Source organism: Xiphias gladius, chromosome 7 (genome assembly GCF_016859285.1).
Source record: "Xiphias gladius isolate SHS-SW01 ecotype Sanya breed wild chromosome 7, ASM1685928v1, whole genome shotgun sequence".
Taxonomy (NCBI): Eukaryota; Metazoa; Chordata; class Actinopteri; order Istiophoriformes; family Xiphiidae; genus Xiphias; species Xiphias gladius.
The window spans coordinates 13,551,031-13,695,209 of record NC_053406.1 but is presented as its reverse complement, the minus strand read 5'-3'; the positions used below and the strand labels follow the sequence as shown (position 1 = coordinate 13,695,209).

The following is a 144,179-nucleotide window of genomic DNA, read 5'->3' as shown; positions in this document are numbered from 1 at the left end:
AAGTTTTCACACATTCCAAGGGAGAGGTGATATAACTAAGCATTAAGTGACAATACCTCTCTATAGATAGCCGTCAGCTTTTGACCATTTTTGGTCAATGTGACTGGAGTCCTAAGTCCCCCATGACAACTGGCATGTGGATGCAGCCAGTGGCATGCTCAAGTAATTCCAATTTTGAGACCTGCTTTTTTCTGATTTGTGGTCAAAAGTCCACTGACACGAGATCGTCTGTCACGGCCTTAGCACTCCCATTACTGTAGTAGTTTGAAATGGCAGACTGGCCCCTATATCAGCGGATCAGCTGTCATCATTCATTGACCAGCTTTCGTCCCGCCTTATTGTGTTGATGAACTTGACTAACTACCTATCAAATTTGGGTGGCCACAGGGTTGACCAATGAGATTTCAGGGCTGTCCCTGGCCACTCCCTAAAATCGCCACAGGTGTTAAGTTAAAGCACAATAAACCCCATGGGGGGCATGCCATAGTCTCTTTGGATGAGTAGCAATACACATGAAATTGTGTAACGTTCTTCCTCAGTGAGTGCCACGTTAATATGTCAACAGGCATGGTGTGTAAATGCTAATAGTTAGCAAGGCTGTTTTGCTGAAGAAATGCTCAGAGCAGCAATAATCCAATACAAAACCAAGTTAAATATTCAATGCCTAACAATTTATGTCCATTTATGAAGCAAACATTAGTCCGCTGCAGACTTTCGGGGGACACATCAAGCCATTTGAAATATGGCTGAAGGCAAAAATAAGCCACTTTTGAACCGAACAAGTTTCAAGGTTCATTAGTGATGCAATAAAAGAAACAAATCAAGTTTTCAGCATTTCGAAATTGATGTCTTGATGCAAAATGGGAATTTAGGCCTTATTCTGTAGTCTTTGTGACTGGTATCAACACTTACAGTCAGAGTCTTACTGTACTGTGTTTCATCTGCATGGGATCAGCCGAAATGATAGGCTAGCACCTTACTGGGGCCAATCTTCCCAGTAAGATTCCAGGCAGCAGTGTCTCCAAAACCCAGACTGTGTATGAAGAGTCTATAGAACCATGAGAATCATGAAGAGTGTGGTGATGTGTATCAGAGTTGACAGAAGCCTGTCAACAACATCCCCAGGCCAAATGAGGGAGTTAGTAGGGACATGACATGCAGCACATGGGGAACTGGTCAATACAGATTGGGAGTAAAATGATTAAATGCAAAACAAGTCTACTGCTGTGTCATAACTGCTTTCTTTCTTGACATTGGATGCACAATTCAGTTTTTGAAAGACATATTCTTAGGCACTGAAGTTGGTTTAAAATAAGTGGTTTTTCATTTCGATATAATTGAGTTTGTAAGTAATCCTAAGAATATTCCAAATGTGTTTGTCAGACTGTATACTTTATCCTAAAAAGTGAAGAACAGACTGAAGCATTACTCTTTAAACATTGTACAAAATGTAAACTACAGATATAAAGACTCAATATCTTTTACACTGAAAGAATGAGACAGTTTCTTGTTTGTTTACAAAATGTTGCTTCAATAATGTTAGTTTCCGTGGTGACCTCCAAAAGGCACCTACCCAGTCACAGATTATAAGATTATATAACCTCTAAAGCCAAAGTGGTTAAATACAATTGTCTTTTAGCAGACTGATGCATATAAAATTACATAATTTATAATCAATGCATCGATGTAACGAGTAAATCATGACACCCCCAATGATTACACTAAATGGCCACAGTTAAGGATTTGCTTCTGTACTTTACTGTGCTGTTTCAAAAAGTTTGAATACTTTACTGAATGTCTGAGCCCAAAGCGCCTTTCACAAATGAGGTTACTTTTTTATCCAGGCAGACTGTCACTGATCTGATCTGACACCCAATGTTCGCACACCAATTACACATAGGTGCACGGTTAAAATGGTCCAATACAATACAATAGCACCCTACGAGCCTACATTTAAGACACATCTTGCCACAGGCATAAATCAATTAATGCATCATTGTTAGGAGATGTGTGTTCATACGGAAGTGTCCTCAGCACAGAGATGAGTCCACACACACACACACACACACACACACACACACACACACACACACACACACACACACACACACACACACACGTCTAAATGTAGCACATTTAGATTCAGTTGGGACACTTAAAACGGATACAGACTGCATTTATGAGAGACTGAGGAGGGGATGACCACAGTGGTCATCTGTCTGCCAGATTCATCATTTGCTGGACTGGCATATGCTTTGGACCTATTTATAAAACCTTTGTTTATGACTTGCTAAAGTTGGGATTTGATAGGGTTTGCCACCTAGTCTGCTGTTTTAGCAATGTAATTAATGGGATGACCAATATCTGAGTTACATTAAAAAAAAAAAAGTTATGATGTCATGATTTATAAAATAAAGTACTGCAAAGCCTACAGTACATGTTTGGTTGTTACATAGTCTGTCCATAGATGAGAATGACATATTCATCCCGAATTTCAAAGGCTTTACTGCAGTGGGTTCATCACATAATTTATAGGAGCTTATACAACTGCAGGCGGTAAGCTCTGTCCTCATCTCACTCTAATTTAATGTTTGGTAATGGGCTCTCTTGACATTTAGTATCACATATGTTTTTCCATGAAGGCTCAACACTGGGAGATTTCATCCAGTATGTCCTGTCCTCTCCCATTCTCTCAGTCCGTCGCTTTCCTTCTAAGCATTTATATGGTGACGAAGAGCGATTTATCCAAAAGTGTCAGCTCTCAATACTCTCGGGCTTAGCCAGACTTAGTGGAGAGCCTATTACACTCACATATATATGCACACACACACACATACACATAAAACACATTTTCAATGTCCAGTGTTATACTGCTGTATAAATGTAAGTGGTTTCATAAGTGATCAAGACAGTTGCAGACATACACAAAACATGGGTGCTGATAAGTGATGTATTAAAGCGTGCTTTTAAGCTATCATCTCTTTTCTCTTGCTCCATTAGTTTCATGCTGTTTAATGTTTTATAACAAAATAATCAAAGCTGAAACAGATGCATAATGTTGTAGCAACTGTAGTACGTGGCATTAATACAGTTTCATACATTCCTAACTTCTCCAGTTTATTCCATTTGATGAAAGAATCACACAACTGCTGTAACTGTTATACTGAACTGAACTTTCACCCTTGCTTTTCATGCCTCCATCCATCTCATTGATCACAGCAGCCAAAATGTAGACCATACAATTAATTGTGACATGACACAAATGATTGTAATATAATGCATAATATAATTGGGCTTCTTGGTTTTGACATAAACAGCCAGAGCCCTTGGCTAGGGGCTTGATCTCTGCAGTTTTCATTAGTGGCCATACCGTCTTCCCATTCCACAATCTAACGCTACGGCTGTGGCTTTCTACACCATTTTAAACTGTATATCTCACTGTGGCAATGTCAGCTGTAATTTAAAACTACTTAGAGCTTGTAAAGCCATTAGGACTAAGTTGTAGAGAAAGAGCAGTATTGCACATAAAAAAACCCTTGACCAAACTTAGGAAATAGTCTTCTTTTTGGTGCAGTTCTTTGCTTGTCAGTTAGCTTTTGGAGTATACTGAATTTTTAAAAAGCAGCAATATTTGAGAGTTTTAACAATCTACAGTATCTACTGTATTTTAAACTGTTCGGAACATGTACAATTGTGGTGTGAAAACAAAAGCTATAGTTTTCTTCAAAACTAAATGTTGTCAAATGACAATATGTGGTTTTCACGGGTGTCATACTGTATGTGCAGGAGTATTTCTTGGCCGGGAGAACTGACTCACTGCAGTCTCTGCTGAACAGTGACCTCAAGACTCCAGGGAGCCACTGCTTCCGGCCAAGAAAATGTCCTGCACAGAATCCCGCATTAAATCACAACAGTTTTTAAGTTTTAGTTTTGGCACAATTTAAAACAAATAAGGTATATAGTAAGTATTGAGCATTAGGGGTGCTGATAGGTGGATTTTGCTACCTTTGGACAGACCCAGACCAGCCGTGTCCCCGTTTCCAGTTTGTATGCTAAGATAGGGCTAAAACACTCAAAAATTAGTCTAACATACTACATGGTCAGTTCACTATTAAGGAGAATATTTATCCTTTCAAACCAGTCTGCATTCATACTGTTCAAGTAGCTGACTGATAAGCACACATTAGCAAACTGTTTGGAGTTCAAGAAGCATCATCCTGGTATTTTCCGCTTCATTATGCAGGAGAAAATTTTGGCTCCTCCATATACAGTTAGGATTAAGTATGTACTTAACAGATTTTGGACAGATGAAGGGTAAAACGGGATGCTTGATTGAGCGGCCCATCAGTTTGAGTGTGACCTTGTGCAGTGGGCGCTTAGACGAGCACAGAGGGAAATGGAGCTCTCAGCTTATGTAAGTGGTGTCACATTCTGACATTGCTCCAAAGCTAACGGGACTGGCATGGTGTGGTCCCCTCTTATGGGCGAGCCTGTAGCCCCATCTCTCTGTGTGTGTGTGCATGGTTATTTGCATGTGCACAGGGAATAAGAAAGGTGTGTGTGTTTATGTGGTTCATTAATAGCTTTGTCAGAGACACATGTGTGTCAGAGCTGTCCGCAGACATCAAGGGACAGAAAAAGATGTTAAGGAAGGGGAGAAGAGAGGGAAAGACAGAAAAAGGGTGAAAGTGGGCGGAGAGAGATCAGACATCCAATGTGATTTATGTGTGGTTATGAAATCTGCTCCACAGACCAAAATTTTTCATCTGTATATCCCTGCTGAGTTTGGGGTCTAGAATGTTTTTTGGTTGCCACTGACTGATGTGTCCACAATTCTGATAGCCCCTCAGTGTGTATGTATGTGCATCATGTGGTTTGTATGTGGACAGTGCTGGTTTACAGTAGAAGGTAAGAGAAGATAATTTAAAATTATCTGTGGTTTTTCAGCCAACATCTTTGTTTTGTCTTGTTTTTCACTAATTGTACGTTATGAAATAAAGTTGTTCATATATTCAAAATCGCTAACTGAAAAAGACCCAAAAACCTCCACTTCAGCTTCAACAGCAATGATGACCCGTAAGAAAATTCATAATATTTAATACCTACAAGAAATTAGAAAGTAGTCTTCAATCTTGTGACTGATGGGACTTCCTTCTTTGGCTCTAACAACTCAAACTTTGTTAGAAAGGCATAATAAAACTGATGCAAACTATATAACTCATCAAAATGTGGCTTTGGGGTATATTGGATGTCTGTGTTTTAATTATAACAAATATGCTATCAGATACTTTCTGATTAGTGGGCTTTCAGATAGTGATGCCATCACATAATTTATGCTTCACGTAATTCTTATACGGTAGATATCCGTCAATTTAAACAATACATTATATAGAGCAACTGTATGCAAATTTAACTCTTTACAATGTCATCAGGCCTGCCTGTAGATATACCATATGTGGTGCTGGAAACGGGGACTCTCATCAAATAGCCTGTGTAGGATGGAAAACATGAGTATATAATCATTTAAGACTTTAAAGAAACAGGAGTGGGTATTAATTCTGTCCATATTTCCACTCAAAGTAGTGCAGAGAAATAAGGGGCACGCTCATTTCTTCTCAAAGGAATTCTCCATTAAAAGACCTTTCTTCTTAAACCTGTATTTTACATGTAATAACCTGATAGTTGCACAGGTTTGAGCATCTCTGATGATGACGATCAAACATCAAGCCGGTAACAGCGAAATGGCTACAAAAAATGCACTTGTCCTAATACATTAGAGAGACAGGATCTTGATCAATTTAGTTACTATCGAACACAAAGGCATGACAAAAAGACCCTTTTTCTTTCTATTTAAATGATTGTTAGAATATAATATGTCACCAGTCACCATTATTGTCAAAGAAAAGTCTAAATGCAACAATATCTTAATATTTTCTATGACCTCAGGGAGAGTAAGGCAGACTGACAGTAGAGAGGAGTTGTTGTTTGTGACTTTTTGTTGGCAGTCATGGTAATGGTGATGAAAAACAAAACTATACCCATATCATCCTAATCTGTTAAAGCAGTCTTATTTCTAATCAAAAAATGGTATTGCAGCATCAAGGACACAAGGCCTACGGCAACCACAACATTGGAGACCAAGCTGCAGATAAGAAATGACAGGTGCTATTGTGTTTACAATACTATATATTGTATTTTTACGCCAGTTAAAGCATGATGCAGCAAAAAGCAAAAAGCAATTTAAATGACTGCATCTGCTTTGAGCTCCCAAGGCCACTGTGTAGACAGGCCAGCTGAGTCAGAAAACTTAATATGCTCTGAATATCAACCTAGACTGCCATAGCAGCGCTTGCCTACTGCATACAATTGTGACAAACTCACGGTGTGATTGTATAAATGTGTGATACAATGTGTGTCTATGTGTGTGCGTGTGTGTGATTTTGATCTGTGCCTCTATTTAAGTGACCTAGAAATGCATCTGTTGCTGAACAGTGTTTTATTTAACAAGAAAGCACCAATGCCAAGGGTTGCAATTAGGAGGAAGTTTGCTGGGGCTGGGTATGTGGGAGAAGTCTTTATCATTATTTCCCATATTCCCCACAGAAAGTGTGTTTATAGCAAGTTCAGCTATTCATTCTTTTTATGTGAAGAACCAGATAATGGATTCTTCTAATTAGACAGCACATGAATATTTTTGCTTTAAAAAAAATCAGGTGGGTAATTGAATTACAGCTCTTTCTTCCTAACAACTTCTAAGCTTCTCTTGGCAACTTTGTCGCCATCATTTATTTCACAAATACTGCATTAAGATGAACTCCCTTGCTGTCTTAACTGCAAAAAAGATATTTTCTGTCTTAGCTCTGTCTTTCACAAACATGGGCATGGTAAATTACATTTTAATGATTTAATGGATTGTATAATAGAAAGCTGCTTATGTCTCCAGTGATATCTTCAAATGTGTTTAAAAATGCATGTGGCATAGACTTATTTCCAGTTATCTCTGTTCCACTGACTGTGTTTTAGACACGCGCGCACGCGCACACACACACACACACGCGCACACACACACACACACACAACACTACATATATCTTAACATGGTAATGAGAATATTGCTATTATGGCATGGGTGATGTATTATGTTAATTTGATTCAGGGCTATAGTTCATAGTTAGTCACAAATGTGGCTAATGGAAGTGAGGAGACTATTGTTTTTCGAATCACTAATACCAGAAACGAGCTCTACCAAAGTAAAAAACATCCACGGTGTATCACTTACGAAGAATATTAATACTGTGCTTAGACATGAGGTGGTTTGCTTGTTTGAACATAGAAAGCTAGCATTTAAACACCACTTTCCTACACACTCTTTAATCCACAAATGTTATGGCAATTTTCCAAAGTGGGAATAGGAATCAGTCGGTCTTATGTGTAAGATTCTTTGGAAATTTTCCATCACATGACGTAGTTTCATATTTTTGTGCTTTGTCACCTGTTGTCTATTTGATTTCCATTAGCATGTTTTAGACAGGATTTCAAGCTGCAGACAAGGACTAAAGACTATCCAGCTGCATATCTGCTTTTTGCAGATGACATACTGTACTTCTGTTGTGTTCATCAGGTTGTGAAGTCCTGCAAATGGTTGGTTTAAAAATGAATGTGAGGGTCAGGGATAAGGGTCAGCATCTCTAGCTCTGAGGCCTGGTTTTTTTTGTTGGACAAAAGTGGAATGTGCCTTTTGGGTAGGGGTGAGTTGCTTCTCCAAGTAATGGAGATAAAGTACTTCCAATCTCCTTCTCAAGTGAGGCTGAGCTTACCAGTGTGATATGAGGTGCTTCAGTGAAGCAGCTGCTTTTATGTGGAAGCTGTACCATAATGCCGAGATGAAGAGGGAGCTGAGGTCGGGGTGAGGCTCTTACTTTACCAATCAATCTATACAATCCAATCCACACTTATGGTCGTGATTGTTAAATGGTGACTGAAAGGATGAAATGACAAGTTAAGTGACTACAATAGCTTTGCTCTGTGGAGTACCTGATATCTCAGAGACAAGGCAGGGGCATGGCTATACGCAGGGTGTTAGGAATATTGAGGTCTAAAAACTGAGCTCACCGGGGGGGGGGGTATGCTCCCCTGCAAAAAATTTCCCTGATCTACTAATGTGCATTTTAAGACGGTTTGAGGCCAAGAATTCTATAACAATAGCTTTAATTTTGTTTACTTTGGATTTGAATTAAGCAAAATGTATTTTATACAACAATATATTGATACAATAATAGATTATGACACTGTAGTCGTGCTAGATTTGTGTTGTTGGTAAATTAAGCCTTCAGGTTCCACTGTAATTACCAAAGATCATATATCTCTTTGGCAATTAGGCCTACGTTGTTTGAATGTAATCGGTTCAGTTTTTGTTTGCGTTGAACAGCACAGGGATATAATGCTAATCCTATCCCGGGCACAGCGAACAATACCTGCTCTTCCTCTCTCATCTCCAACCGCTTCTCTATTTCTTTTTCTCTCAGTCTCCTCACCTTGTCCCATATCTTTTCCCTTCCGAAAGCAGAGTTTTGATTGATGCACACTTTTCATTTTTGTCTGTGTCAGTGAAGAAAGTAAACATTGAGCCAATTGATATTTACATGCAAATGTTACCGGCCTCAACTAGGATAATGTTGCAAAGTGAATGAAAATATATAGGGGTACCTCATGTATTTCATGCATTTCAACCCTTTGCACAAACTGAATTTAAATAAAAGTTTTTCAACTTTTGTTGAAGGTTTATCAGTTTGACATTGGGTGGATGGAATTACTGTAATGATTGACAACTACTGTTTAACGTGATGCAACCGCACGGGAGATATCCGTCAGATGATGTCTGGGGATGGAACTACAAGCAGTCCGCTAGTAAAATTCTCTAGTTACCTGTATCACACTCCGGCCGATTCAGCTGCCTGTCTGGCTTGTTTTCATAATCAAAGAACCACTGTGTTGACTAAAGATTTTGTGGCAACAACATCATCATTCCCTCCAACCACCCACACACAAGCAATGACACCGTGTGATCAGATGATCAGAAGTGATCAGGTGAGAAAGTTGGTTATCTTAGTGTTGTACAATATCTTAGCAGCACCAAAATAGAGTTATTTTTAAGCAATTTTTTCATGACTTTTATTATATACACCTCGGAAAAAATACCAAGGTCCAGACATCAGTGACCTCAATGGTAGGTATAGCCAGGATGAGTGTCGTGGATATCTGTGGTGAACTCCGATTTTTATGCTGACATAGGCCAGGTGAGGTGGTCTAATCAGAATGCGTCCCAAACCCGTCCTGTCCGTAGCATTCTTGGCACATTTGGGTGGTAGAAGACCCTGGTGCTGCCTGAAAACATCTGGTGGAAGTATTAAATATCCTAACTAGGCTGGGAACAATGTGAGATCCTTGGGTGTAGCTGGAGGATGTGGCTGGAGGATATCTTGGCTCTTGTCAAGTGCCAACAGAATATGACAGCAAAAATACATGGATGGTGGTTTGAATTGATTGAATGATAGATGACTGTTTACCCCCTTGGCTGAATTTCCAACATGGTATTCATACACATATGGAAACACAAAGATTTTTATGCACCAATTGATTTTCCCCTGTAGTCACTGACACTAATGGACAAACTTACCTCCTGTGCAAAGCCAAAGAGAGGATCACTGTTGCGGCTAGCTTTTACTTAGAGCAAGTCACAACAGTCAGGTATGTGTTTTCTAGCAGAGACCTGGAGCCTCACTATGTAAGTATCAGAGCCATTTATAGAGCTCTGCCATTGGTCGCATCAGACCTGATCTTGGATCAGTGTCAAGCTCTTAGTCTAGATGATCTCGTTCATCATTCAGAGTACAAACTGATCCTTTTTCAACAGTCTGTGAGGCTTGGTGCCAGCATCAGGCATAGCTAAGCAGCAATGGAACCAGGTGCAAGGATGTTTTGTGTGCCAATCTCCACCACCTCCCCCACCACACTCCCTGCCTGCTTCAGATAGGGAGGTGGACTGAATTTTCTTTTAGATGAGGTTCCCTGTGGGGTCCCACAAGACCATATGAACAGGGACAGCTGAACTGCCCTGCCGCATTTCCATGGTACCTCAATTGCTGGTGAAAGCGGCGAAAATAAGAGGCGAATCACACACTGGTAGTAAAGTAAGGGTAATTCAGAGATTACAGGCACGGACTTGTGTACTGTAAGTTGACCACTTCAAATCTTGAGACCTGCTGGAAAAATTATGTTGAAGAAGTTGGACCAATCAGTTTGCTGTGTGACCGCTTTGAGTAGCTTTTTTCCTATAGTGGCTCTTGCTATAAATGACTTAAACTATCGAGGTTGGACTTTTGTACCTGTCCTGTACTTAGTACTTATTAGACCTCAGAACTGACTAACACCTGAGTGCTTTAATATGCACTTCTCAGGTCCCTCCGCTTTCTCTCGCTGCCTCGTTCATGCTCTTTCATTGGTATCTCCTCCACCATCATACACTCTCTTGGATCAACTTGAAAATGCTTCCCTCCTACTTCTTCCCTTTACATACAACATTTTGCTTCCAATTCTGGCAGTATATGCAGGGAGGAAACGTGTAAATGCAAACAAGACCGAATTTCCACTATGCTTTATCATGATACATGTGTGTCAGGTGTAATTTGTAAGGTGCTTGTGCCCCCTCTGTGTGTAAGGCTCTAAGAGATCAAAGAGCTTGTGTTTGCTGTATGTGTGTGAGTCTTTGTGAGTCTGTGTGAGTGTGTGCTTGTGTGCAGAAGTGGCAACAGCTTGTCTTAAAGGGATTGAACATTTTTCTGGATGACTAAGATGGCAGATGCTGTACAACTGTCATACACACACAACACAGGTTTTATTAACTTGACAGTTACACACAGACACAAACAGATTTCATCCACTTGATGCTGACAGGTGTTCACCCTCACATCCAAGCAAACACACACCTGGGAGAACACACACAGGTTTCATCAACCTGACAGTGACTGATCCTGTTTGACCAACAGGGGTCCTTGTACACTTTGCCACTCCCCTCCGTCTTTCGCTGTCCTCTTCTGTTCATCACTCTCTCCTCTCAACCTCTTCTTCCCTGCTTTTCAATCTCCCTCTTTTTCTTCCTATAGCCTCTATCCTAACATCTTTAACTTCTCTTCTCTTGATCTTCCTCCCCTCTCCTGACAACCAATTTTCTTCTCCTCACATCTTTTCCATGCCTCCTTCCGTCCTTTTATTCTCCATCCTTAAATCTGTCAAAAATGACTTCTTTAACCATGGCAATCATTATGTTGCCATGTCTTCCAATGTAATACAATGCTAGTTGATAGCCTGATTAAAATAAGTAACGTACAGTATGTATGCCTTCACAATATGTCACGGCTCACAAACTTTTAAGTACTCCATACTTTGCTTCCTGTCATATTTTAATACCATTGCACCAAGTTAACATGTACACTTGAGAATGTTAGTCACTGTTCAAGGCTGTACATTATAGTCTAGCGATGCTTGTAGTTAGCATAGGAATGTTAGTGGCCAGCCTAGCATTGCCAATGACAAGCAAAGTCAGTTACTTATCCACCGCGTTGCTGAGGTAAGAATATCAGTTATCCCCCGAGGAATGTTGGTTAGCAGCTGAGGCAGTTACACACAGTGGCATGAAAACATTTGGGCACTCCTGGTCAAAATTTCTGTTAGTGTGAATAGCTAAACGAATGACCAATGAACTGATTTCCAAAAGGTATAAAGTTAAAGGAGATACATTTCCTTAATATTTTAAACAAGATTAATTTTTTTATTTCCATCTTTTACAGTTTCAAAAGAACAAAAAAGGAAAAGGGCCTGAGTTTGGGCACCCTGCATGGTCAGTACTTAGTAACCCCCCTTTGGCAAGTATCACAGCTTGTAAACGCTTTTTGTAGCCAGCTAAGAGTCTTTAATTTCTTGTTTGGGGAATTTTCGTGTGTTCTGCTTTTTAAAGGGCTTCTAGTTCTATGAGATGATCGGGCCATCTTGCATGCATTGCTCTTTTGATGTATATCTGACTCTATAAATAGTCAAAGAGTATTTATAAAGCTTTGAAATTTGCACCACTTGGTCTTTCCTAACGATGATTGTGAACAAGCCATAGCCCTAACAAGCTAATTAAGGTCTGAAACCTTAGTAAAAGTTATCTGAGAGCTCAAATCTCTTGGGGTGCCCAAACATGTATGTTTCTCCTTTCCTTATTTTCACTTTGAAAATGTACAAAACAAAAATAATACTCTAATCTTGCTTAAAATGTTGAAAAGAGTGTTTCACCGTGAACTTTACCCCTAAGGGGTCAGTTCATCTTCTACTCACTTAACTATTTACAGTAACATAAATTTTGACCAGGATGGGCCCAAATTTTTTCATGCCACTGCATCTAGTTGGTTACTGATGTAGGAATGTGATTTACCAGGCTCGTTGTACCACCGGCCTTTCATTTACCACTGCTCGCCTCTCAGTTACCAGCACCGACTTATCATTGGCCAAATCAGTAGCTGGCTTCTCCTCCGCCGACTTCTCAGTAGTTTTAATTTTGTCACTTACCCTGTGCTATAGTAAAGGGAGTTTTATCATATTGCATGCATTCTTGTGAGCAGTTATTAGAGTTTAAAACACTGAAACAAAGATGAGTTTAGAACCAATGTGGTCAGAAAGAAATACTGTCAGAACTCTGAGACAGACAGAGCCATGTGAAGGCAAAAAGACAGTTAGACAGTTTGAGAGAACAAAGATGAGACAGACGGATAAAAGCAGCGTTCTGGGGATGAAGCTCCGTGTGATGGACGGGTAAGTCAACTCACTCAGCTGAGAGATGGGAAACACAGAAAAACGAGGATAAATGGAAATCAGAGCAAGAAAAGGGAGGGAGGATCCCTTCTAACAAAGAGGAAGGGGAAACTCGGAGCAAGATGGAAAACACAGGTGGAGAAAAAAACGCAAATAAATATGCATAAGCTTTTATGTGAAACTGCATATTTGGAGATAATGACTACTGATAGAAAACTCTTTCTGTGAACGCCTGGTATTGCAGCAGTACATTGTTATACTTGAGCCGGTCTTATAAACATTTAAAACAACATTTAATTTGCAGCAATATCAGTTTATTTCAATGGAATTGGTGTGATCAGTGGATTTACTCACAACGTTTAAGTAACTGTCTTGCATAACAAACCTGTCATGCTGTGTTCAACTTCAACTCATGCTGTGTAAACTTTGGCAAGCAAATTCTTACCCTTGACCAACAGCAAACTGTCTTCACAGTCCTCCACAAAAGGGGCAGGGGTTTTTTATGAGATAGGAATCGATGGTACAAATACATCTGTTGAATAAACCATATGGATGTCCTATTAGCAAAGAAGCTACTATGACTATCATCTAGCATGTTCCTTACTAGCTAGCATGATAGTGGTTACCCTGCCAGCTAGTTCAACAACTAGCCCTAAATGCAAGCTTAGAATTTTCCAAGGTGTTTTTTTTACTTGATAAAAAGACTAAACTAATAAAAGTTCTATCAAAAATGATCATCTCTTTATCAATATATAGTTTCAGCAATAGGTGTTTTGAGAATTGGAAAGCACATTATATAACTGATGTGTCTTATTTGGAAGTCACCAGCTACATCCCTGTAGGGTACAGCTTATGCGACTTGTCTGTTGTAAAACCGCTCTGTATTTCCCTTCCACTGAGCTCTACTTAGCAGTGGACACCATAAATCCCTAAACAGTCACAGTGCAAAAAGCATTTAACATAAGTGCACAAACAAATGAGTGAATAGAGACTGGTTCTTGGTGCTCCTTCTGAGCACCTAATAATGATAGCACTGATTAGTAGGTAATAAAAGATATTCAGCACAGGGCCATTACTGGATCTATGTCCCCAGGGATCACACAGGGGAAAGACATCAGAGACCACTTCTTGTCTAACACAAACTGCGGAGCGATTATAGTCCCCTATATGTAATTTTTTTTTTCCATTAAGAGAAATGCCAAGATCTGCACAGAAATCTAGACCAACTGAGAAGGAAAACAGGGAAAGTGGGGGCAGTGAGAGAATCTAGAGAAGGAGAGTTCTAGAGGTCATGTGAAGAGTATTGTGCAGTTATAGCAGTAATCGATATCCAGCGGAAACTGATCAGCAAGACCAAGAGATGAGGAATATAAATGAGGAGGTGGAAGGATGGAGGGTGGGAGGAGGGGAGTGATGCCGAGGTGGATGCCTTGGAGCAGCTTTCTCTTCTCTCTTTGTCATTATTGTTCAGTTTAACTCAGTTCTAGTGCTCTTCATTTTATCCCCTTCTCCTTTTCCTATACCTGCCATTTTGTCAGATTCTTCCTCCAGCCTTTGAATTCTTTACTCCCTCTATTCAACGAGTGGTGCAATAGCATTCATTTTGCACACATTGAGATTCTCTATTACAATTGTGGGTAACTGGGTGCCCTCCAGCTCTGACTTGTACAACAGAATAGTTGCAAATGGTAGACTGATCTCACACACTACACTACTCCTAACTCACACAACACTCCTAAATAGACTGAGAAGCACATAGATACTGCAATGTAATGCATGCTTACACATACAAACAGAAACATGTAATGCATCATAAATCTTTGCATACATATTGAGCATATACATATATATATATATATATATATATATCTATGTATATATATAAATCTATACATATATTCACATACATATTCAAATACACACATATATATATATATATATATATATATATTCATACAGATATTAAAAAGGTAGAAAATACCTTGATAATATTGAATTTTGAGCTTTGAGAGACATTTTGCACTAGTGTCTCCCTATGAACATATACTCATGCCTTTACACAGCTTGTGTTAAAGTGTATGTGCAGTGGCAGCCATTAAGTCCCCACGCCTCTCTTTCAACTTTCCTCCATTAGTATTGCACCGGTAAAGCATTCTCCTCTTTTTCAAATATCATAGACAGAGCTTAAAAGACAAACCTGAAACAGAAAACTTTTTCTTTCAAAGTCTATATCATTATAATGAGCCATTAGATGCACACGGTCTGTATTAAAAAGCATGACTGTGAAGAAAGAATATTAGATCATCTGGTAAAACACTCACTGACGAACTGTAGTCCTTCATTCTGACGCTCATTCTTACTCTGGCATTAGCCCTGAAATGACCCTTTTGCATATGATGTGTGGAAAACATTCACAAGTGACCATGTTTTTGGACTGGAGCATTGGAGTTGTTAGATAATAAAAGACAAACCACACTCAAATGCAAACAGTACTGGCTGGGGAAAAATTCCTATAACAAGCTGGCATGGCTGTTTCAGTACATTATCTTGTACATGAAGTAGCAGAGATACAGGCAAGAAAGGTTCACATCATATAGAAATAAACACACACCCGCATCCACCAGCCCCACACACACGTACACACAGGATTAAAATTAAAGCCGCGTCTTTCCTTACACCAAGGAAGTTACTCATGTTGCATGCTGAGTAGGGTCATAAAAAGGGTGTGTGAGTGCAAGTGTGAGAAATCTGTGAGAGGTGATAGTTGTGTGCTCTGTAAGTATGCATGCATGTGTGTGTGTATGTTGAGCAGTGTAAGACGGCCACTGCCAATGGTGCTAAAACTGGAGTTATTTTTTTAGGTGTGGTAACCAATAGATTACTTATTGTTACGCTGCTCCTAGATGAAACAAATATCTGAATATTAAAAAAAAAAAGGGATTATCATTTTGAGGCCTTTTTTATTCATGTCATTCCCTCTTTTCTCTTTGTTCCTCTGGCTTTCATTGTGAAAACCAAGATTACAAAAGGGCTGCTAATAACCTATTAAAGTCACATTCACTGCAATGTCACAGTTTCTGCCTCAAAGTACAAGTGCTAATTAGCAGCTGTTTACACATTGAGCTCTTTATAAAACTGCCAACCACTCTGACAAAGTTAGAAGTAAACTGGTGTACAATTTGGTTTATCACTGTTCATCTTACATTCACCGAGTGAATATAAATAACTGATTTTAAATTAACTTAACATTTATGTTAAATATAAACAGAGACATTTTGTAACTTTTGTAAAAATATCAACAATATAAGCAAGGTTGGACTTCACTTATTCTAGAGCTTTTTCCCATGAAGCTCCTTGAACCCTGACTTCCAACCATTAGTTTATTCTTCCACATATCACTTTTAAATTAAAGTTGACATAAAAATGTAATAATAATTCTATAATTACATGGTCCTTTTCATCTTTTTACCCAAGGAAAAAAGGTCATCATCGGAAACATGGCAATGTTTGTTTTGGCAGATTCACAGCACTGGTTGTACCTAGACTTACTTAGATATACTCCTTTGCCATTTTAAGCCGTTTTACCTATGGTAAACATAGCAATGTGACAGCTGTGTCAGCATGCCCTTGTTTTTAATGTATTTTTCTCATACCATTGTATATTTTGCTCTATTCTAATTTCCTGGCCAGTCTTTGAGACCCTACCTCTAATTTAGTTGTGCCTTCCCTTTAGGTTTATGCTCTGGAAGCAAGACCTGGTGTTTTAAGGAAAAGAGTTATATTTTGATCACACCTGGAAAAAAAAAAAGAATATACCATATACACAAGGGGAATGGACGATGTTTCTGAATATATTAGACCATTGTGGACATTGTTGCAAATCTATGAGCAGTACTGCTTTATGGCAATACAGGATTTTTACACAATTTTTGCATCAATGTGTTGACATATTGTTGATTTTGTCAAGTAATAAACTTGTCAGAGTCATAAGCACTCATTGCTGGCTGATAAATTTGATTTTATCCATATGACCCATCCGCAAAACTCAAAGGGTGTCAATTCTCATTTTGGTCATTCCTTTCACCTTCATCATTATTGTCCCTTTTTCTAATATTTTCTTGCCTTGGGTTATTAGCATCAGTCAGCACATCAGCACATTCACCTTTGCTTCCGCAATTCAACATCTGCTTCACTTGAATTTGTTGAGCTTAGAGGCAGTGGCAATATTGCTTACAGCTAACACTTCCAGGAGCAGAATCTTTGATGAGAAACATTGTCAAAAATGTTTACTTTCTGCCCTTTTTACAGTATTTGTCTTCAGTGCTCAGATAGCTTTGCTTGCATATTAATACTTCTCTCACAGTTGGTGTAGTGGCAGGGGAAAGGAGCTTAGAGTCAGGTGGCAGACTGGCAATACAGCAGTAGAAGCCGAGAGGCATAGCTCACTATAGCCTGAGTGAGTGGTGGGGGTGGCCATGACTCAAGAATTAACTAATCTTATTGTAATGATAGAAGAAGTGTTTGTCAATAAGTAATTTTCTTTTCAATTGTTGAAGATTAAACTCATATTATGTGATATCCTTCTCCCTGAATAGATGGGCTGGCCTGTGTGTATAGTAGACGGAGCTGAGGAAAGATGAGAGGAAGGTAGAGGATAGACAACCAGGATGCGAGGGGGAAGAAAAGGAGGAGAGAGAAATCTCAGTATTCACACGTTGTTTACTCTGTGACTCACTATAAACTAGACATACTTAGCGTGTTAGCATAATCCCACGGGATATGTCAAAGGACAATCGCAACCATTTTGCCAGATTTTTTTTGGCAACAGATCAATGACTTGGTGGATAATATTGAAATAGTGCAGTTCCTGGAGGAGAAAGCTTATTTTTTACATCCAACTGATTGGATGCAGATGGAGCCAAAGATAAAAATTCCACTGCAACCCGTATTACCTGAACAAAATCTTTGAATATATACGAGAGGTTGCGCATAGACATATTAGACTTATTACATGTATGGCAGGCTGTGTGCATCACTGTGTCAGAGTGTGTATGTGGGGGCTGTATCTTGATTACATCATGTAAAGCCCATCTATTATTTAAGTCATGTGGTGATGCTGTGTGTTGTCTGGGAAGAGTGGAAGATGAAGCTGCTCTTGCCGGGCTTCTTCATCTCACAAATGCAGCTGTGTTCACTCGCTAAAACACACACATACACACACGGAGTAGCTGTGGAGGCTCAGCAGGAATCCTGACAGCTCGACTGTTTGACTAATGATTTTTCTCCCACTTCCTACCCTATCCTCTCTCTAAGCCAGGTCTGGTATGACAATGATGCTCAGGATAAATCAGCTGTTTGCCATACTCAGGTAAAAGCTGATCCTGTTAAGCTGTTTACATGCACCTTTAAAACCTGGCAACTGAGTATTGTAGTTGCTAAACCTGTGAACATCTGTGAATATCTGTACACCCATTTTGACCCATACACAGACTGAACAGTCCAATTAAATGATAACTGTTTAACTGGTATTTACCTCTAATAAAATAAAACAATGATATTAGTTGGAAGTACTTTAGGATGCTACAGTAAGATAGACCCCTGATATAACATCAAGAAAACAGCCCTTACGTTTTATTTTCCTGCTATATGCATTTACAGTCTGATTTGAGAGTTACAAACAATAGAGTACATTAAATAAGAGTTGTAGTACGGTTGATTTTATTTACCGAAAGGTAGAGGGACTATGAACTGTTACTCCTTTAATGTAATGACTAGACTTTTTTTAAATACTTTTTCACTGGAAAATATCATGTTAAACATGCATGTGTGTTTGCAGCAAGAGTACCACTAATGCCTAATTTTAGTTATGTGTAATGATTTCACAGGAATACTCATAGTAAGGGTCCTAAGCCTCTGACATTAGCCCTTAGCCAGGTTTCTTGTGATTAGGCTGATTGTGAAATTTAAGCTGATACTGCCCTTGCAGTTATCGTTACTGTGGAAAAGAACAACTGTAAGCTAAATCCCTCATATGTGCCTCTTGTGTTTTAATATAGACTGTACGCTGCAATCTATAGCGTGACCATGATCTGACAATTTAATGGCAAAAAAACTGTGCCAAAAGCTAGGAGAGAATAGACACTTAAGCCATCCATCACAAAAATATATAGGCAGATTTCTCAAGGCTTATGTCAAAGAACGTAACTCAAACTATTTTAGTGAGATTTATTTTGTTTGAATGTTTAACTCACTGGCCTGTTAGATTGGCACGGAATGTGCCTATTAAATGAATATTCTTTACCATATTCACCACCTTTGTTTAAATCTGCTCATTAGCAAAAAAAAAAAAAAGTACAACAGAGGTTGATGGGAATGTCACTAGTTTTGTAGAGTTCATGGCAACTCATGCAACAGTTGTTGAGATATTTAAGTCAAAACCACAAATGTTAACCTGATGATGACACAAGAGGGAAGGTCAAAGAATCACCATAGTCATTAGAATTAATCTTCTAGGCACCATGGATATCTCTGCCAAATCCAATGGCAATCCATCCAGTAGTTGATGAGATCTTTTAGTCTGGACCAAAGTGGTAGACTGAACAACCAACACTGACATTGCCAGAGCCATGCTAAAAACAGGTTAAAAAAAACATGTATAATTATGAGGCAGTTGGCATAATTAACATGAGTGTCCAATGACGCACTCCGTTAAACCTGTCTTTCTGAATAGGTCAATTGATTAGACTAAGGATTAGCCTTAACTGTTTGCTGATCAGATTAGTGTATTGATGCTGAAAGGATCTTATTAGTGTTGCTCATTTAATTACTCCTGATAAGAACGCAAAATAATTTGTCGTCTCCAAAAAGTCATTAAGTTTAAGTTGTTGATGTGGGTCAGGATTCATAGTGTCGTCACACTTGCTCATCACCCACTGGGTGATGGGCTTGAAGTAAAATCAAGTAAGAATAGATATCGTAGAACATTAGCAGTGATGCAATAGTGTTAATCAAGAGTATAATCATTGGCACACATCCAAAACCAGTATAATCCACTGCTTCAATGTCTCTTTATTTGGATTGGCCCCAGTGGGCCAATTTTGACAGCAAGATTTTTTTTCTTCATGAGATAAAATATCCCCCAAAATACCCTGGAGAAATGGGTGGCTTTGATTGCTACCAATTGTTGCATGTTTTCAAAGCCTTGCCAATTTTTCATCATGTAGTCTAGCATTTTATAAGTATAAAAACAAAGTTGTCTTTGTTAAACGACCCTCTGAAGGAGTCTGTTGCAATAATTTTGGTTCTTGTTTTGTTGTTGGGATCTTAAGAAAATGACTTTTTATCATGTTCATGATTTTTTCCCATTATGGGTCAAATATTATTGTTAGTCCCTGTGTGCATGCTGTTTTAAAACAAATTCAGATAAGTTGGAGGGTTTTATAGGATCACTTCATTAGGACAGCTTGCTGCACCACAGGCCAACTGGCATCCAGTCAACACACACACACACACACACACACACACACACACACACACACACACACACACACACACACACACACACACACACACACACACACACACACACACACACACACACACAGGCTCTCTCTCTCTCTGTGTTTCTGTGTCTCTCATACATAAGTTTGAGGATGCCAACACTGTGTAGCCACTGGTTGCAGGATTAAATTGTCACAAAATAGAGCAGAAAAGGGAGGAAAAAATTGAAGAGCAAGAAAGAGAATATGAGAGTTAAAAAAACAAGATGATTAAAGCAGACAGAGGGAACAGGAACTGGAAGCAGTGAGAAGAGAGAGAATAAGCTTATGAGGAAGAAGCTGAAGAGGTGACAGCAAAATGAGAAAGAGGGAAAGAGGAAGAAATACAGAAAGGACATAATGGACCTGTGTGTATGTTTGTGCGTGTCCCCTCGGGTTGGCCTGAGGATGACATTAGTGTGCCTCTTGTGGAGCAACCCTGTCTCTTTTTCTTCTTTTATCATTGTGCCCTTATTTTTCCCCCTTCCTCTATTCTTACTTTTACTTAGTACAGATTATCTCTGGTCTTTACTCCCTCGCCTTCTTTATCTGTCAGTCTTCATTATAATCCTGCAGTTTTTGTTTTCCGTTTCACCTGAGAAACCTGTCAGCAAATGCTGCTTCGTGGTTTTACCTTGCTTTGTTAGCCCCGTGCCCACTTAGCAATGAAGTTGAAAGGTGGTGGTGCTATAGTAGGCCTGTTACCCGGTGCTGCGGCTCAACAGACTAGTTAAATCTCCATCCACCAACCACTCTACTCTCAATCACTCATACTTGAACTATTACTGCTGGAAGTGGTCCCTCAACTGTCTGTGGCTGGCTGCTTATAGAGTTCACTCAGTGCACACTCGTATTTACTGTTAATAGACAAAAACAGAAGCGAACAAGAGCGAAAAAAGGGTCCTTAGCGCAGAATTGCAGCTTGCTGTTATATTGACTTTTAATTATAGTTATGAAAAGCAATACAGTGTCAATACAGTGGTTTAACAATGCAATAATACAGTGGAAAGCAAAAGGGTACAGATGGTGAGTGGAGGGCAATGGATGCATGGATACATTTCCCTTTAACTCTGGTTACCTGGATTCAAGCCAACTTTATGTCTTCTTTTTCTTATCAACTCTTACCATAAATGTAACCATAGTTAGTAATGTACCTAATCTGAACCCAACCCTTAACCAACGAGATCTTACTTGACCAAAAAGGACTTTGATCTTTGGCTGACTTTGGTCTATTTTGGGGGTATGAAAAACGAATCAGCTAGAAATGTATAATGTACTGTGGGTGCAGAGTGAATCCATACAGACTAAAACAAAGATAACAGTGCATCGGGAGATCAGAAAAGGAAATTAAATGAAAATCTGAAGATTTCCTTGACCGAACAGGCAAATTGGTCAACTAAACTTCTATACTGAGGATATCACTAGGGCTTTCCCGAATACTATTTTTGGGGCTGGCGAATACTGGCGAATGTTTGAATACAGTGTGACTGCTCTCGTCCAAACAGAATTTATTCACATGGTCAGCCTGTAAGGTGGTGAGCTGCTTCCTAACAGCAGCAACCATGCACACTACAACAAATGTGAGTAAAAAAATGTTATGCTGGGAGCTCACACACAAACACACACAAGTGTTTCTTGTGGGGCGTGAGGCCAAATCCGGAGCAAGTGCCTGTTTACTGTCATTTTTCATATATCATTAAATTGCCATCATCATTGTAATCAACGCTCAGAAAGCAGTAGCTAAAAGCAAAATAAAAGACAGAAACAGAGATGCAGAGGAAAAAAACAGAGAAAGACAAAAACTTTAAATAATGGGAAGAGACGACAGAGACGCGGAGACACACACTGACAGAGAGAGTGAAACATGATTAGTTTAGTGTGCTGCTGTTAGGCAGAAATCTGAGGAGGAATGTATAAATAAATTATGGATCATGTTACTGTGATCTATACTGCTGGTTTCTCTGCAAACCAAAGATATTATGGCTGAACTGAATTATATCCACTATAGCCTGACCCAAGGTTAGCAAAAGGGCAACACCCCTGGAGCTGCTGGGATTCAGACAAAATAAAAATAATGCAAGACTGGTTAATCAGGTGGATTGCTGTTGTCCCTATCCAGGGAAAATGTATAGAATAAAAAGTGATTTGAAAGTTTCCTGGAAAAAGCAAAAATACAGCCCCAACCAAACAAAATGAAAGTTGCAATTAAAACTGAAAAAAAAGCAACTTTAAATTGAAAGTGAACGGAGCTATTCAGCAGGTAAAAATGAAATAAAACAGCTGCTGAAAGCCCTAGGTGGAAAGCAGCAAAAAATATGAGAAGTGCAAGAACGAGTAGTAGCCAGTAATTCTTGAAGGGCATGATGCAACTGCTTATCACTTGCTGTTATAAATTCAAAAGAGTCATCATGTTTTACATCCTTCTTTAATTCACTGACACTCTGTCTGTCTCTGCAATGTCAAAAGATTAAAATACGTAGGCAATGGTGCCCTCTCATAACAGGCTCCAAACACCCTCACATTGTTGTCGGAGCAGTTGTTGTTTTTCGCTCACCACACAAAATTAAATTTATGCTCTAAATCTGGACATAGAAACAAATCTTCACACATAGCCGTGGCTATCAGGAAATCCAGCTTGAGTTCATTTTGCCAAATAGGACACGGAGCTGCAAACTAATTTCACTGAGAATGATATCTGAAAATACACATTCATGATATGAGAATAGCTTCAGAAACACTTTTCATCATTGGAGGATTTCTATCTGCTCAGTTTCCGTCTCAGAGGCCGGCTGCGGATAGATTTTTAAGTTATTCAAACTTCTCTTCCTGAATTCTCAGCTGAGCCTCCAGGGGCCGCGGACGGAGCACAGTGGGTGGCAGTCTAACATCGACCAGGAAGAGCTTTTAATACAGTGATTTCAGACTCTTTCATTTAACTTGTGGAAATTTTAAAAAAGTAAAATATGGGTTTGAACCTGAAATGCTGTGAAGGATGGTTGATATGGTATGTATTAGCCAGGGCAAGCTCGAGGAAAAAAAGATGAAATTAAGTCACTCTTTGTGACTACTTTATTACTTGGTTTCATTTTTTTCATGTCCCTTTTTAAGCAGGCCTTATAGGCTCAAGTCCTCCTGGCTCTCCAGTGAACATAATGGCTGAATGTTATGAAAAGCAAGTTTGTGCAACTGACCAACTGTCTGAGCATTGTTCCACAGAGACATTTACTGGACATACAAATACAGTAAGTACAAACAATAGGCTGACATATTGAATACTGAATAGAATTCACATTATTATAAGATGACGCTAGATTGCACTGATACCCGCCAACACTGTAGTTAAGCTACCTAATACTCATTTTCCCTTTCTCTCTCTTTTTCCCCGAACTCTTGGTGTTTTAAATAAGTAAACATTTTAACTATGGGTGGTATTTTGAGAAAAAAATTAGTGTTAGTTTTATTCCAGGCTAATATCAGATAAATACTTCAATTATGTTTTGTGCAATGACTCTTGAGTTTGTGACTGCATGACCAAATGTTACATAAATCAAATCGAAAATGCAGGGTATTAATTTTGGGTAGGAATTGTTGAAACATGACTGTAAACAGAAAACTGGCATTTTCTCAGTTAACAAGGGGTGTATTTCAAAATGACTGGCTTGGGGATTGTATGAAAATTACTGAGATGGGGAGAAGATTTGATTATAATTCACTTTATTAAAAAGCAAAGTCCTTAAAACTTTATTAATGTTTGTTTGGACCCTCCTTTGACTTTGGAAAAAACTGCAACTCCCCCATTAACTAAAGTAATATTCCTGTCTCTCTCCAGTTTTTAATAAAGAGCTGCTAATTAAATGATTATTACAACAAAAGAAATATGTGAACTGAACATTGGCAGAAGCTTTGTGGGAGCTAAGGAACTTAAGCACCGCAATATTATCTCCCCATCCAAATAACGGAAATAAATATGAATTTGATCTCTTGATGCTACGGGCTGATATGCTTAAGCTTTACAATTTTTGTCTCTCCACCCCCTGCTCCCACGTCTTTTCTGTTCCTCAAAACTGACATATTGATCCTATTCTACTAGCTAGGTGATTTTGATAAGGAAAATTAAGCAAAGACACTATTGCCATCCTCGGCATCTTGCCAAACACACCTTTATGACCACAGGCACACGATAAAGCCCACACAGATTTTAAGTGAAATAATATTAACAAGCGAAGGATCTACTTGCTTGGCTTCAATTTGGAGTTTGTGCATTAAAGTAAACAGCCTTTTTCCTTTAGCCAAGAGGAAAACTCTGACAGGATATATTCCGTGCCTGACCTTTAGCTCCGAGTTGTGGAGATGTATCTGAGAGTGTTTAAATCAAGTCTCCTCTATCTTACACACCTCTCTACTTGCAAAGCTTCTAAAATTTGTAACTTTGACTTTGTTCAGACTGCAGGCAAATCCGATTTGTTTCTCAAATCAGATCTTTAGACCGATTTCTGAAACAGACTGTCTGCACAGTTATTCGCAAGTGATCAGATCTGATTTGTGTGTTCAGACATCACCATATCTGCATGGGTTGCTGTGGTAATGACGTAGGCAAAACTATACTCTCTGATAGCGATCTGCTAGTAGCAGCATGGATGCTGCACACTCCGTCACTCTGGATTTGACGTCATCATTGTGTGCTGCATTGTGATGGCTGCAAAGGACACTTTGAAACCTGATTTGAGCGGTCAGTACATCTGTACTGAGACGCATCTGTAGAAATCCAATTGGAACTGCATTTGAAAACATCTCCAAATGTGGTTTGGTTCCGATTTGCATGTGGTTTTTTGGTGTCAAGACTTTCTAAAATCAATCCAGATTGATTTGGGCTGGCAGTATGAACAAGGCCTTTATGTTTACTGGCACTCTTAGTAGGGCAGTCACATTCCCTCTAGGATATATGGCTTCTTTGATGAAACTGAAAACTCTATAGAACTAAAGAGGTGCATCAAATAGGCCTAAAAAGCTGTGCAGTACGTCCATGTACATAATGTCTTCATCATTGCTGTGTTCTTCATTCATTAGCCCTACAATACACTGTTGCTTTTTTTTTTTCTTAAGTGGATGACATTATCCACTGCTCTAATTTGAAAATGGCTTGGGGCTTAAGAGGTTGCCCGTGCAGAATACAATATCAGTTAGGATAAATTAAATGAAATTGTTGTCTTTATAGTGGGTATTGAATAGAAATCTAATCAAAAGTGCACAGTGGCCGCTGTCCTCAGGACATTTTTGTCTCCAAAGCAGACACCATGTAGTGCAAACTGGAGATTTTTTGGTAAATGGCAAATTCCGCCCAGAACATGTAGCAGCTTTAGAGGTGTCTCACAAGCACTTATGCCTGAATGCCAACGCCCACAATTTTGCAGATAAATCCCCATTATGTGTGCTTATCGCAACCCTGAATGAGAGCCTCAGTGAATCCGCTTGGCAAAATAGGGGATCCGCATGTCATGCCAGAAAGCATTCAGTGAATTAATTAAAAGTTGAACGTGCCTATAGAGAAAGAAAGAGAAAGAAATAAAGATTGAGAAAGGCTGCTATAAAAGCAGAGACATAGAAAAGGGTTTGACAGGGGATTAGATTTGTCTGAGAGAAAAGGACGATGACGAGCAGGTAGATAGCATTTGCCAGACACTTCCTGTTTAAATCTGGGAGATACAATTAATCTTTGTAGGTTTACAAAACTAAATTCTATGAAAAACCACTATTGCAAATAACCAGTCATGTATCCTGTATGATAAAACTGGCATCCATTTCTCTAAAACCTTCAGATTTTATTTTCATCTGTTGCAGTGTTGACAGTATTTTTGGGAAATCTGATAACCTTTGACAACAGTTCTTTTCAGTGACTTTAGATGGAGAAAAACAGATGTTTGAGTCAGAAAAAGGAGAGATACAAACAAGCTGAGTTGACAAGGATAAAAAGGAAAGGGTGTGAAGAAAGGGAGGGTGAAAAAACGAACGGGAGGCATTCGATGAAACAGCGAAAGACCAAATTCGCCTGTTAAATTAAACAGTAATGAGGTCCGGGGTAAGTCAAGTGTTGAGGAATAGTGCACAAGATATATGGTTTTCACAGTGACCATTACTCACTGCGGTAGTGTGTGTGTGTGTGTGTGTGTGTGTGTGTGTGTGTGTGTGTGTGTGTGTGTGTGTGTGTGTGTGTGTGTGTGTGTGTGTGTGTGTGTGTGTGTCTGTGTGTAAATGGAAGGTTTTTTTTTTTTTTTTTTTTTTTTTTTAAGTGAGGGCTGATTGGGTCACATTGTAAGTTTAGATCAGCCAGCCCCCTCATTATCAGTGCATAAACACACACATATCAATAGACATGGGGTGAATAAACGGATAAATGAATGAGCACTGACCAATGCGCAGTGGAAAAGGTAGGTGGGAGGGAGAAAGTGATGAAAGGCAAGCAGAGGGGTGGGAGGAAGTAGAAATCACAGTTGTGACATGCAGGGAGGGAGGACAGGAAAACTAAAAAGAAAAAGTGCAAGAGAAGGCAATGAAAAATGGACACATGGGGAGGGGGCGAATGAAGCATATTAAAATTAAGTTTAAATTTAGACAGTAATTGTAGGATGAGTTCAGATAGATAAGAAAGTGTGGAATGCACAAATGAGGCGGTAATGGATAGAGAAGGGAGCGGAGGAATGGAGGGCAGACAATTTGATGGGGCAGGAAATAATAGTGAGAGAGTGACAGATGTAGAGGAGGGGAAACAGATGGAAAGAGAGAGAGACCAAATGGAGAGAGTGTTAGGATATCGAATAGAGGGGTTGACAGGATCGAGAAGAGTGAAATGATTGTGAGGGCACTGGGAGGCACAGTTTGGAGAGAACGGACTTAACATCTCAAGGTCAAACTGCTGTTGATTTAAACTGGGGAATTAAGGCGCCCTACACTGAGTAATTATGGGCTGCGCAGGACAATAGTCGACAGCTGTGAGAAAGGTGATGAATCTTTGTTGTCAGTCAAATCAAATCCTTGATCTCACTGGGAGATGTGTCCACCACTGGCCAATTTAAAGCTTTGGCTACCAAAGATAGCCTGCATCAAAATTCGGACAGTGTTTGGAAATTTCGGGCCAAATTCTCACAGCGTGACTGCTGCTTTTACAATTTGATGGGGATTTTGGTCTGTCAGTCATTTTTGATCGGTCCACCACCTTGGTCTGGAATGAAATACCTCAACAACTATCAGATGAATTGCAATGAAATTTTGTACGTACATTCATGCTCCCCAGAGGAGATGGGGTAATGATTCCGGTGATCCCCTGAGCCAACATGAGGTTCGCATTTGTGGTTTTGAGCGAAAAGTCTAAAACTAACTGATGGAGTTCCATGACATTTGGTACATGCATTCATGTCCACCCTCGGATGAAATGTAATCGCTTTGGTAATCCCTCGATTTTCATCTAGTGCCATTATCAAGTCAAAATGTAAACTTGTGCATTTTGCTTTAGGATAAAATACTTGCAAAACTAGCCATATTCCCATCAGACTAGTACCAAATAATTAGCATTCCAGCATTTTAGACTTAGAGGGTGGACACAGAAAATGTTATATCTGCCAAACATCAGCATGTTAGAATCGTCTTTGTGAGCATTTTATGAGGTTGATATTAGCATTGAGCTCAAAGCACAATTTTGCCTAAGTAGAGCCTCAAAGAGCTACTAACACAGCTGCAGACTCTTTATCTTGTTAAATAAATATCTTGTCTTTGCCAGCGATTTTGAAAACATGAGTGTTGCCTATTTATTTCCATTTACAAAATATTGCTACAATTGACCTGGTGTTCATGGCAAAATCTGAATATGCATCAAAACTGATATTGTAGAGTCACAGTGGTACAGATCGCGGCAAAGATTTTATTAGTCCCATCTCACACAGTGTGACATGCGATGAACCTGCAAGATTGCTGTTATCGCACAGTGTGTAGGAGCCTTAAGGTGAAAGACAGGAGGTGGAGGGAGGGAAGAAAGGGACAATGGAGAGAGAGAGAAAGATGGCAGGAGAGTGCAGAGCTGGAGATATAATATAAACTTGCTGCTATCTGGCAAGCACTCCCAAAGAAAATGGGAAAAACAGAAGCACCAGGGACAATGGTTAAAGTAAAGAAAGGAGAGAGTGTGAAGGAGAAAGAGGACATTAAGAGGCAGTAGATGAAGAGAGGGCGGCATGATATACTATTTTGAAAGACAAACAAAGGGTGAGACACACAGTGAAAGAGGTATAGAGAGACACAGTAGGACAGAGGCAGGTGGTGGTGTTGTAGGTGGTGGAGGGAAAGCAGTGGAGAGGTCAGTGTTAACTGCTGTGGTCTGGCTTTCTCCCTGAAACCTATCACAACCTATCAACTCAGTCCGGTGGAACACAGACACACACACACACACACACACAACACAGTGCCTGCCCGGTGATGTGGACGGGCTAAATAGAGAGAAATAGTGGTGCTGTAAGTGGTCGGGAGATGGAGAGAGGGACGGAATGAAGAAATTGTTTCAGATGAGAGGAGCTGGTGAAAGATCATACTCCTGAATGTGTTCGTGTGTTTGTGTGTGTAATTTTTCACATGGGTGCTTTTGTGTGTGTGCGTGGGTTTGTGTGTGTTAGACGGGAATCCATTTGAACAATGAGAGAAAGTGTAGCGTAACACTTTGTGTACAGTCTACAATCTGCCTGTGATTTGGTCAAGGTCATAGACTGGCTACCGCAAAACCATTCTGAAACTTCATCTTGGTGTTTTAAGATCATCGCGAGGCTTGAAAGCAGGAGGCTCAAATGCTTCAAAAGATTCCCTGTTGATGTTCTTTAGGTCCTAACCTAAATTATAAACATATTGTGCCCTGCACTCTCAGGTCAGTTAGCGTTAGTTGTTGTTGGTTTACCATGACCAGAAGGGGATTTTCTTTAAGGTATCAAATTAGGGGAATTCCCTTTTAAGGAAGCAAGTATTCTCTTATGCTGTGCCACAGTATACTAGTATACCATATTTTTCCACATTCGTTTAGACATGCAGACCTCTGACCTTAAAGGCTCTTAGAGGAGGGCGTGCAAGAAAGAGAGGAGAAGAAAAGGGGAGGGTAAGAGGCACAGAAGAGAGGACTCGAAACACGGCTGTCAATCACCATAAGCCATGTGGGAAAATTGGCCTGGAGGTGGGACAGAGCAATTATACTCCACACACACACACACACACACACACACACACACACGCGCACACAGTACAATGTCCATGTGTTTACATGGAGAACACTGGTGTGTAATTTACCCAAGCCTTTGTTGGACAGTTGCCTGCAAAATGAAATTACAATTAATGAGGATAATAGTTAATGGTGTTTGAGATCCATGCTAGAAATCTCCATTTCCCTCCTGTACGTGTATAGTGTTCAGTTGCTGAATGTTTACTTGTGCAGGCTTCAAGTTAAAATGTGTCTTAGGGATCACTTTTCCTGGGGGGGAGAGTGAGTTTGGCTTCTCTCTATCAGACTGACTCATCATTATTTTGATGATGATGACAGTGAACCCACAAGAGACACTAGACAGACAGAAATGTGGAATACCATTTATGTGCAGTAAAGTCTCTCTCTACTCTTCTCCAAGTCTCTTTATGAGCACCCTCCCTCCCTCCTTCCTCCTGTCTACCCTTTACCTCTATTCATTTTTTCTATATTCCTCTCTCCCTGTCATCTCTTGGAACTAAATTAAAACTTCTGTCCTCTATTTTCCGCAATTCAACCTGTTTTTTCAGTGGAAGCCACATGATGGCTGACGGCGAGTTTCGTTACATGAAATAGTCTTCCCACTTTATTCATTACTAAAATAATATTACTCATCGTGATTTTAGTGCAGCTATACGACCCCAATGCAAAATGTTCCTCCAGTCAAAACAGACATTATAGTTTTTAATTGTCTTATCTAGATCTGTAATTCAGAAATGGCAGAGTAAATTACAACATCAAACAGATCACCAGATCCTAACTGATTTGCAGAGTGGCTCTGTTTAAACAACAGCACAAATGGAAAACAGTCCGAAAAATGAAATGTCTGATAAATAATGGAGGTGGGCAAGAAAGAGATCTGATTGGAGGTACTGTATCAGCAACACAGGGGTGACATTATCAGCAGGCTCATTTTTTGGAGATGCAATTGTTTATCAAAAATGTAAGAAGCTGTGAACGGACCTAAAATATACAGTGCATTGTGAACTTATCTGTGTTGAAATGTAGGATAATTGTTTGGAGAGGTACCTGTGCGGTAATGTTATGGACTGTTGTGTTTAGACAGATTCATCCTCTCTCCTAATCTCTAATCCGTCACACAGCTGGGGGACTGTGCGTGCGTGCGCGTGTGTGCGTGTGTGTGTGTGTGTGTGTGTGTGTGTGTGTGTGTGTGTGTGTGCGTGTGCGTGTGTGTGTCAGCATGTGTGCCTGCGAGTTTGCATTTTCATGTGGATATGTGTCTGTGTCTGCCTGCCTGTGTATGTGTGAGCAACAGAGAACATGTAGTTATTTAGAGGTTAACTTGAGGTTTGTTCGGAGTATACAGTATTTAGTATATTTTTAAAAGTAAAACTACACAGCATCATCATCGTCGTCATTTTCATCATCCCCTAAACGGTGTTATCGTGTTCTGCTTTGGCCTAACGTCATTCAAAACAATGACCAAGGTTTGCCAAGGAAACTCGATCTCATGAGGTTTGTCAATCTCTACAGACTACTGTACAGAACAACAGGGGAACATCTCTCTCGGCGATGCACTTTTTCACACATACATTGGCCTTCATTAGACACAGCATTTTAGTGCAAGATGAGTTCAGACAGAGCTAAAGAAGGTCAGGTCTTATTTATAATATGGATGCCAATGTGTTGTATTAAAAAAAAAAGATAAAGGACACGATAGACAATCTTTTGAAGGCATCCCTTGTCATGTTGACGCTTTTGTAAAGATGGGTAAATAACTGGACAATTTAGACATGTACAATCACTCCTCACAATGATAGACTGGCGTTATGGTAACTGCAGTACCCGTGGCAGTGTCACGGCAGTAGCTGGGAAAAGCAATGCGGCTGATATATCTGCATTTCGACACTGTTCTCCAGTCAATATTCAAGCTGTTACAGACCGATGTTGTTTTGCTTGTTTCGAGGACGTTGCACATACAGTACATTGTTCTAAATAAAGGTCAGTTGTTCACATTTTGCAATACATGAGATACAAAGAGATATTTGAGCGTGGGATTTTTTCTTCATCATGAAAAATAGTTTTACTACTTTCTGGAGTATGGTGTGCTGATACATTTTGACCTCATATATTGCAGCAATAGCTGTGATCCTCCTTTATTCACAGAGTGTACCTACATATATGTGTGAGAGTGCCAGAGACAGCCTCGATATTGATGACAGAGTGTGTATGTGCATGTGTGCATTTGTAGGTACAAGTGTTGGCGTTTCTTACGTGCATTTTGCACATATGTGCGAGCATGGCCAATGACACGACATCAGAGCTGGAGATCAAGTGTTACGCTGTGTCCAGATCACCGTGTGCCCTGGTGTGCACGCTTACACACACATGCTCACGCACACATATGCTTCCTCAAACACAGTCTCATACTCTCTAGCACCGCGAGTTTGTGTGTGTAGTGCTAAAAGGCTTGGCTGTTAGAACAGAGCCTTTAGAGGTCATCACAGCAACGTTTAAACAAATGAAATGCTCTCTGATACAGTTTTGCACTTCACTAATCTAGCCGGTAATTTCCAGTTTATTAGATTGATTAATGTTTTTGCATTTGGCAGATACCTTGCTCACATTTCTGCATATGCATATGTGTTTCATAAATGGTCTCATTCAATATTTATGCTACTTTCATACTCTAGGAATGTGTTATGTGACAGTCAGTTCTCCATTGTATAGTGCATTATGCTTTCGTATTTATACACTGCTGCATGTTTTTAAATTCATACGCTGCTGTCCTATGTCCTACATTTTCCTCGCTCTATGTGCTTACTTCTTTTTTGCTTTATTTAAAAAAAATAAAAAATAAAAAAAACTAATAGGCTTACATACCCTACTAAAACCTAAACAATCTCATCAAGGAGATTAGCATTTCTAATCAAATCTACTCTTGATAAAAACCACAGTAGGTGTAATGAGGTCATTTTGAATGTTGAGATTCACTTTTAGAGAAAAAATCTGCTTTGTTGATTAAACGGACTCCATGATTAGCAAACTAGTGGTGGCCATGGTAACAGGTTCTCTCCATGTGTCGTACCCTGCACTTGTCCTTAAGGAGAAGTCTCACAAGATTTGTTGGTCACTTTCCTACCTTTGTCCTCTATGAGAACTGCAGTCAACACTAACACACTTCTCTATATTACCCTGTCTCAGTAACAACCAGGTTTTGGCATCGCAGTCAGTTGCAAAATTTGTTTTTGACAGAGTTCGTCTGTTCTGATTGATCCTGAGTGTCCGAGGATTTAAATCAGCATGCATCATGTTACCATTCTAGGCTGCCATGTGTTCTCTCTTGTTTTAATGAGACACACACTACCATATGGTTAAAACTGAATGCCAGCTGACAGAACAACTGTATAACTGTAAATGATTTCGATATATCATTGAAAAAAAAAATTAGTATTTTTTGCCTACATCAGGACGAGGGTGCTCGATAGTTTTTCAGTACTCTATGGACCTCAGTAGATTAGTCCAACATCTTTACCTCACTCTCAACATAATTACCTCGGCCCAGTTACACTGATGTGTTCAGTCACTCAAGTGGCTCCAATGATCAGACAGTGAGGGGATAGAGAGAGAGAAAGAGATACGGGGCTGTGTGTGTGTGTGTGTGTGTGCTTCAGTATCTGTACGGCTGTGTGTATATGTCGTGTTGGTTGGATTGCAAAGCAGAGCGGAGCAGATGGGTTTATAATGAGGAAACAGAATGATTCTGATAATGATGACCAGATAATTATACTGCATCAGAAGAAGGGAGGAAGGCGCAGGGAGGGTGGAAGTGGTGTGGTGGATTAAAAAGAGAGTGAAATGGATGATAGAATGAGGAGTGCATGTACACAGAGAGGGGTTAAGAAGAGCTGCATTTAGTGTATCATGAGGAATGGGAAGAGAAGAAGAGCAGAGAAGATGGGATGAGATGAGAGCAGAGCGCTCACAGGCCATTAAAGAATCTTTAAATGTCTTTTACTCAAATATCTACACTGTAGGTCTGTTAGGGTCTTACTTGGAGTTATGTAACCATAAATACATGCGTCTTTTTCATGCTGACCTTTTCTGTTAGGTACTTGACTTAAAGAACATCTACACTGGAAACCTTCTGGGCACATTTTGATTCTTGTACAAACTCGTCTCTCAGAATGGATACACTCTCATTTATTAATGCTGCTGTCCACACAGGCAGTCTCTCGCTTGTTATTTTCACCAGTCAGACCTGCTTTATCTACTTACTTACCATCTGAATGGATATACTATGCTTTATTCATGTTTTAACTTCTTTATTTTCAATTAATCAGTGTCAGCAATTTAACTTATGTTATTGACCTCTGTATGTTACTTAACAGTATTGAGTACAACATGCCTATTATCAATCATTTGTTTCAGAATGATGTTCAGGTATAAATTATACCAGCTGGTGTTTAGCATTGGTTCAAACAAATCTCCTTTGCATTATTGTCTGGTAGCACGGTGTCTAATATATATATGATATGATGTATGTTAAGAAAAAAAGGATGGGTTTTCTGCCCCTTAAAAAAAAAAAAAAAAACTAAGGAGAACATGTCTAAAGTGCAAACTCACTGGGAGGTGTGTGTGTGTGTGTGTGTTTTGGTTGGTGTGGGGTGTGTTGCTTTACTGTGGGTGTTTCTGCCCTGTTTATTTTAATCATTTAGACCTCTGAGGTTACTTTTTCCCATTACTCTTTGTTTCTTCTTTTGCTTTTATGTTCAAAGCTAGAGTATCAGGGAGATGGTTGGTAAAAAGCCATCACACACACACACACACACACACACACACACACACACACACACACACACACACACACACACACACACACACACACACACACACGGATGCCCTTCTTTCTGCTTTATACTCACACTTTCTTTTTCTCCGTCTTTAGTTCCTATTCATGCACACACACACACACACACACACACACACACACACACACACACACACACACACACACACACACACACACACACACACACACACACACACACACTGAGAGGTCATTTCACCACAATCTAACAAACCTGGTTGGAGAGAACAGATGCTAAATATAGAGGCAAACTGAGCACAACCAATGACTTTCAAGATCATAGAATTCAGACGAGCAGTGCAAAGGTTCAAATGAGGCAATGAGACAATGGGACACTTTAAACACTTTAAATAGGTTTAGAGAATAACCTTTTTGAAGAAATTCAATTTAATTGCAGTTTTGCAAAAGTATCACAATTTGATACAAGTGAAATGATAAAAATTAGACTGAATCTGAATTAAATTTGAGAATGCCTTCATGTTAACCAAAACTAAACAAAAAACAAAACAAAATAAAAAACATTCAGAACATTCAACAAGTACTCCATCAGGTATTTCAAGATGTGAATTATTTGTGCTACTAGTGAGCATTATGAAAAAAGTGAATGAATAGAAATCTGGCTTTGAGATGGTCAAATAGGAAAAGTTGGCCACAAGGTCAGTTATAGTACATCAAATGGCAAACTTTAGCTTTTGAGAGGCATCAGTGTTTATCTTCTGTAGTAGCTAGCACCACATTGGATATTTTGGAGCTTTTAAAAATCAAACATGAGTTAGTAATTAGCATAAGCCTTAGGAAATTAATTCACATTTAGAAAGTATTCAGTTGGGGAGGAGCATCCTGTGTTCTAGTATCAGGTCATTCCCTTAAATAGTGTTATGACCTTTATTCCATTTGTTCTGGTCCCTTCCACAATCTCTTTCTAATACAGTTTTGATGCTACATTGAATGCTGTTTCAGCAGTCTTTGTTTATGCTTTCATGGCTAGCTTTGGCTGCTTTTGCACATATGCTGCTGTCAGTAATAATAATATAAAATTCTGGTCTTGGGCTGATAAATGCATATTTATGTTGGACGTATGCTAATAAACACGGTGCTGTGTAATCAATTCTTTAAAGTATTTTAGTAGATAACAGGTCATTTCAAAATAAAAAAAATGTCATTCAGGATTAAAATATTTACCCTCAAGATTCTGAAATGCTGCGTGAGTGGTTGATGCACGGTAGCGGAAATGAACATGGATTCTGTGTGAAGAGGGAAGATGAGCTCCTGATCAAAATAGAAAGGAGGAGGCAAATGAAACACTGTTTTAACACTGTTAACTGAAGAGCATAATTTATAAATTCAATGGGCACAGAATTTCCCTTCCATTCATTAAAATGAGAAGATGAATTAAGTAATTCTAGGTTACAAATTATAAATATGAGGTTACAAATGATTACTTTGAGATTATAAATTATTTTATCCTCCCACAAGACTCACCAGGCTTAATAGATTTTTCAATTGCTGGTGGGATTTTTTTGCCTCTTAACAATTGACATACAGTATTTTAAGATGGAACCCCAGTGGTTTATAAAAGCCACTCTGCAAAACTTTACTATAATTTTAGTAACTCACTGAAGCCAGCAGCACCCACCATTAGGGACTTAAGCGTAGCTGCAGCACCGGCATATCATACCACAGAGTATCCTCTTGTGTATTATTGTTTTGATAGTAAGCTGCAGAACAAAGCGTTGAGCTAAAAAGCCCTCAAAAATAGAAGGAAAGACAATTAAAGAAAAAATATAATTAACGTAGTGCTGTCATTGCTAGGAAGGATGTGTGTGTGTGTATGTGTGTATATATGTGTGTGAGCATGTGTGTTTCCGTGTATTTTTATTTGAAGGGAAGGTGGGGGTGCCTCCAATGATGCTAATTAATACCTCTAATGTTTCAAAATGTCAAAATCAGCCCGTGTGTGTTTCTGTTCGTGCGCAATCAGGCAAACAGCACTACAGCACTGACATGTTGCACATTGCCGCCAACTAAAATGAGCTTGCAGAAAGATCAGCCATATATTAGTGCTGTCACCGTACATCGAGACAAGTCGTATATGTAGCATGATCTTTATGATTGCCATTATTAGCTTTTTGTAATCCGTGTGCATTCACCTATGTGCAGGATGCCGTGTTGCGTTGTCTGCAAAATGCTCAGCTGTCCCACTCTTGTGTCACTTTGCTGTTTCATGTCTTAATGATGAGATGCCTTTGGGCCTCTGATGTGAGTAATGATTTTGTAATAACCTGCAGCCTGTTAGCTCAGCTGGCTGGAAAACTGACAGCCAAAGTGTCTGCATCCTGTTTGATGTATGGGTGTATGTGTGTGTGTGTGTGTGTGTGTGTGCGTGTGTGTGTGCGTGTCTGTGTGTGTGTGTGTGTGTGTGTGTGTGTGTGTGTGAGTGCGTGTGAGTGCATGTCTGTGTGTGTTTGAGTGTTTGTCTTTGTATACTGTCTACTAAAACATAAAAGTACAGAGCGTCAGTTTCAATTTGATAGTACTTTGATCCATATTGGGTGAATTGTTAAAGTGACAATTTTTGCATCAGCGCCCACATTTTGTCGTGCCAAAAGTATTTTCAGTCTAGGCATGGGAAATTTATATTATGTTCTGACTTTTAGGTTTCTACTTGCCATGAATGTAACTTGGGTGATGATATCTTATTACACCTCCTACAATTCCTTTTGAGACAACTAAAATAAGATAGAGAAAGAAGACAGAGACAGAGTCTGATTGGAGTACACCCCCACATTAGAAGAGAGAAGGTTTAGACATTGAGCACCTGTTCATCCTTTTTGCAGATAAGTGACACATGCTACATGTAACCTAGTTTTTGTATTTTACCTGGAGAGAGGAATGTCAGTCTTTAACTAATGTGGCAGGAAGGTTTGTACATGATTTGGACAGCCTATTTTTATAACATGAACAAAATACTAACTTTATGTGCAGTTTTGGACAAGCAGAAGTGCATGAGATGTTTATTTTAATCATGCAGGTGGCGGTATCTGTCAGACATTCATGGGAGGTCCACTGCTTTGGTCAAGACGGAAATATCTCAACAACTATTGGATGGATTGCCATAAACCCTTGTACAGACCAGTGGCAAAACATACTTTTTCATGACAATAATAGTAGCAAATCTCTCTTAAATTCAGTGCCTGCCCTGTCTCTAATTTTGTGCTATCTTTCCTGTGCTGAAAAGTCTCTCTCCTGCATCTTGCTGCACTCTGCCTGGACATCTTCACCTTTCTGCACTCCTTCCTGGCTTTAGAAGTATTAAGATCGTTTCTTTGAACTGACAGTAAACATATCAAATGTGCAGTACAGAGGATAAAATATCTAACACAAAAACACTTCTATTGTAATCTTCAAAATATTTACCATTAACTGACAATGGCACTCCAGTGACAATACAGAATCCTGTATTTTCCTGCCTCAGTATGCTGTCTCAAATGTCTCAAACTTTCTGCAGATCTTGCACAGGGAACCCTACACCTTGATTAACAGAGAGGAAAAGATATTAATATGATAACTAAAAAGCATAACAGAATTAAAAGGTGTGGGTATTATGTCACATTGTTAACTTAATATATGTAAATTGAATAAATATGTCTGTGAAAGCTTTCCTTACAAAACAAGTTATTAAAAGCTTCTCCACAATACACTCTAACTCCTCGTTGTCACACGTTTACCCAGGTGATAAGTAAGACAACTGACCGATTTGAGATAAATTACATTGTAATTTACTCATTTAGTTCCTACTGCTACCTCTTAACATGTGTAAAATAATGGATGTAACAGAACAGATCTCAGAACGATGGAAGCTGAGTCAAGGGCAGCTTGACAAGCACACTTGTCTGGAGCTAGCTATAGCTAGTGACCCGTCAAAGATCTTGGGATTATCTACAATGCGCATGGGCAAACATCCAAAAATCGCTGTTCAGTCCTCTGCTTGACAAGCCCCGGCCTTTGTCAACAGGACACACCCACGCCCACGAAAAGGACAGAAACAATAGATGCAACGGCTGGTTGTCAACCTAGTTTCCAGAGACAATAGTCTACTTTTGAGGGCTGTCAATTACAAGATGGATGCAAACAGGTAGTATCAGATCCTTGATGGGACAGAAAGCTGTTATGTTAGGAAAGATATCGCTTCCACTTCAGTAACGTTCTAATTGATGTCTATTTTTAGCTTAAACTGGTCAAGCACTGTTTGCCTTGTTTATCCTGATGACATGTCAATGGTAAAGACATTCCTGGTCACCACGAGATGAATCCTGCTTACTTTGATGATTTGATGATCATATGTGGTTATGTGGACTGCAATTAACTTTGGTACTTATACAGTATCCATGTCCCCTTCAGGCTGAATTGTAATCCCAATCACTCACACTCCTTTTTAATTTGTTCTGTCACAATGCTAAGCGCTATGTTTAGGGAAAAGGGTAATTTGTTTAAACGGATTGCAATGGGCCGTCTGGGGTACAATCAATTACAACAAAGTACTTGATGTGCAGGCTTTATATAGTCAATACCACTGACATGTAGGGATAACACTAAAAATATCATGCACTAACCCTTGTATTGTCTCTCTGTTCTCTTCATCAGGTCTTTGGATCCAACTCCTGAGGCCATCTCTCTTTTCTGTCCATCTCCAGTTACCACCGTTCACCTTCATGTTGATAAATAAATCACAGCACACCAGATAGAGGTAGGCAAGGACTCACATCCATCTTAAACTCTACTTTTTTTGCCCTATATGAATTTAAAACTATGCTAATTGAGGGATTCAAAATAGATTCTACTGTGATCTATGACACTGTTGTTTCTTTTTAATTACATCTGAAACATATATAAAAAGTTATTGGCAATTAAGTTTAATAAAACTTTAATGATCCCCTTTGGGAAATTAGATTAGTATAGGATATTACATTAGTTTTTAAGTCATTAAAATGCACTTGTGCACACTTAGTAACCTTTTCTTACACTAATTAGAAATATGTGTTGAATGTTAGGGGGCGACTAAACCTCAACAATTTTTCAAAATTCCTTCTATTACCTGTGGAATTTATTTGTGCATTTCTGTTACATAAATTGTATCAAGTTTAAGTAATTAAGTGTGTGTAAGTAAAACATGTGCATTTGTGTGAGAATGAGAGGGTAAAACGTATGAATGTAAATGTCTTCTTGTGTGTGTGTGTGTGTGTGTGTGTGTGTGTGTGTGTGTGTGTGTGTGTGTGTGTGTGTGTGTGTGTGTGTGTGAGTGATGAAAGCATTACTGTGTTAAAATGTGCTCTGCCTCTGTTACAGACATTATTAGCTGTAAGAGCAAAGAGGTCAGAGAGGTCTGCAGGCATGCAGCTAAGCAGAGCAGAGACACTGCTATTAATACTGGATGGATGGATGCAAATCAAAGAAGGATAAGCTGTTATTGTACAACACTCACAAATCATTAATTGTTACACTTGCCTGTCTGAATTGAAATTGCATTTTAAAATGCAGCTCACACTTACTGTAGAAGTAAAAACCTCATTGCTGCCAATACTAATTTTAATCTATTAAGCTTTCCCTTTGTTTGGTATAAACAGGGATGTACAGAAACATACTTTATACTCTGAAAGCCTCAGTTCACTAGTCATTCAGTTTGATCCATCAGACCCAAATTTGTCATTTGAAATGCAAAAATGAACCTGTCAGAGCAAAGCATGCTTTAACTCTGCAGAAGGTCAAAAACAACAAAATATTCCAGATATACCAGATAGAGTATATTCCAGAGACCAACATGAGCTATCAATCAGTGGGAAAAACTATGAACAGAAATTGGAGACCTGCAATGATGGGGGAACTGCCATGTCATTTACAAAAGTACTTTAGGCTATACAGTGAATGGGAAAATGGTCTCGGGCATTTAAACCATACTGTATGTGTATAATTGCTCCAACAAAACATGGAAAACCTCAAACACGTGCTCTGCTGCCTCTTCACTTTCTATTTCTTTTGACTTTTTTCAGGACCACAGAAAGTTTTTTTATTTGGGCTTTCTTTCTCTTGGATGTTTCACCAATATGTGGCAACTGGCTGCTACCCAGGGAGTGGTCATGAAGAAAGGTCACGCAATCAGTTAATGCCATAAAACTTCTCCAAACATTTTCTGGCAGTGTAGGTAAACAATTTTCCCCAGCACTCTTGACCAGCAATATTTTCTGTAAGTGCTTTATATCCCTTTTTTAATTGTTGTATGTCGAGCATTTGCACCATTTGAGGTCTTTGTCTTTAGAATTGTGTTAGTGCATGCTGTGGAACAAAGTAGTTTATTTTTCTCTGTAATTTGGTCACACTTATACAGTTAAGACAACTTCCAAAAGTTCAAAAGTACATCAAATCTTAAAGAAAAAGGATAAACGAATTCTAAGACCATCCCTTGTCTGACCTTTTACTTAACAAAGTACTCCTGTACATTATACTCGGTTTTACATAGTTAGCTAACTGGAATTTTGTATCAGGAATAAGAACTGTATATTCACTAAAAGAGCCAGCAATTTCCATGCTAACAAAATGTTGTGTGAATGCAGCACTCTTATGATGGTCTTTTGGGTCATAAATGTTACAATGTTTAACTTGAAAGCCAGTGAGGACCCACAGTGTTTAGATTGCAATCTGTTTCTTCAGTTTATTGCTCGTGCTCCATTGCTACTGTAAATACATATTGTATTGCACAAAATTTAACAGAAAAAAAGCAACAAACTCTCTGTCCGAATGCGAGTGTATATGGCTGTTTGTAGCTTCACTAAGGACGCGATATGTGTGAACTACAGCAGACTAGTAGAGGTAGAAGAGGTAGAAGAGGTTCTATTAAGTGTAATTCTGCTACAGAAGATCTCTCCAGCCACTGTATTACGGCATATTAACTCTGGCTTACACACCATTTTTGAAGCGGTTAGAAAAATGATTTCTTTTCAGAGGTTGCAGAACAATTTTACCGCGATCCTGTTTTCTTCTTCACCCTCCCTGACTTCCTCACACTGTTATATTTTTGGCTAGCACCCAGGAGACACATCTGCCATGAACAGTTTATTAGGGTAATAATTTGAGATATTTTATATTTTAGTATTTTTTTTTTTACCATGCAGAGAGGCAAAAGAGCCTCTGCAAAGGCTAAAAATAAGATGCTAAAGTTACAAATTGCGCCAACACTGATGGATGCAAATTCAGATGAGGCATTTCTGACATTAAAATAACTTTTCCAAGAGTTTACAATGAGACATTGAGTCAGACAACTAACTTCTTATCTGCTGAATAATTTCTAAGATTATTCAAGATTGCTCCTTTGAAATATGTGATATCTGTTACAATATGGTCTATTTTTATGTCTTTATCCCCCTGTGAAATCTTCATAGAGTACACATCTGAACAGAATAAAGTACGCAGTATGGTATCAGAGAACTTTCAGCTTATCTAAGATTAGTTATCTCGGAAATTGAAGGGGATTGATGTGAGAGAACTGGATATTTGAAGCCTACTCCTCTAGAGCTAAAGATGCAAAAGTTCACAAAGCCTAGAAAGATTGGAATAGGTCACACACTGACTCGTGTGTGTGTGTGTGTGAGTGTGCATGCATGTGGGCGAATGGTTGTGTGAAGCTAGCCCTTTGGGAATTCCTTTCACACAGAATTTGAGAAGGAAAAATTGTCGACCGTGTCCCCGACCCTTTGTTGCATTTGTGCACATTGCAATTTCTGTATTTGCAAGTGGTTTTATGCCTCTGCGCCATCAACAGCCGTGCCTGGAGGCATTATGTTTTCGGGTTGTCCGTCTCATTCTTGTGAACGCCATATCTCAGGAACGCCTTGAGGGAATTTCTTCAAATTTGGCACATTCATTTGGACTCATAATTCTAGTCTGTAACTACAATGTCTTTCTAAGCTCAGTACGTGTTGTCACATTGGTGAACATGTTTTCACTATGGGTTTGTGGTTCCTCAATTTGCATGTGTGATGCAGTGGTTTGATATTATCTTGTCAGGCCTTGCACCGGAGCATCCTTCCTGTACTGCTATCACATGAAAACCTGCAGGCTTGAGTTTTTGTTTGGAATACGTGTCATGCATACCATCAAAGTTGGAGTGGTATGGAGGTATTATTACTGACAAATACATAGACACAGAGAAAAGTAATGTTCCTCTATCAATAGTTCATCGCACCTTTTCTTAATTCAGGGTTAGAAAAGTTCTTAAGTGCATATATTAGATCAAGTTGCTTATTTAATGTAATGAGTTGACATCTTACCTGTTGTATTTTCTATCCTTTTTTCACACATACCCTGATGCATACACTGACACACTCACACCCTCTATTTTTATGGTAACTGGAAGTGGAGCAAACCCACTCTACATAGTCACTTTAATCAACTGAGTAAGTAGTGTTCAATGCAATTGAACACTACTTACTGCAACTCATGTCTGTTTATCTAATGTCCTCTCTAGTTTGCCAGTCATGACAGGAGCAGACCACCTCACAGTCTTCAAAAACAAGAAATAAACTTGGAGCTATACTAAAACTTGCCTACCTCTATGGATGTAAACTGTAAACTGTCCACAATCATGCAAGCTTTTTGATTAGTTATAGGCAATTAGTTAAACCTGTCCTTGGTTTAACAATGTTGACATTAAGTTTCTGTTGGTTTCACTCCTCGTACAGTGTTAGCTATAGACCATAACGCTCCAAATGCATAATATGCATGTTCACTCATCATATTTCTTTGTATTTATCTGCCCATCAGCAATCTGTGATTTAACCTTGAAAACTTTTTTCAACTATCCTGCACTGACAACTTTAAATGAGTCCAAAACATTCAGAACACTGCTGCTCCATGGACGTAGTGTCCCCCAAAAGTCTGCCTTTAGAGAGTTGACACATTTTTTTCCACATTGAGGGACTATTCATATTAGCGAAAAGCATTCTTCTGACACAGAAGGACCGAACACTTCCATACATCAGTATATGGTAAGATGGTGTTACTCATTTACCATTGTCACTTTGTTACACTACTTAGAGAAAAAAATATAAAAATACCTCATATCGTTCAGCACTTCTAAAATAATAATATGATTCCTTTAGGGGTGTAGTATATTATTATTATTATATATTTTATCTAAAAGCAATTTTCAACAAATGTGAATGCCAGAGTAAGTCAATATTAATGAACACACCTTGGAAATCCTTGTAAGACAATTTTTCACACTATAATCGTGGTCATTAATTATGGATTATTCTGCACCTGAATTTAATGCCATGATTGACAGCAAAACATTTAATTGTAGAGGAAGAAAAGAAATATACATCTCCAGTTATTGTTTTTGCCATTTCAAGGACATTTCATGTCTTACCTTGTTATTCACAAAGCTCAAATCCCATCTAAGGATATTATCTAAAATCTTGATCTACGATTTGTCTAAGACATAAACATTCTAACAGCACTTATTTTACTGCCACTCAACAGAAAGCACAGTAACAATCTGAATATTGTTTCTTAATGCATCCTCTCTGTGCTGTCTCACCCTATTTCAGATGGTTGAATCTAAATGATACGCCAGGAAACTTGCATAAATTTACTCACTCGTGGGTTTGTGGGTTTACATGCAGAAATGCATTTGCTACTGTGGGTATGTACTGTATTTCTGTAGAATCTTATGCATACAAAAATAGAAAATGTTCTCGTGTTATATTCATAGAAATATTTGCAATGTTTTGTATCTAATTCTGTCAAAACCATGCTGTCGGTCTTATAATCAAAAACAAATTCAAAAAAAAGATGCTTTTGCTATGAGGTTAAGACCGTGACACATGCTAAAGCATTATGTATTTGATTGAAATATATGATTGGATGAATGAAGGGTCAATAATGGAGGGACGTTGGGTCAAGGGTAGTGGACAAGGGGGTGAGTAAGGGGTTGAATGAGGGGAGATTAGTGTGTTGATGTGGGGTTGGTGGGAAATACATTTGAAGGTCAATGCAATACTAAAAGTACTTCGACGAAGAAGGCAATGCAGCTGAGGGAGACAAGGATTTTATCTTAACAAAAGGAATCCTCCAAATGGAATTAAAGGTCCAAACTACTTGCCTCTAAAGGGCTATTCATGAAGCTGTTCAGATCAATTTTTAGTAAGAAGCAAAAAGAACTCTTAAATTAAGAGAAAAGGAGGGGCAGGATTGACCCCGTTGCTATGGGTGATATGTTGATTCACAAATGAACTTGCTCTCTACAGTGATTGGTTGTCAGGTGACTGGTCTGCGTCAGTGACTTCTTTTTCAATAACACACAGGAGCGCAACAAACAGAGAGAGAGAGAGAGAGAGAGAGAGAGAGAGAGAGAGATCAACCTATTGTAATCTTTTTATAATAGTTCTATCTATAGCCCCGATTTTACTTGGAAATCCAGCACGACCAGCTTTGCTTATTTAATACAATTGGTGTTGTTGTACTCTTGAACATATTGTGCATTTTGAGATATTCCCAGTTCATCAGTGTTGCAAACTGATCACAGTAGTGCAGAGTTGTGCAAACCTTCCGATGGTGAGCCAACTGAATCTTTGTTAATTCACCACCATCAAAATATATTGCTTTCAAAAGTTCATTATTGCTGTATTTTTCCAAAATGCTTGTTTCAACAGGCAATTTACCTGCAGGATTTGACTGGCTGTGGGCAGGTCTTAGTGACTTAAGTGTGGTCGTACTCTGGACTATCTCTTAACTTTTCTCAGACTTAGGATCTACTTTGGCTTTGTGAATTTCTCTCAGACCAAAAATCTCGGAGTCCTAAAGTTAGGACTGACACAACCCCCCTTTTGTTATGAGTTTTCTAATAACTCAGTCAGTTAGGGGCGAATTTTAGCCTTAGGATGTTTAGTTGATATGGCTCCAGGACGGAAGAGCTGACTGTAGGTAAAATTACAGCTCAGTATCCCTAAGAATTACATCCATTCTGCACATCAGGATAAGAAACAATGAGTCCCTGACAGAATGTTTGTGACGCAAGAAGCTGTAACAATGAATTGGTGTTGTGCTGAGACTAATGTCAGCTTGCCAAGTGAAAGGGAATTACCTTTTTTCTATGTTTTCAATCGCAATGTTATCAGTATGTTTGAGAATGACTTGAGAATAATCCCTGCCTAAAGGAGACTGCAGCATCTGCAGCTAGATACTCTTGATCTCAGCTGGTTCAAGGGGCAACATCTTGAAGAGGGGATATAATCCATGGAACAATGATTAAGACTTCCTCTTCTTTCATGGGGTGGAGGCAAAGGAGACGTTTCTTTGGTGCAATATTGCTACAGTGGACCCCAGTGATTGTCATACGTCATCCTGTCTTTGTTATTTCAATACAAAAAAAGAAAATATACTACCTGAACGAGCAGGTAAACACTAACTACAGTGGCCACACACAAAGGCAATCAACTTACTGACTAACTTCAGACCCAGCTAAAACATGCTGCACCAGGAAAATGAATGAACATGATGTCTGGTTATAATAGCTTTATTTTCAGAAACCAGGTTCTCAATTGCTATTGTGTAATCTATACCCTGGACAAAACTATCCTGCATAGAGTTTACCTGTTCTCATCCTGCTGTGTGTTTATTCTGCCACATCATGCCACAGCCTGTTTCACACAGTCCTTCCTATCCAGATGTGTGTCAGTCTGCCCCACTGAGCAGTGACCTTCATTCGATGGTATCTCAAGGCATGTCTTAAGTTTTGCCTTTTTACATACACAGGTATGAATATACAACACTCCAGCACATATCACGGCAAAGGTAAATAATTTAATTGATTTCCCACCCAGAGACCCTAGATAAATAGGGAATCTAAATATTCTATTGAAGTTGAGAACCATGACAGCCATGTAATTCCCTAAGCTGCCTCTGAAAGGCATAATATTCATGTTTTTTCATAGCAATAAAACCACATTACCATATGAAGGCCATAGGATAATATTATCATCAGCCAGCTCTCTGTGTGTGCCTCTCCAGTGGCAGGGATCAGTTCAAAGCACAGCCCAAAGCATGAGTGATTGTGTGTGTGTGTGTGTGTGTGTGTGTGAGTGAAAGATAGTGTGTGTATACGTGTGTGTATACGTGTGTGTGTGTTTGTATCTGTAACTGAGTGTGTGTGATCAGCTCCCTTAAGCGACAGCTGCACGCCGAGTTCCTGAATGGAGAAAGCTTCTCTGTGATGACTACCAAGTGGCACACATGTCTCTCTAACCTCTTTTCTCCTCTCCTTTCTCCACTTCTCTACTTTCCTTTCCCTCCTTATCTTTTGTGTTTTCCTTTTCTTCCCTCTCTTCGGTGATTGTACACTGGTCCGCCTCTTATTTCCCCATCTTACTGTTGCCCTCTCCACCTCTACCCCTTCTTTCCTCTACTTACTTTCACCCTCTGCTATTTACTACTTCTCCCATCCCCTTTTTCTTTTCTTTTGTAAAATTATTACTCCCCAATCACCATAATCACTGAATCAGAACTGCTTGCTGCAGCGCTCTGCAAAATGAGATGCATCTGTCTGTCTGCCATCTAAACAGCTAAACCTGTATAAAACCTTGAATAAAAGCAGAAGAAAGAGGAGAAGGAAGGCAGGAAAGGATGGAAGAAGGCATAAAATGAATAGAGGACGGGAAAAAGAAAGAAAGAGAAATAAAAGATGGTGGGAAGAATGAAAAGTGATTAATGAAGAGACTGTTAAGGAGGGGCAAAGTGAGTAAAAACATGGGGAAACCTGATGAAAAGAAAGGGTCTATATTTAGTAGTGTTTCATATTGGGAAGCATTTGATGTCACAACCCCATTAGCTACACTAGAGAGTATTTGGAGAGATTGTGCTGCATAGACAAAGTGTGTGAGTGTGTTTAAGCGAGATAGATAGATGGAGGGAAGCAAGAGCGAAAACCATGCATCAGTGTGCTTCATGGTGCCTTCATGGCTTGTGAACCTCAAGGCCACAGAATCGGAAACATAAAAAGGCATAGATATAAAGGTGACAGCAAAACATCACATTGGACCACCGGGCTGTGTTTGTTTTCTTTTTCCTCTTTGCTGTCTTTATTAAAATCGACATGCTAACATCTTGCAGTCAGCTTTTTAAAGTTTGTCGTTTCTCAAGGTCAACTTGGCCATGCTTTTTCCAGCATATCAAACAGCTGGTGATCAAACAGCTTCTAGATATTCATATTCGCTTGATTCCCTTGGTTACATTTACACTGCAGTCATGTTGCTGTCTGAATCACTCTCTCTCTATGCTATGGTTACCTCTGTACTTCTTGTCCTAACATTAAAATCAGTGGAATACGAATAGAAATGACTGCAACCTTTGTTTGACAGTGGGACAGTGCAGAGAGGGACATGGGAGAGGAAACTGTGAAACTGTGGTTCACATTTTTAGCTTTTGCATAAATGTCAGGAATTTGAAGAAAGAAAAAAAAACGAAGGCTGGTGAAAACCGATTTTAAAAAACACTTCAAGGTTGTGTTCCCTGCTTCTGCTTCATCTACTGAAAACAAAGCACTCATGTCTTGCTGCTATGCACTGGTACTTGCCTCAGCTCCAACAGAAACCCCCCCAAAAAATGAAGAATAAAAAGAGTTAAGGGAGTGTAGATAACCAGAGTGTCCCCAGTTTGAGTGTTCAAGGGGGTCCTTGTTGCATGTCAAACTCCCCTTCTCTGACCAAGGTAGCTCTGGAAAAACATCGCAAGTAAAATTCATTCATTACAAAAAACACAATAGCCCTCTTAAGTTGGTAGCAAAGAAAGGCCATGATGTAGCATTTAGATGAATATGGAGAGATGAACTGATTCAGGTTTTAATTTGCCAAGATTTCAGAATTTTACCCAAAATGTGCACAACCATTTTAATGGAACCATATCTACAAACATAACGGCATTACAAATTTAACCTCAACGCAGGATTACAAAAGCAAGTGAATGATCAAAAAAGTACAAATATTATGTTCGCTTTTAAAATCTAAGATCATATTACACTACTGCAGAAAAGAAAACAGACAAACAGAAGGTTGGAATTAGACACAGCAACAGGCAGAGCTTTAAATTACACAGGTGTAAAAAGTAGAATGATTGATGTTCGACACTGACACATTGTACAGAAGGCTGTTAGTTGTGTTTGAAGGACTGTATCTCTCTATCAGAGTAGAAAGACGAAAATGATGAAACAGAGATTGCACCAATTAGACAAAGCAATGATGGGAGAGATGTATAGTTTGTAATGTTGTGATGTAGAGAGAGGGAGTGATAGGTGTGTTAAATATTATGTTGGACCACTGTAAGAGGAAGAGATGAAGCATAGAGAATAGACAGAGAAGCAGTGTGTGTGTGTGTGTGTGGTTAGAACTACAGGAAACCATAGACCGTGGTTAGTATTGCAATGGAGGGCAGCACGACAAGCATTGATGCACCATGCTAGCAGCCGCAATCACCTCATTATCTAATGTACTGACAGGAAGAGGACAGAATGTTAGAAAGAAGATACAGCAAGGGATAGAGGGAAAGAACACAGACAGAGAAACAGAAGATGACAATGACACAAAAAGAGGATGAGATTAATGGATTGAAAGAAACAGAACAGGAGACAAAGTGTGAAACAGGAAGAAAGACATAAATATAGAAAGCGGAGATGGAAGCGAAGGAGTCATGTAACCAAAGAGCCATTAGCAAATGTCTGTTTCCCTCCCCTGCTCAAAGCTCTGAAACACAGGATTTGTGTGTGTGTGTGTGTGTGTGTGTGTGTGTGTGTGTGTGTGTGTGTGTGTTGGTGTGTGGCTCAGATCCCAGCGATGTATCAGGTCCACAGTGGAGGTTAGGGTTTGTCTGGCCAACTGAGGGTATCAGCGCTTGTGTATTTATGTGGTTGTATTTATTTGCACGGTAGCCAACTTTGGTAGCTTGGCTGGAGAGAGATATTGGTGGCATGAGGGATGGACAGAGATAGAAGTTTGACCCTCTAATCAATAACATTATAACACTGACTTTGATGTGAATATGTTTCACTGTGAACAAGCACAAACTGCCAACACTGCCACCAGCAGCATCACATGTAGTTACAAATACTTTGATATTTGTGACTGCTGTGCATGGAACTCTGTTCAACACCACACGTAAGCCACAACACCATTGATGCAATATGCTGAAGTATTTTCAACATGAGGAACATAATATCAGTATTAATATCAGTATTAAAGGGTTGCGTTAAATTTCCGTTCTTCAGTGTAAGTCAGTGGCAACTACAACTTTCACAAGGCTTTATTAAGAGTCCTTCTTGTGAAAATATAATTTTCTATGTTGTTTACTTACATTGCTTCCAAAAAATCCTCATGTTTCTGGCTGACAGCACAACACACGACTGCATGTCTTCCCTTAAATTTAACTGGAAAGGACTGCCAATAAAGGGTGAATTCAGCTGTGAAATTATCGACTTTTCTAAGTCTTTTCTTATGTTAGCCTTACTTTTTGTTAAACGTTGAGGATTATGTTTTTCTCATGAGGCTCACATTAACTGGCATGCGTGTGCCATGTGCCCAGAAATGTTTAACTTTATGGGATTTGGGCACCTTATGAAATGTTAATGCAACAACTTACATTATGCAGTCATGGTGAAGTTTCTCTGAGACTGAGAAAATCAGAAGGTACCGTTTAAAGGGTGGGAGGCTGATACCAATTCAAATACTGCAAAAGAAATTCAATAGTATATTATAGTATAGAAATCTATATTCATCCTTTGATACCAAAGCCAAGCAGTGTTAGAAATGTATAAAATCCCTATTGAAAAGCATGGTTGCAGTTCCAGGATGAATAATGCATGCTGGCCCATTCATACCAGCCTCAACCATGGGTTTATTCATTGGTCACTGTGTTGGCCTACATGGGTAATATGTGTAGTCACAGGTGTATATAATGAAGGCAGAGTCTGGAGGGTAAAGGCAAAGGACAAGGAAAGGTTGAAGAAAAGAGTTAGTAGGAGAGAGGGGTGATTACTTTTCTATCTTCACTTTCAAGCCTCACATTTTAAAAGAGTTGTTCTAGGGCTTAACAATTACAGTACTTCCTTCCAGATTCCTAGCTATTTAATATTTAAAACACACACTGAGTTGAGAATAGGTTTAATTTCAACTTAATTTACTCATCTTGTGAAACACATTTAGGAGTGTCAAATAACTTTTAAGAAAATCTGAATAATTTAATTGGAACAAAGTCTTTGTGCTCTATGGAAGACATAACAACCCTGTTTCTGGGGTTAAATCTGAGGAAAAGAACTAGCAGGCATTCTCCCATTAATTTTAGAAAGCGAACAGCACATCTTATAGGCTTTAATAACGCTGATCCCAACAGAGAAAGTGTCCTTTCTCTCGTCCTCCTCTACAGGAAGGTCAGGGTCAGCTACAGACCAGCACAAATAGAGCCAACAGGGATTCAGTTTCTTCTTTGAGGACATTTTGGCAGGGCAGATCCTTGCTGGCACAGGGATTTGTACCCCTGTCCTCCAGCTGAAGGGTGGGTTAAGCATGGGGCATCTGAACATGGAACAGATTTTCAATCGGAGAGATCAAAAGAGGCTAATCAAAGATGTATGGTGGGTTTCTCCAGTAGCCCAGAGAAGTTTTGTTCAACAGAAGTCTCTTTGTTTCACTGGTGTAAACGATCCACAATATCTCATATTATTAGTTAGTATAAGCGTTTTCTTAACTGCATGCATAAAGGTTTACTTAAATAGAAGTAAGAAGGAAGGTTATCTCATTTTAAAGATACTTGCAGTGATAGATTACATGCATCTCTTCAGTACACGTCTAACAGAGGTTGTGGTGCAAATTTTGCAACTTGATTCATAAGTTTATGTGCAACAGACAAAACAGACAAAAACAGACAAAAAAAAAGTCAAACCATATTCAGGTGAAACCTCAAACAAACGTAAACCTGCCTTAAATATTTTCATATTAACACTGAATCATAAAACTAATGTGAAAATGTTGCGCAGTTGCGAGTGCAGAAATGACAGAAAAATTAAAACACAAATCTGCAGCTCTAAGGAGCCTTTAAACAAGAGCCTAGCTCCTTGTTTTGGATATGACCTGTATTTCAGCTATATCACACGGTTTTCATCAGCAGATGGAGTTTGTTCGGTTGTCAAGCAGATGGATTTGTTGACATTTGGGCTCAGTGGCTGTTACAATTTCATCCATAGCCCATTTTTGCTGATGGAGATCTTGCAATATGGTTGAAAGCTCCAGAAGAGGCTAGTGAGTGAACCTCGATTGGGGATTGTTTTGTCAAACCGCTATTTTCTTCAACGCTTAGTAATTATCTTATGTTGCAAGGGTGATTACCCTGTTTGGATTTTTATAGTGTCTATTCGCTACCCTTTTCTAATTTTCCTCAGGAATCTACCAAGTTGTTTTGAGCTGTGCTATAAGGCCAATTTTCCGCTGAGAGAGTATGCAGAATAAAAGTGAAGCTTGACTGCTGCTATCCTGTCAGCTATTGCACTGCTTGACTGCAGACAGCCGCTGTGGTCTAGAGGTTGCTGAACTCTTTTACTCACTTTGTGCTGTTAAAACAGACATTTCACCGTAATCACATTCAGTTTTTAATGAGTTTGTTAATGCAGTGCTTTTCATTAGGGTTTAAAATGGGCTGATGCACAATTCCCACAGATATGAATTTTGGCATGATAAGAAAGCAAAAAACGCTTTCACCCATGTGATGAGGGACTCTCGAGAGAATTTGGAGGCACTTTGGGGGGTTTCCCCAGCTAATGAGGAAAATTAAAATTAGACAAATGGTTGTATTTATGTCATTAAAATGAACTTTAATGGATCCATGGTAAAACTTCTCCCTCTGAGTTAGAGTATTTGTGAATAAAAGTAGCTCAGTGTGTTTGTTTTTATGATGATACAAGGACACTTTGATGAAAAGTGTATCTGAGACAAAAATAAACTGTGGACCATTACACAGTTACTGCACTCTTTATGCAACACAAGTGCAGTCTCTCTCTCTCTGAATCTATCTCTCTGTCCCCCACATTCACTCTCTCTGACGGCAACACTTCAGATTCATTACTTGTGAGATCTCCAGACCAATCTTGCACTCTCACAGCCCCCCACACACACACACACACACACACACACAAACACATAAACACACACTCTTCCCACCTCCTCACTGTTACCAACCATGTGTCATTGGCTGTTGCTAAGTTACAGGCCCCCACCAAGCTTTTTTTTTTGCAGCCAATAACAGCTTTGCCTTCACCACTGGTTTTGACAGATACCCCATTCTGTAGGAACACTTTGTTTTTGCTTTAGCTTTACCTTTTTTCATTACTCTGCCTTGTCATGGTCTCCACCTGTCCTTCATTCACTTGTTTTCATGCCTTTCCATGCTTTGATATCAGTGATTTACTCACTCTGTTCGATGGAATAGAAAACAATGATGTATAATTACTGGGGACATGAGAGAAAGACAGACAGAGAGGAGTGGCTGAGGTGTAGTTTTGTTTCAGTTACAGTTGACATGTTGATGTGAAAGCGGAAACTGTACAGATTGGTTTGACCTTTAATCACTACAGCATTATACAGAGATTAAGCGGCAGCACAGGACTGTACACTTACAGCCCCATGCATGGGTACATATGGGCACAAACAGAAAAGCGTGGACTCACTTAAACTAACACACACACACCCTGTCTAATTCAAGTGAACTTTGATTGTGTGTTTGCGTATGAGTGGGTTTATAGTATGGTCCTGTGTGTATGCAGCAGATGGATGCTGTTGCTTTTGAGGTCATTAATAAGCCAGTGTTCTCGCTAGGGTAGAAATAGATGGAGCACACATACACGCACAAACACACACACGCAACACATGGAGCTACTCTTGTGCGCACACAAAAAGATAGACACATAATCACGCACCTATGGACAGCAGCGAGCAAGCACTTATAGACACAGACCTCTATATAGTAAAGACAGGTGAACATGTGTATAAAGCCATATACAGATTTATGCATAAACACACAAAAATGAATGCAAAACAGACAAAAAAAATTCAAGGTAAATGTAAATGAACACAGCTCAGTTTTTGCATATCCAAAGGGATCAAATATGATGAGGAATCAGTAAGTACATGCGCACATACACACAAGGACACATTCATGCTTTAGCACAGGTACAGTAAATTATACACACAAGACATTCTGCAGTGGTTCTGCAAGAACACTGACAGGGTAATCCATCTCCATTGGGAGGTGCAGTGTACTCTGGGAAAGCAGGCTGGACACAGCATAAGCGAGGGGGCCAGACATACGCGCACACGGACACGCACACACACACGCGCACACACACACGCACATACGCACACACACACACACACACACACAAAGCCTGTATACACGTTGTGCACACACAACACATTTCAGGACACACATGCACACACAGAAACACACAAATGTGCAGACATGGATGAATTGCTGGTACTGAGTGCAAAGATCACATCAGTGGATTATTTACAATCATAATGTTGTGAATGATGGTGCACAGAACCAGGTTGATGGTGATATAGCAACAATCTATTTACTGTCACAGAGCCAAAGGTACACTCCATCTATGTTTATGGACACAGCATCTGATTTATTGTGTGTTAAATGCAGATTTTAAAAGCAAATTGTCTGTTTTTATACTTTAGTGTTATTGATTACTTGTTTTAAAAGCATTCACATTTCTGTCGCAGTCCAGCAGTGTTTGCAAGACAAAAACACAGCTGGGTATAAAAATCACACGTCTGCAAAAGCAATTATCACTCACACTTTTATGTAAATTCCTATGCAAATACAAATTATGTGACTAACAGAAACACAACCAACCTTGAGTCTCCATACAACTCTAGTAAAAGGATAAAATTCTAAGTAATGGAGACACTCGTTATTGTTGTCATCCGTTAATTTGTTCTTGGGTAAGAAAACACTGATATCATCTAGAAAATATACTCTCGTTTTCAGTGCTATTCAGTTTTTAGCTGTCAAGATTTACTGGGGTGATCCCCATGGAGCGACTTTAATTAGATAAAGATGAGCCTGCATCTTGAGTATTTCCTCATGTCTTGAAACGATTACAAATTCTAGTCAGTTGTCTTCCTCCTTCTCAACTCATTTTCTTCTCACTCCCCCAATCATTCCTCCTCAGTAACTGCTACTTCCTTTACTAATTTTTCCTTTTCTACTGACTTATGTCTTCTGAGTTTTTCTGTTTTCTGTGATCATTTCTCTCTTACTGTCTTACACTCTTATAAGCTTATTTATGTGTGTGTTTAGTGATTTGCGTTGCTAATTGCTTGCCGCTGTAGCATTGTAACCTGGTATATATACAATAAACACATTAGTAAAGACACATCCTTGTTTCCATTGATTGGATGTGAAATGGCTAAGAAAAATAGATTTAGAAAGGATCACAAGGGGCTGTCTTTAATCTTCACAGGTAGGGTCGATATGACCTGTGGGGATTTCTTTCCCTTTAGAAAATGAACAAGTGGGATGTTTTTGCAGTATGTGTTGCTAAGCACTGCTTTCTTCATTTTTTCCCCAAAGCTAATGACCAGTCTGTTGCAAATTACATTCAAAATGCAGCATTTTCAACAAACAAAGCAATGTAGCATTCCAGTTGGCTACAGTATCTGCCCTAAACATATTGAAAAATACTCAGCCTGGGAGCAGCTGACTGATTCACAAATGCAAGCGGAGATCATACTGTCAAGCAAAACAAAGGCACTGTCAGGATGTGTTTTTGCCTTACTTTACAAAAAAATAAAAACATAAACATTTGTCACTGCTGAAGACATCCCCAGTGTTGTTCTGGCAGCTGTAACAGTCACTTCTAGAAAATGAATATCAATACAGAGCTCTCCAGTGTAATTACTGCAAAATGATGCTGGGTGCATTTTGTCTGTTACTTCTGACATTCAGACATAAAGAGACATTTTACCAAATTTTAATGATGTGACACCATGTGGCTAGTCAAAAGACACATCTTAAAATGTATTTGAAAATATCTAGTTGACACTTTTTCTGTTCATGGATGGCGGCAGTCTGGCATTTGGTGGGCCAATGCAACCACTGGAATTACTTTTGCATATGATTGGAATGAAATCGTCTGTCAAGTATCAGCATGGTTTAATAAAATCTAGTGAACTGCATCTTTACATTGATGAAGCTAAGAGCGAGGAAGCAGCACCGCCTGCTTATCCTCAGCCCTGTTTTTTTTAAAGAGACCCTCACTCTCATTTTGCCTTGTCAGTTTTGCACATTGGTTCCAACAGTAATTAAAGAGTTGCTGATTTATGGGCCCCGATAGGGTTTGTCAATGGGTTCCATGGTTCAACTTGTGTTTTTTGAGTGGGTCTTTTTTGCGCTTCAAGCAGGGTCAACTGGATAAAATCCAATGTAATTGTTGTCTGTGTTAGACCCATGACATTTGTCACTCATGGGCATGGTTTGGGCTTTATGTTGGTCAAAGATGGGTTTAACACAAGTGAACTCCATGAAGGACTTGTGTTTCCCACTGTGTGACTTCAAAATATGCCTCATGTGAAGCACATGGTTTTGCACTTCCTGAACTGTAGAACACCAACATATAAAGCAGATGTACCCTGGATAAAATGCCCATTCATCGTCATATTCTTCAGCAGTATTCAGACTATCATGCACCACGAAACTTCGAGTATGTGGGTCTATAAGACTGCCAGTCAATATCAAAAGTGATTTAAAACAGGTGGAGTTTCGTTGAGTTAGGACAGAATTGTCAAGTTCTACCCTGAACCAATGATGTCTAAACAGTTATCATTTGCAGAGCATTAGATTGTCATTCAAATCACTGCCAACAACTATAATGGCCCAAAATAACTGGTAACAAGGACAGACAGCTTGGATCTGTTTTCTCTCACTCTCCTTAGCTGAACAAGTACGGCAGTGAGTAATGGCGGGTGACTTATCGCTATCATCCCCACTAAATTACACAGAAAAGCTCATACATCCATAATTGAGTAGCCTAAAAAAAAACTCACAGTCTGGATGTGTGTGAGAACCAAGTGAGGTATGTCTAAATATTTAAAATAGAACTGTTGCCTTTTCTGTAGACTCATAATATACTGTACACATGCAAGCTGGATGAGTTGGTAATCCAAGTGAAGGACTTGTGGCTTTAAAATCACAGTTGCCACCAATGTCTGCAACATAAATGCATTAAAGATACATTACAATAAAGGCATCATAAAACTGAGTGAGACAGGATGACGGATGGATGATGGGGCGAGAATATGAATCGAGCATGGAGAGCCTGAGAAAAGAAATTGAGGAAGGGGGCCTGTGAGATAGATGATCATGAGAAAAACAAGAAAATGAAAAGCGAGTTGGAGGGCGTGATTGGGAATGAGAATTACATCCTCTGTAGTAAACTTGTTTTATAAATAAAGATTTAAGAGAGGGAATAGAGGACGAAGAGCTGGGAGGCAGGTAGGACGGCACCGACAATAACAAATAGAGGGATGCATGATAGAAATGAAGAAGCAAAATGACTGTGGGTGTAAGAAAATGCATTAGCTGTAGAGAATGATGGACAGCTAGAGCAAATGATTTTAAGTGAAGAGCAGGGCAGGGGTAGAGTGACCAGGAGCAAGTGATATAAATTATGAGAAGACTGAGAAATTGATAGTAAATTACATTACATTGTTTGTAAAGCACGTGATGTATTCACGAGTTTAAAAGTAGGGATTGTGGAGTGAATAAAGCGTAAGGAGAGACTATTGGCATGAGGATGGCTGAGAAAACAACGGGTGACTAGAGAGCTGTATGAGGGGAATGGGATGGGGAGGTGTGGCGGAGGGAATAATCAAGAGTAATGTAGAGAAATATATTGAGTAACAGAAAAACATTGAGGGAGTAAAATGGTAAGACTGAGAGAAGAACTGAAGTGTCTGTGTATATGTAAGTTATAGCTAATCATTGTTTCTGCTCTTACGCTGTGGGAGGATGGAGAACATGAAGTATCAAATTACAGCACATTTATTTTTAGCAGGCTCATGAGATTGCATGCACTTTCATTTGTTTGTATATATTTGGCAGGCTCGCTTTGCTGGATAATACACAGTGAAAACTAAGTGTGTAGCATGTAGCAACACTGAGTATTTTTAATCTGGAGATGTTATCATCCATTGATTAAAAAAAATGCTCTTTTGAGGGTTTCTCAATTCAATTCAATTTCATTTATTTAGTGCCAAATTAAACCTCATATTATCTAAACGCACTTTACAGAGTAAGGTCAAGACCTTACAATATTATAGAGAGAAACCCAACAGTTCCCATCATGAGCAAGTACTTGTTAACAGTGGAGAGGCAAAACTCCCTTTTAACAGGAAGAAACCTCCCACAGAAGTGGGTTCAGGGTGGGCAGCTGTCTACCTCGACCGGTTGGGTTGAGAGGAGACCAATAGGGGAGAGAGGAGAGAGAGACCAGGAACAGCTGTATACACTGTTGTATTCAAGCAATCAGATTGGTTGTCATGATGGTAATAATAATAGTGATACTTAGGTTTAATAGTGTTATTAATAATAACAGCAGCAATGATAGCAGCACCAATTATTAATAATAATAATACTAATAATAATAATAATAATAATGTTGACGATGACTGTTGAGTAGCAGAGAGATAATTGCAGCATGAGCACAGGGTGAGAGAGGACAGAGAGGGAAAGCAAAACTACAGGAGAGAGAAGACAAAGTTAATGACATGCAGTGGTGTGCCTGAGGGGGGTGAGAGAGAGTGAGCGAAAGAGCGAGAGGGCGAGAGAGAACGAGAGAGCATTCTCTCCTCAGCAGCCTCGGTTTATCACAGCATAACTAAGGGAAGGTTCAGGGCTCACCTGGGCCTGCCCTAACTATAAGCTTTATCAAAGAGGAAAGTTTAAAGCCTACTCTTAAACGTAGAGAGGGTGTCCGCCTCCCGAACCGAAACTGGGAGAAGGTTCTGCTGTAGAGGAGCCTGATAACTGAGGGCTCTGCCTCCCATTCTACTCTTTGAAACTCTAGAAACCACAAGTAACCCTGCATTTTGAGAGTGAGTGATCTCTGTAATAAAGTCTTGTGATCGATGGCTTAAAATGCAGCACTAAAATCTTGCAGGAGTTTAAAGTTGAGGGTTTTAGCAGTATTAATGGAGAAGCAGGATGGTGAGGTAATACACAGGTCCCCTACTGAATATAAAGTTCATTGTTATTGATTAGCCTAGTAGTTAAACTGGGCAACCTAAGATACTGCTGCCCACTGCTACACATATATATCACACCATGAGTTTTGAGATGTGTCTGTAGAGTCTGAAAAGTGGAAATTGTACCATATTTGGTTTCCTAGTTAAGCTATGGAAAGTAGAATTTTATCCTTTTGGTGATACTTTGAGTCTCTTATTTTTTTTTTTTTACAGCAAAGGGCATAAAGAAACACAAGGTGAAATTTAAATAAATTCATGCAGCCGAAGCAAATTAATTATAATTGAAATATTCTACAAGATTTGTGTTAAAGAAAACCTTCTTTAAAGATGTTAAAATCACAGATCCATGACTATTGTTTAATATTAGATGAGGAGACACTCTTTATCACATCTTTTTATCTTCCAAACTGATAATACCTGTGATTACCTGTCCTGACTTATTTCTATATAATGTCTCAGTTTTTTTAATCATTGTAAACAGATTATCTTTGGGTTTTGGACTGTTGGTTGGATGAAACATGATACTTGAAAACATAAACAGATTTTTTTTGTGTGTGATTTTCTGACATTTTAAAGATAAAACAACTAGTTGATTATTGGAGAAAATAATCAGCAGATTAATCGATAGTGAAATATTTGTTAAGTGCAGCCTTACAGTGGCGTAAACAATAACCACACTGAAAATCATGCAATTATAAATGATCTGTAGAACAACTAATAAAGATGTACACATTAGACTGTGGTCTTGTATTTTGCAGGTTGTCATGAAATCTTTGGACTTTGTTGATTAATTGATCTTCATGGTTGTATTCAGTTGTGTCTCGATAATGTCATAATTTACAACAGTGGTCTATTTAAGCCTTTATTAAGAGTCATAAACAGTTTATTATTGACCAAAATGATTCATCAATTGTTTCATCATCATAGTTATGACTAGTCATGATTCTACTTTACCACATCATGTCATTGCAGACGTGGATAACAGCACAGACATAGATGTGCTTTATGCTTTACAACAGCTGAGTGCTGATAATGGAATATTTAATCAAGCTAACCACGGAGTGTCTGCTGTGCATAACTGGGTTTGACAAAGTGCATCACTCAGATTTGAGACTGCAGGTAGAACACATACCAGCAGCATGATGCTGGCTGAAGCGGGAGTAACTGAATTTAAAGAAAACTTATTCAGCATAAAAACTGTTGTGGATGAGAGGAAGGACGTTACAGATATTAATCTTTACTTTGCCTTGCTGGCATTGTTGCCTTAATCCGAGTAAGAATACAGTACACTGCTCCTAACGGGTGGATGCTGTAGCCAAAATGTAACCTTGACACCGAGAGTGGATTTTACCACTGGATAGCAGTGACAAACTACATCAATATTACATCTTCCCAAAATATTAAACAGGTGCTGGTGAGGAAAAAATCCCCAGGGTGCCTGTGGAAAATGCCAGCTCACCATACACCCACACGATGACAGAGTCCATTATGAGCTCACAGAATTGTGTAATTTAGTCATGCTCCCGAGCAGTGCCATAATCTACTTCTCACTCTCCTTTCTCTATTCTGACTTTATTGTAAAGTTAAAAACTGAGGGTTTTTTTGTTGGTTTGTTTGTTTTTGAGGGAGTATTGTGCTCAGTATCAGTTTGGTTGTAGAATAACATGATTAGGTCATTGTGTAGACAGAATTCATAGAATTATTCTGTATATACTGTACCTCCAAACATATACTGCTAGTTGTATTGGTTTAATTTCTTTTTTTTTGTCTGGAAAAAAGAAAAAACACAGGCATTAACCTCAGATTAAGTGTCTGCAGGTCAGGGATTCACCCTGGTTTCCGACTTCCTGACTGTTGCGTTTTCTTAGTACACCATCTTTGTATTCTCTCAAAATCATTGCTCCTTTTCTGTCTGTCTTCCAGTTGCCCTGTTCCCAGCGGAGGATAATGGAACGGCTGTGGTTCTCTTTGCTGTTGCTGGCAGCAGCATGCAGGGGACAGCCGTGTCCGAAGCGCTGTATGTGCCAGAGCCTCTCTCCATCACTCGCTATCCTCTGCTCCAAGACAGGCTTGCTATTTGTTCCTGCTGCCATTGACCGACGCACCGTGGAGCTACGGCTTCAAGAGAACTTCATCACAGGTAACATATAAGTGCCAGTCTGTCCTGTATTACATTCAGTTTAATATACCACTGAAATTCAAATGGCTCATTAGAGTGCAGTGAGTAGAGTATGTCACACATGAGTGTTGCAGCATGCTTTCATAAACTGCTCCATTTATTTCATCCTCTTTTGCCATTAACTGTCAATTGACAGGTATGCTTGGATTGGTTATTTAAATGGAAACAAACTCAATGGCGGGTTGATAATTGGCAGCATATTTACTTTATCTCGGAACATTTGTTTGCAACAATTTAACAGTGAACACAATGTCGAGTGACAAATCTTTTTTTGTTTGTCTCTACATGACGGTCATTAATATTTCTTATGAGCAAGGGTATTTCTTCTTTCCAACTCTTTTTTGTTTTGTGCTTTAGTTTAGCAAAACTCCTTCGTGATTCATCTGCTCCATATATCAAAGAGTTCTCCTTTATGCTCTGAAACATACTTATTTTTAAGGAACTGAAGTGCTGATTTATACTTTTATTTTAATCTGGATTCCCATTAGTTCCCAATAAGGCAGCCACCTAATCTTCCCAGGCTCGATTTAAAAGAAATTCTATCCCATATTTCACCAAACCAAAAGTCGCAGAAGCTAAAAAAGACTGCTTTCACAAGGCCTGGAGAGAGATTTTGATGCATTATTAACAATATCACACAGCCATACTTATTTAAGTCACATTTTTCGGATGCAAATCAATTTCAGTTTGTAGCAATACTCTGTGCAAAACTAAAGATTCTGTATCTCATTTTGGGTGATACCAGATTCTCTCGGCTGTCAACTGAGGTTCACTAGAGTATGTTGCTAAAAATTAATTTTACAGAAATTAATAAAAGCAAGCGTGGTAGCAAAGGGTCCAGGCTCTCAATGCCAGAGGCTAATTAGGCATGTACTTGTCAATCTATATATAAAACACAATTGTATTCATGTGACAGAAGTCAAATGGTTTCTTTGACAAAAGTGACCATAGCAGTGTGTTTACCAACACCAAAGTAAAAGCAAACATCATTTCAGAACATTAATCTTTTCTTGCATATTTTGTACTACCTGTACCTTTCAAACTCCAACACACATTATAAAAAACACCAGAACTGTACAAATCTGAGTTATCTACTTTTGTGAAAGCACCCCTTCTTTGGTCGGGCAACATTTGTGCTTTGAAACTTCTTTAGTGCATGTGCATCTCTTGAGCATAATAGTCTACCTGTGTAATATATCTGGCCACTTACGACTTAGCTGATGGAGATTTTCTTTGTGTTTATTCTGCTCACTCCCAGCTGTCCGAAGAAAGGACTTTGCCAACATGACCAGCCTGCTACATCTGACCCTGTCCAGAAACACCATCAGTCAGATTCTCCCCTCAGCTTTCAGTGATCTGCGGCGTCTGAGAGCACTCCACCTAGACTCCAATAGATTAACGGTGATCAAGGTAAGATTGATGGCTGGATGGATTAATGACGTGAGTGGGAATGAATAAAGAGATGGCTCAATGGGCTGATAATCAGAAACAGAGCCACACAACCAAAGTTTAAATTTGCATGGATGGATACACACACCTGAACGATAGAGCTACAGTGACAGAATGATATATACAACAGTACATACAGTAGATGGACAGAGACACACACAGTATAGGTACGTACCTGAGATTGTCTTAATAAAACTATACTCACAGCTTCTCAATGCATATTCATTTTTTATTTTTTTTAACCAACCAGGATGACCATTTCAAAGGCTTGACCAACCTTCGCCACCTGATCCTGGCCAACAACCAGCTCCACTCCATATCTCCCCATGCCTTTGATGACTTCCTGTCCACACTGGAGGATCTAGACCTCAGTTACAACAACCTTGCCCAGGTGCCCTGGGACACGATCGGGCGCCTAACCAATGTCAATACCCTAAATATGGATCATAACCTCATAGAAAATGTTCCGCAAGGGGTATTCACCAACCTACACAAACTGGCAAGGTAAAAGGATATACAGTGTAGAGAAAAGGACATAAGAATGAGTGCATGATGTGTGTAGAATTAGATAATGTAAAGTGATCTTAGTAATCAAATATAATATGTTCAAATGGTATTTTAAAATAGCCTTAATTTTCTAAATTATAAACTAATTTTTCTGCTAATTATGTTCTGGCTGTTTTACTGAACAACTGAATGAATTTCTATCAATTTTAATAATAATTTCTTTTCCCCCTCTCTTTGAATGTTCTTCTCCCTACACCCTGCCCTTTTCACAGGCTAGACATGACATCTAACAAGCTGAAGAAAATTCCCCCAGACCCGTTGTTCCTGAGAATCCCAGTTTATGCGAAGTCCAAAGGCTCACCTCTCTCCTCCCTGGTGTTGAGTTTTGGTGGTAACCCTCTTCACTGTAATTGTGAACTTCTGTGGTTGAGGAGACTAACCAGAGAAGATGACCTCGAGACATGCGCCTCTCCCCCTGACCTCAGTGCCAAGTATTTCTGGACAATACCTGAAGAGGTGATGTCTTGACAAGAAGATGTCTCATAACCTTGCATATGAGCCAAACCTCTAATAAAGTAAATAACACAGCTCAGAAAACAATCCAGATTTGAGAGAGTGACCCGATCTGTTTTTCCCTTTAGGAATTTATCTGTGACCCACCAGTTCTGACCCGTAAGTCACCTCATACCGTGGCTATGGAAGGTCAGCCTGCGAGCCTGAAGTGCAAAGCAAATGGTGACCCAGAGCCTGAAGTCCACTGGATCAGCCCTGAAGGCCGACTTATATCTAATGGTTCCAGGTATTACAATGGTCCTTTAGTCCAGTTTGATCTACAGTATATTCATTTTTTCTCTAGGCTAACAGATTGTAAAATCTTTCAAAATCATAGGCAAGGTGTTCATTTAGGGAATATCATTTGTCAACTGAGAACACCTATCCACATTCAACAATGTCAGAAACCTTGCAAACCAGTTGGCAGGTGCAAGAGAGGGGTTGTTTAAATATTCTCACGTACTGCTTTAGCTCAGTGCTACAAGCCAATATGCACCATGTCAGAAAGACAGTGTGTCTCACATAATTTTCTCTTGGCTGTAGTAGTAAGGTGTAGGCACATGACTCATGTGGGCCAACTCAGGAACAGTATTAGAAGGTAGTTGTTGAGGTCAGAATCTGAATCTCCTCACCCATAAGACCTTTCTCACATTTCCATCCGGTAACTTAGTTGGCACACTTGTCAGACGTGGGTTTCAAGTTATGGTTTTCGCATAAACAACATTCGTTATAAAATCAGTGATAATATTTTAAATGTAATGTCACAACCCTTTAATTTTTTTCTTGGCACTTTTTTAATTTTACATTTCTGTTTGCATCTTTAGATAATTTGATTAGAAAAGCCTAGTTTACGGATATGAATCATGTGGACTTTTTGGCAAGTACTATTAGGGTTATGCCTAAACTTATGAGGGTAAAGGCTGCAAATACTCAGCAACATAACCCCTCAGCCTGGCAGTCATTGAATTGATTCTGGAGAGACTCCGGATGGATGCTGGTAGTGGAAGTTGGCGTCAGCATCAGGTCCTGCAGGCAGCAAAGTGGAGTGAGTGAATAAGTTGTTGGGGGAACACTGATTACTGATTGGCTCCTGTATAGGTGACAAAAGAGGACAGCTTACATGATTGGGTGATAAGAAAGGTTAGGGAGTTAATTTTTTGATCATTTTGCAACTGGAAGTGAATATGTCCTGCTCCTTTATTTTTTTTAAATTAATGGGGAGCGGTGCAATGGCACCACAGTAGTGGGACACAATGGTCTGGCCCATTTTAATGTAAAGTTAGGACTCTGCATACCCATGCTGCAGTCTACAAAGGTGAGAATTACAATTGGAAATCTGAATGGCTAGAAGCCAGCAGATTTGACCTAGAGGAAGAAAAAAATGAAAAATTAGGAATTAGATGGAAATTAATTTAGAATGAAAAAAATCTTACTGTTTTAATTTTTGTAACGCTCCCCCTACATGTGTGTTGCCTTGTCATAAAATACACATTTAGGCCATTTTTTTGATTGATTTAATGAATTAATAAACTTAATGATATATCTAATTTTTTTTATTTGTTTCAGAACTTTGGTTTTCCCCAATGGAAGCCTGGAGATCAATGTAACATCCCTGAAGGATTCAGGAAACTTCACCTGCATTGCCTCCAATGCAGCAGGTGAATCCACAGGAAGGGTGGAGCTAGTTGTTACGGCGATGCCCCATCTCGCAAACAGCACAAGCCGCAGCCGAGACCCGTCCTCTGAACCTGCCCCCTCTGATATTTTAACCTCCTCTAAGGTTGCACTGCCTAACAACGAGACAAGGGGGGCAGACCGGAAGGTCTCGTTGGTGGAACTGACAGGAAACTCTGCCCTCATTAGATGGAGCAGTCAGGCTCCTATATCTGGAGTCAGGATGTTCCAGGTCCAGTACAACAGTTCCGGGGATGACACACTGGTTTACAGGTCTGTCTATCTACACTTCACTTCTACTCAATTTATTATGTCTGTGTGTTTTAATTTTCTTTCTATAGTAAGGTGACTATGAATCTTCTAAGGCGTATTAGTAAAAACACCTGGCTTGTACGTGTTTGTAAGTGTAAGACTGTGTGTGTGTGTGTGTGTGTGTGTTTGTGTGTGTGTGTGTGTGTGTGTGTTTGCAGTTGTGTGTATGTTAATCAGTAGACATCAGCCGCTGCTATGAGGATGAGAGCAGATGATAGATGATACAAGTCATCCATTCATAAAAGTCTAATCAGTTGGAATGATACAGACATCCGTAGCGGAGTGAAACCATATTTGGGTTTGCTGATTGCAAGGGAGCCTGGGCCACACGTGAGGAGTGTAGCTGTTTAACAACTTTTAATGTTTGTCTGCCAGTTTGCTTCCTTGCTGCACTGATGTTTTTGCTATGTGGTTTTATTTCTGGTAATTACACAATGGCTTTATAAATGTGATACTTTCAAAATGTTTTGTCAGATTGTACTTGACTAGGATTTGACCAGGCTGACACTGTCATTTATTTCTGATTTGACTCTGACTGGCACTCCTTTGACTATGGTTGACTGTCAAACCGCTACTACCTTTAGTGTTAAAAGTTTCAGTGTAGAAAGAGGGAACAGCTTTTTTAATAACGTCCTGAAAAAAACAGGTGGGTTTTCTGATTTGTGTGCACAACATGCTACTGCACACAGAGCAAACTGTTACCCCAAGTCTAAATAAACTGAGTGAATGCCCGAAGAATTTCAGAGGACGGAAAGAGCAGTTCAAGGTATTATGGTAATTCTTTTTAATAGAGGTGTGATTGCAGCCATAGAATTCTAACAATGTTATCATTGAAACGAGCCTCCTTTGATGTGCAGAATTTCAATAGGCAGAATGGTCATTTTAAGGTAAATCATGTTAATCATAGAACGATGTAAATGTTGTTATTTAGAGTTAAGGCATGTTAGACATTTGTGAACCTCTGCATAAGACTCAGAGAACCTAAATGAATGGACCAATTAGTGCTTCTGACAAATATTGACAAGTCAGTTTCCTTGTGCCATGTGTCATCATAATGTTGATGTGTCATTCCCATAACAACTGCAGCAAAATATTTAAGCCGACAATTGCAGTCATCTGGCTGTGGAAGGCCTATCATTCAACACCAGTAACTAGAAACAGTATAACCAAGCATTTGACTATGTTTTCATGTAGCAATACTCTCTGTGAAAAGACCAAAAGTTGCACTTGGATCAAGTTCAATATCCCTGCTACTTGTGCTTGTTGTTAGTGTGTTGGTTAGGCCTATCCTGTATATATGACAGATAACACTGAATGTGTTCTAAAGCATTATCTTCACTGTGACTGCTACATTGCTGTTCAATTACCTGGAAGTTTAACTCAATAGAATGAATGCATATTGTATTTGTTTGCTAACTGGAAACAGAAGATGCAATTGATCTGGGTTAGAGTATGATAGATCTGTCATCCCTTCACTATTTAAAATTAGGATTGGGTGTGTAAAGCAGACCTTTATTGATATGAATATTTGAAGCCATTAGTTTATATGGACACAATCACATTTGGATTGGAACCAGGTTCCTTTCTATTGCTGCTGGTTAAGTATTAAAAGTTTGATTTGGCACTTATATGTTTTCCAGTTGAGTTCTCTTCTAAATCTTTGTGCTCTTGGGGAATCTTCCACATTCTCTCTCTCTCTGCAAAAACCAAAGCACTGGCAACATCATTGCCAATCTTGCGGAAAACCTGGGAAAGCCCTGTTTACTTTCAGTTCTGAGGAGTTGTCATACGCTGCAAAGTTGTCATGGCAACACATTGGGAAAATCTCCTAGATCTTGATGTGCGTGACAGGTGGCTTTAATACTATCAAAGACGAGTACTATGTTAATTTATTTAATTATTTCTGAAGTGCAAATGAAATAGCCGGATATATAATTTCTGTGTGATTAAAGGAGTAAAATCAAAAATGTATTCACTGCCCCGCAGAGTTGGTCTCATAACCAGTTTAGCTCCTCTTGGCCTTTTTACTCTTGATCAACAGTTGATAATGTTTCTTTAGGGAAAAATATTTCTTGAGCAGAAGAACCTTTGATAGAATATGTAAAATTCATCAAGCTGACAGGAGAATCATTTGTGAAAATTCAACAGATATGGTTCTTTACTGAAAAGTGATTATGATGTTTTTTCTATGCTGGAGAGGACACTTGATAATTCGATAATTCACACAGTTCAGGTAACTGTGGGATACAAGCAGCTTCTTACAATTCTAAGCATGGCAACTGTTATTATGCATAGCAACCGTCCATCTGCACATTCCCGCTCAAGACTGGATGCAGTTAGTGGGCACAGTGGCCCCGCAGGTATGAGATAGACTCCTTACCGGTCCAGGGTAGGTGTGTGTGTGTGTAGATGTGTGTGTGTAGATGTGTGTAGATGTGTGTGTGTGTGTGTGTGTGTAGATGTGTGTGCGTGTTTGTGTAACCGTGAATCTTACTTTGAGCTTCACGTCATCAAACAGATTGTCTGGACATTTACAATACAAATGTAACTGCCTATCTCAGACTTAAAATGGACTCCAGCCTAAGGCCCACAACATTCTCAAACAATAAATGAAACAGGAAAGCGATGCATGCAGGTAATCAAGTGCATTTTTATCTAAACTGATATCAGCCTCACTGTTTACTGTCTGCTCGCCACAATGTGCAGTGCAGTTATGCAAAAGTAAATTCCTACTGTCACTGCTTCCCCTTAAAAGTGTCCAACTGGTGAAACATGGGTTGGCTTTTATTGCGAAGCAGCCAGAGGAATAACAGTGTGTTTGTCATGGCGGTTAGCGCTAAACTTATCAACCTATTAAAAAAAATGTGAATTTTTCTGGTTGCACTGTAAACAGATACACCAGTTGCTCTTCTGTTATGTCTCTGACAAAGAAGCTGCTCCAGGAGTGTTTGCTGTAGTATTAAAACACACTTGCCGTTACCACAGTAAAAACTTGTTGCCAAATCAAACAGAGCTGAAATCTTAAGGATTACAAGATCTGAATAGATGTAGGACTTTCAGTGCAGCCACTGACAAAAAAAGGGGAGAAGGCATTCAAGATAAGATACGCTGTAATGTGGTACAGCACAATGTTAAACACGTGAGAAACTTCCATTGTAAGACAGAAAAACACGATACATGAGCTAGACTGTAGCTTAATCCTAAATGCCGTGCCTATGTCACCATGTGATAACATCAGTTTTTTATGACTGCTTACCACTTTAAAGATAAAATATATATTTATAAAAAACATGTAATTTTGCCTTTCCACATAAGATCAGGGTTGAGTCATGACTCTAATGATATATGGGATAACATGGCATTGTTAGATTATCAATTAGAAGGCATCATCATTGCACCAGCTCTGTTCTGAGTAAAAAAGACAGCGCTGAGTGTGTTTGTGTGTTCAGCGCCTCTCTTTTGCTTGTCTTTGGTCAATGTCCATTAGGCCGGGTGAGGCACAATGCCACAAAGAGAGGAGGAGGGGTGGACAAAGTGGTGAGGAGCAGAGAAGACAGGAGATCGTGAAAGAGAAAACAACATACTTGTGCCAAGATGGGAGATCACTTGAGCTTAGCACTTCTTTTATTGTAAAAAAAAAAAAAATGTTGTAGTTGTGTAGTAACTATAAAGAGGTGGTTTTAGTTATTTATCTGTATTTTGTCACACAGTATTTTAATCACAACAGAAAAAAAATGCACGCATGTATGGTTTTCTGGTAATTTACTGCATAATAATTGATAGAATTCTTGATTTTTTGTCCCCCCACTGAGTAAATTACTATGGCCAGAGCATCCAGATCACAGCATCTTGTAATCTATACACTCCTGTTTGTGTCCTTTTTATTTAACTTTTCCTAAAACTGGAAGCTCAATTGAGAACCCTTTCCACCTTAGAAAGACCACAGAGATTTTCTGAGGAGTTCAGAGCATAAAGAGGGTTCTCTGACGTGGTTTGAAAAACCCTGGCTACTTACGATCAATGCCATTATAGCACCAACTGTGTGAGTGTGTATGTGTGTGCATTCGTGTGTATGCACTTGGAAATCACTGGTCGGCAGTATATTAGTTAACCCTGCGTCTGAGACATGCTCTTCAAAGCCCTCTGACTAATATAATCAATGTTTATTTAAGTGGGTGTTTGTGTGCACATGTGCACATGTGATGAGTGTTTATGTGTGCACACTGAACCAGCTGGCAGCTCAGTATTAGCCAAAAACTCGATTGTCAGCTTCAGCGCCATCAATGGCATCAGACCTCTGTAGGAGGCTTGTCTAAGTGTCTCTAAGTGTTGATGTCCGTGTGTGTGTGTCTGTCTGTCTGTGTGTGTGTTATTTAAAAGTAAGTCTGCAAAAGCAGACCCTCATGTCTCTTCTCTACCTTGAAAGTAACTACATTGGGTACAAAGCATTTGTTTCACTCTGTAAAAATTCAGAAAGTAACCTGACATTATACAAGTCAACTGCTGTAATTCAAATGCAGTAACCACAGATACAACTGCCATTTCTTGTCAGCACTTTTCTTTATTTAATGATACACATCTATCACTGAATTTGGGTGTTTTTTTTTCCCAACAAACAAAAGTGTTCACTGTTGTAAGAATTAATCGACATCCCTCCCTTACCTTACCCAAGTTCTTTTGTTGCCTAAATCTAACCAAAGACAGGGAGGATGTGACCTACAAAAAAAAAAAAAAAGTTCCAATCGAAAATAATCTCGGTAGCAAAATGTAATAGGGAAAACAAATGAATACTAAATAACCAAAAAACCTTTCTATGGTCTCCTGTACTATGTTTTTAATGTATAGACGATTTACTGCCCATTTATTTGTCAACCTTGATTCATATAAATGGGATGTACAAAATATTAGGAACACCTCTTAGTATAACCAAGTACAGTTCAACAGCACCACAAATTACAACCTCTAAAATGACTATTGAAATAAATCAACATCCATTTAAACAGATTCAGTAAAAACTGAACATTATAATCCTCAAGAAGGGAGGGTTAGCTCTACCAAATAATGCATCTTAACATGAATCAGATTCGGTAATAAGTATGCTACATATTTTTGGCTATTTTAGATTGATTGTATAAATTTCAAACATCTAACACTCACTTGGTTTGAGGAAGGAAAGGGATGTAATGAAAAACACCTGCATCCACTTCGTAACTCTATTTCTGGAGACACATGAATCCGATGTTTTAACATATATCTGGGGCATTTAGCTAAAACATTACTTGACAGCTATAATCAGCAGTGCATCCACCCCTTACAATCAGAAAGGACACATCAAATAAAACTGAGGGAGGAATCAAACGGCGCTGTTAGCACACTTTATTTTATCAACCTTGACTTGACTCAGTCAATTTGACACCCTTTCAATGGTCCACATTTGAAAACTTCATTGCGGAAGAATTTTCTATAACTGTCTGAAATGCTCTGCCTAAAAACACACTGATCAAGAACAGAAAAGAGTTCAGAAATGTTCAGATGAAGAGAAAATCAAAAATGCTACCTCTAAGTCTAGTAACTCCAAACATTCATAAACTATAGACTTTGGGCAACTCATCATTATTGATGAAAAACTGGCCTTTTTCGTTTTTGTTTCCCTGGTGATTTTATTTTTTGTTATACGAAATAGAAAATGAAAATCAAACCATTTCTTAAAAATTTGGCTCATTCCTTTTTGGCCATGAAAAGGAAAATTGCAATACATTTTAAAACGAAAATCAAATACGGCTCAGTTTTTTTTTTTAATACCTTTTCTGAAAGGAAAATCAAATGACCAAAAGATACACAGACAGATAAGATTTTTGGTTACGTGCATGTGTTTGTTTGTGTCTCTGTGTGTGTGTGATTTAAATAATTTTATTCGCCCCATATTTTTGTCACCACACAAGGGCAGAAAGAGGTTGGTGTGAACCTTTTTCAGTCACACAGGAACAGATCCACAAATGCACATACACCCACAAAAACGCTTAAAATGCAGACACCAACCCAGACATGAGCCCACCTGCCTGTGTCGTATGTCTCTCTCTGTCGCTCTACTTTTCTGCATTGTCTATGGTCAGTGGTTCTTTGGATAATGGACTCGCAGATACATAAAATCTGCGCAGGCCAGCAGGTAATACAGTGATTGGAAACATGCATTATTGACAGTTAGATCTACTGTCTTTTTAGCAATTCTTTACTGAGATGGTGTGCACATAATGTGACATTAGCAAATATAAATACACTCTTTGTACATGGATGATGACAAGCTTTGACCCTCATGTCTTTTTTATTCAGTCTCAATCATCAAACCTGTTGTAGTTCTGATAGGCAGAGCTATTTCTCCCCCACAGCTATGGAAAAATGGGTAAAAGGATCCATATTGTCTATTTTTAATCCTCTGAAAATACCCTCCATTCTTCTTTTGAAGGAATATAACAGACAGTGCATATTCAGTATTGAATTCAAAAACCCATTAGAGCACTTGGTGGGATATTAATAGTGAATTGTCAAGCATCATTAAACTGAAATATGAATGAACTGAAGTCTGTCCACAAGTACTGTTTCTACTTGTGCACTGAGTATGTATTTGAGTGTGTGTGTGTGTGTGTTTGTTGGGGTGACAGGTGGGGATGGGGGTGGGGGGGTTGAAGGGTGTTGGGGGTTAACAGCAATGGAGCAGGTGGTGGGAGCATCTGGAGCAAAGCTGGGTGGGCTGAGGTGTGTCTGCATGTGGGTGACTGTGTGTAGATCGGGGTGGGGGACATAAAGAGAGAGAGTGTGTATGTGTGTGTGCAGGTGGGTGCATCCAGCTTACATTTATTTTTTTTGACATGTACAGTAGATGAAGCACAAAAAAAGCTTGTTCATGTGTGATGTCCATCTGTATCCTTGTTGTAGTAGTTGGGTTTCAGTTCACAGCCTGAAAACAAATCTTTAGTTTTGGTAGAAATGAATAAATACATATATACATACATACATACAGTGGCCAAGTGGTCCATATGCTAATTATCTTACGTCAGTTATGCGAGTGAATTTCGCAACCTCACAATCGGGGAAACCAAATTAGACTTCTCTTCAGTGCCTGACAGTTTTGAACTGTTTTCTGGTACCACGATAGACAGGATGTGCACTAATATATAAAAGGGAAGGGAAATCTGATCTCATCAAATATCTGATAAAACAACTATAATATAAATATATTGCATTTGTAAAACAATTTGTAAAGCCACACTTATCTTACAGAAGCAGCTTATGTACTGTATTTTAGAAACAGTAGAGAAGGTAACAGTGTGTTCCCCTTGTATTACTTATGACTCAATTCACCCTATTTTTACCTTTTAACATTTTTAGACATTTGCTCAGTTGAAAAAAAGTAGAGAATTTAGATAATATTGCGATACAAAAAAAAGAAGTGAGCTCTTACTTAGTGCACTCTGCTGGTCCTTCCTTAGTTTAGCAAGTAATCACTCTACTAATATCAAAAGGGCTGAATTTTTTACAATGTGTTATTTTCGATTAGGCATTATGGCCAAATTGACTTACTTTCAAGTTCAGAAGCAACATTTGTCAATTTGAAATCACTCCCTTTTGAACTCTTAAATCAGCTGTGTTGACAACAGAATGGAAAAAAAAATAAATAAATAAAAAATCACAGAAAGCTTCTGTCGTAAATTGAGTGATATGGATGAGTTTCTCTCAACTAGCCCTGCTGCGCACTAAATAAAAATGTTATGTGTTATCCTGGGATGAGGGCAATTGACCTTGGAATGGGAACTAATATATTTTATGGCTCTAAAAACAGAAGGGCTGATAAACCATTGCTTTCCGCCATAGTGTGTGGGAGCAGCTTGCTTTAATATCATTTACTCTTGACACAGTAAATATTTTTGAGGAATTGAGTGGGTATAAGCCTCTGATCACTCAGCTGGAAACTCACACTAAAATGTACTGCTCTTTAGAGACTCTTTACATGCTCATACACAGACATGCAGAAGAGGGTTTGATGCATGCCACTGAAGCTGGTGATGATGGTTATTTTTATCTGATAATGACACTGTTTTCAGGTCAGACATTTATGTTATGTGCGTCCTCCAATAAAAAACATATTGGAAAAATTAAAAAAAAACTCATTTTAAATCTCTCTTTGAATCATGGAATTCTGCTACTGTTACTACAACTACTACATTACCACTACTACTACATTTACAAAAAGTATTACTGTCACTACTACTATCAATAGTGGACTTAACAGTGGAATATTGCAGATGTCAATTCAGGTTATGGTGTTGCCACGAATAGCCATTAACTTCACATTAAATATGGTATGTAATCAAACAAGCTATGCGTCATATTCTTCATAGTGGATGTTTACAACACCAAAGAGCAGATATTCAGACACATATACAATATCACCAGACTGATAGGTCTGCCCAATCATAAAACAAACACATTCACGCACGCTCGTGTGCACGTCCCCACATCCACTGGTGGCAGTGAGCAGTCAGCTTGCTGTAGGTTATTGTCATTTAATTGAATGATTCACGCCGTACGTACTAATGAGCTTAAAAGGCCTAATGACAAATGAGTGTCCACACGCGCACACTTGTGCCCAACACACACACACCCACACACCCTTGCATCGCTGGTACCTGCTGTATTTGTGCCAATTAAATGCAGAACTAATGAGTCAGATCAGAGAGGTTAAGTTCAAAGACACTGAAGACATGGTCTATTTAGTCATCTCTCCTCCTTTCTCTCTTTCCCGCCTGCAGTTGTTCTCTTTCTTCAAATAGCCTCCTCCAAGTCTATTTCTCGTCCCCCATTTTATCTTTTCTTTTTTTGCTTCTGTATCTGTATCACCTTCCTATAACCCACTTTTATATCTGCCCTGTTTTTTGCTGCCTCATTCCGACACTCTTTTCGCTTCTTCTCTTTCGTCTCCATTCTTCCTCCTCTTTGTATTCTTTCACTTGCGGTTTTAACCTCCCTGTTTTTCCCTCCCTCCTTCTCTTCCTGGCTCTGCCTCCCTTTCTTCCCCTTTCCGGGATATTTGCAGAGCTCAGCAGAACGCCGTCGGCTGTCCGACCCATAATCCCCTTGTTTGGTGTCTTGTTGCCATTTTCATCGTCATCGCAAATCGATGTTTAATTATCCTGCGACCCCCCTGCTCTTCCCCCTCACCAATCCACCAATCACCAATCCACTACCCCCTTCCCTTTCCCTTTCCAGACCTCAGATCCTTATTGATGAAGGGAAGAGTAATTAAAGACACATGACACACAGTGAGAGATAACACGGGAGGGGGAGAAAAGTAGTAAATGAGAGGAGAAGACAGTTCAAAGGAAGAGGGGAGAGGATGAAAGGAAAGAGGCAGTGGGATAGAGGAGGATACTGTGGGGCAAGAGTGGGAGGAGGAGAGGAAAAGAGAAACTGGAGAGGATAAGGGGAAAGGAGAAGAGGGGATTTGGATGGTAAGTAGGGATAAGAAATGAGAGCTGATGGATGGACCGCCTCCCACAACACTCAATGAAATATGAGTAATCAAACTCTTTATTAATGATTGAGTTTCCATCATGTGCTCACAAAAGCTTAATATTCAAGCATGGTTTATCTGTGTTTTAAGCTGCCTGGTAGTATTGAACTCATACGTCCAGCGGCCCCTTAGAGGCTGTGACATCTTAACAAAGGTTTTAGGCCTTGACTCATGCATAAAAAGTCACTAGTGGTTTCTCAGTGATCCGATGGGGATGCGAGGTCAGGGTTGTGCATGAGTGAAGTGAGCAAAACTACAGAATGTTGACATTTAAAAACTCCTGTTAACTGACAAAGTGCACATTGTTGTGGGTAAGAAAACAGCTTGATAAAATATTTAATTCGCACATTACGTCTGTGCGGAGCTCCCCACTTTTTCAAACATGCACATGCAGGTCAGCTAAATCGGAAATACTAAATTGTTAATTTACGGTATTGTTTATGTGGGATTTTTTCTGTGTAACCCTCTGACAGGGCGAGGGTGTTTCCCTTCTTCTTGCCCACCTCATGGCTGGCTAGGCACCAGGAACCCTTTTATGTGGACAAGGAATGATTGGATGAAATCGAATGAATGGAAAGAAAAGAATGAATGGATAGGGAATGCATTCATAGACAGTAAAAATATAATACTCTGTTAAAATACTTGACAAGCTCACTGTTTTCTTAAATGTTCTTTGCCACTTAGATTAGGGAAAAAGAGGATGCGGCCTGAGAGTATCAGAACAAGGATCAATAGTAAACAAGACAAGTCTAACTAATTCCAATCAGTGAAACCCAATCCAATATACTGAATGTATTGCAGTCCAATTTGGTTCAGCAGTAAGCCAGGATGAGATTAACAAAGCATTAAGCTTTTTTGTCCTTGTCCTATTTGAAACAGCTTTGCAACTGCCTTGGAGAAATGCTTGTGCATATGAAATATACATATACAAAAGAGAAACTGCAGCAAGTTTCATTATTCTTATTGAGTTCCTTTTTTCTCTCTTGGGGTGTTATGCTACTGACATTTCTTTTCACTCCCCATCCTGATGGATGTCTTATCCTGTTAGCCTTCATCTCCTGGGGTGGGGGTTAAGGTTAAGGGTCATTAGTGGTTATGTTCAGGATTAGGGATAGGATCCGGGGAATTAGTGGCAAAGAAATCCACTGTCATCGAAAATTTCATAAAAACTGAGTCAAGAGATGCCACTACTTGCTACTAGAATTGCTATTTGTTCAAGCAGCTAAATAAAAAATGGGGCTTAATGCGGAATTTTCCAAAAAAAAAAAAAAGAACAAACAAACAGGCAGAGAGGACAACGATAAACAGCCTTGGTTATTTAAAAGAAAGGAACCTCCATGCAGTACTGCACCACATTAGTGAGATCTATGTGAACACAGAGGATAAAAAGTAATATCTGGACTGAAAAACAGTATTTACATTTCCTCATCCTTAATAAACGCAACACGAACTTCATTCAAAATTGTACAGTCAGTTACAGAGGTGGAGAACTTCAACCCCGAACCACCAGCACTACCCTAGACACCAGACTGACAGGGAACATTTATGGTTATTATGAGGGGAAGAAAAGGAATTATAGTGTAGCTGTGAAAAGTGCAGATGTTTTTGTAACTTTCATATATTTTTAGATTAAGAAGGATTAAAAGTTGCTGGCACAATTATCCTCTATCTGTAGCTGCTCTATTGCAAACTAAATGCTCTAAATATTGAAGAAAGTAGAAAGTGAAGAATATCAGAAATCCCAACAACATGAAAACCCTTTTTAAACGTGTTTGCCAACTTTGCAGCCCCTAATAGTTATTCATGAATAAATTCTGAAACATAAATCATCAATTTCTTGTATTTTCTATATTAAAATTCCATTTTGCTGTATTTTTTGTCGCTACCTCATTATGTACGTAATCAGTCAAACCTTGAACAGTTCCTCTCCTGTACCTCTCCCAATAAAACTGCCTTTCTCCTGCTAAACGACTAAATGCACGTAGTCTTTGACATGCATTTCACTGTCGTTAACTTGCATTAACTTGTTTAATATAGAAACAACCCTGCTATAAGTGAGGTGGGTTTTCCTTGCATGTGCATGCGTGATGCTTGTTTTTGATACGGACCAGGCACATGATATATGGACCCATAATGAGAAATGTCTGTTTGTAGGTCATGTGAAACATGATTACAACAGAGGTATTGATGTTATGTTCTGTGGATGTGTTGAATAACATGGAAAGATCAATTCTTTTCCTGTTGGTATAGGCTTTAAAACGTAACACTCTGATTCTCTCTCTCTGTCATTCACTGATGACTGTACTATGCGTACCCTCGTCCGCTTACCCCTTTCTCCGGTGTCTTCTTTTGTTTGATTTTGTATCTTCTAATCCAAGATTCCCTCTATAAATAAAACAGACACATGCCTCCACACATACGTATACAGTAATCCAGTATTATTTTGTTTTGGGTCATACATTTCCTTTTTTCAAACACTGCACCAATTCTGCATCGATCTGCAGAATTGGCTGTTAGCAGCTATTGTTTGCATTGAGGCTTTCCTCCTCAAATTTTCTCTCTTTCTTTCTGTTTCTCTCTCATTCAGATTCTATCCATCTCTGTCTATTCTCTCTGTTTGCTTTTTAATCCATTTGACCCCGTTAAGATTCCATTGTTGTATGACTCTACCCCATAGAGCTTAATCTGCATTACATATGTATATTAAAAAGTTTGATTTGGATAATTGCTGTGTATTTTACATCACAGTGTTAGAGCACAATAGAATTAGCCGTGGACAATAAATAGCCTGACACAGAAATGCTGGGGGCTGAGATCTCACTGTGGAGAAATCAGCTTATTTAAGATTTACTAATACTGCTTTCTTTGATCTGAATATTTACCATGTATTATAAGTGGTGCAGATGAAGCTCAAAATGAAAACTGAATTTCCGTGAAGCATTTCTGTTGCAAGAAGCAGCAATAGTGGGAATACAAAGCAGAGTCTGGTATCAGTGAATAAATTATTATCTCATGGATCAATCAAAAAAAAAAAAAAAAAAAATCGAATTTCATTGTCTCTTGCCAAAGCTCCTATGTAGTAGCTGCATTATAAATAATGTATCTTAGATCAAAGTCCTTACATTTACATTTATTAATCTGGCAACTGCTTTTGTCTAGAGCCACGTACAAATGAGGTACAATTCAAGCCACAGTAGATCAAGCAGAAACCTTCAAGAATAAGTACGTAAGCAACACTCAGTTCCGACCTGACACAAGTACCACAAGGTGCAGGTGGAGTGGGTTGCAAATCTCTCTTTTTTAAATCTATTTCATTTTCGTTTGCTTCTTTTTAAATGACTACAAATAGTGGTCCACACTTGGTCAGTGTAGTGCAATAGTCCACCGTTGGTAATGTAGAAATGTATACGTGAGTTTGTTAGAGAGCAGAACTGTGCTGCACTGTAGAAAAGGCACTGTCGGGATTCAAAACCTAGGAACTTGTGTTTACTCAACAGGCACTGGAACGAACCAAGCCACATTGGCAGTCTTTTTATATATGTTTGCTCATATCCACGGGACTCAGAAAAATTAATCAACAAAAAAAAAAAAAAAATGTGACCCACAAACAAAAGCCCCCTGTTTTCTCACAGGGTTAAAGCGTTTTATAGTGGTTTCGTCCTTTAAATATTTAAATCTAATCTAAGTGGGCATAATTGATTCCCATAACAGCATAAACTATGTGAATTTGAATTTTTAGTAACATCTTAACAAAAGCACACCTAACAACCTTTGATATGAATATTTTATCAGTATTTCTACATAATTACTCAACAACATTACAGAGCACTTATCAGTTATTTATGACTAAGCTGCCTGAGCCACGAGTACATGGAGATTACGGTTGCCATAGTCAATGAATTGTTGCGACCAACAGCAGCCTGTACGCTGTTGTATCAATACATTTAAGTGAAGGGCGGTGTTGCTGAGGAGATTCTGCATCGAGTCTTCAATACTAACCTACACATTCTTAGTTAGTCACCGCTGCTCAGCTGCTCAGCTGCTCAGCTTCTGTTGATATTAGCTCATATGTCAGCTTGTTAAAGTGTAAGTAAAACAACTGCACTAAGCAGTTTTGTTGTGGTACATTTAATTGGCAATGGTTTCCAATAATAAAAATAGATCTTTTTTGGCTCTTCTGCAGCATGGAGTTGAATCGTGACCTTGTTCATTTGTTAAATAATAATTTTGATAATTTCAAGATTTACTCTTCCCTTCACAGACATCAGTCTATATATTCAAAATGTAGTTTAATATTCCTCCAATAAAACCAAGTTATTAATACAGCTTAACAACCCACACTCTACTTCACAGACATGAAGACCTGAAATATCTTCCTCAACTCGGTGATACATTTCAGATAGTTTTGTTGAACTTTTCCATTCCTGTTATGCTGACAATAAACAACATTTTTAATCTTGCTGCTAATGTCAAGTCTCCTGCCTGACATTTAGTTGGGATTTTAGAGCTGTATTCCCACAAACGTCATCTCTCTTCGATCCAAATTACATTTGACAGACAAATATAGCATTCAGTGTAGTGTTCTTTGATCCTCATTTACATAAACATTTTTTAAGCATTTGGCTGATGCTCTTATGTGACTTACAACAACTTCAAAGAGGTGCATACATTCATTTTCATTTCACTTTTCTTCATTAATTTTCATATTATTGAGATGCAAGGCAGAGCAGGGGGAAATAGGGCAGAGGGAAGTGCGCAAAGTAAGGAGGAAAGTATGAAGAGCAAGATGCAAGAAACATGGGAGGAGTTATGGGTTAGAGTTGAAGACTGATGAAAGAGAAGAGAGGAGAGGTGGTAAAAGGAGGGAAGGAGAGAAGAATGACTTGGGGAAAACAAAAAGAAAAAAGTGAAGGGGTGTGGAGAGCAAGGAGCAAGATAAAAAGAGGAGGGGAGAGGATGGTGAGATGGGTGAGGGGATACAGAAGGTTAGGGAAGAATGAAAGATGAAAGAAATATGAAATAAAAGAGGGAGGGTGGAAGGAGGGAACGGGGCCTCATTAGGAGTACGGACCCTAGCTCAGCTCCACACAGAAGACCTGCCGTCAGGGGTCCTACTGAACGCACTTAAACCCAACTGAGTCACCAAGCTCCTGAACACACAACCACCATCTCCTAGTCATTCAGACGGAAAGAATACTCTAAACAGAGACACACACTTACCCGCACGCACACACACACACACGCGCGCGCACACACGCCACGAGTTATACTGAAATTTAGAAGACACATACCTAAACAGAGCGCCGCCTGTGAGAAACAATCAAATGTGAAACAATGACAGGTTGCTGAGTTTTCACTTCTCCCCTCAGCACAAGGATTTAAGTGTATCTCAGTGGTATCTGTCTTTCTGCAGGGTGGATATGTGGTGATATATGACTTTGTCTAGGATTATTGTCAGTTAAATAAAACAGAACTCTTGTTGAAAACGAATGAGGAATAATAGTCCCTTGTAAACAAAGGGACTATGATGCACTTCTGGGTTGACCAGCGCTATCACAGAACTGGCTTGCTGAGATGGAAAGATGGCCGGACGATGGGCTGTCTGGGGCTATAACAATGTCTTTGTGCCTGAAAAATGATGGGTTTGTGTCACGTTTCTTTGGATATAACAACACTAAAACACTTTTTTTTTTTTTTATCCCCACTCCTTTGTCGCTTTATAACATCACCTTACCTTCCTCCTTTGCCTTTAGTATAATTTCTACAGCTAATAGAAGAGTATTACAACTGCTATCATTCTTGTGAGGACAGTCTCCCAGTTACATAGTAGTTTGCCTTATTGGTCAGCATATTAAAACCTAATGCATTCTTATTAGGCTACAAAGATAAAATCAAATTAAAAGTAGTTACAAATAACTCATAATACAAATAACACTGGGCAGTGGCCTCTATAATATTGTCACATCAGCAGCCTCAGGTTGGAATATGTGACTGTGGCAACACTAATGTGAGAAATACGTCATATTGTCAGGATCATGTACTTCAGTAATGTGATAAAAGAAGATATGGGTGAAAATATGCAAAATTTTTATGGGGGTTCTTCATGAAACCTGGTAGCAAATGTCTTTGATTGTACTCTTTTTCTTCTTCATTTGCACCAACTTGATTTGATTAGGTGCCTTTTTATGAAATTATGAAACCACATTTTAGTGCTGCGGTGGGAAAATACAACCCACCACAGCACTAAAATCCCACCACACACCACATTACCTTCTAATTTGGAAATGAACGTTAAATACGAAGCCTACTGAATGCTTGTAATAAATTATGTTACAAGATGTCACCAGTTTCTGTAGGAAGATCCTTAACATCTTTTGCCATATTATTGTGCCTAGCAGCTGATCATAAATAAAGGTCCTTATAATCTGTAGCCTTGGTGTTAAAAGGTAAATCTTTTGGCATTGCTCCTGAGAGGTGTTTCTATTTAAAGGTCGGACAATTTTCATGTCAAGCATGGCAAGTGGCAATGTTGGTAAGTTTGATTGTGTTGTTTCAAAGCTAAGCTTTTTATTTCTTTTTTGTGTCCTAAGCTAATGGCCTCACATAGGTACTGAGCAATCACTGTTAGCTGCTGAAAACAGCATCCCGTCACTGTTCTTGGCTAATGTCTCAGTAGCTGTCTCTTTCAATTGGCCCATTTAAGTTTCTGCTGAGGTGTGTGCTGCATATGCGTGTGTGAGAGCATGTGCAGAATGGAACTAATGCATGTTCTTGTGTGGGATCTGTCATTTATTACCGGGGCTAGTAATAATTATTCCTCTCACTGTCCGTCATGCTCCAGCCCCGTCTCTCTGTCTGTGTCTATTTGTGCTTCTTCTTTCTTCCTTTGTCACACACTCTCTCTTCTGCTTTGTCTATAATTCTCCTCTCTCATCTCTGTCTTACGTCCCTGCCACTTCGCTTTTACCCAGCAGGAAGGTACAGTAATTACCAGCTTTTAAATAATCACCACACACACACTCACACAGTTATATGACCAAGACCTTAGCTCACACGCACTGTCATAGAGGCACACATGCAAAAGGTGTGAGTGCTTATTATGAGGGTCATAAGCAAGGAGATGGAGAGAGCAAGGACAGAGAGGAGGTGAGAGTGGGCTACATGGAGAAAGGCATTAAAGTCTGCAGTGGAAAATAATCACAGCCTGCTAACTCCTTGCTGCATTGCCTGTACTCATAATTCTTAAATGTGAATGTTTGTGTGTGTGTGTGTGTGTGTGTGTGTGTGTGTGTGTGTGTGTTCATGTACATGTCAGTGTGTCCTATGCTATGTATGTGCATACACAAGTGCCTGTTTATGTGTGAGTGTGCATATAATGAGGGATGAAACATTTATTATTTATGTAAAGCGTGCTTTTTGTGTGTGTGTGTGTGTGTGTGTGTGTGTGTGTGTGTGTGTGCGTGCGTGCGCTGTTTTAAGCACGTGTGTGTATGAGGTTCTTTGGTGTTGTCTGTGTGGATACATGTTGATTTAATAGTGTCATTGCATTTGCTGACACTGCATTTGCATGAGCCAAGTAGATTATCTGCAGAGATTGTTTGTGTGAGGGTGCAAACATGTAACCAAGCCACTCCTGTCAGTGTAGAACATCAATATTAATATGTTTTTTTGCTGGTTGAAGCGTTCAGCCAGCCATAAAACCGAGTCTCCTGGCCTCCCTCATTTTTAATTTTTACGTTACACTCTTTTTTTGTTCTATTTAAATATATGCCTATTTGCGTATTCTTTCTCCGTGCAGCTCACCTCCCCTACATTATGCAGTGTCTCTCTTTTCTGTTCTACTTTATGCATATTTCTCTCTCTCTCTCTCTCTCTCTCTCTCTCACTCATGCATACTTACAGGAAGTTAATGCCTTTGATGCATTATGTTTTAATGCATGCATTACAAATCAGGGCAAGAGTGGATAATCCATTACAACTCAAATGAGAACTTCATATTTTCCCACTGTGGGCTTCTATTGGAACATTTTATATACAGTAACAGCAAAACAGCTAATTCAAGTCACTGTCAGACCATTTGTCCCAAAAACTTCAAAAACGTGTGAGTGCTAATACAGGCCACAACTACACAGACTGTAGGATCACTGTGGCTTTAAGTTTTGCAGACTGTTGAGTGAGCATATTTATTTCCTTAGTGTATTACAATTTACAGTATGTGGTTATCTAAATAGATTGTTTATTGTATTTTGAGTGGGCTTTTCCAGGGCCTCAGGTCAAGGACCTTACTCAGCACATAAGGGACAGTATGTACAATAAACGTGAGAAAGAAAAAAAAAGAAAAACATCAAATGTTATGGCTTTATGCAGTTTTCGTCTAGCACCAGAATTACGTTAAAACTGAAGGATTTAGCAGGCCTGGATCTTCTGCTTGACAGTATTGAACTGAAAACATGTTTTTCCTGAGCCCCTAAAACCTCCAGCGTGTATCAAGTACAAGTTGTCATTGAACTCAAAGTCTATCCCAGCCCTTACAAGACTCTTAAGCCATTAACAAGCATCAGCCTCAGCCCCGCTCTCTCCCCCTATGGCCCACTTAGATGGATGTAAAATTAGGCTTTAATCCGCCGAATGAACTAAATACACGCTCCCCAGTGTCAACACCGCTCATTCCATAATATTTCATCCCCCTCTCTCTCTCTTCTACATTTCTCCCCTCTTTTTTCCTTTCTAAAGCTCAAATGTTCACATTTCTTCTCCTCATTCCGTCTCTTCCTGTCTGTATTTGATCGATGATAGATGTGCTAAATCTAGTGCATGCTCCCCACTGTCAACACTGCACTTTAAATGAATTTAATCTCCTCGCTCTGTCTCACTGCCTTTGTATCTGTTTCTCTCCTTTGCCCACTTTCTCCCTCTGTGGTTGATGGGCCAAGGGCGGTTTGTGGATCAATAGTTTTAATAAATGGTAGGAAGTGTTTGTTGAAAATGTAACCTATTACAGCTGGTTTAGGAGCTAACTGGTTAAGTGTCTGTGTCTGTCTTTGTGTGTGTGCGTGTATGTGTCAAAATTACTTGAAGAAAGACAGAGACACACAGGAAGAGAAGCAGATAGACAAGAATTATTGTTTGGTTGTTGAGCTGTGAGCTTGCAGGGAGATGCCGCACCTTCACCCAGTGGATACCCATACCCCATGGCTACTGTCCAGCAGTACAAAGAGGCTGTTTGATTATTCTTTATTCAGACAACTGTTATCACTATTTTTTATTTTCATTATTTAGTATGGCAGTGTCACAGTTGCACATTTTTTAGCATGCATAACTTTCCAGCTAACAGACAAAAATCCCCAAGTTATAAAAGATGATAGATGTGGTCCTAGCAATTACTTCACAAAAAATACCAGTACCTTGCCACGTTCTACCTTATTTGCATGCAACTCCCATTTTGTTGTTCAATCCCGAGCATTTCAAGGTCACAAAAATAGCAACATGCCGCACCACTGCTTGTGACAGTGGAAAAAAAGAGCCTGCAAAGTGAATTGGACATGCAGAGGGAGACAGAGAGACAGGCAGACAAAGGTAGACAGAAAAAACAAAAACCATTGCCGCAATGTTCGATCCAATGATGGCATTTAATGTGGTTGCAATATATCTACTATATCACATCACACAGTATTATTTCCATATTTTACCAGGCTATACATTTCCATTGTGGTCTTTTAAAAGTTATGTGCTTTAGGAGGGAACGGGTCCTATTGTCTTCAGTCTCCTCTATTTGCCAAATTCAAACACAATAAGAACGGACAGTGAAAGCAGTTCACTTCATTGCAATTAAGAATATCTAACCAGCCAAAGCAGGCTTGCATGGAACAAGACAGCCAGTATCACATGGTAATGCAGATGGGAGAGTTTGCTCTCTTTAAGATCTGAGACGGAATTAGAGAGAATGATTCAAAACAAATATAATGAGCTGCTGGCCCAGTAATTTTATTACTTGGACTCAAAATAAACACATAAAATGGCCAAAATTATAGATCTAAGCATCTGGCCAAAAAGACAAGAATGTTGACTTAGCCCAGCTTAAACTGCGTGGAAATTGGGTCAGAATATTCGCTGCCCTACTGAGACAGCACCTGTTACACAAGTTTTTTTATATCTCTCTGGAAATTTAAAAATTGTACAATTAATATGATTTGATAAGATAAGATACACTGATCAGCCACAGCATTAAAACTGGTTACTGGTTTCAATGTTGTGGCTGATCTGTAATGCTTATTTATTACCTAATATGCATAATTGTGTATGATGTATTTTTTAAAAAGCATGCATGCAAAATACAATTCACACCCTAATGATAACTAAAATCTCATACCTTAGCAATATGGATCTGTGTATAAAATGTACAGTGACTATCTAAGTGACTGTTTGTATCTAAAAATACTCAAGTCCACCACTGGGTTCAATATAACATAAATGTAAGTGATGACTCACTGGAAGGCCAAAGGTGAGCCTAGCAGGAAAACTTTTAAAGTAAGCCTCTACATCAATCTCGATCTATCTGCATACACATACATACACACATATATATATACACACATATACACATTAATACAAACACATATATATATAATTTGTACAGAATATCAATATCCACCCCCGCAGGTTTGGATTTTACATTCAAACATGAAATAATGGTTGAGGAATAAGATATTATATGCACATTTTTCAAGCACCAGCGAATATTTCTGTTGAGACTTCACAGTATATCTAACAGAAGGGTTCTTGGTTATGTCGTAAAAAAAACTTAAACACTAACTTCTGTGTTCTTGGAAAAGTAAAGCACTTTTAATAGCTAACACTGTTGTTTAGACAATAGGCTTGTTATGGTGGAGAAAATAACAGAAATTTTAATTTTGTATATTCCAGTAACATAATCTTTGGTATTTGGTGTCCTTATTAGAGAAATGATTCCGACCATTACAGGGACAGCATCTGACTTCAAGAGAATGTTGCATCCTTGAAATAACATTATGAGCATTTCTACTATTGAATGAAAACTTGTGTTTTTAGTTTCAACACTAACGTGATTAGGAGTTTACCATTAAGCTTCTCACCTTCAAAGCTCATCTACAGGTTATACTTACGGATTTCGTCCTTTATGAGCAAAGTGAATGAATCCTTGTTAAAGAGAGAGAAAAACATCTTCCAGCTACTTTACTGCAAAAGTGAAATGAACAACTGTTGAGCCAGGCTTATTCATCAATAATCAGAGATCACCAATTATAGTTTGGAGATCTTTCTCTCCCTATGGCCTTCTTTTCCATCATTATCCCAGTTCCCCTTAAAACCTCTATGTGTAAGATGTGGGTCTGCATATAATATATAATATTTAAAAAATGGACTGTAAGACCAAGTTTCCCTGTGTTTTTCAGCATTTGTAAGCACAAAAAATGCCATTTAGAAGTAGGGGGAGAAAAGAGTGTTCTAGTAAGACTTGCGTTAGTATGAAAACTCTCCAACCACGATGTTATCTTTGCACACAAAGGAGGACATAAAGAAGTACTACTGCATTGGGAATGAGGAGATAAATGACAGAAATGAAAGACAGTGACACTTGAAGAATGTGGAGGTGTGAGTGTCTGCAACTTTCTAATATGTAGATGCGACCATCTGACACACAACCTACTTACTGTTTAGAGACAAGAAGGACATGGGATAAAAACAGATAAAGTGGAACTTCATATCAGGAGTTTTCTAACTTTAGTCATCTAAAACTTCGAAACAGCACCCGATCCTGTTGGGATTCTATTTGGATAGATTTTTTTTTTCTCTTTTACTGCATTCAGCATTACACTGATTTATCGTAAACAAAATGCAATTCTTTTGACTCTTGCCACTCGCCAAAAAAATGATCCTGTCAGGTTCATTGTGCCATCCAACTGTTTGGCCTGGTGAACATTGCGTTTTATAAAGTCATTCATAATTCTTTCTTTCTGTTTGTCTGTGGTACAAGCTGAACTGAATAACAGATGAGACAAGAGGAGAGGTTGTGTTGATAAGTCACTACAGGCAGAATGACTTGGACAACAACAGATAAACTATACTGCGCACTATAATCCAGTGCAGGTCTGTGCAGACTGCTGGTAGTTTGCTTTGGTGTCCTTTCAGAGATGTATTATTTGCTTGTGGAAATCGCCAGAAAAACACACACACACACACACACACACACACACACACACACACTAACAGCAACCAAGACACTTTTACCTTAACAGATAAATTAGTGTAAATAGCTAACAACACTTGCTAAGGGACTTCTTATTACAGACAGACTGAACAAAGTGCTCAGCATACAGTAATAATACCAGCAATCACATCCAACCTCCACACACCCACCCAGACACAGCCACTGTTCTGCTTCATTTATACATAAATTATGTATATTGTAGCTACATTCACCTTATTGATTTGGAAATGTTCCATTTTTTTCTCCCAGGATAAATGCCCCTGGACTCTATAACGGCCTCTGGGCTAAGCCATGAACACTCTGAAACCCTAATAACATCCCTGGCAGTGACTGTGAGTTTGGCTTTAATCAAGACTGATAGAAATATCTGACCTTGCTGGATCTCTCTTCAAAGTCAGTGTCCAAAAGCCATTTTCCTAATAATAATGTAGCCTATGAATCCACCGTATTGATACCAAAGCTGCTCTTTGAACTATGGATCCCGTGTGTGTGGCTGGGTGGGGATGGCTGAAGGGGGGATTAGGTTTTGACTGTGTCTTTGTGGGTCCAAATCCCTAACAGCTAGCTGACCTCGGGGCAGATGGAGAGAAATGAGTTCATCTTCAAGATGAATACACACAGACACACTCTCTTGCACCCACAGATGGAAGTACACAAACACACACAAATACACTTCTTCTCAGTCTGTCTCTCTCTCTTTCTCTCTCTCACACACACACACACACACACACACACACACACACACACACACACACACACACACACACACACACACACACACACACACACACAGAGTTTGGTTGAATAATGGCCCAGTGAGTGGTGTGCCTATGGGGAAAGCTGTCAGTTTAATTGAATCCAGTATTCTCCATTCTCCCTGCCTGCTAATTGATTCTGTCAGGCTCCTCTGCTTGACAAAGAGACTGACATTTTCCCCTGCGTGGTTATGACTGTCACAGTGTGAGTGACTGCGTGTGTGTTTGCCCTTGCACATTATTTACTTAGAGCTAGAGGAACCTGTGTGTGAGTCTATCAGTGTGATTTAAGCACTTAATTAATTTAGAAGGACAGGGCAGTCCAGTTCGCCAAGTGTGTGTGAAACTGAGTGTGTATGTGTATACCCATAGGTATTAATGCTTAGATGAGTAACACCAATACAGTATGTAGTCATAATAATGACTTGCCCTGCCACACTGACTGCTGTTTATTTTTCCACAGGCTACCATTTTTTTTTTTAATGTGTATTTTGTGTATTTTTCAATCACCCAGTCTTCAAAAATACATGAACATAGAGTGCTAGTATGTTAATGAAACATATTAAGGAACCAAAACAGAATATTACACAGTCAACAAATTAGCACCTCACAAATATCATAACATCCCTTAAAAGATAAAAGTAGGTTCGAGCTTTCCAAGTGACATAAGCACCGCCTTCACATCAGTTATCGTTGCTAGGTTGGATAACTTTCAGCCAACAATACAGCAACATATAAACAGTTTAGCCATCTAAAACCAATAACACAATCAGAATAGCCAAAGATGACAGAGGCTGTTACAGTTCATGTCCAGCTGTGATTGTTGCATTCACGGAAAAGGGACAGTAGTTAAGTAGTTTTTAATTTATTACGATGTGTTGAACATTCAAGCATTGCCCCCAATATTTGGCAAGATTTCGGCAAATTAAAGGTTCAATTGTAAACTACGTAATAATCTATATGTCTATATATCTTAATAACAATATTTCATGTATGACAGCTTGGAAACTTGGTTTGCATTTTCCATCACAAATTCACAAATATAAAAAAATGACAGGTCATTGAAAAAAGTTTCAGTTTCTTCAAATTCTGCAATTGTTCTAAAAAATGTGACGGTTGTTCTCCACGTCTAACTCTGTCTGGGTGTCTATCATTATGGCGAGGGGGACATTTTACCAAAGTGTCAGCAGCTCCTAGGTACATCATTTTTATTTCATTAAACGTCAGCAGTTGATGTATTGGATTCACTTCAGTCAGGGCACTCCAGGGCCTCTTTGCTGCCCTTTCAAACGATATGAGATTGTCAGTGGAGAAAACACACATTTGTCAGTGGAGAAAACACACATACATGTCTGCACACACACACATTAACCACAAGGTTTTGACCAATATGCAACCTAGAAATGTCAGTTTGACAGTTAGTGCAAAAGGAGGGGGAGTTGAAGAATTGCTGATTATTTTGTTGAAAAAAAAAAGTGTCTGTCACGCAGGAACACAAACTGAATTTCATCAGTACTGTCATGTACAACAGTTTTCTTAACTTGAAGTCAAGACGTTAACTTTAAAATAATCAACTTATCTTCAACAACGGACCGGAATTATTTCTCACTGGGGCGAGTCAATCTGTCCTGATACAACAAAGACAGAGTAAAGAAAGCAGAATGCACATCACTTGTGAGCGAGAAATGCACAGATCCAGCTTTTTCTTTCCTGTTACGGATTCTAACACCAAAATGCAATACTGATACAATACCAGTGCTCATTTCTCAAACTATAAATTTTGTAAACCTCACATTGTGATACTCACTGGGATCATTTTTTTGTGAGCTAACACGAGGCCAGAGCTCGCCATAGCTGAATGAATGTAACTGATAGCAGAAACAGCGAACTGTTATAACGACGTCGAAGAAAAAACTGTATTTAATGCGGGTCAGTCCCATCATGGCCGACACCCATTCAGCTTAATAAGATCAATATCAGCATTGATAGCCTTTTGAAGCATCTCTCCTATTTCAGATGTTTGACCTTCACTGTGCTTTTTATTGTCATTTTTATAGCGATAGCGATATTTCAGGACAGCTGACACTGGCTTAGCACCGTTCACTGATGTATGTAAACTTCATAATATATGCACCTTATTTACAGAATGGTTTGTGCTTTCTGTAAATACACTTAGACAGGAAATAGCAAGATAAAGGGTCAGTGTTCCTCATGCATTGCCACTCGAAGGTTAGTTGCTGACTTTTAAAGCAGGACAAGGTAACTGTACAGATCTAGTGTTGTCACGATACCAAAATAATGTCTTTGATACGATACCTGCCTAAATATCTCGATACCGATACTGATGGATACCATGGCAAAAACCTAAAAAATCTGGAAAAGTAGGGGAATAGTTGTATAGATGACCGATCATGGAAGAGAGAGACTTTGTTTTCATTAATCATAATTTTTAAATGTAATTTGACTAAACAGAAAACTAGAAAATGCACTCAGTAGAGCTCACCTCCACCAAGGAAGTGTATTTGTCTTAAATCTACTTTGGTGCACTACTGTAGTGTGCAGACTGATAATTTTGGATTTGAGCTTCATCACCAGGAAGTGCCAAATCATAGTTTATGTGCTGTTAAGTGTTTTCTTGTTTGCTTTTTCATAAATGAGCGTGTGTTTTTGAAAATTTAATAGTACATTTATAACATTAATAACTGGATTATTGTAAATAATTAGGTCAAGTGTTATTAAACCTTTTACATGGTATGCAGTAATCTCTACTGAGCACATTTTGTAGTTGTTGCAATAATTATTGACAATAATGTACATTCCATGATTACCATTTCCCAGTACTGATTGAGTATAAATTGATTGTTTATAGCTGGTGGTGTTGATCTACTTACTTGTGAACGCCTCATTTTAGCAGCTTGCAAGTTATGGTAAAGTTAACATTACTAGTGTGAAAGTTGCCTCATTGATAACTAAAAAGATAAAGCCAAATTAAACCGTTATCATTGCCCTTAATTATCTCATCAAACTCCAGTCCAAAAAGTCCTCTTGTCACCAAATAAATCACATTTGTTTGACTAATTGGGCATGATGTAACTATGTTATTTATCACATTCGCTAACCTGTTGCTCTTTGAATTCTTTGAACAGGTCAGCATGTCTGTTGGTGAGATGCTTTGCCAAGTTGGATGTGTTGGCTCCCTAGTTCTGCGTAGCTTTAAAACCTCTTTAACAAACGGCCTCTTGGTGTCCGTGGGCTTGCCCTGACTGTCGGCTTTTTAAGTGAAATAATTCCACTGACAGTTGGCAGGAGCACTTGTATTAGCCGCCATGCCTCTGGTTTTGTCATCATGAAAGCTAAAAACAGTTGTAACGCCCACTTCGCCTGAAGGGAGTGGAAGCAGAGCGCTGCACACATACACTGCCCCGTTGTCACACATCGACACAACTCAGGAAATACAGCACTTATTAAAACACTGCCATTCTTAAAGTACTGACACTAATAAACTGGGGTATTGTACCATTTTTCAACGGCAGTGTATTGTGATATTTTTTTATATCAATATGCTGTGCAACACTATACAGGTCAAAGCGCATATTGAAAATATCCAGCTAAGGGGCAGGCTACCATTTATACATAAAATGGTAACCAACTTGACTTCCTCGAAGGTTTATTCAGGCAGGGCCACATGTCAATGTGTGTCTTGTGCCTTCCTCTCAATTCATGTTTTCTCTTTCCGTCAGGCAGTCTCTCTCTCTCTATTTTTTGACAGTGGATCTGCCCAACTGTCTCTTTATCTTCAGTCCATGCCTGCATCTGTTCTTCCATCCCTCCATTTATCATCTGACTATGTGTCAACTATGAATCTAGCTCTTCCAACAGAGTGCATACACACAAAATAGAGTAGACAAAACTAATCTCAGAATAATCTCTACCCAGATTATCTCTTCCTGTTTGCTAGGGTGATGGGATGGGAGGCAGTTCAGCGGTAGAGTTGGAGAGAGAGAGAGATAGCGTTATGGGGTCAGTAACTTCTCCAGTTCGTTCAGATGCATCTTTTGACACCAGCACAGCACCTTCAAGAGTTTAACAGGTATTTAACTTTGAGAAAACCTCCTCAGATATGGGGTATTGTGCTGCGTCAGACTAACAACGTTAGAAAGAGCAGTGCAGGCCATTATTAGAGAAAGTGCTATCATTGCCATCCTGCATTTGCTTAGTCATTGTGTTTACCAGCAGTCTGAGTAAAGTGGAACAGAGTCTGTGTAGAGCTGTTGCTTCTACAACTATTTTAAATAAACAATGTTTAAAAGTAGTGTTCTTAATATTACATCCACAATCTGCTTGGAGATTATATTAAAAATGAGTGCTGTCACGCAGAGGTGCTTGATGTTGTTAAACTTGTACCTCAGTGTTTTTACTGAGTGCATGGACTTCATATCTTTAATGTACATAACCAACAGTTAACAGGACATAAACAAAGTAGACCTGTTTTATATTAAATTTTAAAAAAAAAGAATAAATAAGTAAAATGTTCAATTAAATTGATGGAAAAATAGGTAAAATAAACATGATCATAATTCATGAAGCTTAGAAAATGGATTTATGAAGTGTAAATTAATTCCAAAGTAATTACATGTGCTTTCCCCATGTCAGGATTTTCCTCCAGGCAGTGGCCTCATTTATTTTATCTTTAATATTCAAACTATGCAATTTAAAAACTTATGGATCTTTCCAGATTTGTGATTGGTTTAGCTTTTTTCCTACCAATGTCCAATCAATCTCAATTTGCATATTGCATGTAAAATAATTTTAGGCCTCACCTTTAAATCCTCTAGAAATCCATATTTCTAGATTAATATATTAATTTTGACCATGTTTGTTATTTTGTATTATTACATAGTATTATTTTGTGATATATTCACACAATGTGTCAATTATTTCATTAATTCATTTATTTATTCTCAAATTTTCCATATTTGCCTTCCACCGGAGAACATGTTATATTGGTATGAGGTCAATACCAAGGATCCACTTCTGTTAGAAACCATAAAGTCAAAATGTTTAGCATCAGTCAAGCAAATGCTAATATGTTTTTCTAAACACACTACCACTGTTGCTTTCTTGGATTATTCTTAAGGGTCTGGATTAAAACAGGCTCAGGGACAAAACGTTGAGTTATAGTGTAATGTTACAACAAAGGCGATTACTAAAGTACAATATTGATATAAAAGATGACATGATGTCATGTATTTATCTCATAAAGGTCACCAATTTTCCTCGAATGTGGGGGTTAGGTCACAGTATTAAGTCAAAGATCATTCCTATCATTCATTACCAAGAGCAGCAGCAGCAGAGTAGATTACCTTGGCATCATTGCAAGGGACATTATCTTCTATCTTCAAACAATAGGGTTAGGATATATTCCACCCTTTTCACTGTGCAGTACAGTTCTTAAATGAATACCGCCCCGATTTAATTGCCCTCATTTTTATTTGGGAGCAGCAGCATGGATAAAGGGACTACTGCAGGACCTTGGTATTTATCATTCTTCCTGGGGTTTCCTTTATTAAGACACATCCAAACAGGCCTATAGCTGACCATGAACTCAGATCTCGGTATGGTGGGCAGACTTGTGGAGAGACAATTTCCATACAGAGATCATTAAAACATCTCACTATTATCAGCTGCAGAAGATCTACTGTGCTGTATGGCTTAGTTTTAAAGAAGAGCATGGGCAGACTGTACAATATATGGGAAACTATTATACAGAATGTGTATGAGTGATTATAAGTCAGTATAGTCAGAAGTCTGAAACACAAAACAAACACAGATTAATGAAATGTGAAAATCTGAATAAACTGCATGCAGAGGTGAATTGAAAAAGTGAAATATCTCAAGACATAAATATCTTTTTATCAGATGTAAAAATACAATTTCTGCCAGGGCAAATTTATATTAAGATGAATGAAGCAAAGTGGTTTTTCATCATATTTATCTAATGTGTATTTGTCTCAATGTAATGTGTCATCATTTTTTCCAAAGGTAATTTACTGAGTATTAACTCAGTAAATTACTTTTGTATTTTTTCATAAAGGACACTGTCTCTCCTCAATCACAGTGTTAAGCCATAGGTAAATCCAATATATCTGTACTATTACATCAGATTACTTCTATATTTATCCCATATAGGAAGTCTGCTAAGGGCTATGGTTAGAAACCTGCATTATATAAAGTGTTTAAGCTGAATTTTAAGTCTTGGCTTGTTGTTATAGACAATACTAACATGGGGGATTAGTGCTGACTATCTCATATTGGTTATCCACTGCCCTCTGACTCAATGAGAATGAAGGTCATGCATCTCTTAACACTGAATCATACTGTATGTCTACTAGAGAGTAATATTGATTTATTTGATCTTTAAGGGTAGAGTGTTAATAGCGAAGATTAGCTTTACTCAAGCAGAAAACACAGTGACGACCTGTGCGCACTCCAGTCCTATATTAGAGCATGTTGCAGGAGGCTTTTGGGGATTTAATGTAACTGCAGATTTAGAGCACCAATAAATCGACTGACCTACTTATAACAGCATTGACAAGTGCCATTTGTAGAGCCCATCCCTGTGCCCATCCCTTCCACTGGGCACATGAAATGTACGTCAGCCACAAGAAAGACAGTTCCAGTCCACTCTTGTGCAACCACTTATCTTCCATCCCTCATTCGCATTGCATCGTGCATCCCACTTAAAGCCTGCCCCCTAAGGTCTGTTCCATAACAAGCAGCAAGATGTCATGTTCACCCTCTGTCTACCACACAGGGATGTTATTTCTTTGCTGCATTCATAACATATTCAACACATACTGTACCTGTAGTCATATTCATCTAGTGAGGAGGGCATTGCAAAACCAAACATCAGCTATTAACCGTGTATGATGATGGGGTTTACTGTCATTATCAAAACTACTTTAATATGCTTACTCACTTCCAAGGCACGCGCACTTTGTATATCATTCTGGTATTTTAGGGCTCACAGTGCTATTCATTGTGCAACGTGCTCAACAGTAAGTTAAGGCCACTGTGATCCTTCCAGGTGAAAATAGTGCAGAAAGAAGGGACATTTACATTCACATCAACAGTTTGAACAGAATCCAGATATTGTAGAATGACAGATTATTGTATGAATAGTCAGAAGCATGCGTTAACCAAAGCAAGCACTTCTTTTAACAGAACATACACATTTTAGAAATCTACTCTTCAAGTGCTCACACTCAGTAAACAAGGCACAATGCAATACTTTACACTCACTGGTCATGTTAAATGTCGATTTCATGCCAGACTTTTTTTCTTTGTTTTTTTTAATTACTATAAGAGACAGATTTTTTTTTCCCTCTCAAATTCACTCAAGTTTAATGGCTGTAGATCAGTGTCTATGGCAGGGGAAAATTATATTATTAGATTTAATGTTCAGATAAAGAGAAATCCCTCTGTTCCTGAAACATTACACGAAAACAATTTGGTCAGATTTCATTTGCAAATTAGGCAAATATAGGAATAGCTAATCAGGTAACGGTTTATGGTCTTTATGAATCAGGCAGGCAGTAGATTATTTTACACCTTTCTCCTCTGTCATCACTTCATGTTTGAGGTGCCAACAGGACAAGCAATATACACGTCTTTTTCTACAGCAGCTGTTCCTTTTGTGGGATCCAGGTGAGCTCTCCTGCCAGCTAGAACTGCCTCCAGCATGCCTCCAGCACGTTCTGGGCCTGCCCCGGGCTGTCCTCTCAGTCAGCCATGGCTGTATACATTCAAAGGGAAGCACATGTGGGGTTGGTGTCCCTAACAGGTGCCCAACAACCTCAGCTGGTTCTTCTGAAAGCAGAGGAGCGGGGACCTAACTCCAAGGCCCTCTGGACTCTCTGGCTCGTCACTGTGTTACAGACATTGAGATCAATCAGTGTGTGAATAAACCTTATTTTTGGGCTGCCTGAATCCATAATCATATTCCTCCGATCACTACCCAAAGCTCCTGACCATATGTGAAGGTCAAAATAAAGACAGATTGGTAAATAAAGATCTATGCATTCTGGCTGAACTCTCTGTCCCCATGGTCCAACACAGCGCCTGAATTTATGCAGCCACTTCATCTACCCAGCACATCATTCTATGACCCTTTTCTGAAAGAGAAATGGAGTTTGACTCTGATGCCATCTAAAATTATGCAGCAAAACGCTCCACTGCACACAGGAAATCTGTTAAGCAAGGGGAGGACATCGCTTGTGAACAGAAATGCCATCATAATGTCACAGAACTGGACACTCTCAGACTTCAGCTCAGCTTTGATTTCCTAGCCATGCCCGGCGCACACTGTGAAAGAGGGTATAAAGACCAAATGTCTCACCACAAAGTCTGCAATACCCAACACTCCCAAAATATCTTGCAAGCCTCTATAGCATGCCATTATCGCCTAAACTCTTTTGGCAATTAACAGGATAATAAAATAAAAATGATCACATTATAGTCTCCAAAAAAGTTAAATGGAAATTTCTATTCTGTGTATTTGCAGTAAGTCACAAAAGAAAAGTCACCATGCTGTACTAATAAATCCCAATTGTAATGGATTTTTAAAATGACGAGAGGGGAGCACATTAAGATGATTATCAGAATGTACGTATTTTGCAGCCATCTTTGAACAATATGAAATCAAGGATGTAATCTTTTCCGTTGCTTCTCATTGACTCCTACTTATATACGATAAAATGTCACTGCGGCTTGGGCGTAGTGGACAAAGCATCTAAGACTGTTAAACAGAATCACTGAAAATAAGAGTTTGATCAAGAGTAATAACGGGGAATATCCTGTGGCATTTCATTTTAAGGAGCACAACTACATCTACACTAGTATCCCAGATATGACCGGGCTGCTGCAGGGTCCTTTGTCTGTGTTAACCATCAAAAAAAATCCTATATTTCTAGAAAGAGATGAGTCCTCATCCCGACATAGTAGTTACATGAAGAAACATAAAATATAATGGTAAAAATTTTATTCATCGACATCTTGGTTGAAGTGGAAGCCTACATAAACATGATATGATAAATTAAGAAATTGTTGGACTGTTGGATGATGGTGATATGGTATTTCTTTCTGGCATTTATGTGAGGGAAAAGTTCCCTTTTGCACATTCAACATGTGCCAACTCCAGAAAGGGTAGTGCTATATTCCCCTATACCACAATAATCACGGGAAAGGTGTCTAAGGTGTGTTTGCGTGTGTGGCCAGTTTGAAATCCACAATCCAAACTATAAACAGAAACTATAATAACAAGGTGCCTGTAACAGGTACAGTTGTGGAGCCAAAATCTATATTATCCCCAGCCATCAGTTCTGCAAAAATATAGGACACACTGCAGTGAGGTCAGTGTTCTCCTCATTACTACTGCTGTGGATGTTTAAAAGAAGATTAACTAGGGAAACACTCGTTTTATAAATTCTGTGTGTCAAATTTCCCTAATTTAAAAAAAGGTGTTACTATGAAACAAAGGCACAACTATGAAATTAGGAGTAAGGAAAAGATAGTCAAAATGATTTTCTCCAGAGTGAGTGCAGTTACAGTATTCTTCACTCTGTCTCCTTCATACAACCCTGTGAGCTGCCTCCGGTGAGCTAGATTGTATGCTGAAGTGTTTCCACCATTACTTTATGACTTCTGTCTTCGTATCGTCCTTGTTATTGAGTGTATGTCACAGCTTTCTCTCTGTCACAATCACAGTGCTAAAGTCAGCAGAGGAGTCTTATTAGATCTTAGCACTTGCTCTCGAGACTTTTGATCGACAGTCTGGTTTTTGCTCGTCATTCAAATAGGAAATTGGACAGTCACAGGGATGTTGGCCTGTTGTCATTGACTTTGGGGAGGTGAGTCCTAGACTACAAGTACAGATTTGATCTTATCATATTTTCCTTTATCCATACAGTAACAACTGTGTGGTAATTACTTTCATTGGAATAGTTTTTAAAACTCAGCTTCCATAATTGAATTATATAAGATGTAACACATTCTATAATTTGAAATCTACAATGGACCCAAAGTCATTTGCAAAAGGAGGATTCTGTTAATAATTTTGTGTTATTTTCCATCAACCATGACTTAATCGATAACACTCCTCTTCTAAAAACATAAAGAAAATACTGAATTGATTTAAAAAGGGCATATGGTGTGCAAAACAAATAGGCAAGCCTCTTCTACTGTAAGGATCTATAATTGTATTTTGTTTTCATCATTCTCTGCTCCTCATAATTGATCCAGCTCTATATTGGCTCACACTCTGTAGATTCAGTCCAGGGGACTGCTAGAGCTCACACTCATCAATGCAGCGTCTTCAATTATGGCTGCAATGTACTCATATGGTTCTTTTGTTTGGTCCTTGCTCCTATGCCTGAGCAAAGTGTCATGTGATCTCTGTTGCTCTCAATTTAAAATGATTTCTTTTGAACTACAGTACACTATGTGTGTGGTTTTATCCAACTTTAACTGTACTATACAGTTGTTCGCCTTTTCCTACTTTACACTTATCTGGAGTTGTAATGCCTCTATTCACAATTAATCAGTGACATTTATGATGTTCTGTTCGCAGTTGTTGATAATGGGATATATGGTATGAAGAAGAGACATCTTTATTTTGTTGTCACACTGCTTAATAAAAGCAGTACGGTAACGGTGATAAGGTATGGTAATTACATGGGTTGGAAACGTATAGCACTTTTAAAATATTTCATTAATCGCTGAAATTTTGTGCATAATAACAGATTTACATTAGCTCACGTTTCTGATTTTGACTCTAAATATTCCAACTTACTCACTGAATTTCTCAAGAATAACCATAACAAAGAACGCAAAGGAAGCAAGAAAACATTTATCCTTGAGGCCAGCTCACTCGCTCTTCCTATTCGTCCTTGTGAAAGTTTTGTTTCCTCAATAGAAATCCAGGCTGGAACATTAATTTAAGAGATTGATGGCCTTGTAAAAACATGCTGAAGTATTAACGTGCTGTTTTGTCCATGTAGGACAGTGGATAGAAGGAGGAGAACCGGTAGGAGGTAAAGGAGAATAGTTGAAAGGCGTAAAAAATAAATAAATAAAATAGAAGGGAGTGTGTGAGTAAGGATGAAGAGGTTTACACTAAGGCAAAAGACAGATGAAGAGCAACAAAGCTGAAGAACAAGAACAGTAGTGCTGTTGCATGACTCTATCAAATTTCCACCCTCCTTTAATGAATCTATTCAGGAAATCGGGTTGGAATGTATGAGCTACCCACTCATAATCACTAACAACACTTCTGGCCTCTTGACTATGTCCCTCATTTATAATGACCTGACCACATTTAGATAAATCTGCTTTGGCATAAGTCAGTGCTGCAACTACATTTGATGTTTTAATTGTCTCAGAAAGAAATATTAGCACACATATGGCCAGCCCAGTGGCCTACCGGCTGTAAGGAAATCATTTGATGCATCGGCCAAGTACTGTTGTAGGATATCTTTAGGAATTTTCTAAAACTCACCTTTTTTTCTCCTGTCAAAGAAACTGAGCATCAATTATGATGAACTATTGAAAGCACACCATTATAAAACACACCCGCTTGACACAAGAAGACCATGAAGCGCTTGTTGTATTCTACAATGCTTTTATTTTGAGAAGAGGCTCTTTAGAACCAGCATGACAACAATCATTAAGATTCCTGTTTCTTTATAGTATTTTTTTTCAAGCCCAAAAGATAGACAACACTTAGTCCCAACCCCAAAGATAACTAACAACTTCAAGACACCGTGCCTGGAACATCCAGATTTAATCGCTTCTTAAATTAAAGAATGCTGATCAATACTTGTTATTAAGCAGCTAGACTGGCACTCAGTTGAGTGCATACCTCCACCAAAGCAAAAAGTACAAAACTCAGAGTGTTAAGTGAAGAGATTAAGAATTCCTGGATCCGCCCCTTTAACTGGATCTGCACCCAAATTTAATGGGTTCTTCCCTGGGCCATGCCCCATACCTTCACCAAGTTTGGTGCAAATCATTTTGGTAATTTTTTGTGTAATCCTGCTCACAAATAAACAAACCAACAAACAGACACAGGTTGAAACATAATCTCCTTGACTAGGGCAATAAAACTTAAAGTGTCTAGTGTCACTATATGTCTAGTTTTTCAAGTTCCAAGCAATCATTCTTTCTCATTGGTATGGTGTTGGACTAAACTGTTGCTAATTGGATTAGATTTAACATCTAGTATAGGGACAAGGAATTTTTTGTTGTTGTTTGTTTTATAAGCATTGTGATATTTTCTGGCTAAATAAAGGAAGTGGAGTCACAAACTTATTTATGTGCAGTATATATATAATAATAACCAACTATAAAACGGTCACACTACCACCTAAAAATTTACTCAGGGACCCCTACCTGACAACTACTTACAGTACAATCTGGTGTATTTAGTGAATATTGGCCATCTTTAAGGGGGATGGTTGGGTATGACCATTATAAAACACAAACACTCTTGTGCAATGCCTGCTATGAAGCCATTTGCTAAGAATGATGACAAGAACACACAGCTTTCCTTCATCGATGAAACAAAGGACATGTCTGTCGCTACATACTTCTTGGAACATATATTTTTGTACTTTATCTATGCTTCGTTCATTTATACTGCAACTAATCAAGTCCAATCAATTTTTTTTTTTTTTTTTTTAAATCAGTGTCAGGATAAATTACTTTTCCAACTATGGACTTTACATCAATGCTCCTATAGATAGAAATTGCAACTACATAAATAATTAGTTTTGTTGTAGTGTCTGAAAAAGGAAACAGTACAGTGGTACATAAAACTGTGACTTGGGTTAGTAAAGGTTTTATGCCTGTCGGTGTGGGTGCTATATTTAGAACCCAAGTTTATGCCAGTGGATTCTAAATTTTTGTCGCTGATAAGAGGAAAAATATCTGATGATTAACCACCAGTTACATCTGCTATAAAAGTGTAAATGATTTATTGCAAGTGTTTTCACAAGGTTGTCTCACAACTCTGAAATCTTATCTATCTGAACACTTGTATGAGAGAGAAAATGAAAAGAAATTATACAGACAGAGAGGCAGAGAAACTAGAGATGGGAGAAATTAAGCAGGAGAGCAGGCTGAGAGAGATCGAAAAACATCAAGACAGGGAGGCTTACAAAGGGGAAAAGAGACAATGAAGAGGAACTGTGGAGGGAGGAAATTTTTATATAGTATGCAGGAAGAGAGGGAGGCTATGATTAAAAAAAAAAAAAAGGGGAAAAAATAGAGAGGGGCTGTGTCAAAACACTGCTGGACTGGAAATCTAACAGATCCAGCCACCCAGTGGAATCATAAAAATACTGACTCAGTTGCCCAGGGGAAGATGAAAAGGGGACAGCTCAGCCCCTGAGAGGGGGCATCAGGACAGGGCCATCAGCTCACAAGACCCCAAAGGGAAAGTCCACACAGAATGATTAATTATTTTCATAATTAAAGCTTGTAACATCACATTTTGTCCCCTAGGTCCTATGAATACCTAAACGCTATTCTGTTCTGCTGAAAATGACAAGCTCTGAGAATGATTTTATTTCTATTTTATCAAATGTCCACTCAGCGCTGTAATCTGTGAAACATGTAATTTTTCCCTAGGAAATCTAATGTATGTTACCGATCCTGGATTTAGTATTTTAGGTATCGATATCTGTGTTTCTCTATGTCTCTATGTTGGGCCCAGGACCTTAGAGATTCTCTTGGTTCACTGGATTCACTAGGTTCGGTAAGGAACCCCCACAAAACACACATGACCACTGACTTAAGAATATAGTAGGAAAAAAATATACATATTTGTAAAAGGGATCTGTTCATTTTCATTTCTCTACACACTTTTTTTTTTTCAATGCATCTTCTCTTTAGAACAAAAATACCTCCACTTGACCAAATTCACAACCCTCATGTACAGTTAAAATAAATTAGAATACAACCAAAGCAATAAGGTAAGATAACCTGAAACCAGATAAATACTTTCTGAAGTGTTTCAGTTAACAGTCTTTGTTCCTGCTTTAAGGTTTGTCCTTTTAAGTTCTTTAAGGTTATAGGTTTATTCAGTTGAGTTCCTTTACACAAGAGGCTCCATTAAAATTATCAGGTACCATTAGGTTTTTTGACAATATCTTTTTTTTCAGTCTTGGTTTCCCTAAAGATTTTTCTTTTCGTGTGTGTGTTAGTCTTGGGTCCAGAAAACAAATAACATGAGATTTCAGAAAAAGAGACAAATAAAATTTAATTATCCTCAGTTAAAGGGGCAATGTGTAAGAACTGGCCAACCTTCAAATTCATTCTCCACCACTACTAAAAGAAAGGCACAAAAAGCCAAGACTAATGTTTGCGAAAACTTTCATAAATAAGCAACAGTCTTTCTGGGATGATGTTTTATGGACAGATGAAACCAAAGTAGAGCTCTTTGATAATGCAGTGCTTCAGTTTGTTTGTAGGCGACTAAATGAAGTTCATAAAGAAAAGAACACTATCTACAGTGAAACATGGTGGAGGTTCTATCATGCTGTGGGGCTGCTTTGCTGCCTCAGGTACCGTTGGCACTGACTGTATTGAAGGAATGATGAAATCAGAAGATAACAAGGCACTTTAGAGCAAAATGCGTTCCCCAGTGTCAGAAACTAGTTTTATGGGGAAGGTCTTGGAGAGAGCCGAAATCTGGCATTGCAGAAAGGCAAACTTAAAGGGCTTGAACACATAGCAATGGAAGAGTTGCAGAAACTACCAGCAGACAAATGCAAGAAGCTTCTAGATGGCTACAAGAAACGATTTAGTGGCTGTCATTGTTGCCAAAGGTTCTGCAACCAAATATTAGTGAAGGGTGCCTACAATTGTGTCCAGGGTACATATGGGTTTGTATTATTTTTTAATTTCTTAAGTAACATTGGACATTTCATATAATATTTTGGTTATACAAAACTGACCGGGACTGTAATTGGGAGGAACTGCATGACAGTGTTTCTCTCTCTGATAACCTACTCAGCTACTCAGTGGCTTAGTAGTTTCCTCCCTCTGGCGATACTGCCAGCTCCTATCAGTTCCACTTTCAACTCTTGGAAATCTTACACTACAAGTTATTTTACTTTTTTCCAGACCTAACTGAGCTATTGTCATACACCTGTCTGAGCTGCATGGTCTGCAGTAGCTATGGGGGGTTTGGGAAAAAGGTTGTGTGCGCAGCCGCTTAAACAGCACCTACCGATAGCTTGCAGGTGATGCATTCAAAGAACATCTGTAAACTGTGACTACATAAAATAAGCTGCGTTACATTCACTTTTTTCAAAAAAGAAATTATTTCAATAAGTAATGTCCCTCTTTGGCAGATGTTCAAGATTGGTATTACAAAATCCTGTTTTATCATTTGAAGTTTAATGTTAGTCCACACATCCATCGTCAATCCATGATCAGTTCAGTGACACATTCTGTGTCATTTTTTTGCTGTGTGTCTAGCAGGATGGGCAGGGTGTGTGTTTTGCAGGGACTTTGCTGTCAACCCTTTGCCCTCTTCTGTTCAGTACTGCCTGCACTGGAGGAATAATTGGCACATTAAATTATTTAAAAAGAGCCAGGGCACATTATCATAAATATTCACTTGACGCTTTGCTTAGATCAACAGTCAGAACCCAGTGCTCTGGATGTGACTTCATGACATCTCATGTGTGTGTGTGTGTGTGTGTGTGTGTGTGTGTGTGTGTGTGTGTGTGTGTGTGTGTGTGTGAGTGAGTGTGTGAGAGAGAGAGAGCGAGCGAGCGAGCATGTATCTATGTATTTTGAGTGTCCAGGGGCTGATTGATGGACAGTATTTACAAACAAAGTGTCCTCCCGTCAATCAACATAACCGAATGCAGACAGCACGAAAATGTCAGGTTCTTGCACAGACGCATATGTGCACGTAAGCATACATATCCACACTCAGCGTGGAAATGTCAACAGCACTCAGAGTACGCACACTCACTCATGAACAGGCAGACGCAGGACTTGGCAGTGCATTGCCCCTCCTCAGTCTGCTGTTGTAACAAGTGCCTCTAACAAACCTGTCACTGTTCTCGTCTGAGAAAAAACGACAACGTGCTAACAAAGTAGAGCTGCTGATAACAGGTCTGTTAGCATCTATTAATGCTATTTATGACCACAGACACCGAAGCCTTCGTCAGCCTCTGACTGACTACACCACTGCTGTACGACATAGTGGCAGCTCTTTACACCGGTAAACGTACTCCTTATTAAGCCTTAATATTTTCTTGACAAAATAGCATTTTTTAGAAATTACCATCGAGACATACATTTGTTATAAAAATTAACATTGTGTTGTGATATTGATTGATTTGATTTTCAAAAAGAGAATTCTGATTTCTTGAATTTCTTGATTTCTTTTTTTTTAAGCCTGCATGTCAAAGCATATCTGCATTTCCTTCAATAATCTTCTATTGATATGTTCTAGTTTTCAGAATTAGCTCAGAATAATTTAGTTCATGCAATTTTGAGCTGCCAATCTGTATATAAAGTCCAAAGAGAAACTATTCTATTGCGCATATTAACATGAAACACACATATACAAACTCTTACATTAAAGCCCCATGTACGTCTTTCACTATCCAAGTATCTATCTATCTCTATGTCAACATTGACACATTGGAGTTCTGATTGAAAATGTGTCGAAATAAAGTATGCAAATTCTGTTCTGTTTTCTGTGGGATTTTCCATTGCAGTTATCAAGCAGTTAGATCATGAATTGTGCAGATACGTTGTGTTTCACAGCACACAGGCAAGGAATAACCTGGGGAAATGACAGCAATCTACAGTAATTACTAGTCTTCAATTGCTCTGGTGTTGAAAGCAGTTAGAGATGAAAAGCCAAAAAAGGAAAGCTGATATGGGGGGGCATGTCAATAAAAATATTCTGATAAAATATAGAGATACATGAGAAAACAGGCCTGACTGTTCTAAAACATACTGACAGCAGAATGAAGGCTCTGGACACTTTTCTCTGAACCAGATCACACCTAAAATAATATGCAGAGATGGCAGCATTACCATAGCTATTCAGTATTCAGGGTGATGCACGTGCTGTGACAGATTGCTCTCTGTCACAGCACAGGGGGAGGATGTCTTGCTCCCCAGATCCCATTGGTCACTGTGAAATCTCATTTGTCTCTCAGTGGAGGTTAAAAATGATCTGTTAAGATTGGGGTGCAGTATGTATTAAAAGCATTATTTACACCAGGGGCAGGAGAGTAAACTGTACAGGGAGAGAAGACGACTTAGTAAATGGCAGCAATCTTTAAGTAATTGTACAGTAAGTACATGGACGTCATTGTGTTGAAAGTTAAAATGAAAACACAAGAGCTGAATAAAGCAAAAAGCTGGTGAGAATTTCAAATATTAAAATTTGGAAAATTTTACTGAATTCCTATAGATGTCCTTAGGCAACGGGACTGTTGTTTTTTTGTTTTTTTTTATGTTTGTTTTGTTTTCCTGCCATCTGCAGCCTCCAGTTACATAATAGCAGTGTGTATTTATGTAATTTTGCATTTTGCCTCATCCAATGTGTTTAACCTGCAATTTTGAGGTGCAGTTTCCTCATGTGTAATGCATATTTCATAAAGTATTGCAATGTTCTTATGCAATTTTTTTTAACCCATACTTCTGGTACTTAAATGGATTTTCACATATGGTACATTACACTCAGAAGTTTGGTATCTCATCAACCTCCTGCTCCCCAACTGTAGTATTTTCATTTTCCTTTGCACTTTGCACTACAACAGCAAGGTGTAAACCTGAGCACCGTGCAATGCCCAAAGTAGTAATGTCTCAAGATTTGGTGTTAACACTCTCTCCACATAAACAATAGCTCATACAAAAGAAAAGCTTCCGGTTATAATGTGTTGAGAGCCTTAGTCATGTTAAAGAAATTAATAAATTGAAAAAAAGGGATTATTTTGAGGAGTTGTCATCTTATGCAATCATTTAAACACATTAATCAGACTATTGCCATGCTTGCAGTATTTTTGTACATATGCACACAGAGCCAGATCTCATGGCGTGTGCTAATCTGTTCAATTCAAACAATGAGATAGTTTATTTGTTTGTGTATTTGAATAAGTCTTGCAGTCTTTTAGCTGTGTGTGGGCGCACATTCATGTGTATGTGTGTTTGCAAATGTGCAAGTGTGCCTGTGGGTGTGAGGATAAACCGAGGAGCGACAAAACATAACTGACTGTGGATCTGTTTGTGCGGTGTGTGTGAGAGCAGCGGTCGTACAAACCATCAGTTTTGCTCATAGCTTTGTGTGTCTTTTTGTGTGTGTGTGTGTGTGTGTGTGTGTGAGTGTGTGTGTGTGAGTGAGAGAGAGAGTGAGTGAATAGTGGAGGACAGGAATCCATTAAGCAGTTTAACTCTGTGTGTGTGTGTGCGTGTGTGTGTGTGTGTGTGTGTGTGTGTGTGTGTGTGTGTGTGTGTTTCTGTGGTTGAACCCATTAACTGAATAAACCATCCAGTATGATTGTGGTGTCAAATGGGCTTGCTGAAGCATTTCTGCTTGGCCCAGCAGTCCTTGTCCTTTTTAAAGTCATGACACACTTAACACAAGACTCAAAACTCTCAGCCACAGTTAATTATTGATTGCTTGAGAATGTCGCATCAATCCTCACACATCCGCATAACTGTGGATGTACAAAACACAAACAGATGTTGGCCAATGAGCAAATCACACACCATATGCTGATTTCATCAAATATAATTGAAGTCGCTGCAATCATTTTTGTACATCTGGAAACAGCGTAGCGTGGTGAATGAGCATGCTGCCCCTGAAGTGGAAAGCCCAGGTTCAGTCTCCTGTTTCAGCAACATTCCTTGATTGAGACGTTAAATCCTTCATTGCTTCAAGGTTGTTCTGTAACTGACCCTTATTGAGGTCATTCTGGGGGGGGGCATCTCTAGAAAAACAGAGAAATGGCATGTACACAAATGTAAGGCATTAAAGCATTAAATTCTTTTCAGAACAATTAGGGAATCTTCTACTCAACAAATGTTCTGTACGTGTTCAAACTTAACAAGGCAGATGGTGGTGGTATTTTATGTCACCACCCCCCCACACGAACTTCCTCCACCTCATTCCACCCACTCACTTCTCATTTCATGTGCAGCTGCCTTTCAGCAAAGCCTCAGAGCAGTGGAAGTTTCCCAGTTGGCTTCCTATCAAGACCGGAGCACTTATAGGCAGGGGGACACACCTGGGGGGTTTTCAAGCTGATTTTCACCAGATTTACCTTTCTTGACAATCATAGCAGAAATTGTGTTTGAGGGCAACTCTGATGGTTGTCAAAGATTATCTGGGTAGAAGAGGTTCACAGATTCAGTCTCCCCCAATCTGGTTGGATAAGATTGATCTGAGTTGCTTCAGTGATAACATAATTGATATTCATGACCTAACATCTGCACTGGTCCTGATCAAGTCCAGCGGTGTGTGGGGTTTACAGATTTATACCAACAAAAGACGTTAAAAGACAAGGTTAGGAGATGATGTGCATATCTAGTACTGATAATGAATACTCATTGAAACTAATAATTTAAAAAAAAAAAACACACTTTGTATTAATATGTAGATTGACTCATAACAGATGCAGATAAAATCACCCATCCTTAGACCAGACAAATTATTTCACTGCAGTTTCCCTTGTAACATAAGTTCAAACACATGGTTCCCTTTGCATGTGTGTGTGTGTGTGTGTGTGTGTGTGTGTGTGTGTGTGTGTGTGTGTGTGTGTGTGTGTGTGTGCCCACAGAAGGATGTGACTGTCATATTTAGTGCTGCCTAGTCATTATGAAATGAAATAAAACAAATCAAATCAAGGTGACAAAAAAGCTCACTGAAATGAAACCAAATGACAGCAAATCACAACAAAGTGGAAAATGTCAAGGACTGGCTACAAATATAGTGCCTTACACACTGGGCCTCTTTACTTCGTTTCTCTCAGTTATCATAGATATTATCATGATAATCCCTTATACTACCCCGTCTGGCTGGTTTCCACTTTTTGAATGAAATGAGAGATGCTTAAAGTGGTTCATTTAAAAGAAAACCATCAAAACATAAGTTTTACTATTACTTGCTGATGTTAGCATTCACATTTACATAAGAAGATGGAGTGAGGAGTCCCAGTTAAATGCCTGGGACTCCTCACCAGTCAGTTAGACCTGAGGAAGCTTTTCAGAGGAGAGGTGAAACGTCTTCAATAAACCTCAAGCAACTCCAGTTGCCTTTGAGAGGAGAGACAAACAGCCATGATATCATTCCACTCAGACACATTTAGAAGACCTCAGAGTCTGTAGTTTTTTGAAGTTTAATAAGGCAGACTCTGCTGTTTTCTATAAAATGTTTTTTCTTTCAGTACACCTTTTGAAATTGCTTACGGGAACCCAAGCCCAGCTCTGCTCTCAAATCTTGCTGTTACCCTTCGGCAAGACAATGGGGCAGATAAAGTTTCCTTTTCAGATTCTTATCAAGAACTCAGGCCAGGGATCCTCTCACATCAGACTTCACAACCATGCGAGGTCACACACACACAGAAACACACACAGTGCTAAGCAGAGCCAAGAAATACTTCCTGGAGGGGGTTCAATGCCATCGATGAGCTTGGCACTGAGACTGGGCCAGCCAATACTCTGCTGCCCACTGGCTCCCACAAATACACACACACAAACACACACACTAGCCTCCCATCAGCTCTATTTCACTCTGACTATGATGCATGGCATGTCTTTCTCAATGCTGAGGTGGAAATACATTTATGGGGGAGGGATAAATGGGCAGAGGAAGAAAAACTTACAGTACATTGGGGAAAATGTGAATGAAGCAAATGGGTAATATAGATAAAATGTAGAAATGACATATGGATGTTTGACAATTCCACTATTTTACCGAAGACCCCTAGAGAAAGCAAAACTAAGGTAAGCACAGAAAAAGCATTGCTTCTGTTTACCAGGGTGACACTCCCCCCACCCCAAATTTCCCCCAGGAAAGTATACTAGAAGGAAATACTGGAGCTTCAGTATTTACCTCGGGATAGACCGAGATAGAAAATGACCATGGGAAGAATCAGGAATGTGTTTAATCAGAGAATGATGATTTCTGCAGCTGTGGGGATGGATCTGTGAGTATTTGTCAGAGCAAAGGCTTATGAATTCCAGTTCTGTGGGGAAATAAGGACGTTGAGATGGCTGTTGAGCCATAGGCAGCACCACATGGAAATACATAATGATAGCGCATGTGTCATTGCTACAGCTTTCATAAAATAGGACACAACAGATGCAAGGAAACAATACAAGCAAATGTATTGATAAGTCATTTTGGATTTTTCCTCACTGCTTGTTGCATTTGTACAGTGTAGGGGTGAATGGACAGAGAGTTCGACACAGCCAGGTTTGTGTTGGCAAGTATTTTGGCTTTCCGATTCAGCTCTACAGCAGTTGTTAACCTGATGAGAGGGCACCCCACTGTGCAATTTCATTGAGGGCAATATTGCAAGATATTGTGATATCATTTTCAGCCAACAATTTAAACCAATGATTTTTCAGACAGTGATACACAAAAAAGACATCTCCATTTAGTTTGTAATTTGTTAGCTAAACTAAGTGTTTTATTCATTTACACACAGTATCTGTTTATTGGTCAAGAAACACTAACACTAGAAATCTCAAAATAAAAAATAAAGGTGAGGACAATAAAAGAAAAGAGCACTGGAAACAATCCATATTAAGCAGGTGATTTGTTAAAGAAGTGTTGCCCTGTACTTTAGAAGTTTCCAACACAATGAAATGTAAACTGAAATGTTTGTTCAGTTTAAGGTGCCGTAGTCTTGTCTGGTCCATTAAACTGGGTTGTCCAAATCGTTACAGGGCCAGTTTAACATTTTCTCCTTTACCTCTTGTTGTATCTCAAAACTTGATATTGCTAAAAGAGATTAAAATAAATGTTATTACGTTTATTTTTTACTTTTATTCATTTGCAATTTGGTTGATCCAGCTGTTTTAAGTAACGATTATCCTCTCTAACTGAAACGAGGCTGTCCAGATACATTTGTGTAGGCATTCATATGTATGTATCTGACTGATACTAACTTGTGTTGCAATTTGCATGGTCCATGAAAGTTTAAAAACGTATCTACGTCACATTTCTACAGGTGTGTAATTCCCTAAAATTTCCAAGTAAGTTTCCTGTAAAGGACTGCGCAATTACTAATTATATGGAATAGGAATTCTTACGAAAGAATAGCTCCATTTAAATCCAAGGAATTGTTCATTCAATAGTCATTTATTATTGGAAACTTTATTCTTCATACACATGTTGAATTGTAAGCTTGCCTGTCAATTTCACAGTTTTGCATGTTCAGCTGACCTCTGGTTCACTGTAAAAAAAAAAAAACTAGACCAAGCTGGTAATTAGTTTGAATTAATTAATTGAAAGTGTATCACTTGAACACTGGCTCTATTTTTCCTCTAATTAGTACTAAATTGTATAATTCTACCAAAAAACCCTCTTGGACACTATTAGGAACTTATTTAAAAGTTACAGACCCATAAAATAAAGTGTGGCCCTTTGTTCTACTTGATATGTATTAACTTAGGTTAAGTTATTACATTTTGTGACACTTATATCACCTTGTCTTTGCTTTGGCAGGATGATTCCATCCAGCAGCAACGACTTCCTGGTTCGGGACCTCGCTGCCGGGCGCAGCTACGATCTTTGTGTGCTGGCCGTGTTTGATGATGTCATCACATCACTGACTGCAACACGTCCTTTGGGCTGCCTGTCATTCACCACAGACACAGAGTTCAGCCAGTGTCAAGCACTGCACAGCCACTTCCTGGGTGGTACTATGATCATCATCATTGGAGGGATTATTGTTGCTTCTGTGCTGGTTTTTATCATCATCTTAATGATACGATACAAGGTTTACAGCCAACAGGGGGCAGGCCACGGAAAAGCAGCCATTGCGGCAACTGCGCCAAGGCCACAGAGCAATGGACAAGGAGGAGGCGGACAGGTCCAAGTCCTCTCTCGCTCTGCCTCAAAAATGACTGACAGTCAAGACGACCAAGTGCTAGCACCATCCCGGGCAATGTCGCCTAGCAACACCCTGAGAGACACTGTGGCACTGGTTGAGGAGGAGAGCAGTGGACGGAGCATAATGACAAGGACGGACTCCCTGGCCAATGAGGAGATGCTCTCGCCCACCAAGGCCCGCTTCTCCTCCAGGGTTGCCATTGAGATGAAAAGCAGACCACCATCTGTCGCCAAGGAGCTCACCTCTCCCAAGGAACTGGCAGGTAGTAGAGAGACAGACAGGGAGGAAGAGATAGCGGAGGCAAGCAGCATAGCATGGATGAAGCATTTCAGAGAGGTGCAAAGAAAGGCAAAAAGAAGTTGACGAATAAAGAGCAAGGGAGAACACGGGAGAACAAAAAGATACAGACAAACAGAAGGAGACTGAGGATGAGACACAGACTATGTGCAATTTAGGGTGTGAAATTGAGCGAGATAATAAGGGAGAGTGGAACAGTGAGAAACTGAGTGAGTATGAACGAGAGAACGGATAAGGGAGATGCCATTCCTGTGGAGTGGTAAGACAGTAAGAGAGACAGAGGGTGAGACACATGCTCAACCTTCCTACAGTAGTGATTTTAACCTCTGAACTCACTGATTTTTGTTTTCTGCTCTTGCCAATTACCAGGCTTCATTTCTGATAAAGGAAAGACGGCGCATGCAACTCTAAGGTTTCAAAGCAATTAGGAGGTTAAAGACACTACCGAGTTTATTTAGTCTGCCCAAGTGTGTTGTGTGTGATGCCGTGACTTGCTGCTAGAAACTGCAAATTTTGTGCCCTTTTTCCAATCGCCCATCACACCATAGCTAACCTTTTTTGTAGTTAAAGTTCCTTGTGTGTCCTCCATTAGAGTGCTAGAAAGTATAATTTAAGCATCCTGAGAAAGCTTGTTTTTCCATTAAATATAACACAACAAGAGCAGTTAAGAGTGAAAAAGTTCAGTAAAAAAATAAAGGCTATTGAAGGTTGGTTGGAATTCAACAACAGAGTGGAAGAAATCCAAGATCTTCATCCCATTTATTGAAAGTTAAAATGTCCAGTGTCTTGAGGAAGTTAAGATTTTTTTTGGTACAACAAACATTTGTTACACAGTCTAAAAGACCCTGTAAAATCTCCGGAGGGCTTTACAAAGCTTCATGCATTGCATATTAGCTTAAGTGCTCCGATGTGTGTCTATAAAAAAAATACATAAATGAAATAAGAGTAAGTTAACAACTATATATTTTGTAACAACTGTAAGCTATTCAGGCACTCTCTTCATAAAGTTAAACATTTACTGCAGTATATGTATGAGTGTTTACACAGCTGTATGCACCCAGTTCAGATTTTGCCCCCGAGGGTGCTCTCCAAGCAGTGTAAATCCAAGCAACTTGCTTTAGAGTCAGAAAGAGTGTAATGGATCCCCTCTAGGGGTAACAAAACAGAATCCCGTATAATTTAGAGGGAATTTAAATACATAATGCACAAGGCAACTGATGCAATCTCAACTATTATTAATGTATATATTGCAGAATAAGAAATTGTAAGAAGATAGGACTGTGGTGGTGGAGGGAGAAATCAGTACAACCGGTAAAAGCAGTATGTTTAGGGTACGAGGCATACCAGTAATGGCAGTAGGCAGCACAAGCACTCAGCATAAGCCAGGAGACGTAATGTTTATACAGCACTTTTATAAATATCTTCAGAATGATTAACAATGTTAAATACACAGGCAAATACTCAGAAAAAGAAAGGTAGGAAAACATTAATAAAATAACACCCAAAGAGACCCAGATGGCTTTGGACAATTGAGTCAAGATTCATGATGAAAACTTGCCTCTCTGACACCTAAAAAATTTTAAAGACCAAGTCTGTGCTGTTACTAAAGACTCATTTCTGAAGATGTTCCAGTGAGTGTAAATGACAGGCTGAAGTTGAGCACAGACAAAACTCAATTTGTTGTACCGAAATTGGTTAATTTCCAGCTTCAGAACTATTAGGACTATTTGAGCTTCAGGCTTCCATTCACTGTCTCTTGATCTCTTGCCTCTGTCTGTTCATGGATCAGCGTCTTGTGCCAGCTTGAATAAAGTATTTTGAGTTTCTACAGCGATGGCTACTGGCATACTGACAGAAAGTGGCTGTTGGAAAACTGGCGGACAGTTGGCAAGATACTGAGAAAGATAGACATTTTTTCTTGTAATAAATTATTTAGGAATGTCATTGTACATTCACAGTATCATTGCGATAGTGCAAAAAGCAATATTTATAGTATCCTTATGCCTTAACAAGCAAGATACTGATGGAAAATTGCTTTTATTTAACTCAGTCACTGCAAGCAAAGGCTATTAGATAGAAACCTACTTTTTAATGTAATCAGGCCCAACTTCTCTTGATCCAAACTTTTGAATTGACTTGCACGTGCTCACAAACGTCGCTTGAAATGCTCAATAGTGCTATAATAATAGGAATCTACGAGACCATTTGAATTTCCCTTTTGGGTAGATTTTCCCTGTACTAAGCCCATGCCAGTGCACTTCCCATTTAACACTAATCCACTCAGGAAATTGGGGTTTCATTTGAACGAATAAATGGAGACAACATTTCACATGAGTAGCTTAAACACCTGAGTCAAAATACTTTATCAGCGGCTGATATATCAATCAATTGGCCTCTGTGAGTGGGATGAAATGAGGTGTCATTGAGCCTCACGTTGCAGGCAGGGAGGAGATGAGAGCTGGATCGGTTGTCAGTTTCACATTTAGAACGCAATTAAATGTGCTGGACATTGCTCATATTACACTCTCTAATTATTGTATTAAAGAAGAGTTGTAAAGATTTGTGATGGTGTCAGGTGCTGCACTAACTAACAGGCTACCTTGGATGTTAATTGGCTTAAGATGTACTAAAACAAGTCGTTTTCCAGTTGTTTTTCTCACCTCTGAAACTACATGAGGGAAAGCTTGTGTAGTTGTAGTTCAGCAATTGTTCTGAGAGGGTTGATGGCCAAATTGGAGTTACGCAAGAGAAGGGCTGGGGAGTGCTCATTAGGGCTCTAACAGGACAGAATTTTGCTGTGATGAAGAACTTGCTCGAATTTTACTTTGTTGCAGCACTGAGGTGTCACCATATGCACAAACTCAATCATTCCCCCTATAGGCTTAATTAACAGCTCTAACCTCATCTCAGCCTTAACTGACTGAAGTGTCACTTTACCCAGGAAGAAAAAAATAGCGCTTGCCCTCATTTTGATTCCAGGATCACTGGCACTTTGAGGGCAACCTACAGTGTGGGATAACACTCGTGTTTGTACATAGGCTGTTGGGGCTTCTCAGGGTGTAGCTGTGTCAGTGATGTGTTTCACTGGTTGCTGCATTGCAGAGAAAGGCAACATTGATCTGATCAGAGAGAGCCGCAGTGAGTCAGAGCGCCTGAGGAATAGAGTAACTGACAGATATACAGAGAGAGCCCATTAAAGGCTTCCAGTTGTCAAAAATGTGACCCAACATGAAAAAATAGGCACATTGTAGCTGAAAGTTTTCCTTTTCTTTGTTTGGTTTTTGTAGACTATTTTCACATTCATAGGTATGATATGGATACAAAATTTAGAAATTTGATTTTTTTTTCTAAGTTTAAATGTCATTGATAAATATTATTTTTAATTGGGATTTTTTTTCCCTTTTTGCCTCAATTTATGAATAGGTTAATATTTTTTCAAGTCTAACTTAATGTAGTGCTGACATGCCCACTCAAGGCTCATACTTAAAGAGGTGTTGGTTTCTGTTATAATTCCTACTGGTGCTAAAGTGATCTAGTCCATTGTGAGAAATAGCAGAATTCCACATTCCTCATTTTGCAAATATGCATTTTAGTTCCAGTTAAACTGAAATTAATATGAGTTTTCCCCAGTTTAATTTACAGAAATGAAGTGGATATTTTCTGAAGTTGGTCTTTCTTAAGCACAAAGTTCTTGATCTGGCTAACTCAGACTGCTGAACTTAATATTTGTAGAGTCACATTTTTTTGCACAGAAAGAGGACTTTGGATTTTGTCCCCCATCCTTTCACAGTACAGTCGCACTAGAAGGGAATCACTCGAGGGCCCATGTGGCAGGATACAGCAACCAACTCGTACGTATAAGAACACTGAGAACACTAAGACTGACTTGAAAAAAATCTCAACCTATCCCTTAATTACAAATCAATTAATTTTCAATCAGGATTAGCAGCAATTATATGCATGATACAAACATATTATGATTATGTCAAGCAAAGTACTATTAATTCAAGAACAACCAACCAAACACTCAATGTGCAATGTATTAATCACATTGTGGGGCAAAAAAGTCATATTTTGGGGGAAAAACCATCCCCACAGGGTAAACCATTCATTTTAAGTGGTTAAGACTTACATTTAGCTTAAGTTTAGGGCAAGCCTCCAGGTTATTAATGCACAATACAATAAAATGTCGTCACATGTGACAAAAACAATTGATGTGCGTGTGCTTGTAAGCTCAGGGCCAACCAGCAAAACCCTGCAGGTCTGTGCATACATTTGTGTGTTGCTGTGTACAAGGTTTTACTTCCTTGAGCCAGTGCACGTTCCCACAAGGTTAGGCAGCTTAGAAAAATAGTCCAGGATAACACAAAAATGTGTGTGATTTTGTGTGAAGTACAAGTGTGTGTTCTCCCCATGGCCAATCTATGACCCTGTAGCCTGTCTGTCCTTCGTGTATTTTAATCTATCATCACTCCTTTCAGTGTCGTCCCATATGCCCAGCCTCATTCTTCACCGGCGTCTGTCTCTCCAAATTCATCTCTCCGAAATTCCCTCTCTCTTCCCATCCTGCTGCGTTTCTCAAGCTCTCTCAGTCCCTTTCTCCAGTCTTTCTTCTTTACCCACTTTCTGACTATCATGCTGTTTTGCTTCCTCTCTCCCCCATTTTTTCTCTACTGCTTAGCTGTATCTATGTCAGTGTTTTTCCTCTGTTTATTGTTTCTCTCCATGTCTCTCTCACTCTTTTGCTGCTCCTGGCTCTGTTCCCTTCTCTCTTTCTCCATTTCCCTCCTCTCTCTCTCTCTCTATCTCTGGGACACCTCCAGCAGCAGACGACAGGCGGCCTCGTAGTGTCGAATGGAGAGACTTTAAGATCTGATGGTCTCTTGGCCTCACAAAGAGATTGCTGCACACAATGAGTAAAGACTGGCACTAAACACTAAGAACTCCCTGAATGTTTTTTCCTATAGTACTCCCGCAATTTCTCCCTTCCTGTCACCCTGTGTCACCTGTCTGTCCCTACTGCAGCCTCACTCCTGTGTAACATGTTGCCATCTGACTCCTTTTGGGGGTTTCTTGTTTTCTGGTCAGGTCAGTTCACACAAATAACAAAACATTTTTTTTGTTATTTTCCTCTATTTGTGCTGAGGTTTTGAGATATCCATCCCTGAGATTCCTGCCTTTACCCTTATACAATGAAGTAAAATGGAACTTCATCTGTGGTGCTCATAGCATAAAAAAATTACCAGAGCTGCAACAATTAGTTGATTAAACATTTAACTGATGAATCAATTGATCTTCATTTTTGAAGTAAAAATGTCAACCATTCCCCAGTTTCAGCATCTCAAATGAAAAGATTTGCTGCTTTCCCTTCCCATATAAGACAGTAAACTGAATATCTCTGAGTTTCGGACTGTTGGTCACATAAAACAAACAATCTGAATGTGTCTCCATTGGCTCTGAGAAAGAATGAATCATCACCTGATTAATTAATGATGCAACAAAAAAAAAAATTGGAGCACTGATGAAGTCTCTCAAAGTGAACGTTTTTCATTGAAATCACTGCATACTGAAGAAAAGGTTCCTATGAAAACTGTTGTGGTATTCTCAGGATTGAGCAGAGTAATACGAACTCTGATTCTAAAAGAAAGGTGGATTTCTGCAGTTTGTCTATGAGCAACACAAGCAATTCCCTTCAACTTTATTATTTTGGAGTTGACACAGGGATTTCAGAGATGATAATCTCAAAATCTGGGCCCATTATACCCACTGTATGACAGAACTATCTGCATGTTTAGATACCACTAGAGGAAGTGACGTTTGTAATGTGGGTGGACCTGATCCTTTAATTTCCTTTATTTCCATCTTGCAGTCTGTTTCATTTGTCCGTGAAAATTTACTTTTTTTCTTCTCCTGTTTTCTGGTCACCTTTCTATCTGTAGTGATACCGATTGATTGTATAGTTCTGACTCTTTCATCTGAGGTCTGCCTTCTTATTTCTATTATTCACTTGTTTTCTTTTTTCTTTTTTAACAATACCTGTCTTTTTGTTCTTTTTCCTCTAATATAACCTGACTTGTTTTCCCCCATCTTTTTGTCCTTTTTTTCTTGATTATCCTAATTGTATTCCTTTTCAATACCCCTTCTCTCGCCTCTCTCGTCCCTACCTTCCCTTCGTCTACTTTCTGCTGGCATATCCTCTTTCTCTAATGTTTCATTTGTATATACCATTTCTAACCCGTATTATGTCTCCTTCCTCTCCCTGTCTGTTTTTAATTTACAGTACCTTTGCCTATCTAGTTATTTGCGTTATTTCTTATGTCCTTTCTATCCATCTCTTCACAACTCACTCTGCGAACCTTCTCCTCTCTCCTCGCTGCACCCCCCACCCCATCTCCTTCATCCATCTGCATGGTACAAAGTGATGGAGGAGAAGAGTGGAGAGGAAAGGAGGATGATGGAGGAGAAGACAGTGGAGATGTGCAGTGGTTGTGATGGATGAATACAGGCCGAGGCATTAAGAAGACTGTGCTTCATTCTTAAACTGACACAATGAGCACTGGCTGTACATGAACGCAGTTAAGAAATATTCCTTCTGACAAATACAGTTAAGAAATGCCCTCCTGACAAACATACAAATTACAAGTAACAGCTGCGGCAATATACTGACACAACTAGTACAGCTTCATCACTATACAGCAGATACACTCTTAAGCAGCTCTCACAAAGGAAAAAAAAAAAACTGATGCTAAGACGTTACAAAGTTAAGAAATGGAATTGAATTTTTCTATAGGACATTTGAAAACCTTTTTGCTATATAAAAAGAAACCTTTATAAAAACTTAATGCTTTCAGTGGCATTTGGATATGAAGCCAGACATGTCATTGCATCTTTTAAACCTCAAAAAAGAAAGAAAAAAAACCCTGACTAAACAAGCTGAACATTCTGAATTGTGAGCCACTTCTTTTTCATTTGCTTGGCTTCAAGACAAGACTGATGTTACCACAAAAAGGCTTGGCTTCAAGACAAGACTGATGTTACCACAAAGTCAGGAAAAAAAACCCATTACACCTTTACTTCCTACAGTTTCATCTTGTTTAATTTTGTTCTGTTTTCCCTTGGGAGGTAATATAGTCAGAAAAAAATACAAAGGTTTTCTCTGTGAATATTAGCTTTTCTCTAACTTTTCAGTCAAGAGAGAACTCATGAAAACAAATGAAACAGTCTCCTCAGAGAATTTTAAAAATCAAGCCTGTGGGTAGGATCAAGTCTAGTTCAACTAGAGACACTAAACAACAGAAGTTAAACCTCCTTAAAGATTTATTATGTCTTGATTATTATATTCTTAATACTGTCCTAACAGGTGTATCTCAGATGTCACAGGTGTTAAATTGTGTCTTCTAGATCTCTTCTGCTCAACATTTTGTTGCCAGAACCTTGGTTTTCTATCCTTTTGTCAGATCCCTGATTTTTCTTTTTTTGACATCCCCGTTCCAAATATTCCCTTTTAGAACATAGGTGATGCCCCTGCTGCCCTTTCCCTTAATGTCATTTCCCTTGTAGTCTTATGCAGTATTTTTGCTGTTCTATTTTCAAACCTGTGTGTTCTTGCTTTCCTGTTTCCTAGAGCCCTGATGTTGCTGTTCTGAGTGGCAGATGTGGAGAATGATGAAAGCTGGTGAAAACTCTGAAGAAAAAAAAAAAAAAGGCCCTACAGCTCCTGTCCCAATATCTCCCATTTACTGTACCCATTACTTTGTTTCCACGAATATCATTGGGTTATAGACCTGTACTGTCTGGTTTACTTTAAACTGCTTATCCTGGTTCTCATGTCTAAAATGGACAGCCAATCGTATGAAGGCCCGGTGTCTGCTTGGCTGACGATTGGCCAGTTAATGCGTGTGTCTTTATGATCACTTTTAAAAGGAGCGGCACTCGTTAAATGCTGAATTTTCCACTTTGAAACATCTGGATCAGTGTGGAAATTGATAAAGTGGGTATAGGATAACATAAAGAGGCATATAGGTATGTCTCAAAACAACAACAAAAAAACAAAACAAACAAAAAAAAATGGACAGAAAATATGACTGAACTTCTCACCACCTGGAGCAGCATCAACATGCACGGACAGATACTGAGTGGATGGTAGAAAACAGACTGTAAATGAGTGTCTAACCAGTAGAAACTGGATACCTAGATAAAACACTGGACCTGGAAATACAAAATGGTAGACTGCACGGAAAGAAAGGGAATAAAATTATACAGGAAAGTGTCTGGATGCGTCGGGTTTTGGATATTAACAGATGTAAAACAATAATGGCTCACTATGTCTGCAACTAATCATAAGGGACTCTTAACACGACTGGTTCTAAGTGGCTCCACTTTATTAATCCATGAGGAACAATGCAATTCTGCTGAACTGAGCTGAGCTAAGCCGATCCCAGCTGGGTTGAACTGGAGCTGGATCTTAACCATGTTATTTCTCAATCGAAAGTCTCTGGAAGGCGCATACAGTATATGAGGAAACCTGAAGTGAACTGGTTTGACTTGGACAGAACTGAACAACCCCGGACCCTTTGAAGCCTGACCTGGAGTTGTACACTGGTAATGGATTAAGACTGCGCAGTGGTCTGAGGAAGACTAAACCGGACCAGACCAGACAGGCCTGTTACCTATTGGTCTAGCCTGTGTACTCCTCTGCTCTGGTCCATTATCTACTGCTTTCCACTGGATGTGACCGGTGAGGACCTTAACCAGCCTCTCTCCCATGTCTCCAGCCCCACTTAAACAGGTGAGTAATCTGCTGATTAGCTCATTAACCTAATCAAAAAAGCAGCCAAATGAGAAGTTCTCTCACCCAAAGACACGGGCTCACTAATTAGTGAGACATACGGTAACACACAGGCAGTCACCTTGGCCATCCACCAATTCTGGGTCCTGCCCCATGGTTTAAAACATTCTTACACTCTGCAGTGTCTCCTCCTGCCGAGAGTGGTGTGTAACCTAATGAGGGCAGCACTTTAACGAGCGCCATCTAATTGTTGTCAGGTAGACTATCAGAGAGCCACCCTGGCTAAATGATCTGCTTCGTTACTACTCTCCACTGACTATATGAAAACAGGTGACAGGAAATGACCCCCCCCCTCCGGTTTGTTTCTTGCTCTTTTAGTGTCTGAGTAACTCCTTGCAGTATTTCATACATTTCATCTCTCTCTCTTTCCCTCTCTGTCCATCAGATGTCTCTTGGTTTTTTTTCCTGCCTGCCTCAGGCAGTGATTGAATACTGGTGGAGAATATAATATGCTAGAAGAGGATGTGGTCATGAGCTAACACCACAGCCTCAGGGATGAACTCTGTACAAGCAGGGGTCAGCAATATCTCTTTAGTCATGGACAGAAACTGATGTCTGATGCTGGAGACATTTTCATCCACAGAATGAAATTACACTTTTATCAGAGGTAATCAATAGCATATTCTGTTAAGTGGTCAAATTTCAGAAACTTAGCTCCTCATGGATGGAGAACTGCTGAAATCTATTCCAAAAAAAATAGATGTCCCATTACTACATGGAAGTGGGTGGAAATGAAAAACCAGCACCGCAGAGTTTTTTTGAACGGTCACACACCTCGGATCCTCCCATCAAATGAAACGGTTTCTCTCCCCAAATTATAGACCATTTACAATTTGAATTGCCCCTTGTCATGTTATGTTCCTGGTACCCATAGTGTTCAAACAGGTATTAATCAAACAACAATTCCAGTGCGCTCTACTGAGAATAAATGGACGAACTGTCTCAATAACTTGCTTATTAAGGATTCCTACAAAGTTCATTCTAATGCAATTACTGTATTCACAAAACTATAATATGCTTTTAAGATTCTGGTATAATTACCATGAAATACAATTATCATTCATTACTCTCATTTAGGGCTGTTCGCCTTACTTGTCAACAAACAATAATTTCCTCCGATAGCGGTTCTGATTAGCACAAAACCTGAGTGATGATTCATTTTCTATTTCCATTATGATTTTGAATTTACTTAATGTTACAAAAAAAATGAACTTACTTACTGTTCAGAGATAATTGATTTTTCTTTTAACTTAGAATGAGAATGTACTAAGGTGAGAAACATAACAAGTCTGTTCTGTGGGTTCAACAGATCTCCACATTACCTCCTGTCCCAAGCAAATAAAACTTACAAACATACAACATAAGAAAGTATAGAAAGTTTTATCATTTTAGATTTTTTTTAGTTGGTAATTTCATGGACAGCATCCTACTATACTAGTAGCAACTCTAACATTCAAAGGGCAAGTTAAAGAGTGATAAAACTGTGATTTTGTCTTGTTTTGACTAGACAGTGCACCAAAGATGTTATTTCTCCAGTAAGTGATGGTTACAAGATAACTACACGGTGTTGCGGGGATAAACAGTGATGATAACTGTATACAGATTTAACTTGGATTTCAATACACTAAGTTACGCAAACACTTTCTTTGTTTTTTCAGTAATAATAGCAACATATTACTCAGTCTTCTTGATCCTGTACAAAGACACAAGGACCAGAGTGGCTGTTAAGGGCACTTTTAACATATACCCTTTTAATAACAACATTAGCATGTATATGCAGGTTTTTAAGACTCAAGTAAACCCGCTAAAAAAAAGGTGATTGACTCCTTTTCCATTGCATTCCATTCCATTCAACATCACAAACGCACCGGAAAACAGGGTTAGTAAACAGTAGAAAGCAGCTTGGAGGCCAGTGACTATGTTACGATAGTTACTTTTTTATATCTTTTACTTCAGTCTCTTCAAACTCAACGCCGACTGAATGATGTTTGAGCCATGCTTGATCGGAGACGTGTGGACGGATTTGTGACTGAGATTGCACATAGACTGTGGAAATCAATAAATGTTCCTGGCATAAATTTCCATCACTGCCAACCAGAGCTGGAGCCAATAAGTACTTATAACTACTGCAGAGCCATTTGACCTGAGAATGAATGACAATTGCACCCTTGCCCACTGAAGACAAAAGCCTGATGTTAGTGGGTGTGAAAAGGGGCTATAGTTACCTCTGGTTTGCACCTATGAATGTGCAACAGTGCAACACACACACACACGAACACACAAACACACACTAGTATGAGTATGAGTATGATTGCACATGTCACACACTATAAGGTGTTTACACAAACAAACATTTCCTCTCTCTTATGTTGCTGGTGATTGTTTGAGCCATCTTGTCGAATTCTTACATGTGCGCAGACACACAGCAGAGAGAGCGAGAGAGATAACATGAAACAAGTACACAAACTAAAAGCATGATATAAAAATAGATCCCATATGAAGAAAATAGCTCTGTATAGTGCACTCAGTTGTGCTCAAAAGTCAAAGGAATATTCCTATCTATCTTCTACCTTTATCTTAGTCATTAGATTCTCTGGTTGCAGTTGTTGTTTTCATTCACATAAAAAGTTTAGATGGATCGTACGCTGTTTTTTTTAATTTTTTGACTGAGCGACAAGACTCTTACTCCACATCACAAAATGATGGTATATTTTGTTGGAGGGGGTAAGAGGCAATAAGAGAACAGGTGGAAAAAACATTTGGTTTCTGTCATCTGTGCTGTTACGAACAATATGCTTGTCAAATCAAGGAGAAATTCATTCAATTCCAACTTTTTAGAAAAGTTAGAAATGTTAGACTCATCTGCACTGTAAAATTTTTCAAACCCTGCCCTATCAGGGCAGGTTACTCTAATACAACATTTTATTCTGTTTGCATCATATGTATCCATACGGGAAAACACGTCAAAAATAAGTAATCTCCAGAAATAAATCCCTCTCTTTTTCTCAGTAATATAAGCCGAGGAACCTTGCTAGATGCTAGATGCAAGGTTCCTCCTTCATCATCGTCACCGTAGTGACGATGATGAATGAATGAAACATGCTGCTCACTCCTCCCTGACACTGTTCATTCCTCTTTCCTCCTCCTTTTCTGTGGTCAAGTGTAGTGGTCATCAAGGTACAATAAGAGCTTATTATCTTGTCTGAATTATAATTAGAATTTATTAAAGTTTCAGTTAGTATGATCCTTTTGTACTGTCTAGGCTCTGGAGGGAAAACACTTGAAGGAATGGTTTGACTTTTTGGAAAATGCACTTATCCACTGTCTTGCTGAGAGTTAGATAAGAAGATTAATACAACACTCATATTTGTTTGTCATGTTTGTTAAATATGCAGCTACAGCCAGCAGCTGGTTAGCTTAGCTTATCATGTGACAGGAAACAGGGGGGAACAGGTAGTCTGGCTCGGTCCAACGGTAACAAAACATCCTACCATCTCACTAATTAACACATTATATCTCATTAGTTTAATTCATACACAAACACAAATGTAAAAATGTCAACTTGGCATTCTCCAGAGGCTAAGTGTTGGACTATTTTCTTCGCCAGGCCCAGGAATTCACTGCCAAGATAACTGTTTCCCTGTATAAGGTCTTTACGCTAAGATCAACTAACCAGCTGCTGGCTGTAGCATTATAAATTTAACTGGCAAATATGAGACTGGTATATGCATATTTCTCCTCATTTAAGAGAGTAAAAATGTGCTAGTTCAAACAAAGTTGAACTGAAAAGTAATTCATGCAACCTATACAGCCTAATGCCACTGTAATCCGCGCAGGTCTGGAATTATCCTGGAAAGTATGAGCCTCTGGTAGGTCAACAGGATAGCAACAGGTCAAGCTGAGAGTGAATTTTAAGATCGCCATCTGCTGGACCACAAAGTAAACTAGTTTACGCAGTCTGTTGCAGTTAAACAATGCATGTGAACAGTAACATGGTCTTGTTCCACTTGATGTAACAGTTTCCACCAGTGGCCATTTTGCAGCAGCAACCACTGGGTTACAGAGGCTAAAACGTCACAGTGAGCAACACATAGACTGTGACTTTTATTACAACCTTAATGTAGGGGAGAGGCAGTGTGCGTGCCAAACTAGTACTTCATTTCAAGCTGCATGTCACATCTGGTGGCTGATACGGGAGTGATGTAGCTAGACATAGACATGCATACATTAACGCATTTGTAAAAAACTGTCTATACAAATGTAGCTCAGACACACACACAAGCAATTACATTTAAATATTATCTGTATTTAAGTGAAAGTCCTAAAAAGTACTGAGTTCTTCGACACATCACATCTAGATCCTGCACTCATGACACGACTTTCCAGCTGTGTGAGTGAGAGAAGATTCAAAAGAAGAAAAGGGGAAAACACATGTGGAGCCTATATGGAAAGAGAGAGTGCATCTCCCTGCAGTATAAATGCGTGTGTGTGTGTGTCTGTCTGTGTGTGTGCACCCTATTGTTGGCTGACCTGTAGTGATATAAGAAGAGTGTCCAACAAGTGCATGACAAGGTGAATAATGGCTGTGGTAACAGGGTAAAGAGAAAGAAAAAAAAAGGGATGGGAAGAGAAGATAAAAGTGAAAATGAGGTGTAGAGGGACGCAGGAAGCAGGGAGAATAAGAGAAAACTGAAGGAAGGATGGATGGAACAGGTTCAGATGCAAATGTACTACGAGGCGGGGGGAGAGGAAAAAAGTGAGAATATGGGGAAGAAATGATAAAAATAGATTAAACAAGGAAGTGAAAGGAACAGGGGAGGGGTAGGGCTCAGTGAGATATTTCAAAATTTGCATATATGTGCTTGTTCAGTGTAGGCTGACATGGTCTTCTGGTATGTAAGGATGCCCCAGCGATGATCTTATCATGCCAATATGGCTTCTTGAATTTAACTGTTAGGGAGAAGAGCAAAATAGGGGAGAGAGGCCGTACAAGATAAGCAGCTTTATAAATAAGAGGACGTAGAAGAGAAAGGGAAAAAGACAAGAATTAAAAAGGAGGAAGAGGAGAACGAGGAGATGAGATGTGAAGACAGCGGGCAAGAGTGAGGAAGGAGGTGGAGAGGTAGAAGAAAAGGAATAGAGGGGAAAACAGAAGGAGAAGAGTGAGATATGGGATGTGTGGAGGACTCCTCAGTGTGTTTTGAGGTCCAGATGTATTTGGCTGGGAGGTGTCTTTGGTCCCTCACAAGGAAAACATGTTACAATGAATAACAGATGACACAACACATACACACAAACAAATTACAGGTTTTTTTAGTTTTCATAACAGGGTTATACAGTCAATAGCCTTAATAGTTATATACCACTTCAATGCAGATGTGCTCATCAGAACGAATAAGACAACACAGAAACTTTTCATGGAGGCATTCAGTGACCTCCCATTGATGCATGTATGTTTATGAGGACAGTATGAATTTATTGAGAACGTTTTAATGCTTCAGCATGAATGAGTGCGTCCCTCTTTCAAATCTATACAGCGGATGGATTCATGTGTCAGTCATGCTAAAGAGTTGACATTTCTGCCAGCTGCCCGCCCAGGAAAAGCATCTGGAAAGCTGTGAATACTCATCTACCCTAAAACAATCATGGGGAAAAAAAATGCAGCTGTGTTTGGCAATATTGTTCAGCAAATTTTTAGCCTTGGACTATAGAATTTTAAAAGCCAGTGTTTTGTATGGAAACAATTAAACACCAATGGGATTTGCTCTGCAAAAGATCTTTCTCTCAGTGTCAGTTATTGAAGGTCAGTGGCACAGCATATTGAGCTGGTTAAAAGCACTGCTGTTGTTTTGTGTATTCAATAAAAGTCTACAGCCCCACACCCTTATATCATCAAACAGAGTGATTTCGAATATCAATTTTAATGCAAAAACAAAAACATTAACAGCGATGATTTTACTCTTACATGACACCCAATTTGGAATATTACTTAAGCGTACCAATGCTTTTACACTGCTCTCAGTAAATCTACATAATATCTTAATCATAAAACTAATACTTTAATGATGAAACACGGGTGAATTTACTGGTGGTTTTTCTTCTTCAATTATAGCACATCTGTTAGACACATGAAGACCTCAGCACTGAAACTGATTTAAACCTCGGCTTTAGGACAGAAGAATAATCGTGAATAGGCACTGAGAGCGTGTGATGCAGTGTTTCTATTTATAACTATGTTAAAATTTAAACACGATAGCAACCGAAACTGGCTGACATTTAGTGATACACAGACTTGTAAAAGTCACTCGTGTTGCAAGTCAGAATAGTGTGTGTGTGTGTGTGTGTGTGTGTGTGTGTGTGTGTGTGTGTGTGTGTGTGTGTGTGTGTGTGTGTTTGTGTGTGTGTGTGTGTGTGTGGTGAGCTATTATTGAATATCAAAGATTTACCAGCTTTACCTGAATCTGATCAGCAGCACAGAATTGGCACTGTTCGATGCATGGTACACCTTCAGGATACAGATGCAAACAAATGAGAAAAAAAAAAAAAAAAAAAAAAAAAAGAAAAGGAACAAAGGGGGTAGCACTATTCAGCAGGTAACAAAATGACACAATAACTATAGACATTTACATATAAATAGCTACAGTTGTGTTTTCCCAATACTATCTGTAAACTGTATTTCAGGGATGAAAATTTGCAAGGTTGTAATTGCACAGTGCAGTAGTGTACTTTCCAACAGGGACCCAGTATACAGAGTAGTGATTAAAGTGAGTAAAAGGTACGTTTAATCCCAAGCATTTCCACACACAGTTTCAATAATGTTCACAGTTTTACCGGATATTTGTCACCTTTTAAAGTCTCATAATTAAATCCTACTTTTAAGGTGCTTTTTATGCCTCAGTGCCTTACAAGTGACACGTAATGTAGTGTATGGCAGTGCAAGCATTCAAACAACTTTCGACTGGAGGGACTTGGAGTTAGCACCATTCCATTTATGTCTCTCAGCAGAGACTAATTTCCCTTTGCAGGCAGGAAAGTAAATAGGACTGTTGTTGGATTAAAATCTTGTGCAGGTTTATGGTTTTAGCTTCAAATCGCCCTTCGGCTGTTATATTGGCAGCTTTACACTGAAAATGCTGATGCAGTATATTTGTATTGGGAGAGAATGAGATGACGTGTGATTGAATAGGGCCGAATTTGGAGTCTTTTTCGTTGTTATAAACATAATGTGCTTTGTAATGCCCAATCGGTTTACTGGCGGATTCAAAGCTTTACACAAATAATGTTGTCAGGGCTAACAGAGCGAAGGTTAGTATTGAGAAACAAGGTTTTGCTTTAAAATGTTGGGCTGAACAAAGCCCTGGAGTCAGTGGGTTTTGGTCGGGTTTTTTTGTTTTTTGTTTTTTATTGTTGCTGCTAAATGCTCCCTTTATTACAGTGTTGTGTTGCCATGAAAGGTTAGGCTTGGCATCTTGTTTTTCTTGTTTAGACTGGGTTATAGAAAGAGGTTTCTTGGTTTATTTTGTCAATACATGGTAAAAGTTTGTTTTGCATTAAATATTAGATTTGACACTATAAGTTTTCTAGGGGATTCCTTTTTGGTAGTTTGCATCTGTTCAACTATAAATGCAGCAGCTTGGACTAACCGCTAAATGCCTTTCTACTTTACATTTCAAATAATGTATCAGCTGCTTTAAATAAAACAAAAATGCACATGGGAATGCCATATAATGCTAAACAATGCTTTATTCTGGCCATATACCCTTGGGATTGCCATTTGAGATGTAGATCTTTGCTAAAGTTTAGCTATGAAACCACGTTGGTGTCATTTTATCCGTGTCCAGACAGAACTAGATGTCTTTTAAGTGATCATTAGTGGAAGTTCAGGTATGATTAAAATATACAGGTATGTCAGATGAAATTGTGGTTCACATTAATGTGTAGGCAGTAATCAGAGAGTGCTTTCCTGTCTCTTTGTCATTACAATTCATGTAAATATTGGAGTGTATTAGGATGGGCTGGTAGTGGTTTAATCACCTGGACCAACACTTAATGGAATTCATGTTCATTTTACAGAGAGGAAGAAGAGTGCATATCTCAAAGGACATTATCCGTTGGTTCAAACCTATTGGATCTAGTTTACGTGTAAGGACTGATCTGACATGCTACAACAACATCACAATCCAGCACTGTGTGTAACATTGAAAGGTGAAAGAAGTGTGTGTGTGTGTGGGGGGGGGCTATAGGGAACAATGCCTAATTAATTGTTGTGAATCAGTTATTAAATAAGGCCAGTTTCCACAGTTGATAACCTGTCTCACCATAAAAGAAAAAAACCTGCTCATGGCTATGGCAGCTTTGACAGACGGTGGTACTTGTCTCCTTTAAATGTGATCTACAAGGAATCTGTGCTTGATGATTTGCTAACACAGCTAACATTGCATTGTGTTGAAGCAAGCTGAGCCAAGTTCATCCTGTGATTTTTTTTTTTTTTTGGTTGGAGCACTCTGGGTTGGCACTGGCCACTGTGCCAGTGCAACAGTCTCATTAAATCAATAAGGGGACTGCAATTTTTTCCATGCAACACTAAGGCCGTGTTCAGACAGACTTTTACTCTGCTTAAAAAAAAAACCCAGCCCTTGTCATACGTTTGGTAGGGGGAAGTGTGCAACTGTTCCTGCAACGCAACGTGACCTCATCCAGCCGGGTGCTGCACTGGCCATTCATGTACATGCAAAGCGTGCATTCCTGGTATATGTTTACCTGAAGATAGTCACAACAAAAAATAAAACAGTTAACCACCGTTAACCCTGAACCTTCCAGAGTGGTAAAATCATGTCTGAGTATCACAAACCTCTATGCTGTGTTTTGTCATCTAATAAGTGTTTAAACACAATAATGTGTTCCTGGACATCCCAATTATAAATATATTACACTGGTACAAAACACCCCCACCGACATAACCCCCTGTAAAATTTTTAATGGGCAAATGTCCATGTGAATACAGCCTGGTCTGAAATGGCCAAGAAGCATTGTTTACACAGTTCAAGTATGATTTTTGCACCATCCAACCGCACTTTTTGGTAGAGAGGCGCAGATGAAGTTGTGTTTACAATTAAATTTTAGTGATCATTTTGGCATGAAAATACGCTAGCACTCTAGCTGTGGAGGAATTTTTATTGCAAATATAAGCGCACAGATGTTTTCGTTAATTTTGAATTACAAAGACACACACACACACACACACACACACACACACACACACACACACACACACACACACACACACATTGATATGGCTCAAAACTGGACCCTTAGTTGTATTAATGAAGAGACTGTGATGGCATAGATTAATGAATGACTGTTACCAACAATCATCTACATGTGCTGGTATAATGTAGTAAAGACTCCTTTCCTTTTCAGAGGTGATGAATAGCAGAGAACAATACCCCAAGTACAATTTCCTATGGTTAATCAAAAAACATATTCTGTCATGTGAACAGTGTCATTATGGGTCATTAATTGGTACATGCAAACATACTCAAATTATATAATATATTAAAAGGATGCAACAATTTTAATCACTGAAGTAAACAAAAATGTAGCTGTAGATGTAATTATAATCCTAAAACAGATATGTGCCCCTCAATACTTACAGAGGTTTTTCAGTGTATCCTAAAATGTAAATCTACCTTTAAAAATGGACATCGTGTGCCCTTAAAGGCATTTTTTGAGTGGGGTTGTGCTGTATATTTGTGCTCTGGGACTCTGAGCCACCCTAAGAGGAGCAGATTGTTCCTTGGTAAAAGCTCTAATGTGCTGACTTTTGCATTGTAAAACAGTAACTTTTAATTATACCTGTATAGCAGTTGACTTGTACAGGATGTAAAGCTTCTGACCCAAAGTTCACTGCTTACTCTGAACTTTTGTGTAATGGGGTCAGAAAGTGATGTCTTTTTTTTTTTTTTTTTTTTAATTATAAACGGTAAACTCCCACGTGTGATTGGGGCGCATGTTTTTTAAGTCTTTAAAGTTTTTAAAATTCACTGTAATTGGACTGATATTTTGAAATGGTTTTGATTGTTCAGTAATTTCTATATTACTGTCTGTCATTCTCCTTTTTATGAGTGTCTCCCATTCTAACACAATTTACCAACTTGTTCCCATTAGGTACATAGATACTGTAAAAAAAAAAAAAAAAAAATCAGGATTTTGTTTGTCATTTGGTGTTACACTGGAGAGCTGCTGGAGGCATTTGTTTTGACTATTTATTTATTTTTTCACCAATAACATTGAACTATACAGTGTTTTCTGCCAACAACTCAATGAGCAATTTGAGAACAGCACCAGGTTTCCCCCAGGAGGACTACTTGCAATTTGACAGCTAATCATTTTAGCATGCTCACATTACACTACTAATGAGGCCAGCAGTGTTTGAGTTTAACAGGGAGGACGGTGGGCCGACTAACTGCCTTCCATCACATTTTCCCCATAAATCTATAGTCATTTAGCAAAATAATTTCATAATCTGAAAAGGGAAACAACCCAGTTCATGTGCATTTTGATGATGTTTCTGGATTGGGGGCTTTTCCAACATGGTTTCTGTGTTTTTTAGACAATGGGTTTTCACTGCTCTACTGAGGGGTGGACTGTCCATCACTAGGTTAGTCTTCAAATGGGCAACAAGATAAATGCGACATAATGATGTGAGTTGTACATGTTGTCATCGGAGTCTCCCAGAAAGTAGCTGTCTTTGCAAGTTAAGGTGGAAGAAGTGCTTTTCATAATTTGAAGTATAAAAAGCTGCTGATTTGGCCTGTACTGATCCAGAGAGATGCTAATGACAGAGAAAAAAGAAATGGAAAAAACAGGCTCTGTGGCCTTGTTTGGAAAAATAAATCACACACACAAACACGCTGTTCTTCAGTGTTCTGCTTGTGACACACAAAGCTCAAATTTTATCCAGAAAAACAAAATATTCCTTCCAGATAAGCACATTGTTTTTGCCAGAGGCTGAAAATATGGTACAGCTATAGCTAACGGGTGTTGATAAACCCCGATTGGAAATCTTCAGATATTATGTTTTGCATTAGAAAATGACATCGTTACCCTTCTCATGTTTAGAACTGTATAGCTCAGATTTTCTAATCAATTCTGTTTATACCCAAAATTATTTTAGTCATTAGACATGACTAACCCAAGTTATATGATGATTTTTTTTCAGTTAAAATGGAAAACACAGTAGTTAAAAAAGTTTTCGACTGCAGAACGCAAACTAATTCCTTTCTCTCTCTTTCTGTCTCTGTCTGTCTTTCAGACCCATTGATCAGGAGGAAAGCCACGTGTCTGAGGTCAAGAAAGACAAATTAACCGAATAAGAGAGAAAAAATGTAGTTCGGGGTGCCAGTTAATTAAATCATGTCTATCACTACTGATATCATCCAACATCTTCCCCTTCATCGTCATTATTACTGCCATCACTAAAAAAAGTGTACAGGTACAGAGCTCTACACTGAAAGTCCGAATAGTTTAATGCAAAGGAAAATGCCGTATGAATTTATGTGGCTTCACCACCTGCATTGTTAACATCTTGGTTGTAGCCATCCAGGCCCTCTGCACATCTTCATTATCACCATGGAATGCGTTTGAGTGCTTACAGCATGACTGATAACAGACCACATCTCATTTAATGTTCTATTTCTAAAGAGTTACATGTTGGTGCGCGTCGTCCCTTCATTTTAATCATCAGAATATTTCAGGTGCTCGATACTAGCTACTCGCTCTCATCATTATCATGCTTTGACTTCATGCTGGTTATTGTAAACCGGATATGTGGGTCACAGGTGTCATCTCAGATCTGTACTATCCATATGTGTGTGCACATGATTGCATTCACTGCTATTCCCCTGTGTCATCATTACCATTATAATCATGATTGTTACAGTACCTTGCAGAGACGTAAGTTGGTAGAGGAGAGAAACGACAGAGAGCCTCAAACCTTTTGACCCATCCCAGAAGAAACATACCCAAAAAGAAAAAAAAAAAAAAAACGCACACACAAACGCTTTGTCTTCACTTTTCCCCCTGTGTTCCCCTCACTTTTTGTTCGGGCTTTATCTTTTGTATGTGTACATAAAGCAATTTCAAATCTTATAGTTTTGTACATGTAATTTTTATGGTGTGTGGATATTTTCTAATAAAATAAAACAAAAATGGATGACTTTCTCCTAGACTGGCTGCTTTGTTTTTTCTTCTTTCTTTTTTTTTTTTTTTTTAATCTGTTTCCATTTTCAGTTGTCTGCCAGACAACTTATAATTAACTTGTTTTATAACATCATGTATAATTTTCAAGATGTAAGCTACCCTGACAATTCTCAGTGAAGGGGAAGGTAAACCTTGTTCACGGTAATTTGAAAAGAGAGGGAGAGTGATTTTATATTTTCCATCCACATAGCTTGAATGCTACTGAATTTCAACTCTGAAATGTGTTAATTACTGTAGGTTCAGGATGTATGCTGTAGGTGAGTAAATACATAATATTAATCATCTAAAATATGGATAAACATAGAAAAAACACTGTACAGGTCAATTACCAACAATATAGTTGTTTTTTTTAAGAAAGCCACAGAAAATTCAATGTGACTCATCAATGTTTTTCTACCATATTATGCAGTGTTTTTTTTCCCCATTGAGAAGATGTTACATGCAACCTAATTTTTACATTTGTAATTCAGAGTGTTGGATATACTAAAAATAAATATCCTAATAAAAAAACAGTGCGTGCCAGACTTCCACAATGGGCAATACTAGGTTAATTACAGGAGCTAATTACTGTCATATGTAAAATTCTAGTTAAAGCTTCAACAATCAATATTTTTTATATTAACAGTGGATCAAACAATTGTGTGCAATGTGAAAGGGGTCGCTTGTAGTGATTAACACACAAAGAATTATCACCCACCTCTCTGGTTCCCTTCAGATCTCCAGAGCTCATAGCTTCTTTTAGTTGACTGTTTGGTTTTGCAGCAATCACCGTTATTGTTTTGGTTCACACTCACAGCTCTCATCAGTGTTGTTGTTTGAGAGAGTCCCCTCCTTTGCTGAGACATCAACATGAAGCCTTCCTGCCCACGACTGGATCAATGCATCACTTACTGGGCCCTCACTGGTTTTTGACTGTAACTTCCAAACTGGTAAATTAGTACAGCTGCCCTGGTAATACTGTAAAATGTGGCCTTAATTATTTACTAAAATTGGTTTAGTTTTTGTGCATTTTTAGGTTATCCAATCAAGTACTGTGTACTGATGCATTATATACTGGCTAACAACATTACAGATATGAACTTCAAAGTTTACATTGAGCAGTAGTACTTTTTAAGGGGAGGTGATAGCTTGCAAAATGCAAAGTCTGAAGTATTCCTCCAAGTTGTTAATGCTTCCTGTGAACATAACCTGAATCTGTCTGCTTCCTCCCCTCCCTCCTCTCCTACTACCCCCACCTATCACTTCTCCTCCCCTCATCTATGCCCCAAAGCCCCCTCGGCTTTTCACCCTCATTCTCTCCTCTCCTAACCTCCAATCCCCTCATCTCTGTCTCTCTCTCCTGCTCAGTTTTTCCTCTCAACTTTAATACCCAATCTGCTCTAGACAACTCTATTATGCTCCCCCAGATCTACTCCCGTCCTCAGTTCTCTGCTCCTTAGTTCTTGGCAGGCAGCCAGCACCACGTCAGCTCCCCACCATTTCTGTCTCCTCTTTTTCCTTTACTCTTGTCACCACCTGTTAAAGCTATGTCCTCTCCCTTCCTATTTTTCTTCTTTATACACATCAGCAGAAAGAATTAGAATGGATGGGGTATAATGAAAGGAAAAGTGAAATATATCTTTCCTAACAGAGGTAGAAAAAGGGACTACTCTAACATTACCGCAGCACCATCAAAGACGGAATCCCATAAGCTATCAGCAGCTGTAGAAAATGTGGCCCCTGGGGTCTCATTTTGAGAAAGATCCTGATATTAAAATTTGATTCATGCTTCACTCTTGGAGGTCTATAGCGGGGAGTGATTTGATTATAATGAGAAATCAATACAGCAGAGTAGAAAACAAAGCCAAAGACATCCCGATGAGCGTTTATAATCATTATGAATTAATTATTAAACAGTCACCTTTGCATGTGTACACGGTGAAAAGTTTTCTTCACAGCTGTATGAATAAAACAAGAAGCATTTACAATGACAACACACAATCACTATGAAAGTGTATGTTAAAAATAATCAGTTATGCCACTGAATTAATTAATTAAGCAAAATATTTATAACTGTTTAGAAGGTATTAATATGAACTCTATCCTACAGCACTGATAAGTTTTTAAGCATTGATAAATATTTTCCACATGTAAATTTACCTTTCCATGCTTAAATCTATGCAGTATGTAACTCAAAATTTATTTAGACCAAAAAATGTGATCTCAGTACATGACAGGAAGTCATGCACTGTTCTTCTCTACAGGGACCATCTTCCCCGTAGAGAAGGACAGTACATGACTTCCTGTCATTTACTGTTCTTTAGTTAGTTAGGAAAAAAAAGTCTACACAGAGACAGACAAGCGTCAGAATGATGGTATTTAAAGAAAAGAAAAAAGAGCACAAGAATTTCTGTCAGTGTCCTAGCCTGGTCTTAGTGGGGATACATTTTCTCTCTGCTGCCTGTTAAATTCAAAGGAAGGAAGGAAGGAAGGAAGGAAGGATGGATAGATGGATAGATGGATAGATGGATAGATGGATAGATGGAAAGATGGAAAGATGGATAGATAGATAGATAGATAGATAGATGTCAGGAGCTTCAGTTAATGTTCACATCAAACGTCAGAATGGGGAAAAACTGTGATCTCAGTGACTCTGACTGTGGCATGATTGTTGGTGCCAGATGAGCTGGTTTGAGTATTTCTGAAACTGCTGATCTCCTGGAGTTTTCACACACAGCAGTCTCTAGAGTTTACTCAGAGTGGGGCGAAAAACAAAAAAACATCCAGTGAGCGGCAGCTCTGTGGATGGAAATTCCTTGTTGATGAGAGAGGTCAGAGGAGAATGGCCAGATTGGTTGGAGCTGACAGAACGGCTACGGTAACTCAGATAACCACTCTTTACAACTGTGGTGAGTAGAAAAGCATCTCTGAATGAACAACACGTCAAACCTTAAGGTGGATGAGCTACAACAGCAGAAGACCACAGCAGGTTTCACTCTTGTCAACCAAGAAAATAGGCTCATCAAAAATGTTATAGTTGAAGGCTGGAAAAACGTAGCCTCGTCTGATGAATCTTGATTTCTTCTGAGGCACACAGATGGTCGGGTCAGAATTTGGCTTCAACAGCGTGAATTCATGGACCCAACCTGCCTTGTGTCATCAGTCTAGGCTGGTGGTGGTGGTGTAATGGTGTAGGGAATGTTTTCTTGGCTCACTTTAGTCCCTTTAATACCAATCAATCATGGTCTGAATGCCACAGTCTATCTGAGTATTGTTGCTGACCATGTTCATTCCTTTATGTCCAAAATTTATCATCTTCTAATGGCCATTTCCAGCATGATAATGCACCATGTCACAAAGCAAAAGTCGTCTCAAAGTGGTTTCGTGAACACAACAGTGAGTTCAGTGTACTTCGGTGGCCTCCAAAGTCACCAGATCTGAATCCAGTCGAACATCTTTGGGATGTGACAGAAAAAGAGATTGGCAGCATGAATGTGCATATGACAATTCTGCAGAAATGATCTGATGCAGTCATGTCAACATGGACGAGAATCTCTAAAGAAGATTTCCAGCATCTTGTGGAATACATGCCCCGAGGGACTGAGGCTATTTTGGGAGCAAACGGAGGCCTGACCCGGTATTAGTGTGGTGTTCCTAATAAAGTGCTTGGTGAGTGTATGAGGTAACACAGGCACACACATACAAACAGATATCCTCCCTAATACATTCAAATGCATAAAAACACAGATCACTGCATTTATGTTCACATATTCACACAAAGACATCCACAGAGACAAACTTGCATGTGAACACAAAGGTTTTTAAAAAAAATTCTGTTTCAAGGCTGCTGAAGTTAAGGTGGGCTGAAATGACTGACTTCTTCTAGGCTTGATTGACTTCTTCACCATTTGCTCTGTATGTCTGACTGCTTCTTGGATGGCTGAATGATTTCTTTCTAAACTGTGACTAATTCAAAACCTCTATTTTTTCCCCCCAGAATTAAATTTCCTTCTGGTGCCATATTTAGTGACTGGTTGTTTTCTGTTTCTTTTTGAAGATATTTTTTCTCCCTTCTTGGTACGGTCTCAGTTGGCTGATCCAGGGAAAAGTGGAAGAGAGAACACTGGAAGACACGGGGCCAAAATCCTTAAACAGATTTAAACCAAGGGCTGTCTGGCTGAATCTCATTTGCAAGTGTTTAACGTACCCTCCTCATTCACACTCGGGGGAGTCCACTGCTACACCCAAATGTGTTATGCCTTTGAGGACTGCCTTCTCTCTGATGCCGTCTCCTCAGGTGGAGCCTGGCCATCTTCATCTGTATTCCTTGCAATTCCATGCAATTTTAAAGCGTAAAATGGTTTTTGACAGATGGAAAATATAAATGTAGGTAAACCATCTACAAATTTGAGTTATTTTAGCCTGATTTTATCTAAATTCTTGATATACACGAGGCGAGCAGCAACCCCCATAGCTGAATGTTATTTGCAAAGTGGGAAGACCTTTAGGCCCCATTTCCACTTGTTATTTAAAGTGTGTCATATCCGGATAAAATCCACATATGACTTAACACACTTATGCTTACACTATGCTATATACATGAATCTCCATTGACGAAATCACAAACATGGTTGCAATCCGTCTTGGATTTGCAGGGCTAAGTGCCTATCATACCTATCAGGGTCGCGCCCCTGTTGGTGGTCACACACGTGAACTAGCAAAATCGCCATAAGAAGCACTTTAGCAGTTTAGCAATAACAGTTAGCTAACTAACAACAATTCATAAACTAAAACACGAGTGAACCGCATAAACGGAGTATGAGCAAGAAATGACGGACTGTCACTCGCACCTTACTCTCATCCAGACAGAAAATTCAGTGGTCAAACTGATCAGGGTTCAGATAAACATAACAGCAGCCCAGTGCACCTTATATTCGATCATATGTGTAGAAAGTGCTTGAGCCGTTTCCTTGTTGCTTTAATGAGACAGAACAATTGGTCATTCCAGTGTAACTTTAGCTGCCGTTATCACAACGACAGAGGAGACGGACCATGGATGTATCAAGAAATTCAAAGAAAGAGTGGCTATTTCCACAGACTGCCTATAGTTTTGCGATAGGAGTAAAGATTATGTATTGGTCCTGGTCAGAGGGATGCATTTACACCTTTTCAATCCCTAATTTTACTCTCTGTAATAAATGTCTTAGTTTCATTTTGAAAAACGGTCCCTTTAAGAGAGAATAAAAGCAGTCGATGTTTGGGGGCATATTTGCTTGGAGGATCTCTCAGCCTGTCATGCCTCAGCTCCATCAAGGCTTCATCCTTTTGTCCACATGAATTTTCCAAACAATGGAGATACTCTTAGATGGCAACAAGTGGTAAGCGCGTTCATATTTTTAACAGACTATGATGACACTCCTTTGCAGTGTCTCCATAGTAACAGAAGATGACATTCTGATGGGTTGCAATTGTTCAATTTCTGTTTTTGTAACACTTCACTCCCCCTCTATCTACCCCACCTTGCCAGTGTCCCTCTACATATGCATATCACACATCACAAAGAGGCTGCCTCTCACAGTGGAGTGATGTTAACACTACTGAAATGAGATTCACGTTAAGTCGGTAGCTGCAAGTACCCCAGCCGACTGAGCTACCAGGTGTCCTCGTGTTTCATGACAACAAACCACAGAGGGAAGGAATGACTCACTGAATTAAATTATGTCTTTCCAACTACCTGCCTAAATTTCACCTGGCTCCTTCTGGTGGTTTAGTCACTAAATGAATTAATGTTGAATTTGTGGTTTCGTTCTTGCTTGATAGATTGTGAATAATGGATTGAATGACTGAGCACTTCATTTTCTGCCTTTTTGACTGCTAAACCTTACAGTTACTACAGTTGAAGCGTCAAAGAATTATAGGTGCTTGCTGCACTGCTATTTTAATTTTCCACCAACAACAGGCAGTATTTGTAAAAACCCTCATCACTAGTGCAAGGTAACTGAGTGGACTTTTAAGAGACAACCTACTTGCTAAGCAAAGGTGGAGGGGTTGATGAAGGCAATTGTTTGTAATCAGCAGAGCTCAGTATTTATAATAAGGGCACCTCATGGTGTTTTTCATTTAATCTTCTGCAGACAACCATCAGATGTGTTTTAATGAGGACAGCTCACAGTGAGAGATAACTGAAAAACTCGGCTCTCCCATGGCTTTATCTTAGCTTGGATGCACACCACAAGATCTCATCAAGTTTAGTTCAACTAATTAAACTCAAAGTAACCGTCTTCTCCTAGCCCAAATTTTCCAGATGAGGGAACTGCTGTGAGAAAGCCACAAAGGAAAAAAATTATGATGGTTGGATTCAGAAAAATATTTTCTGAATTTAGATGCATAGGACTGCCTAATTGGGGCTAAATCTTGTCAAAGCATGTAGTGTTAGTGTCCATATTTGGCAGGAAGTAGCAGGGGGGTGCAGTGATCTGAATCTGTGTCTGAAAGAATAGCATGGAAACCTGTCCAACCAGTGCAACATGCGGATTCGTGTCACATTGTGTACACCTCCCCCAATGTACTGCGACTTTACATATTATTTATAATGTCATACCTTCACAACAGGAGATCACATAAAACAACCTATATCATTAATATTGAATGTGCATCATTTCTGTGTGAGAGGGGGAGAAATAAAAGAAGGTTTTTCAATTTATTTATGGTCTGCAGCTGTTTGTAATTTAATTTGGTGTGTCAGCGATATGGTCTATATGTGACATGGTTCTGTGGTTATAAAGAGGGTTTTCTCTGGGTGCTGCAGTTTCTTCTCACTGCCCAAAGACATGCAGATAAATTGAAAGATCAAAATTGCAAGACATGTCTAGAATGTTTCCTTGCCTGTTACCCAAATGCATGCTAGAATATGTTTGAAACCCCCAGTACTCCATACACAAGTACCGAAACAGAAACACACCAATATGCCTTTTTTTCTCACCTGTACTTACTTTGCCTGAGTTAAAGATTCACTTTGCCTCTGCAGCATGTTTTTTTACGTCACTTTCATTGGTCTTTAAAAAATAAAAGACACTGCTGAAAGGCGTCTGCATGTTGCTCTGACCTTCACAACAAGGCAGGTGTCATTGTAGCCACTGTGTAAAATCTATTCACACATGTAGGTTAACTGCATACACTATGAACTAATTTAAAAAATCTACCAAAAAAGCTTGCTACAGCTTTTTCTGAAACTGAAGAGAAATGTGTGTAACAAGTAATGAAGATGGGAGAAATGGAGCAATCTCTGTTGACACCAAGCTTACTTGGAAAACACATTCAAACTTTCCCTCTCACATCCAAATGAGGTTTCTAGAAAAAAATAAAGGTTTATAGAAAAGAAAATGACAGGAAGTGGTGTGTTGTTAACGTCACTTTTTTCACATTTAGTCATCAATCTTCACTCAATACCCCATAATAGCGATATTATTATTATTATTGTAGCTGAAACATTGCAAATTCTGTAGGATTAATAAATGATTATTTTTATTTTATAGTGACAAAGTGAAAACACAATTTTAGAAATTTTCGCAAATTTACTACAAAGGAAAAACTGAAATATCACATTGAAACAAGTATTCAGACCCTTTACTCAGTACTTAGTTGAAGCACCTTGTCAGTAATTACAACCTCGAGTCTTCTTGGGTATGATGTGGCAAGCTTTGCACACCTGGATTTAGGTGGACAGCCATTTTCAGGTCTCTCCAGAGATGCTTGATTGGGTTCAAGTAAGGTTTCTGGCTGAGCCACTCAAGGGACATTGGGAGAGCTGTCCCTAGGCCACTCCCGCGTTGTCTTGGCCGTGTACTTAGGGTCATTGTCCTGTTGGAAGGTGAACCTTCAGCTCAGTCTGAGGTCCTAAGCGTTCTGGGCCAGGTTTTCTTTGAGGATATCTCTGAACTTTGCTCCGTTCAGCTTTCCTTCAACCCTGACCAGTGTCCCAGTACATGCCAGTGAAAAAAACCCCAACAGCATGATGCTGTCACCACCATGCTTCACCGTTGGGATGACATTGGGCAGGTGATGAGCGGTGCCTGGTTTCCTCCAGATATGATGCTTAAAATTGAGGCCAAACAGCTCAATCTTGGTTTCACCAGACTAGAGAATCTTGTTTCGCACAGTCTGAGAGTCCTTTAGGTGCTTGTTTGCAAACCCCAAGCAGCCTTTCCTGTGACTTTCACATAAAAGAGGCTTCTGTCAGGCCCCTCTGCCAAAAAAGCCCAGATTGGTGGAGTGCTATAGCAATGGTTGTCTGTCTGGAAGTTTTTCCCAACTCCATACAGAATCTCTGCAGCTCAGCCAGTGACCACTGGGTCCTTGGTCACCGCTGTAACCAAGGCCTTTCTACCCCCCATTGCTCAGTTTGGCCAGACAGCCAGCTCTAGAAAGAGTCCTGATTGTTCCATACTTCTTCCATTGAAGAATTATGGAGGCAAATGAGCTAAATATCAAGTCATAGCAAAGGGTCTGAAAACTTATGTCAGTGTGATATTTCAGTTTTTCCTTTTTAATAAATTTTAGAAAAATTCTGTTTTCGCTTTGACATTATGGGGTATTGAGTGTAGACTGATGAGGGAAAATTAATTTAAATGTTTTTAGCATGAGGCTGCAACATAACACTTTCTGAATACACTATATTTAATGGATGCAATTTTGGAGAAAGTACAAAAACCTAATGTGACCTAATGTTGAGAGGAGATGGACAGGAAATAAGAAAGAGAGAGATGCTAATGATTGGTTTGGGCTGTAGTTGTTTTTGACAGTAAGAGGCCAGCTTCCATTAATGTTAATGGAAAGAGCCCAGATCTTTGAAAATGATTTACTGTCCAGTGCAATGCTCTGCAGGTTTTTCAGGAGAGGATGCAGCAACAAATGGTAGCACTTTCATATGTTTGGGAATTTGAAATTTGAGTGTTATTTATATATTGCTTGAAAATAGCTAATGGATATGCAATACACAAACAATTTTACTTATTAATTTGATTCTCAGATTGCTATGTGCAAAGAGAGAGGACAATGTAAGCTTCACAAATCATCACAGTCTAGTTGGAGGACAGCTTCACTGAAACAATCCTATCAAAGATAAACAATCCGGCCAGCCAATAAGAGCAGAGATTAGACCCGGTGGGCCAGTGTTACGTGCCTTTGTGTTTATGTGCGAGTGTGTTTGTGTGTGTCAAGCAGGCCATCATTTCTTATCTGCCATCACCACTCACCCTGATCTTTCTATCTTCATATAAAAGGACCATATCTGTGGTCTGCCATCCACAGATCAATCTCAACACGTCACTAGATTTCACACCATGAAGAGGCTGTTTAATTCTAAGATCTTTGAAGAGGAGTCCCTTATTTTTTAGGAACAAATTATATTTTATTTAATATGATTTTTTTAAATAAGCTGTTAAATTGGGTTTGAACTTTTTTCCTTTGAGGGTCTGATTTACGTTTTTTTTTTTTCTAGTACAGCTTATGCTTATTATGAAGAAACAGAGGCTTCACTCAAGTGCAAAGTGGGCTGAACTGTTAATGGAGGGACAGTTAAAAAAAAAAAAACTTGAATATAGATTTTGAAACAAATGGCTTCTGTTTATTTTGAGGTATGCTGAGATGCTACTCTAAAAGAAAAAAGAGAAAAAAAAACAATATAATCCAAACAAATTTGAATACAATAACCTCGCATAACCCTGTAAAGTATCACCTTTGCTGAGCTGTTGAGTATAGTTGATGCTGAAGTGGTCATCCATCTGCATGGCAATTTTTGAGTCTGGAGACAAATTGTACATAAAAAGCTCAAACTGAAAATTGAAAGCTGAGGAAATGGTCCCGAACCCTGATTTAAGTTAATTTAAGTTTTGCTATGTAAAAATAAATAAAAAGAAAATACTTTATTCGTGAAATTACAGAGCTTTTGGTTCCATATTTTAACATTTAACATTTACAATTTTGGAATATGAAATACTGCATATTGTATCATATAATATTTTGCCACAGCTTACAATCACAAATCCCCTTCCACTGATGAGCATTCACACAAAATAGCTTACATGTCGGTTAAGTGTTCTTCTAAGTGTTTTTTTAAAACATTATCTATACAGTTTTTGTAACTGGGACATTCTACTGTCAATAAGGATGAAAAAAATTAAGCTTCTCTGTGAGATTGCATCTTTTCCTTCTAAACCTTTGAAAAAATTCTCAAAGTTTCATTTTGTCAATCGTGTATTGTACTCCGCAGACAGGGGCTCTTCTCCACTCCAACTCAAATGAGCTGTTATGTGTCAGCACAGCAGAGGAGCCAACCCATCAGGAAAGGATAAAAAGAAGAATTTAATTTAGAAATGTTAAATTAGTAATGAAAACGTGATAATCTGACTATTCCCAAACCCTTGCCTTCTCTCTTTTCTGGAAAAAAAAAAAAAAGCCTTAGAACCTTTTTCTAACCACAATTATTCTAGGTCCTTTTGAGTCACTATTTGTTTTACATGTTCATATATTGACTTCTCCCAGAGTTCATGTTATATCTTATTAAGTACATTACAGTGATTTACCATGCAAATGCAAGGGTTAGAAACACACAGGCCTTGAATCGATACTATCTCACTGAATGACTCATTCTCTGATCATCAGCCCTCCCTCATTAACTGATGCCTTTATGTTCAAACTGAACGAGGCTGGTTCAAAGCTCAAGTCTTGCACCACAGAGAGAATTTAGTAATATTTAGTGAGGCCAGGAGAGCCCAACCAAAATGAGAATCGTTTCCCTGGACCAGTGAACCCTTTCACCATTTCTGCCCCAAACTTACTGGCTTCAAGCTGTTCATATGCTGGTGTGTGAAAATCTGCAGATTCCATGGGCCTCCTTTTAGTGTGCACTGTACAGTAATATGCACTATTTGAGTGCCATGTGTCACGGACAACTACATGTACTGAGCTGCATGAATGATTCCTTTGATAAGCAGCACCTTCCCCTCATTATTTCCATTATCAATGTCATTTACCAATTGTAGATTTTCACCCAATTTGACAAGGTCCTTGAGTCTCAGGTGACAGACAGACAGACAGACAGACAGACAGAGAGAGAGAGAGAGAGAGAGGCAAGGACAGCAACGTTTTTGTGATTTAGATATAAAAGATCAGGTCATCCTTTTATTTTAAGAGCTAAATCACAAAAAAAGTTGCTTTCCTTGCCTGCATAATCAATCTCTTTCAGCTCCATCCAATTTCAAGAAAAAAAAGAGTTGCAGAGAAACAATTTCTCTTATTTAAGGCAGTTGGGGACAAAGAGTAATAGGAGGGTTAAGTGGTTATCAGAGAGACAGAGGCAGATATTTGGGAAAAACAGAGAAAAAGAGGAGAAGAATACAGTCTCCAGGAAATCACATAGAGAAATGTAAGTCATTGAATCTACTTTGACTTCGAGGACACATGCCCAGATTGAATAGGAGAAAATTTGACATAAGGTTCTCACAGATGAAGAAGAAGTTATCTTGGTGATTAAATAACTCTTCACATACAGAGAACCAAGGCTTTACAAACAAG

At 39.0% G+C, this 144,179-nt stretch overlaps 1 protein-coding gene across 2 annotated transcripts; it reads left to right on the top strand.

The window, feature by feature from the left end:
• Positions 1 to 60,771: 60,771 nt before the first annotated feature.
• Positions 60,772 to 116,393, top strand: zgc:172282 (leucine-rich repeat and fibronectin type III domain-containing protein 1-like protein). 2 transcript variants are annotated; one of them, XM_040130964.1, is made up of 8 exons: positions 60,772 to 60,964; positions 62,262 to 62,413; positions 62,703 to 62,956; positions 63,232 to 63,475; positions 63,601 to 63,758; positions 65,078 to 65,458; positions 110,833 to 111,482; positions 116,344 to 116,393. In XM_040130964.1, the coding sequence occupies exons 1-8, from the start codon at positions 60,772 to 60,774 to the stop codon at positions 116,391 to 116,393; spliced, it is 2,082 nt and encodes a 693-aa protein (XP_039986898.1). The 2 variants fall into 2 exon arrangements, with proteins under 2 accessions (XP_039986898.1, XP_039986897.1); XM_040130963.1 differs by having other exon boundaries at positions 116,341 to 116,393.
• The last annotated feature ends 27,786 nt before the right edge of the window (positions 116,394 to 144,179 follow it).

Coding starts and splice junctions, on each gene's coding strand:
- zgc:172282 (XM_040130963.1), top strand. CDS start 60,772: ATGGAACGGCTGTGGTTCTCTTTGCTGTTGCTGGCAGCAGCATGCAGG. Junction 60,965..62,261: donor TCAAGAGAACTTCATCACAG/GTAACATATAAG, acceptor GCTCACTCCCAG/CTGTCCGAAGAAAGGACTTT. Junction 63,476..63,600: donor TCTGGACAATACCTGAAGAG/GTGATGTCTTGA, acceptor TTTTCCCTTTAG/GAATTTATCTGTGACCCACC.